Source organism: Notolabrus celidotus, chromosome 8 (genome assembly GCF_009762535.1).
Source record: "Notolabrus celidotus isolate fNotCel1 chromosome 8, fNotCel1.pri, whole genome shotgun sequence".
In the NCBI taxonomy this organism is placed as follows: domain Eukaryota; kingdom Metazoa; phylum Chordata; class Actinopteri; order Labriformes; family Labridae; genus Notolabrus; species Notolabrus celidotus.
Window position 1 is genome coordinate 17,923,618 of NC_048279.1, and position 131,540 is coordinate 18,055,157.

General features: G+C 40.6%; 1 protein-coding gene and 1 long non-coding RNA gene across 4 annotated transcripts; both read left to right on the plus strand.

The window, feature by feature from the left end:
• The first annotated feature begins 15,240 nt into the window (after positions 1–15,240).
• On the plus strand, positions 15,241–40,030 carry klhl4 (kelch-like family member 4). 2 transcript variants are annotated; one of them, XM_034690202.1, is made up of 11 exons: positions 15,241–15,917; positions 23,861–24,028; positions 24,872–25,008; positions 25,403–25,599; positions 28,211–28,423; positions 30,721–30,907; positions 31,001–31,225; positions 33,677–33,839; positions 35,680–35,892; positions 38,318–38,489; positions 38,853–40,030. In XM_034690202.1, the coding sequence occupies exons 1-11, from the start codon at positions 15,457–15,459 to the stop codon at positions 38,910–38,912; spliced, it is 2,196 nt and encodes a 731-aa protein (XP_034546093.1). In that variant the 5' UTR covers positions 15,241–15,456; the 3' UTR covers positions 38,913–40,030. The 2 variants fall into 2 exon arrangements, with proteins under 2 accessions (XP_034546093.1, XP_034546094.1); XM_034690203.1 differs by lacking the exons at positions 28,211–28,423; positions 30,721–30,907; positions 31,001–31,225; ... (2 more) ...; positions 38,318–38,489; positions 38,853–40,030 and adding an exon at positions 26,264–26,367.
• A 7,076-nt stretch (positions 40,031–47,106) lies between these two features.
• LOC117817711 lies at positions 47,107–79,923 on the plus strand. 2 transcript variants are annotated; one of them, XR_004632184.1, is made up of 6 exons: positions 47,110–47,176; positions 54,901–54,971; positions 55,511–55,550; positions 57,299–57,350; positions 76,347–76,408; positions 77,714–79,923. It is a non-coding gene; the product is annotated as an uncharacterized LOC117817711 (long non-coding RNA). The 2 variants fall into 2 exon arrangements; XR_004632183.1 differs by lacking the exon at positions 54,901–54,971 and having other exon boundaries at positions 47,107–47,176.
• The last annotated feature ends 51,617 nt before the right edge of the window (positions 79,924–131,540 follow it).

A 131,540-nucleotide genomic window follows, 5' to 3' on the forward strand; every position in this document is an offset into this window, starting at 1 on the left:
TTACAGGTAAAAAAACTGATCTGAATTAAGGCTAGGATTAGGGTTATGGTTAGGCTTAGGGAAGGTCGTAGAGAGTCGTGGGTGGTACCGTTGGAAAGCCCATGGCTGACAATTGGGGTTAGAGCTTGGTCCCAAATCTTTGCGACTTCCGGTTCCGGAGATACGTCATTTTTTATTTTCAAAATTGCCGTATCTCCTGAACGGTGGGCCGTAGAGAGTCGGGGAAGGTACCGTTGGAAAGCCCGTGGCCATATTATGTGGGACGGAGCTTGGTTTGGAGTCTCAAGGACCTTCTGTTGAGGAGTTATAGGTAAAAAACTGATCTGAATTAGGCTTAGGGTTAGGCTTAGGGTTAGGCTTAGGGAAGGTCGTAGAGAGTCATGGGTTAGGGTTAGGGAAGGTCGCAGAGAGTCATGGGTGGTACCGTTGGAAAGCCCGTGGCCATATTATGTGTGAAGAATCTTTGTTTGGAGTCTATAGGACCTTCTGTTGAGGAGTTATAGGTACAAAACTGATCTGAATTAGGCTTAGGGTTAGGCTTAGGGAAGGTCGTAGAGAGTCATGGGTTAGGGTTAGGGTTAGGGAAGGTCGCAGAGAGTCATGGGTGGTACTGTTGGAAAGCCCGTGGCCATATTATGATGACGGATCTTGGTTTGGAGTCTCTAGGACCTTCTATTGAGGAGTTATAGGTAAAAAACTGATCTGAATTAAGGCTAGGACTAGGGTTAGGGTTAGGCTTAGGGAAGGTCGTAGAGAGTCATGGGTTAGGGTTAGGGAAGGTCGCAGAGAGTCATGGGTGGTACCGTTGGAAAGCCTGTGGTCATATCATGTGTGAAAAATCTTGGTTTGGAGTCTCTAGGACCTTCTGTTGAGGAGTTATAGGTACAAAACTGATCTGAATTAGGCTTAGGGTTAGGCTTAGGGAAGGTCGTAGAGAGTCATGGGTTAGGGTTAGGGTTAGGGTTAGGGAAGGTCGCAGAGAGTCATGGGTGGTACCGTTGGAAAGCCCGTGGCCATATTATGGTGACGGATCTTGGTTTGGAGTCTCTAGGACCTTCTGTTGAGGAATTACAGGTACAAAACTGATCTGAATTAAGGCTAGGATTAGGGTTAGAGTTAGGCTTAGGGAAGGTCGTAGAGAGTTGTGGGTTAGGGTTAGGGAAGGTCGCAGAGAATCATGGGTGGTACCGTTGGAAAGCCTGTGGTCATATCATGTGTGAAAAATCTTGGTTTGGAGTCTCTAGGACCTTCTGTTGAGGAGTTATAGGTACAAAACCGATCTGAATTAGGCTTAGGGTTAGGCTTAGGGAAGGTCGTAGAGAGTCATGGGTTAGGGTTAGGGTTAGGGTTAGGGAAGGTCGCAGAGAGTCATGGGTGGTACCGTTGGAAAGCCCGTGGCCATATTATGGTGACGGATCTTGGTTTGGAGTCTCTAGGACCTTCTGTTGAGGAATTACAGGTACAAAACTGATCTGAATTAAGGCTAGGATTAGGGTTATGGTTAGGCTTAGGGAAGGTCGCAGAGAGTCATGGGTGGTACTGTTGGAAAGCCCGTGGCCATATTATGTGTGAAGAATCTTGGTTTGGAGTCTCTAGGACCTTCTGTTGAGGAGTTATAGATACAAAACTGATCTGAATTAGGCTTAGGCTTAGGCTTAGGGAAGGTCGTAGAGAGTCATGGGTTAGGGTTAGGGTTAGGGTTAGGGAAGGTCGCAGAGAGTCATGGGTGGTACTGTTGGAAAGCCCGTGGACATTTTATGATGATGGATCTTGGTTTGGAGTCTCTAGGACCTTCTGTTGAGGAATTACAGGTACAAAACTGATCTGAATTAAGGCTAGGATTAGGGTTATGGTTAGGCTTAGGGAAGGTCGTAGAGAGTCGTGGGTGGTACCGTTGGAAAGCCCATGGCTGACAATTGGGGTTAGAGCTTGGTCCCAAATCTTTGCGACTTCCGGTTCCGGAGATATGTCATGTTTTATTTTCAAAATTGCCGTATCTCCTGAACGGTGGGCCGTAGAGAGTCGTGGATGGTACCGTTGGAAAGCCCGTGGCCATATTATGTGGGACGGAGCTTGGTTTGGAGTCTCTAGGACCTTCTGTTGAGGAGTTATAGGTAAAAAACTGATCTGAATTAGGGTTAGGCTTAGGCTTAGGGTTAGGCTTAGGGAAGGTCGTAGAGAGTCATGGGTTAGGGTTAGGGAAGGTCGCAGAGAGTCATGGGTGGTACCGTTGGAAAGCCTGTGGCCATATTATGTTGACGGATCTTGGTTTGGAGTCTATAGGACCTTCTGTTGAGGAGTTATAGGTACAAAACTGATCTGAATTAGGCTTAGGGTTAGGCTTAGGGAAGGTCGTAGAGAGTCATGGGTTAGGGATAGGGTTAGGGTTAGGGAAGGTCGCAGAGAGTCATGGGTGGTACTGTTGGAAAGCCCGTGGCCATATTATGATGACGGATCTTGGTTTGGAGTCTCTAGGACCTTCTGTTGAGGAGTTATAGATACAAAACTGATCTGAATTAGGCTTAGGCTTAGGTTTAGGGAAGGTCGTAGAGAGTCATGGGTTAGGGTTAGGGTTAGGGTTAGGGTTAGGGAAGGTTGCAGAGAGTCATGGGTGGTACCGTTGGAAAGCCCGTGGCCATATTATGATGACGGATCTTGGTTTGGAGTCTCTAGGACCTTCTGTTGAGGAGTTATAGGTAAAAAACTGATCTGAATTAAGGCTAGGATTAGGGTTAGGGTTAGGCTTAGGGAAGGTCGTAGAGAGTCGTGGGTGGTACCGTTGGAAAGCCCATGGTTGACAATTGGGGTTAGAGCTTGGTCCCAAATCTTTGCGACTTCCGGTTCCGGAGATACGTCATGTTTTATTTTCAAAATTGCCGTATCTCCTGAACGGTGGGCCGTAGAGAGTCATGGGTGGTACTGTTGGAAAGCCCATGGCCATATTATGATGACGGATCTTGGTTTGGAGTCTCTAGGACCTTCTGTTGAGGAGTTATAGGTAAAAAACTGATCTGAATTAAGGCTAGGATTAGGGTTAGGGTTAGGCTTAGGGAAGGTCGTAGAGAGTCGTGGGTGGTACTGTTGGAAAGCCCATGGCTGACAATTGGGGTTAGAGCTTGGTCCCAAATCTTTGCGACTTCCGGTTCCGGAGATACGTCATGTTTTATTTTCAAAATTGCCGTATCTCCTGAACGGTGGGCCGTAGAGAGTCGTGGATGGTACCGTTGGAAAGCCCGTGGCCATATTATGTGGGACGGAGCTTGGTTTGGAGTCTCTAGGACCTTCTGTTGAGGAGTTATAGGTAAAAAACTGATCTGAATTAGGGTTAGGCTTAGGCTTAGGGTTAGGCTTAGGGAAGGTCGTAGAGAGTCATGGGTTAGGGTTAGGGAAGGTCGCAGAGAGTCATGGGTGGTACCGTTGGAAAGCCTGTGGCCATATTATGTTGACGGATCTTGGTTTGGAGTCTATAGGACTTCTGTTGAGGAGTTATAGGTACAAAAATGATCTGAATTAGGCTTAGGGTTAGGCTTAGGGAAGGTCGTAGAGAGTCATGGGTTAGGGTTAGGGTTAGGGTTAGGGAAGGTCGCAGAGAGTCATGGGTGGTACCGTTGGAAAGCCCGTGGCCATATTATGGTGACGGATCTTGGTTTGGAGTCTCTAGGACCTTCTGTTGAGGAGTTATAGGTAAAAAAACTGATCTGAATTAAGGCTAGGATTAGGGTTAGGGTTAGGCTTAGGGAAGGTCGTAGAGAGTCATGGGTTAGGGTTAGGGAAGGTCGCAGAGAGTCATGGGTGGTACTGTTGGAATGCCCGTGGCCATATTATGTGTGAAGAATCTTGGTTTGGAGTCTCTAGGACCTTCTGTTGAGGAGTTATAGATACAAAACTGATCTGAATTAGGCTTAGGCTTAGGCTTAGGGAAGGTCGTAGAGAGTCATGGGTTAGGGTTAGGGTTAGGGAAGGTCGCAGAGAGTCATGGGTGGTACTGTTGGAAAGCCCGTGGACATTTTATGATGATGGATCTTGGTTTGGAGTCTCTAGGACCTTCTGTTGAGGAATTACAGGTACAAAACTGATCTGAATTAAGGCTAGGATTAGGGTTATGGTTAGGCTTACGGAAGGTCGTAGAGAGTCGTGGGTGGTACCGTTGGAAAGCCCATGGCTGACAATTGGGGTTAGAGCTTGGTCCCAAATCTTTGCGACTTCCGGTTCCGGAGATACGTCATGTTTTATTTTCAAAATTGCCGTATCTCCTGAACGGTGGGCCGTAGAGAGTCGTGGATGGTACCGTTGGAAAGCCCGTGGCCATATTATGTGGGACGGAGCTTGGTTTGGAGTCTCTAGGACCTTCTATTGAGGAGTTATAGGTAAAAAACTGATCTGAATTAAGGCTAGGACTAGGGTTAGGGTTAGGCTTAGGGAAGGTCGTAGAGAGTCATGGGTTAGGGTTAGGGAAGGTCGCAGAGAGTCATGGGTGGTACCGTTGGAAAGCCCGTGGCCATATTATGTGTGAAGAATCTTGGTTTGGAGTCTATAGGACCTTCTGTTGAGGAGTTATAGATACAAAACTGATCTGAATTAGGCTTAGGCTTAGGCTTAGGGAAGGTCGTAGAGAGTCATGGGTTAGGGTTAGGGTTAGGGTTAGGGAAGGTCGCAGAGAGTCATGGGTGGTACCGTTGGAAAGCCCGTGGCCATATTATGATGACGGATCTTGGTTTGGAGTCTCTAGGACCTTCTGTTGAGGAGTTATAGGTAAAAAACTGATCTGAATTAAGGCTAGGATTAGGGTTAGGGTTAGGCTTAGGGAAGGTCGTAGAGAGTCGTGGGTGGTACTGTTGGAAAGCCCATGGCTGACAATTGGGGTTAGAGCTTGGTCCCAAATCTTTGCGACTTCCGGTTCCGGAGATACGTCATGTTTTATTTTCAAAATTGCCGTATCTCCTGAAAGGTGGGCCGTAGAGAGTCGTGGATAGTACCGTTGGAAAGCCCGTGGCCATATTATGTGGGACGGAGCTTGGTTTGGAGTCTCTAGGACCTTCTGTTGAGGAGTTATAGGTAAAAAACTGATCTGAATTGGGGTTAGGCTTAGGCTTAGGGTTAGGCTTAGGGAAGGTCGTAGAGAGTCATGGGTTAGGGTTAGGGAAGGTCGCAGAGAGTCATGGGTGGTACCGTTGGAAAGCCCGTGGCCATATTATGTGTGAAGAATCTTGGTTTGGAGTCTCTATGACCTTCTTTTGAGGAGTTATAGATACAAAACTGATCTGAATTAGGCTTAGGCTTAGGCTTAGGGAAGGTCGTAGAGAGTCATGGGTTAGGGTTAGGGTTAGGGTTAGGGAAGGTCGCAGAGTCATGGGTGGTACCGTTGGAAAGCCTGTCGCCATATTATGATGACGGATCTTGGTTTGGAGTCTCTAGGACCTTCTGTTGAGGAGTTATAGGTAAAAAACTGATCTGAATTAAGGCTAGGATTAGGGTTAGGGTTAGGCTTACGGAAGGTCGTAGAGAGTCGTGGGTGGTACCGTTGGAAAGCCCATGGCTGACAATTGGGGTTAGAGCTTGGTCCCAAATCTTTGCGACTTCCGGTTCCGGAGATACGTCATTTTTTATTTTCAAAATTGCCTATATCTCCTGAACGGTGGGCCGTAGAGAGTCGTGGAAGGTACCGTTGGAAAGCCCGTGGCCATATTATGTGGGACGGAGCTTGGTTTGGAGTCTCAAGGACCTTCTGTTGAGGAGTTATAGGTAAAAAACTGATCTGAATTAGGCTTAGGGTTAGGCTTAGGGTTAGGCTTAGGGAAGGTCGTAGAGAGTCATGGGTTAGGGTTAGGGAAGGTCGCAGAGAGTCATGGGTGGTACCGTTGGAAAGCCCGTGGCCATATTATGTGTGAAGAATCTTTGTTTGGAGTCTCTAGGACCTTCTGTTGAGGAGTTATAGGTACAAAACTGATCTGAATTAGGCTTAGGGTTAGGCTTAGGGAAGGTCGTAGAGAGTCATGGGTTAGGGTTAGGGTTAGGGAAGGTCGCAGAGAGTCATGGGTGGTACTGTTGGAAAGCCCGTGGCCATATTATGATGACGGATCTTGGTTTGGAGTCTCTAGGACCTTCTGTTGAGGAGTTATAGGTAAAAAACTGATCTGAATTAAGGCTAGGATTAGGGTTAGGGTTAGGCTTAGGGAAGGTCGTAGAGAGTTGTGGGTTAGGGTTAGGGAAGGTCGCAGAGAATCATGGGTGGTACCGTTGGAAAGCCTGTGGTCATATCATGTGTGAAAAATCTTGGTTTGGAGTCTCTAGGACCTTCTGTTGAGGAGTTATAGGTACAAAACTGATCTGAATTAGGCTTAGGGTTAGGCTTAGGGAAGGTCGTAGAGAGTCATGGGTTAGGGTTAGGGTTAGGGTTAGGGAAGGTCGCAGAGAGTCATGGGTGGTACCGTTGGAAAGCCCGTGGCCATATTATGGTGACGGATCTTGGTTTGGAGTCTCTAGGACCTTCTGTTGAGGAGTTATAGGTAAAAAACTGATCTGAATTAAGGCTAGGATTAGGGTTAGGGTTAGGCTTAGGGAAGGTCGTAGAGAGTCGTGGGTGGTACTGTTGGAAAGCCCATGGCTGACAATTGGGGTTAGAGCTTGGTCCCAAATCTTTGCGACTTCCGGTTCCGGAGATACGTCATGTTTTATTTTCAAAATTGCCGTATCTCCTGAACGGTGGGCCGTAGAGAGTCGTGGATAGTATCGTTGGAAAGCCCCTGGCCATATTATGTGGGACGGAGCTTGGTTTGGAGTCTCTAGGACCTTCTGTTGAGGAGTTATAGGTAAAAAACTGATCTGAATTGGGGTTAGGCTTAGGCTTAGGGTTAGGCTTAGGGAAGGTCGTAGAGAGTCATGGGTTAGGGTTAGGGAAGGTCGCAGAGAGTCATGGGTGGTACCGTTGGAAAGCCCGTGGCCATATTATGTGTGAAGAATCTTGGTTTGGAGTCTCTATGACCTTCTTTTGAGGAGTTATAGATACAAAACTGATCTGAATTAGGCTTAGGCTTAGGCTTAGGGAAGGTCGTAGAGAGTCATGGGTTAGGGTTAGGGTTAGGGTTAGGGAAGGTCGCAGAGAGTCATGGGTGGTACCGTTGGAAAGCCTGTCGCCATATTATGATGACGGATCTTGGTTTGGAGTCTCTAGGACCTTCTGTTGAGGAGTTATAGGTAAAAAACTGATCTGAATTAAGGCTAGGATTAGGGTTAGGGTTAGGCTTACGGAAGGTCGTAGAGAGTCGTGGGTGGTACCGTTGGAAAGCCCATGGCTGACAATTGGGGTTAGAGCTTGGTCCCAAATCTTTGCGACTTCCGGTTCCGGAGATACGTCATTTTTTATTTTCAAAATTGCCGTATCTCCTGAACGGTGGGCCGTAGAGAGTCGTGGAAGGTACCGTTGGAAAGCCCGTGGCCATATTATGTGGGACGGAGCTTGGTTTGGAGTCTCAAGGACCTTCTGTTGAGGAGTTATAGGTAAAAAACTGATCTGAATTAGGCTTAGGGTTAGGCTTAGGGTTAGGCTTAGGGAAGGTCGTAGAGAGTCATGGGTTAGGGTTAGGGAAGGTCGCAGAGAGTCATGGGTGGTACCGTTGGAAAGCCCGTGGCCATATTATGTGTGAAGAATCTTTGTTTGGAGTCTCTAGGACCTTCTGTTGAGGAGTTATAGGTACAAAACTGATCTGAATTAGGCTTAGGGTTAGGCTTAGGGAAGGTCGTAGAGAGTCATGGGTTAGGGTTAGGGTTAGGGAAGGTCGCAGAGAGTCATGGGTGGTACCGTTGGAAAGCCCGTGGCCATATTATGATGACGGATCTTGGTTTGGAGTCTCTAGGACCTTCTGTTGAGGAGTTATAGGTAAAAAACTGATCTGAATTAAGGCTAGGATTAGGGTTAGGGTTAGGCTTAGGGAAGGTCGTAGAGAGTTGTGGGTTAGGGTTAGGGAAGGTCGCAGAGAATCATGGGTGGTACCGTTGGAAAGCCTGTGGTCATATCATGTGTGAAAAATCTTGGTTTGGAGTCTCTAGGACCTTCTGTTGAGGAGTTATAGGTACAAAACTGATCTGAATTAGGCTTAGGGTTAGGCTTAGGGAAGGTCGTAGAGAGTCATGGGTTAGGGTTAGGGTTAGGGTTAGGGAAGGTCGCAGAGAGTCATGGGTGGTACCGTTGGAAAGCCCGTGGCCATATTATGGTGACGGATCTTGGTTTGGAGTCTCTAGGACCTTCTGTTGAGGAATTACAGGTACAAAACTGATCTGAATTAAGGCTAGGATTAGGGTTATGGTTAGGCTTAGGGAAGGTCGTAGAGAGTCATGGGTTAGGGTTAGGGAAGGTCGCAGAGAGTCATGGGTGGTACTGTTGGAATGCCCGTGGCCATATTATGTGTGAAGAATCTTGGTTTGGAGTCTCTAGGACCTTCTGTTGAGGAGTTATAGATACAAAACTGATCTGAATTAGGCTTAGGCTTAGGCTTAGGGAAGGTCGTAGAGAGTCATGGGTTAGGGTTAGGGTTAGGGTTAGGGAAGGTCGCAGAGAGTCATGGGTGGTACTGTTGGAAAGCCCGTGGACATTTTATGATGATGGATCTTGGTTTGGAGTCTCTAGGACCTTCTGTTGAGGAATTACAGGTACAAAACTGATCTGAATTAAGGCTAGGATTAGGGTTATGGTTAGGCTTAGGGAAGGTCGTAGAGAGTCGTGGGTGGTACCGTTGGAAAGCCCATGGCTGACAATTGGGGTTAGAGCTTGGTCCCAAATCTTTGCGACTTCCGGTTCCGGAGATACGTCATGTTTTATTTTCAAAATTGCCGTATCTCCTGAACGGTGGGCCGTAGAGAGTCGTGGATGGTACCGTTGGAAAGCCCGTGGCCATATTATGTGGGACGGAGCTTGGTTTGGAGTCTCTCGGACCTTCTGTTGAGGAGTTATAGGTAAAAAACTGATCTGAATTAGGCTGAATTAGGCTTAGGGTTAGGCTTAGGGAAGGTCGTAGAGAGTCATGGGTTAGGGTTAGGGAAGGTCGCAGAGAGTCATGGGTGGTACCGTTGGAAAGCCCGTGGCCATATTATGTGTGAAGAATCTTGGTTTGGAGTCTATAGGACCTTCTGTTGAGGAGTTATAGGTACAAAACTGATCTGAATTAGGCTTAGGGTTAGGCTTAGGGAAGGTCGTAGAGAGTCATGGGTTAGGGTTAGGGTTAGGGTTAGGGAAGGTCGCAGAGAGTCATGGATGGTACTGTTCGAAAGCCCGTGGCCATATTATGATGACGGATCTTGGTTTGGAGTCTCTAGGACCTTCTGTTGAGGAGTTATAGATACAAAACTGATCTGAATTAGGCTTAGGCTTAGGCTTAGGGAAGGTCGTAGAGAGTCATGGGTTAGGGTAAGGGTTAGGGTTAGGGAAGGTCGCAGAGAGTCATGGGTGGTACCGTTGGAAAGCCCGTGGCCATATTATGATGACGGATCTTGGTTTGGAGTCTCTAGGACCTTCTGTTGAGGAGTTATAGGTAAAAAACTGATCTGAATTAAGGCTAGGATTAGGGTTAGGGTTAGGCTTAGGGAAGGTCGTAGAGAGTCGTGGGTGGTACCGTTGGAAAGCCCATGGCTGACAATTGGGGTTAGAGCTTGGTCCCAAATCTTTGCGACTTCCGGTTCCGGAGATACGTCATGTTTTATTTTCAAAATTGCCGTATCTCCTGAACGGTGGGCCGTAGAGAGTCGTGGATGGTACCGTTGGAAAGCCCGTGGCCATATTATGTGGGACGGAGCTTGGTTTGGAGTCTCTAGGACCTTCTGTTGAGGAGTTATAGGTAAAAAACTGATCTGAATTAGGCTTAGGCTTAGGGTTAGGGTTAGGCTTAGGGAAGGTCGTAGAGAGTCATGGGTTAGGGTTAGGGAAGGTCGCAGAGAGTCATGGGTGGTACCGTTGGAAAGCCCGTGGCCATATTATGTGTGAAGAATCTTGGTTTGGAGTCTATAGGACCTTCTGTTGAGGAGTTATAGGTACAAAACTGATCTGAATTAGGCTTAGGGTTAGGCTTAGGGAAGGTCGTAGAGAGTCATGGGTTAGGGTTAGGGTTAGGGTTAGGGAAGGTCGCAGAGAGTCATGGGTGGTACTGTTGGAAAGCCCGTGGCCATATTATGATGACGGATCTTGGTTTGGAGTCTCTAGGACCTTCTGTTGAGGAGTTATAGATACAAAACTGATCTGAATTAGGCTTAGGCTTAGGCTTAGGGAAGGTCGTAGAGAGTCATGGGTTAGGGTTAGGGTTAGGGTTAGGGAAGGTCGCAGAGAGTCATGGGTGGTACCGTTGGAAAGCCCGTGGCCATATTATGATGACGGATCTTGGTTTGGAGTCTCTAGGACCTTCTGTTGAGGAGTTATAGGTAAAAAACTGATCTGAATTAAGGCTAGGATTAGGGTTAGGGTTAGGCTTAGGGAAGGTCGTAGAGAGTCGTGGGTGGTACTGTTGGAAAGCCCATGGCTGACAATTGGGGTTAGAGCTTGGTCCCAAATCTTTGCGACTTCCGGTTCCGGAGATACGTCATGTTTTATTTTCAAAATTGCCGTACCTCCTGAACGGTGGGCCGTAGAGAGTCGTGGATAGTATCGTTGGAAAGCCCCTGGCCATATTATGTGGGACGGAGCTTGGTTTGGAGTCTCTAGGACCTTCTGTTGAGGAGTTATAGGTAAAAAACTGATCTGAATTGGGGTTAGGCTTAGGCTTAGGGTTAGGCTTAGGGAAGGTCGTAGAGAGTCATGGGTTAGGGTTAGGGAAGGTCGCAGAGAGTCATGGGTGGTACCGTTGGAAAGCCCGTGGCCATATTATGTGTGAAGAATCTTGGTTTGGAGTCTCTATGACCTTCTTTTGAGGAGTTATAGATACAAAACTGATCTGAATTAGGCTTAGGCTTAGGCTTAGGGAAGGTCGTAGAGAGTCATGGGTTAGGGTTAGGGTTAGGGTTAGGGAAGGTCGCAGAGTCATGGGTGGTACCGTTGGAAAGCCTGTCGCCATATTATGATGACGGATCTTGGTTTGGAGTCTCTAGGACCTTCTGTTGAGGAGTTATAGGTAAAAAACTGATCTGAATTAAGGCTAGGATTAGGGTTAGGGTTAGGCTTAGGGAAGGTCGTAGAGAGTCGTGGGTGGTACCGTTGGAAAGCCCATGGCTGACAATTGGGGTTAGAGCTTGGTCCCAAATCTTTGCGACTTCCGGTTCCGGAGATACGTCATTTTTTATTTTCAAAATTGCCGTATCTCCTGAACGGTGGGCCGTAGAGAGTCGTGGAAGGTACCGTTGGAAAGCCCGTGGCCATATTATGTGGGACGGAGCTTGGTTTGGAGTCTCAAGGACCTTCTGTTGAGGAGTTATAGGTAAAAAACTGATCTGAATTAGGCTTAGGGTTAGGCTTAGGGTTAGGCTTAGGGAAGGTCGTAGAGAGTCATGGGTTAGGGTTAGGGAAGGTCGCAGAGAGTCATGGGTGGTACCGTTGGAAAGCCCGTGGCCATATTATGTGTGAAGAATCTTTGTTTGGAGTCTATAGGACCTTCTGTTGAGGAGTTATAGGTACAAAACTGATCTGAATTAGGCTTAGGGTTAGGCTTAGGGAAGGTCGTAGAGAGTCATGGGTTAGGGTTAGGGTTAGGGAAGGTCGCAGAGAGTCATGGGTGGTACTGTTGGAAAGCCCGTGGCCATATTATGATGACGGATCTTGGTTTGGAGTCTCTAGGACCTTCTGTTGAGGAGTTATAGGTAAAAAACTGATCTGAATTAAGGCTAGGATTAGGGTTAGGGTTAGGCTTAGGGAAGGTCGTAGAGAGTTGTGGGTTAGGGTTAGGGAAGGTCGCAGAGAATCATGGGTGGTACCGTTGGAAAGCCTGTGGTCATATCATGTGTGAAAATCTTGGTTTGGAGTCTCTAGGACCTTCTGTTGAGGAGTTATAGGTACAAAACTGATCTGAATTAGGCTTAGGGTTAGGCTTAGGGAAGGTCGTAGAGAGTCATGGGTTAGGGTTAGGGTTAGGGTTAGGGAAGGTCGCAGAGAGTCATGGGTGGTACCGTTGGAAAGCCCGTGGCCATATTATGGTGACGGATCTTGGTTTGGAGTCTCTAGGACCTTCTGTTGAGGAATTACAGGTACAAAACTGATCTGAATTAAGGCTAGGATTAGGGTTATGGTTAGGCTTAGGGAAGGTCGTAGAGAGTCATGGGTTAGGGTTAGGGAAGGTCGCAGAGAGTCATGGGTGGTACCGTTGGAAAGCCCGTGGCCATATTATGTGTGAAGAATCTTTGTTTGGAGTCTATAGGACCTTCTGTTGAGGAGTTATAGGTACAAAACTGATCTGAATTAGGCTTAGGGTTAGGCTTAGGGAAGGTCGTAGAGAGTCATGGGTTAGGGTTAGGGTTAGGGAAGGTCGCAGAGAGTCATGGGTGGTACTGTTGGAAAGCCCGTGGCCATATTATGATGACGGATCTTGGTTTGGAGTCTCTAGGACCTTCTGTTGAGGAGTTATAGGTAAAAAACTGATCTGAATTAAGGCTAGGATTAGGGTTAGGGTTAGGCTTAGGGAAGGTCGTAGAGAGTTGTGGGTTAGGGTTAGGGAAGGTCGCAGAGAATCATGGGTGGTACTGTTGGAAAGCCTGTGGTCATATCATGTGTGAAAAATCTTGGTTTGGAGTCTCTAGGACCTTCTGTTGAGGAGTTATAGGTACAAAACTGATCTGAATTAGGCTTAGGGTTAGGCTTAGGGAAGGTCGTAGAGAGTCATGGGTTAGGGTTAGGGTTAGGGTTAGGGAAGGTCGCAGAGAGTCATGGGTGGTACCGTTGGAAAGCCCGTGGCCATATTATGATGACGGATCTTGGTTTGGAGTCTCTAGGACCTTCTGTTGAGGAATTACAGGTACAAAACTGATCTGAATTAAGGCTAGGATTAGGGTATACTACATATACTACAGTATATCGCGATATTTCGTCTTGCCATACGTTATCGATACACTGGCGCCAAATATTGATATTTAAACAATAAACATACAGCCCTTCTAAACAGATTCTATCACAAAAGGTAGCTACAATTTTGATTTACAGAGTCACTACGTCAAGCCTCCACATGATGGCACTTAGCATGAATAAGAGTGGGTGCTGTGGTAGAGTACTCTTTGAAAGGAAATAAAAAGAAGAAGAAAATGAAAATGGTGCAAGGGGGAGGATTAGCAGTAGAAAAAAACACCTGAAAGATGCACCGTTGAATTTCAAATCTAAAGTCTGGGCCCACTTCGGCTTTTACTATACTGACAATGGAACAACACTTGATGAAGAGTTCGCACTTCGCAGAGCTTACCGTGGAGGAGAGGACGGTTCACAACGCTAATGCTAACGTTTCTGTAAGCTGGCAAAGTGCCACTTTGCGAACTGCTCCAAAAATTGAAGTGAAAGTTAAAAATTGCCGGATGCGGCACCTCAGCTGCACTTTGTTTTACTTGGCTGTCGTTCATGTGAAATTGATTGACAATATTTTGTAATTCCTGGGAAATGGATTCAACGCAGTCAATAAATTCTGAATTTCTTCAGTGACACAGATATTGTGATGTATCGTGGATGATATTTCTTGCAATATATTGATTATCGTAGAATCCCTGTATCGTGATAGTATCGTTATCGTGGGAAAAATATCGTGCTAATACTAATCACGAGGGACCTGGTGATACCCAGCCCTACCCCTCTCAGTTTTTTGTCCAGGCAACTCAACCCGAGCCGGGTGGGCCACCAAACTTGCTATGCACAGACCCTGATGTGCTGTTCGGACATCAAGCTTCAAGCGTCCCTGATAAATTGCAGAGATTGCAGTGATTTTATTTTGAAATTCTGCAGACGGATGCAAAGGCAAACTCTGCACATAGACTCCGTAGATCTGCACAGTAAACAAGAGATGATCAACTCTTCTCAGACAGCATCTATGCGGTCCGGTAGCCTTCTTGACTCAAATACCTGAGAACTACTTGCCTAAAGCACACCACCATGTGACTATTTTCATATGCTGGTGATGCTCTCAGAATTGATCAAATGTCCCTAAATTACCCTGCAGACGTTCCCACTGTCCCTTTGCCTTTGGAGTTTGGAGTGAAGTTGTGGTATCTAAATTACATGCAATGGTGTAGGATTAAGCTTATGCTGAAGCAGGATGTATTTCTGAAATTCAAAAGACGGTTTTCTGAAGCCTTGACTGGGTGTAGAGGCAGCTTACTGACCTTGAGGGTTCATCAGTATGTGGTTTTTCACTTGTAATCGCGGGGGGGCTTACAAGACAGCGACTGAGGGAGAATATCTTTTCTGCATGGCTACATACTCTGACATTACCCCGTGGGATTCTCTTTGATGAGAGAATGGACAGCACAGATGTGTAGTAGTGTGTGATACATTTCACTCAGAGCGGGGTAAGAGTGTGTGGATATGTGTTAGGTATTTATGAGACTTAATTATATATCAACTTCTCTGTTAATGGATTAGCATGTGTGTTTATAGACATGCATGTATATATGAGAAGCTCCAACTAAAAGCTTTAATATCATGGTGTAGTTAGTAGTATTTCTCTTTCCCTCCTGAAGCGAGTAGTGATTTACTTTGTTAAGGTGTGACCTCATCCTCCCAGCTCCCTGATACCCCACCTCCCTCTCTGAGCAAGATCAGGCAACTCTGTTATCACACACACACACACACACACACACACACACACACACACACACACACACACACACACACACACACTCACACACACACACACACACACACACACACACACACACACACACACAGGGGCACACAAAACTGAAGCAAAGGAGGCTGTGGTTGGCTTGTGATATTTTCTCATTTTTATTTCCAGAGTATATGTATATCCCTCAGTGTGTGTGTGTGTGTGTGTGTGTGTGTGTGTGTGTGTGTGTGTGTGCGTGCGTGCGTGCGCGCGTGCGTGCGTGCGCGCGCATGTGTGTGCGCACAGACTAGCAGAGAGGAAGAGAGAGAGAAAGAGAGAGAGGGAGTGTAACAGGGAAAGCAAAGGGGAGGGAGTGTGGATCATGCATGTGCATTAACTCAGCACCAGCGGCACAGCAGCAGCAGCAGCAAACAGAAACAGCAGCAGCACAGAAGGGATAGAGAGAAAGAGAGAGAGAGAAAGAAAGAGAGGGTGAGTTGGAGGGAGGGTAGTTGTCTCAGGCACAGGAACAAAAGCTGCAGAGGACTGCCTTCCATCTCCACTAAAAGAACAACGGAGGAGTAATAGCAGGAGGAGGGGGGTGGTCATGACAGTAGTGAGACAATAACGCTGGAGAAGAGGCACACTGTAGTCAGTGAGGACTGAATCCAGGGCTCTTCTCTTCTCTGCTCTCCATGTTTTTGGGGACTCCACGTACCATTGCCTTCGTCTCCAAACCCAGAGGAGGATGTCTGTGTCAGGGAAGAAGGAATTTGACGTGAAGCAGATCCTCAGGCTCCGCTGGCGCTGGTTCAGCCATTCGTCCCAAGGTTCGGCTGGCGGTGGAGGTGGTGGAGGTGGTGGGGTGGGGAGCTACATCCAGCAGGATGGCCTGGACCACAGAGGAACACCTGTCCAGGGACGGCTGAAGAGTCACTCGCGCGAAAGAGGAGTTGGAGGACTACGGAAGACTAGCAGCCCGGTTCACAGCATCTTAGCACCTACGCCAGGCCCCACACCTGTCTATGCCAGAGCGGGTCATCAATCATGGCACCATCAGCAGAACACCATCCAGGGACTCCAGGTCAACGAGGAATCCTCAAAGAGCAGCTCCTCACCCAGCACCACAAGAAAAGAGGATACCAAAACCAGCAAGGAAGATGTGAAGAGCAGCACAGAGGAACCAGCAGAGGTTGAGGCCAGAGAAAGGTACAATGCAAATCAGGTGTTTCATCCTTAGGAGACAGATTTATTCTGTGGGTCAAAACATTGGCCTCTTTGCATATTGAATGCTCAGTCACTGGAAACCAGATTGTGGGGGTGCTATTTTGAGACAACATGGTTCCCCCACATTTTATGGGACGTGTAAATACAATCTACATCTGATTGAGAAAGTCTGATGCTTGAGGCAGCACCACAGGATTAAGAAGTCAAAATGTTTTGTTGGGATCAGAAGAAATGAGCTTTAAAGAGTAAATGCTGCTTTCTTAGCAAAGCGCTGTCTCACATAATCTGTTTTCTGACATTTCTGAGACTCACCACAAACAATATAAAGAGAATATCCTCAGCTTTTTAACTACCCCTAATATTTGCTCTTCCACCCTGTGAGTGGACACTTTAGTTGAGCTAAGATGAAATTATCTGCACAGCTATCATTTTCCAATTTACTCAGACTCGGCAGCTGCCACCACGGCTCACCTGGGAGCAGCTCACTCTCATTGTCCACAGCATGTTGGGCAGCATAAACCAATAAAGCATCCTTTTAATTATTCAGGGGACCCAGAGCAGAGGCTTTTTCCCTCTCACTTGTCTGTGTTGTGGTGCATGTTGCATTCATGGGAAGACTTTGAGAGAATCCTCAGAGCAATCAGATTTCACACATTACGCTAATGCAATTTTCTATAGTCTTAAAAGTGGATACCAGGAAAGAGCCATCACATCGCTTAACAAGCACAGAATCTATAAAAAAGGAAGTGGTGCAATCCTATGAAATATCTAGACTGACAATTCAACCACTTTATGAGCCGGAAGCTATCATTGCTAGTGGACTGCGCAGGTTGTTCTTAGTATTTCTCCCCATTTTCTTCTACAAACACTGAAACCAGCCTTTCCCAGTCATAAATCCCACCCCCTCTATTCCCAAGTTGTGTTTTTCTTCCCCCATCCTCTCTGTGATCCTACGTCTTCTTCCAGGAAGTAAACAGAATAGACGTGTGTGTGTGTGCAGGTGTGTGTTTGTGTGTGTACATGTTTCTGTTTGGCAGATCACAAATGGCACCTCACTTCAACGATGAAAAGACCGCTTCTCCTTTTATCTTGTCCGTGACATTCTAAGGTGATTGGCCCTTAAAGTTTTCTGATTCCTGCGTGCACCTTTTTGTGCACTGCACCTGCAGATGAAATGAACAATGAACAATGAAGCTGTCCCTTTGTTTTATAAAGAGCTCACCATGATTGAACAGATGATTCTAAATGCACACTCTCCATCTACAGCCCAAAAAGTGTGCCAGCATGGATTAAATGAATGCTATGGGCAGTGGACAGTCGAGCTCCCTGAGCAGAACATGAATAATTCTGAGTAAAGATACAGTTTTGGAATCAGCTCAACGTTCTGCTCTCCGTGTTGGTATAATTGGCAGATGTTCATGTTTTGGGGCTCCCTGTGTGTGAAAGTGCATGCATAAAAGATGTGCCTCACAGTGAAAATGTGTAAGTCTTCAGCTCTCAGGGGGACCTTGAGTTCATGCTGGCCATGTAAAATACAGCACAGCTGTCATATTTTGACAATGATACTGAAATATTCAAATAGTTCTGCTCTGTTGTATCATGAAATATATCCTTGGCTCAGCTGTAGTTGGTTGTAGTGATATCCATTTATGAATTTGATTAGTAGCAGAATCAGTCCTTCAAATGGGTTCCACTCGTTTCCGGTCTACATCAATTTTCTATAATTAAAAATCTATTTTACCTCATCATCCTGTAGCTTTTATAGCAAGAAAAATGTAGTCTGACTCGAACAATTATCAGGAAAATCATATGCGAATCCCAATTCATTCAAGGTTTAGTGTAATAGCAAATCTGTCCCTGGATAACTGTGAAAGACTACTCCCCAGATATGGTGCTTGGACAAGCGCTGCATCTTTAGCTGTTTGAAGTTGCACTATGAATTAGGCCAGCCACTGTGTGACACACCATGGCTTGCATGTTCAACGGTGGCTAAGCAGATGTGGGGTTGTCACTGAGATATGCACATTCATTTACTCCACCAGCTGGGTGGCCCTATTACGTCTCACATCATAAATCCTTGACACATAATTTGTCACAATCCCTCAGGCTGAATATAGAAATGAGTTCTGCCGGCTTTGAAAAATACCAAAAATGTAGCCGCCCGACTGTTGTTGGAAAATATATGTCAGTCCTTTTGTTGCACGTGCCCCTCGGTTTTTACTTCAGTTCACATGATGTCAACAATGGAAACATCCCATCAGTTTCCTTTATTATTTATTTTACTTTTGCATAAATATTTAAGACTATTTTCTTTAAAGTGAACTTAAAAATCAAAGAAAACAGCTCATTCATGGGTTGTTTTTTTTTAAAATAAATAATATGAAAAGAAGTTACTTATTAGATTCTGCCTAGCAAAAATGCTAATTTTTATGACATTGATCCAAAGGGATGAAAGTGCCTTGGGATCATTTCAATCAACTACTTTAAGATAATAGAAATAGTCTTATTCCATTAATTGTAAATGTTATGCTAGCTACACATTTGTGAATGCCCTGGCTCCTGGGGATACATTTCTAAATCTGTGACTCATTTTTGTTTAGCACATTTATGTTCTTCTGCTAGCTTTCTCCTAAATTTAACCTTTCTCCTCTGAAAGACTGGTACAAAGCTACAAAGCTGTTAAATCAAGTGTAGTGGTATAGGATGTAATACCTTGTTTTTGACACCGTTGCTCCTGACGCTTCTACATATCTGTATGTTGTATATTTGTTTGTCCTCACCTATCTCATCAAAATAACCTCTCCCTGCGGTTGGCAGAGAATATATGACAGAAGTTAACCTGAATGGAATGGAAACCCTGACCTCTCCCACATAAACACTAACACAAGCTTGACTCAGCTGCCGTTTAGTTTGAATGATATCTCAATTCCCTCTCCGCCGCCTTGGAGAAAAAATACCACCACCTCTCCCCCTGTCAACAGCAGTAATTCAAATGTTTGTCGGATGCCTCATAACACCACAAGGCTTAAGGGGTCTCAGTCTATGTGACACATCCAGCAGAGGCGTCCTTTAAGAAGCTGTAAATTGCAACATACTGTATATCTGGAGTAATCTCTAAATGAAATACTAAGAAGTAAGGGGATTTTGTGATCACTTATAATTGATTTTGAAACTCCACTAACTTCTTCACATCAGCATTCTATACACCACAAGGCCATCTCAGAGGGGAGCTAATGCTCAAGCCAGAGTTTTCAGTAATAGTACTGTATGATTTACTAGAAGGCCTTTAACAGCAGGGAGAAGAAACTTCATGCTGGACATTTTTTTTTCATTCTCTGTAATTTTTTCACTAAAGTTGGATTTAATTAAAAAAAAAAGGAAATGCTCATAAAGCTGTCTGAGCAATCAAATCTCCTGTGAGGAACTTTCAGTTTGTGTCCATTCTGGCGCCCCCTGTGGATAAAGCAGTGCCTCTAATTTATTAACAGATTTTGTCTGGAACATTTGTTAGTAATTTAATCCAAAAATCTCATCCTCAAATATAATGCTCATCAAAACTCTTTGGAATGGAAAATGCAAACAAAGGTTGTTTCAGCAGTGTTGTTCACATTGACTGACACGTACCGCCTGTCATACATAACATACATTAAATATAACTATAAATAAATAATCCATCTTCATGTGGATGAGCTTGTTGGTTTCAGTAGGACATACAGAGACATCCGTATTAATGTCAGACTGTCTTATAACCAACTGAAAACTCCTCAAAGGAGCTTTAACACTGGCCTTGTTAGCAGGAAGCATTAATTCAATAGAGTTGTAAATAACAACATTCAGTCATTTGCACTGACAAAGAATCATGGAGGCACAAAAAACTGAGATCAAAACTGTAAAATTGGAAGTGATGATAAAAATTAAATGATATATCAAATTAAAGGAAGGTGTTTCAGAAAATACCCAATAAAAGCATAGGCTGAAAGAGTGGGGATGATACAAAACTAGAGTAATGGTGAAGTATTTCTGTTCCTGTTGAAGGGCTTCATTAATTAACATCATATTATTACAGGTTCAGTTTTAAAGGTTAACACCCAAAACATACCACGATAGATAGGCTGCAAATGTGCATAGGATATAAAAAGCCATATCTGAAACACATCTAATACAAGTGTGTACCATGTTCAACCCAGGAGCCACCATTTTAATAATGTGGATACATTTGTTTACCCACTAACATCAGATGAAAATAAATTATGATCCAACAACAACGACAATCTCATATGTATGCGAGTTAACCTGCCATCAGCAAAGCAGCGAGGAGCTTTCTGCTAAGATCTGCACATTTTTCACTTACAGGACGCCCCCAACCCCCAAGACACACACACACACACACACACACACACACACACACACACACACACACACACACACACACACACACACACACACACACACACAAGCTATTTAATACCAACTGACTTAGCATTACAATGCATAGCTCAGCATTGCAGTCACACAGATACCTCCAAAAAATATCAATATGGATTAGAATTTAACATGCCAATAAAATATAGCTGAGGAACACCTTTTTTTGAGGCTGTCTCTTATCAGCATCTTTATTTGGATATATATTTATCCTCTGGCACATTATTTCTAAAGGCATCAGACAGATTTGCTATTTTTCTGTTGAAGCAATGTTGAATATAATTGTTAACATTTTTTTTACTATTTTCGATTCATTTATTTTTTTGCTGCAGATTTAACTCCACTGGGTTTGGTTTTGATATTCAAAACAGGAATCAGTATCCCACCTAAGGGTTTAATTTTTACATTAAGGATAATGTGCTGACCTGTCTATTCCACCACACATCTTCTCTACAACATTTTTCGGTAAAAGCTGAAGTGAAAATGTACAAAAAGGCAGTATTTCACTTATACTAAGAGCTATGTTAATTTTCTACTGCATGCTGTAACATAAAGAGCCCCCCGGTCACATTTGGAGCAGATTTCAAAAGAAGTGGTTCCTGTATGCAGTTACATTATCATCATTATCAATATTAAGCAGGTCTGTCTGGTGTAACAAAGGCATCAGAGGGAGGATGTGTGCGGGGAGGAAAAAGTGCATGGAGGAAAATCTATTCCTGCAGAGTTATCTTCTCATCCTCACTGCAGGGTTGAAGTTATTACCGTCAGTGTGTATATTTCTCTCCACACAAAGCAGTACACCTACTGTCATAGTACAGGAGCATAAAGATCTCATGGACTATATAGACTTGGCAAATGCTGCATGAGGATTTGTAGGAGTTACTGGATTCTCAATCCAACCCGAGCTACTCAGCAGCAGCCTTCAGGGGCAAAATGGCGGGTTATAATCCATTTTGAAAGAGACATTTCCCATTTGGCCCAGGCAGACGCAGGCACGACTTTCCCTCTCTACAGAAAGGATGGAGTTGACACTAGTTGGAATAAGTCTGAGATTCTCAGCAACACGTCTGAGTCACAACCTTTTGAGCTAGGGGCTAATCTAGGCTGACGAAAGCACATCTTGGATCATCCAACCGTGCATCCGGGAGGGTTTTAGCACAGGGAGAACTCTCATTACAGAGTCAGAACAGAGTAAGACAGATGACACATATTTTAAATAACTCTCTATAATATTATTAATCAGTGCCATCCCTTAATATAAGCCACTGTATATCTCTCTGCTGCTAAAAAAAAATAGCATATGCAGCATACATAGTACAGCTGTTACACAAGGTCCTAGGCAAAATAACCAAGGCAGAAAACACACAGCATGTGCTCCACCTGAATAGCAGGTTTATTTTGAATATGCAGTGTTTCATCTTCAATCCAATTAGTCACATTTGTGTTGTGATATTTTTGTGAAGGTGTGAATAGCAAATGACACGGCTCAGGTGGTAGGCACTCACTGGGAATATTATAAAAGTACTATAAAAGAAGTTGAAATTGGAAATGGAAGCCAAATATTAGACTCTATTTGGTGATTTTATAAAGGCTGATTTACCTTCTCACCACTTTTGGAATGCAAGTCAGCACAATGAAGCAGTTTGTAGAGCACAATAGAAATCCATAGGCTCTGTTAGACTCTGTGACTTTCCCTGAATTGCTTAGTAATATGCAGCATACAGCAATGTCCCCACAGCATTTTCTCTGGAGTAAGGTGTTCTGGGGCTTTAGTGCCTCAATAAAACTGGGCTCTACCTCTGATGATCCAACCCAGTGCTACTGAAAGCAAAATACACACCTCAGAGAAATTTACTGCTCCCTAGAATGTGATACCAAAGCAATTAGTGTCGGAGAGATTGGTAGGCATGAAAAATCCTTACAGCAGACCTTAGAGCCAATACAAAGGCAATGCATCTCAGTTTTACGGCCCTATTGCTTATTTAGTCTTGTTTGGTGTTCCTCTCCAAGACTCCACAGTCATTGGGGAGTTATCGTGACAGGGCAATAAATTACTCTTGCATTTAGCATAAAGTCTCTCAATAAAGATTAGACCATAGGATGCTGTGGTGTCCGGAGGGAAATATAAACAGTTCCCCAAGGGAAAATGTTGTTGCTTGGTGTAATCAAAGACGCTAAAGTCAAACACTCGGCTGAAAACTTTGTAATAGTGTGTTAATCAGGACATCAATAAAAAGCCAGCCATCCTCTGTGTTATCAATCTTAGTATATGCCAATACATTGTGCTGCCAAGTATCACAGGGTTTGTAGCTCAGTTTTATTGAGAAATCTGTAACGCTACTAGTTTATTCAGCTGTCATTTCAGTGTATGAGTGGTAATGAGTGGGGATATAAAGTGTTGCTTTAAATAGCACTGACATTTTTTGAGCACCATCAGTCTGTACACAAGGGAAGGGCCATCGGATGACGGTAAGGATCCCTCTGAGAGGCAGCTCGGGCCTTTTTATGTAGCGTAACAAACAACCCCTAAATGTCAATGAGTGGACTTGCTCCGTGAGAGACACAAAGTGACTGGGACTGCATTATTTGCCATGAGTCTGAGGGATTACTTGGATTCCTGTAAAACAGCATGTAATCTAGCAGCCTTTAGGGACAGGGACTCAGCCCAGACACAATACTGCGAAGAACAGGCTTGTTCACTTGTTAAGTCCCTGTCTTTGGAAAACACACGTGTGCACATAGATATGCAGACACACAGGAACAGGCACAAAGGCATGCACACAAACATACACAGGGAAACTCTGTGTGGAAAGCTGTTGCATAGATTGTGGTGTTTGCATGTCTCATTGGACTGAAGTGCTTAGTTATCTACTTATGTACGGAGTTTAGTCCATAACAGTTTTAATTTCAGCTTAGAGTAGCAAGAAAGATGCAATAGCACCGCGGGGAGCAGAGAGATCCGGAGTGCCATGTGTCCAAATAAGCTGTTTTGTGTTCACAATAATTTGTTGCTTATCTTGCTGCGTACAGCTTTTTGATTTTTATTTATTTATTTCATACTCACGATAATGGATAGGGAGAAAAAACGACGAGCAATTTAATTAATATGTATATTAATTTGTCTCCTAAATTGGAATTTCTTTTCACCTCAGTTGACCTATATTTTCCCTCTCTCTGTTGTGTCTGTGAAGTCCTTATTAAGAGAAGTTAATCCTGTTTGTGACTTACTTTTTCATTTTATGTGTATGGCAAAAATAGATAGAAAAGAAAAAGACTCCAAACATCAAAGCATGAAACATTTTTATGCTAATTTAGAATAAGCTTCATCAAAGAACACCAGGTGCATCTATCATAAATCTTCTCGGTGTAAAAATCACCTCAATTTAAATCACATATCAAAGTCAAGAAATGCAAAGAAGCCATAGGTACACACAGATAAGGACCATTGCTTTGCTTGATTACATCTGTCTCCTCTACCTTCCTCCTTGCTTCTCTTCACACAGGTTGGCTCTGAACACCTTCACCAGAATGAACACCAACTCCTCTGATGAGTTTTTCCAGGCCACAAACCATGCAGAACAGACATTCCGCAAGATGGAGACCTACCTCCAGCACAAACAGCTGTGCGATGTCCTCTTGATAGCAGGCGACCATAAGATACCTGCTCACAGGTTGGTGTTTGTGCTTCTGTCCGCTTTGATTTCCCTAATTACACCCGCATCAGCTTGGTTCACTTCATCAGGTTTTCGATGTGCACATTCAGGCTTTGCTCTGGACCTCTGCTAGCATGTCGAAAATGATTCTGTCAGCTCGATCCATATGAGGTGTAAGTGAGGAGCCTTTGAAATACAAAAAAGAAAAGGCTCTTTTGATTCTCAGGAGACAGTTGACGGGGAAGATGTGTGAACACCATGTTCACTGGTTACATCTAAAGCACTGCTGTAACCTAATTATACTTTTCCCCCCTTCTTATTTCCCACATTAAATTTGAGACGAACAAGAACACACTGATACGATACAAGGAGGTGTCAATGTCTGAGCATCCAGCCCTTGGTTGAATGGCTGAATTGAACAGATCACATAACACCTCCTGAAGGCTGCTGAGAAGGATTCACTGAGCGTGTGTGCTCATATGTCTGGATCTACAGAATTATTTCTTGGTTCATCAAGACAGACTCATGGAAGAGAAACCAGAATGCTCCACAGAGAGAGAAAAATGTATCAGTGACTGACCTAGTTGAGTAAAATGATCCCGCTCTGACTGCTTCTCTACATGTGGCTTCATATTTGCTCAGAGGACACAGTCATGCAGAGGTGGAGTGGTTTATAGACATAATAAATTATGCTACATATATATTGTATATTTGCCATTACTCATAAAATAGATCTACATAGTACATGTAACAATCTTATGATTGATTCTCCAAGCACTAAACATAATCATCTTACATATCTGCCACAGAAACGACTGTACTGCATAAGAGCATTCATTTGCTGTGTTTTCTTCATGGCAGACTGGTTCTGAGCGCTGTGTCCGATTACTTTGCTGCCATGTTCACCAGCGACGTGAGAGAGGCAAAACAAGAGGAGATCAAGATGGAGGGGGTCGATCCGGAGGCGCTCAGATCTCTTGTTCATTTTGCCTACACTGGTGAGTGCTCATAAAGACATTCACTAGCTCTTGTAAGTAGTTATGAGACTTCTCAAATCCAGCATGATTAAAATGGATCGATAAAGCCATTCATCACCTGACTGACAGACGGGGCATGTTTAATGTTGCTTCATTTTACGGGACTAGTCCTCCAGCACCTCCATAAGTGCTGTTTATGAAGAGTATCTACTTCTACAATATTAGAATTGTAAGAGCATAACAACTTTTTCTGTTATTCAGCTTGCAAATAAATGACTCACTGTGTGTTCTGTAACTGCTAACAGCGACAGATACATCAAATGATGCTGCCATATCTCTCCCACCAATTTGTCTGCTACAGTACCTTCCTCCAGTCTTGACATAAAAACACATTTTCCTTGTCCTGACATTGCAGGCGTCCTTGAGCTCAAAGAGGAGACCATTGAGAGTTTATTAGCAGCAGCTTGTCTCCTTCAGCTTTCACAAGTCATCCAGGTCTGCTGTAACTTCCTGATGAAACAGCTTCATCCCTCCAACTGTCTGGGAATACGCTCCTTCGCAGACGCCCAGGGCTGTGTGGATCTGCTCAACGTGGCTCATAACTACACCATGGTAAGAGGGCAAATAGAGCAGGAGCACATTTACATGGCTGGGTGGGCTTAATAATTTATCATTTGCAGTAAGGGTCTCGTCATTGCATGGCCACAAAGGGACAGCTGCATGGTGTAATCACAACATATACTTTCCCTTGAAAGGCAGCCCAAAGTATCATGAATAACATTAACTGTGCTCCACAAACTTGAAGTACTGAGAGGACTTACTCTGAGCCATTTTAGAGTATGTATCTGATTTTCATTTCCTTATACAGTTCTTTATACAATGTGTAAAAGCCATTGTTTTGCAAATTCATTTGGAAAATGCAATATGATGTCATGGATTGATAGATTACATAACCCATGGAAATATATGTGCTTATCCTCAGTTTCTGAGGCTAGTTAATTTGAATAACCTGTCATAACTTTGAAAAGAAACTGACCTTCAGCTCCTCTGTTATTCATATCATCTAATTTCAGCAGACAATCTTGCACATTTGAATAGAAATTGAATAGTTTCAAGCTTTCATTTTATCTAAATTGGATATGCGTCTGTCAGTAGAAATACTGTACCACGTTGTTGCACGTTGATTAGTGCACTGCCAGACATGTGAAAATGCGTTTCTATCTATATCTGCAAGGAATATTTGCATTGGATTAAGATTCATGCTCATATTTGTCAGATAACGTCTCACTGGCCGTGCAGAAGTGACAGCAGGAGGGAAGCGTTATCTCCTAAAGGACATCTGCTCAGCCTGTTTACATAGGCCCCGTCCAGGACCAGAAGGTTAATCTAATCATCAAACTGCACAAGAGGGCCAACTTCCTGTTCAATCACTCCAGTAATGAGCAGTGAGAGCTGCAGGCTTCCTGGAAGTCCATCCTCTTGGTGCTGAGCGGAGCAAGTTGTGTTTTGATAGGCTTGTTTTTCCTGGTTGAAGGTGGCAGCAGAGATCCGCCCCTGACATTCCTTTCCTTTACGAGAGTGGGCTTTTTTTTAATGTTGCAGTACATATACATGTTTTGTTGTGTGGAATGACAGCAACTTTTTTCAGCAGTAAAACGACATTTCAATAAACATAGCTGAAATTGGATTTTTATGAATGATCCTTCACTAAAATAAAAACACAATATGGCCATCTGTCCTTTCCAGCCCTCTGCAAATGACACAGTAATAGAAACGTTCTTGGAGGTAATTCCCCCGTCCTCACTCCAATTAAACATCAGTATGTGCCTCCTCAGAAAACACTGTTATTACACGATTACTCTCTTGCAGTCGTTAAATCACTTAGTATCCTCTCCTGCTGATCTTGTTTTCCAAGCCATTTACCCACCAATGAGTTTGCCAACATGTGAAAACACATCCTTTCAAATGGTTATGAAACAAACTTGGTTTAGTTTTCAATTTTGTTGTCAGCTGTTCAGGAGTTGTAATTACAAGTAATTGGTCTTAAGCAACATCAAAGACTTGGATGGAGTTTCTCTCTTAGTGTTACCACAGCAGATCAATAGATGTCCCTCATTTCATTAAGGCTGTCTGCGTTAAGCTCTTAAAACCTGCTCTCATAATGGATCGGACCAGGACGCTGTAATTTGCTGCAGGCTGATGATCAATATTGTGCTTGTTTTTTCGTAATTGTTGTGCAGCATGCGCTTGATTCGTCAAAGTTATTCTGGCAGCTTCATAATTAAGACTCAGCAGCCTTGTTCCAAAAGGAAACAGGGTGTTATTATTGCCAATGATTGCTCTGTGTGTCTTTCATGTGTTGCATATATCTTGCTGCAGTGGAAGGATGGTGTTTTATATACCATTACCTCTAATGGAAGGGCCCAGAGACAATGTCCTTGAAGAGTTAGCCATGCAGTGCTGTAATACTGCCTGGGCTCCTGGCCAGTGAAGGGGAGATCAATCTTCAGGAAGGCAATAGAGAATAGCTTCTGTGGAACTTAGAGCTGGACACAAGCATTGGTGTGATGATAATGATGCTGTGTGGCACATTTGTGTTTCCAATTACATGGCCTGTGAAGGCTCAATGTGTCACATAGGTTTGGCAGTGAAAAGCCTTACGAGCTAAGGAAGACACTGTGTCTTGGAGATCTTTCATCTTTCACTTGGTTGATCTGTTTCCTGGTGATGTCCCAATCATTAGATTATGTGAGCTAAATGAAACAGATAATCATCTGTTGTTAGAAGTATAATGTGAATTAGGAGTATTTTCAGTGTGGTTGCCAGTTGCTGCGCCTTGAATCTGTAGTCTACACTCAGGGTAGCTAGGGTTGTAAGCACAAAAGTATTTGTCATTTTGGAAAGGGAGTAGGGTGGTATTACACAATAAATCAAAGTTTTTACAGAAAATATGCTAATATTTTGCTTTTTGGATGTCTTGGTAAGTAAAATGGTAAACAAAAAATAACATAAGTCTACTTAAAACCCACTTAAGACATTGTAAAATGAGAAAAAGTCTCAAAGGTAGCCGGCTCTTTGTGTTCATTTTTCGTCACCTCTCTGTCCTTGTGCCATTTGTTCCCCATGGGTTAAAAAAAACCTAAAACACACATTGCTGCCCCACACTCACCGTTCAGTTAATGACTGATGATTATCTACCTCCTCCGCACCTCCTGGGTTCTAGGAACACTTCCTGGAGGTCATTCAGAACCAGGAGTTCCTGCTCCTCCCCACGGCTGAGATTGTTAAGCTGCTCTCCAGTGATGAAATCAACGTCCCTGACGAGGAAACAATCTTCCAGGCTTTGATGATGTGGGTGCGGTATGATGTCCAGCATCGTCAACAAGACCTCGGGGTGCTTCTCGCCTTCATCCGCCTGCCTCTTCTTCCTCCACAGGTGAGCAAGAAGCAAGTAATAGGGTAGAGGCGGGGGCTGAGAAAAAAAGCATGATAAGGATCATATAATATACTTTTACTTTGAGTTTGTAGCTGAGCTTAGCTGTCACGACTTACAGCATGGCTGCAGTAAGCTTGTCCGGTGCAATTAGCTGGATTTGAAATACAGGGTTACGAATAACTTTGTATTTATTTCACAAGATTTAAGTTTCTTATCTGTAAATTGATAAGAACACTGGCTATGATGATTTCTGATTAAAAAAATCATATTCAGATGTCTTGTTTTGTTTAGGCAACAGTTTAAAATCCAACAATATTCAGTTTATTATTATATGAAACAAAAAAGCAACAAATCCTTACAGTTGATTTACTGGAACATGGTTGTTCTGCTTCTATGCTTGAAAAATGGCTGAATTGATTAATGGATTACCGTAACACTTAATTCATCTTCCTGTCAATTGATCAATGAACCAAGTATTTAAGCTTAAAGTATCACACCATTACTGCAAAAGAACCACCAGGCCCACGCTCAATCTTTAAACTGACCCCTTACAGGCCATAAATAATAACTATAAACCTGTAAACTGTCAGTAATCGTTTAGTTTATGTTTGAAGCTCAGACTTTCCCCCACTCAGGGATGAATCAGTCTGGCAGTACGAGTTATATTTGAATATTAATTTTAAATGCAATGCAATGGATTTAATGGCTTGCTTATGTTTTTTAACTATTGTTGTTTTAGATATACATCCATGTTATGTGACTTCTGGAAAACATTACTCAAGTAATTGTTGGCAGATCTGCATTATGGAATTGTCCCCCTTCTGAAATTAATTTAGCCATATTTTTACTGAAACATGACTGAAAAATGTGACAATTTTATGAGAACTACATGCTCATTTAAAAAAATGATACCAGCAGAGATTGTGGTGATAAAATGATACATTTCTGTTACTTTCAGGATGAAGTTCAAATTTCACATTGTAGAAGATTTACAGTGCCATCATTTACTTGCTGGTCTGATGCTTATGGAAGATAAAAGCAAGCTTATTTGTTCAGCTAAGCCGAACTCTCATTTGATAGAATTATGAACTGAAGAAATCTCTGTACAAAAGAGACCAGGCTGGAAACCAATACTGCATGGCCATGATCTTTGGGCCCTCAGGCGGCATTCCATAAAAAAAATAGACATGACTCAAACTGCTGCATTGGCTCAAAAACACTCCCAAAAACCAATGTCATGGAACTTGTCCATGAGCTTCATCCATCTATGCAGGTGAAACTGTACCACGCAAAGATGTAACCATGTACAGACATTGTACACAATCACCAGCAACTTCTCTGAGCCCAAGCCCATTTCAGTTGAACTAAGGCAAAGGGAAAAACTGTCCTGTGATTCTTTTTTGAAATCATGGATGATGCATCCTGCGCTCAAAGTTTAGAAGGCATCATTAATGCCGAATGATATATGCATGGTTTGGAGTAACATGCTGCCATCAAGACAGTATCTCTTTCAGGGAAGACCATGCATATTTCAGCTGGAAAATGCCAAATCCCATTCTATATGTATTACAGCAGCAGGGCTCTGTAGTAGAAAAGTCCAGGTGCTAAACTAGCCTACCTTCAGTCCTAACTTGTCATCCACTGAAAACGTTTTGCGCATCATGATACTGAAACTATGACAAAGGAGACCCCAAGCTGTTGAACAGGTGAAATCCTATTATCAGGCAAGAATGGGACTTTAACAACTCCAGAAACTGGTCTTCTGGGTTCCCTAATGTTTAGAGAGTGTTGTTAGAGGTGATGCAACAAATGTTAAACATGCCCCTGCCCCAACTTTTTAAAAACGTTTGCTGTCATCAGATTTACAATGAGCATGTTCTTTTTATCAATTTTTTTTTTTTTTTAAGTTTCAACATTTGATATGTTGTCTTTAATTAAATATTGGGTTGAAATCATCAAAGATTTACATGGCATTCTAACTTTTTTGGAATTGGGGTTGTACATAAAAATGAGCTCAGGCTCCCTCCGCAATATATGACCAACCTTAATCTGCTTTTATGACAACAATGATTCAGCACATCCAACGTAATAAATCAAGTTATACTAGTTTTATTGTAGCTTTTATTTGCTCTATTACATTTAATTTGGCATATCTCTCAAAGATACACTGTAAGGAAATTTGCATGATTTTACATATACAATAATCGTATTGCATCCCTGATGGGATTTGAACACTATGAAAAGAAAACTTTTCTGTTCCGCTATTTAGTCTACTAATGCACTTCCTTGTAATTTAGCTCCTTGCAGATCTGGAAAACAACAAGATGTTTTCTGACGATCTGGAATGCCAAAAGCTGCTGATGGAGGCCATGAAGTACCACCTTCTGCCTGAGAGACGCCCCATGTTTCAAAGCCCGAGGACCAAACCTAGAAAGTCCACTGTGGGTGCACTTTACGCTGTCGGAGGGATGGATGCTACTAAAGGTTTGGCTGTAGGCAGTAAGTTATCAAACAGCAAACACTGTGGATGAAATTGTAACACGTGCTGTGTGTGTGTGTGTGTGTGTGTGGCTTCAGGCTCCACCACCATAGAGAAGTACGACCTGCGAACTAATACATGGGTCCAGGCCGGAGTCATGAACGGACGCCGGCTACAGTTTGGTGTGGCGGTCATAGACAACAAGCTGTATGTGGTCGGAGGGAGGGATGGACTCAAGACTTCCAACATGGTGGAGTGTTACAATCCAATTAATAAAGTGTGGTCCACTATGCCCCCCATGTCAACACACAGACATGGACTTGGTGAGTGAGTCCTTTTCAAATGCAGCTAATTCCTAGATTCAGATTGCTTGTTTAAAGCTAGGGTTGGTAGTCTCGGAAAACTAGCATGAATTTGAATGTAGCATTTCCTCAGGACTCCATCTAACCCCTCCCCTCCTCCCTCAGAGCTCCTCCAAAACGACCCCCCCCCCCCCCCATGCACGAGCGCCGCTGACTTGCGACCAGATGATGGTGACTGATTCAAAACAGGTCCTCACCAAAACATTATCATAGTGAAAGTTAAAAACACAAACAAATATGGCTGCTGTTAGTACTTACAACTGTCATTCTAGCATTATACAGTTGTACCGGTGACACGATATCAGGAGAAAATTTATAACACATATATAATACTGTAATAGCTCTACTGTGTGTTAAACGTGTTCAGTGTAGATGTTCTTAATTCCTACAGTGTTGACAGTCAGTGAAGGCATCAGGAGAGGTGTAGTGTGTGAACGGGAGAGAGGAGAGACAAGAGAAGTTTTTCATTCATTCAAACATTGATTGTTGTTTTGTTGGTTGGCGTGATCACGGCCGACAGTGACCGGTTATTAAAACTCAACATGTTCACGAATCGGCTTGTCATCCCTGCAGCGTCCGGACGGACGCTACAACATCTACATTTTCTGTAGGACTTACTAAATGTCATTCATTCTTCTGCTTGTCAGAGCCCCCGTGGTGAGAGCTTTTTAGACTCTGATCCGGACTACAGTCCTGAGCAAAACACCTCATCGGGTCAGAGGGGACAGGCCCGAGGTCGAGCGAGAGGGGCAGTAAATAGAGTCAGTGGAAGCAGAGCCAGGGGATGGGGACTTGGAGGAGTGCACGCCAGGGAAATGTACACGCAGGAGGAGGGCAGAACGGCCGGACAGGATTTGATTGGTTTAAAATTTGGGGACCCAAAAAACGGTGATGGTTAGTGTTTTCCCAGGTTTACTCCGGCTGTAGATAGCAGTTTTTTTTCACTCTTTTTTAGGAACACATTATGTATTGATTGCCATCAGGACATACAGATCATTTTAACCAGTATAACAAAAAGTGTATCTAAATCTGATTACCAACCCCAGCTTTAACCTATCCTTCAGTCTAAAATTAACAAATGTTAATATATATTTTTAATCATGACAAAGAAATTGTTACCATGTCCTTGATACATCATCTTCATATGACATAAAAACATTTGTTTGCTGTTATTGTTAAAGATCCAACTTGAGGCACATTTATTCTTAATTTATTTCTATGTTTTCAAAGGATGTTGTTGATAAAAAGAGAACTGTTCTTTCCACAGCTTCAAAGTTTGAGGATTAAGCTCAGCTCTGTCTGGCTAGGCAGCAGAGATTGCAGGATGCATGCTCAGGAGGGTCACAGCTGGCATGATGTAAAAATCACACATTTCTTTTTTGAGATAGACCTTTGATATTTTCCCATTCCCCTATCAAAGGCTGGCAGGCTGCTCTGGCCCTGCTCTTCCTTTACCCCTCCCTGGCCAATAAATCTCATATCAGAAGCGTTTTGATTCACAGTTGAAACAGGTCTGGGTAACAGAACAGGGAGATCTTGTCAAAGCATTCAGCTCCCTCACTCGGTGTGGTCGGAGGTATCAGCAAGCCCAGGAGATCACACTGTACAGATTACCTGTGTCGACTTTCATCTTTACCACAGCAAATTCTTCTTGCTGCTTCACTAGTGGCGTGCATAATTTCAGTCTGAATATATTTGAGCTCAGTGTCTACCAACACCCCTGCCCGGCTCCTGCCTGCTGTGTGCGTTATGGGTAAGGAATAGAAGAAGAAAAGTATGAATTTTTTATTCCAAAACCACCAGTCAGTAATAGAAGTGAGTTTGAAGATGGGGATTGTTTTTGTCTGAAAGTGTTTGTGTCGTTCGAGGTTCTCTGGATGCAGTCTTGCCCTTTTTTCCCTGTAAAATGGAAGAACTCTCACCCACGGAAATAAGGGTGGTTTTGTAAAAGTCCATTGTGCTTAAACATCCTCTGCAGATTGCTGGCAAGAAAACACTTTCCTCTGTGACTTGGGAATGAGGAATAACAACGTAGTTTTATGGACTTCCTGTTTTTAGAAAAGATTTGGCTGCATGACTCACTCTGTCCAGCTCTCAAATAAGAAATGTACCCTCTGCCTGAGTGCTCTCCAAGAACTGGTTAAGAAAGTTCAACATAGAAATGTAATTTCTTTCATTATTCACAAACACATAGTACATTGTGCTGATATTCAACTTTGTGTGGACATTTAATGATGAGCGATGAGAGAGGAGTCTTTGTTTGATTGACCATAAGGATGGATTGAACAGATAGTGTTTTAGCTTTGAACTCTATGAGAAAGCATTTCACTGTCCAGCAGTAAAGATCAGGAATACAGCAGCTTATATTTCAGCTCTTAGGTTAACATCTACTTCTTGTGACACTTTTTGCAGGTATCGCAGTGCTGGAGGGTCCGATGTATGCAGTGGGAGGTCATGATGGCTGGAGCTATCTCAACACAGTGGAACGTTGGGACCCACAGGCTAGACAGTGGAACTACGTGGCCAGCATGTCGACACCAAGGAGCACGATGGGAGTCACTGCACTCAATGGAAAGTAAGTTGCCTTAGAAAACCTACAGAAGGTCCCGACTAAGGTCAACACGAAGACCGCTTATTACTGTCCTTATATTTCAAATATCATGGAGTTGGAATTTGTTTTATTTACATTTAAAAGGAATGCAAGTCTTACATAATGTATCATATTATGATACATCTATATACGTTTTTTAAACTTGACACATGTACACCGTGTCAAGAGTTGTTCTATGTTCATGCATAGTGGGGCGCTTAGACCACTAGGCCACCAATGCACAAAAGAATCCACCCCTTTAATTGTAATAATCTGGCTAAATCTGGTCAGCCCTTTTGCGGCCCATATTTTAAATAATCGTCTGTCATACCTGATATGAAATCTCTATTTTTTGCAATTTCTCTCAAATACACTAAATCTTTGTAAAGTTGTTTTGTTCTCAATCAGACTTGTAAAGGAAGGACCATATTATGAAGTCAAAGAAGATATCATTTGACATCTAAATAGTTGATATTGCAAGTGGTTCAAATGTTTTAATGAGAATTGTAAGTTTGTGGACAATTACATTGAAATCTTAATTTTGCAGGGCACTATAAATGTTCATGAAAAGATGAGCTCAGGCTCTTTCTTTGCTCCATCTGAGCTCAATTTGAGACACAAAAACTGAGTCTGACAAAATCAAATGGATGAGGTTAGATTGAGACAATTGAGAAACCTACCTGATTTCTCCACCTGAGCTCAAAAGGAGTCACAACACTTGAGAAATACCTGATAATTATTTCAGATTTTGATGAGATCTCCTTTTGAACTGGAAGGGAGACTAAGCTGAGACTTTTTGCAACTTTTTTTCTGGAGGCAAGAATGAGAAACAGGAGACATAAGCTATGGTCTCATTTTGCTTTCAAACAGATCTCATTGTTGTCTCAGAGACATAAATGAAACACTTTTGAGATCTCCTCTCTAAATTTTTTTTCCTATGGTTATACTCACCAGAAATGGGTTGTTTTGAATCAACAATAATGTGACATTAGATGTTTCTGTTAGCCATCCAATAACTGCACCAATCTATCACGCTGCAGCATGTTTTGCTTTGGAAAACAGTCGGCAGTAATTTAACACATAACTTGAAGCAGAGCATGTAAAAACAGAGGCATGGTTATGTAACACACAGTACACTGGTCCAGGAAAAGCTGAAGAGCAGTATAAGTGCAGTAATAGTTTCACAATATTTCACTCTATGAATGCAGAGTCGACCTTTGTGGTCTGTGAGAGATAAACCACAGTGTTGCTGTGCAGCAGTCTGCAGCTCACAGCCAATGCTGCTTTGCTTACTGTGGTAATTTATACTAGGCAATTAAAACATTATAAAAGCAACATTTACTATATTTGTATGTACTAAATGCCTGACAACACTATTTGGAAATAAATTACTGAAAAAACAGAGTAGCTCTCAGCCTCAGTTTAATATATTTGTGTGCCAAAGGAGGAAAGAAGCTGCTGCTCTGCTACATACAGTACTGAGAGTTAAAGTCGATGCTGAGTTATTTCTGCATCTAGGTCAAAAATAGACAACAAGGAAACTGTTTCCCTCGCCTCTACTTTCCTGCTGTCGGGCCTGCGAGCTACAAGCACTTAAAAAACTGATGTGATCTTTCTGAGAGAAACTCTCAAGGAAATATCCTTTGAGAAGAGCTTTTCACTGCTCACTGCTGTATCTTTCATGAAAATGTGTCACATTATCATTCTTCTTTCAACATTTTTTACAAACATCTGTCATCTATCAGCTACTCCTGCCAAATTCAGTTGTGCCATATGCTCAGGTTCAATGTTTGAGGATTTTAAAATTAAATTTTTAATTCCTCAGATTGTTTGCAGTAGGTGGACGAGATGGGAGCTCATGTCTGAAGTCAATGGAGTGCTTTGATCCACACACCAATAAGTGGAGCATGTGTGCACCCATGGCCAAGCGGAGAGGAGGAGTGGGTGTGGCAACATACAACAACTTCCTGTATGCAGTAGGTGGACATGACGCCCCCGCCTCCAACCACTGTTCTAGACTCTCCGATTGTGTTGAGAGGTCAGTACATGCACCCTCTCTGGAGAAAATACACAAACACAGAATTGTTGCATAAGTTATTTGGATTGGGGTTAATGGAATTTAGTCAAGGGTGGGGACAAGACTTTTGACTCTCTTATGAAAACAAAATGGAGCCAAAAGTCCAGTGATCGACTCGCTGTTCGTGCATTTTGAGACATGTCTGTATTCCACTTCAACCACAACACCCAACTGCAGAGATCATAGTTTCCACACATGCTTCTTTTTAAAGTATCTGGCTCCATCTGGTGGACAAGGTAGAACCTGTTATAGCAATGTAGGATTTTGGTGCAACAATATCCAAAGTATCATTCTTTTTTTACGCATTTCTTATAGAAATAAAACCAGTTTACTCTTGATTCAGTCTTACTAATTTTAAGTATTTTTGCACCATATGGTGTTTAATTTGAGCATCCCTTCACTTTCCCCAACTCTTTAAGATAACATATGGTCAGTGTAAACACATCTCCCCTTAGAGCTCTCTGATTCTTATGCACTTTTGGAGTTTTAGATGCCGTAACAGCAGGACAGTCGTTTCTGGGGCATTGATTTAACTTACAATAAACCACTCTAAGGAATGCGTGTTAAGCTTTTTGGTGGTGATGAACATCTTCGTTTAGCGTAGCAATAATGTAGACTTAGAGAAAATTAATCTTTTAACAGGGTCTTTCCTGTGATTCCATAGTCCTAAAATGTCTTGCATTACAGGGGGTTGGTAAGGACTTTCTTCTCATTTCCAAATTTTAGAAAAGAACAAAGCAAGATCAATCAATCAATCAATCAATCAATCAATCAATCAATCAATCAATCAATCAATCAATCAATCAATCAATCAATCAATCAGTCAATCAATCTTTATTTGTATAGTGCCAAATCACAACCAATGTTATCTCAAGACGCTTTTACAAACATAGGAGGTCTAGACCACTCTATGTCAAATTATGAACAGAGACCCAACTTCAAGACAGGGTAAGACTCAGTCTTACCCCACCTTAATCCATCATGAGCATTGCACATCGCACTATTTGGCTAGTTACAGTGGCGAGGAAAAACTTCCTTTTAACAGGCAGAAACCTCAGGCAGAACTAGACTCATGTTAGACAGCCATCATGCCTAGACCGAGTTGGGTCTGGAAAGACAGATAGAGGGGAGTAAGAGACAGAGGTGATAGTGATGAGACGAGTAGTAGAAGCTGTTGCCGCTGGAGTCTAGCACGTCCGTATCAGCTGGAGTCCAGATCGTCCGCAGCAGGAGGACGTCTACGGTAGCTCAGAGGAATCTACGAGACAATGGAGCTCAGGGACTCCAGAAAGGTCTATGATTATTCTCAAACAACCAACATGGGGATATTTATGCCTAAAGTCTCGTGTAGTCTTGTGTTGCTGAGAACATACTCACAAAACAGCTCTCAAAGGTGTCCTTAAGTGTCACAGTGGATATGTAGAAAATAGAACCCTGGAAATACTAACAGAATCCCATCCATCCATTATCTTGACCGCTTATCCCGTTATGGGGTCACGGGGGGGCTGGAGCCTATCCCAGCTGGCTTTGGGCGGAAGGCAGAGTACACCCTGGACAGGTCGAGACAGACAACCATTCACGCACACACTCACACCTACGGGCAATTTAGAGTGATCAATCAACCTGGTGAGCATGTTTTTGGACTGTGGGAGGAAGCCAGAGTACCCGGAGAACACATGCATGGAGAAAACATGCAAACTCCACAGAAAGGCACCTGCCCGGCCAGGGACTCGAACCAGGAACCTTATAGCTGTGAGGCAACATTGCTACCCACTGCACCACCGTGCTAACAGAATCCCATATTTTTAATATACGTATTTGATTCATTGCATTAAGGTGTAGCATTAAGATTAATTGGTACTGCAGTTTCATTTACCATTTCTGTAACAAATTATACATTATTTTCGACTGATTGCTGATTGCATTCTATCACGTTAAATCCTTTTATGCTATTAACTGACATGAAACGTCTTGAGGCAGCTTCAAACTCTTGTCACACTAAATGTCACCAGGACATCACTTAAGCTCTGATCAGATACATGACACCATTAAACAGAAATCATCCAAAGTAAATCATATGATATTTCCATTTTTCCTCTATGTAGTCGCCAAAATGATGAAAAATAAAAATCTTCTCACAAACTTCTTTCCTCGACTCTCTGTGGACGGCGAGGCCTCCGGCTGCTGTTATAAAGAGAACATAGCTGTTAAGTTTCAGTTGGTGTCTTGTGTGCTGAAAGGAGTTGCCACTGGTTACCATTCAGACATCTGTGTTGAAGAGGCAGAACAAAAGGAAGGCGCAGTTGGTGGGGACACTTATTTCCCCTCGTGATACAGGCTGATTGAATACATGAACAAAAGCTATAAGTGAAAATTGTAATTCCAGGTATGACCCAAAGACGGACACGTGGACCACTGTGTCTTCCCTCAGCGTTCCCAGAGACGCCGTGGGTGTCTGCCTGCTGGGTGATAGGCTCTACGCAGTGGGTGGATATGATGGTCAGTCCTACCTGAACACTGTTGAGTCCTATGATGCACAGAATAACGAATGGACTGAGGTAATAACAGAAAGTCACGGAACACTTGAAAACAGCAAACGTTTTAGCTTACAGTATATTGTTTGTTATTGTGAATGTTTAAGTTTAAATGCAAGTTCAGTTTTCAGAAACTCTTGATATCTGTTCAGGTTAAAACTTGTAATGTTTCTCTCAGGCTGTTTTATGTAGAGGGTTTTAGGTTACTCCCTTTGAGAGCATGAAGCTACTGGAGTCACCAAATACCATCAATTTATTGAGTTTTCCTGTGTTATTTTGCAGCATGTTTTTCCTTTACTCTGTAACCCTCTTATTTGCATGAAGTAAAATGGGATTTTTTCTTTTTCAAACAAGACGCTGCACATTAACCCCTCTGTCTTTCTGCAGGAGGTCCCTCTCAACATTGGCAGGGCAGGCGCCTGCGTGGTGGTGGTGAAATTGCCTTGAGCGTTCTGTCTCACGACAGCGCGGGAAACAAATGAGAGAGCGGCGAAGAAGTGTGAACTAACAAAACAACAGATCAAGGACACATCCTTCGAGAGTTCTGTTTTCATTTTTTCTCCCTTAACTCAGCTCTCCAGATTTTTCAGAGGGAAATGCAGACAGAGCTTTCTGTCATTAGTGGACATGTCTACCCACAGGGGAGGACTGCACATTCTCCACATTCTCAACCGATCAAGAATTTCCATAAACTTGGCTGAGCCGTAGAAAGAGCCAAGCCTCTGTTGTGCTGGTTTGTTCAACTAGTTTGATGAAGTTCAGTGTGTCTGTGACATTTAATGTAAAAGTTACATTTTGAGAAAATAAGCTATTATTTCATTTGAAATCTATACAAAGACTTTTCTTATCGGTGCCATAACACAGTCTATTTTTTGGGTTTATAGTTCACTTCTCAGTCACTCAAATGAGAATTGTAATGAAATAAAACTAGAACCATGTACAAGTGTCTTTCCTTAGAGCGTGGTCTGAACACATTCTTACTCTTTGAAAGAAGACTACTGAGGACACTGAAGGTCTACGAGATTCAGCAGGCTCATTTAAAGAACTGAAAAAAACAAACCTTTTTGCTGAATATTATATTTGAACGTTTCCTTGGGTTCTCTTTTTTTCAATTGAGCCGGTAGCTACAGAACACCAAAGTCATTTGCTTGTCATAGAAGTCTTGTAACGCATTGAATACAAGTTTACAAAATTGTGAATTATAGAAAATATATCATATTGATATTTCACATTGCTGTACAGATTTTTTGTGAACTTTCTGAAACTACATGTGTGTTGATAGAATCATGCCTAAACCAGTGCACTCTGGTGACTACAGTTATTATTATTATTATTATTATTATTATTATTATTATTGTTATTGTTATTATTATTCTGTTTTTGTTCTGGGCATGCTGGCTGGTTAGGTTTTTACAAAATTACATATCAAGATCACTGTCTGTTCTCAATTTGTAATCATATGATGCCTTTGGGGTCTTGTTGGTGATCTTGTCACTTTAAACCACCATTAGATAAATCTGCAAGCAAAAATAAATCTTTGACCAAGTGTCACTGATGCACCAAAACCAGGTGTCTGAGTCTATGGGAACATTTCAAGCAGTGTTTCACATGTGCAACGCCCTGAAATCTGATGTGACTTGGGTTAGAATTTTTAGATTTGTGGCGGGTTCTGCTCATTAAATTTAACACAATGAGAACGATTTGTATCTGTAATTCTAACATGTTTTTTGGGCCTTATATTACTTTTTATGCTTTTATCATGATTTTTCTACAGCATGCAAACCTATCAATAAAATGACTTCAGTCTTCTCGGCATGTTCAAATCCATGTGTACAGCTGAGTGTGACCCTTCAGCGGGCAGGTTTCTATTTCTCTTATTGTTCTGAACCGTTTCTTTGAGTAAACAGAGTTTGAAGCTACTTTGATGTCAGCATTCACCTCGGCTTTCTCCTTGTTGCAGTGCCAGATTTATAAATCAAACAAGCATGTTTGCTGTTATCGCTCTCTCATCAGCAGACTGAAGACCAACTGCTAGTGCTCGCCTTTGTTTTTCTCATTGTTTATCCTCCAAATAGTTTAACAGTCCCTCCGACCCACCCTCTGCTTGGTTGTTTGGATGGATTTTGGATGTTTTTTGCATACAAAACACTGGCTTGTGTGTCCATGTACACTTTTGACTCAGAAAGTTGTAGGTCTTTCGGAATACACAACACACTTGGCAAAGCTTTATCTTTTCGATTTTGAGGTGTTGGCCTTTTTTGCAAATCCATTTCTCAGCTGATGCAAAGATAAACTTTCTATTTCTGTTTATCTGCATCTCCTCCTGTTAAATCTTATAATGGAAATCAATAAAGGATCATAGCTTTCACCTAAGTTCACCTCTTCAGAATATTCCAGAAAGAACAAGTATGCACAATATTTATCTGAACATTAACAGAATCAGAATCGCACTGTAATGGCTCATGAAACCCAAGACTGTAATGTTGAAAAATGCTTGATTTAATTTGTTTGGGCATTTGATATAATAGTTCCTGATGTGAAACATTTAACTCCTCTTTATTCATTTCTGTTATATCCTCTTCTTGGCTTAGTATTGCCAAAAATGAAATGCATAATCTGTTAGGGAACTGAACTGTTTAAAACTGGGCCCACGTACATCCTTTTATTAGAGACTGCAGTTTAAGACACAATGACCTGAACAGAGGGAGGTAGAGTTAGCACCATGTGATCAGATTATGTAATACACCACCTGAAAGATGTCAGATCTCAAAGTCTGATTCTGGCTTTAAGAAAATGTGCTTCATCGTACAGCAAATAATTATAATTTTACAGAACAGAGCTGAAATACACAAAGTATCGAGGAGGCAGTTCATCTTTTTCTGGTATAAGACATGAAATTAACTGATATCATAAAGGTTGGATGGAACAGCAAAAACTTAATTCAAGCTACTTTGTTGTAGCTAAAGTTCAACATTTCTATAAGAGCCCAATTATGATATAATCATATTAATTATACATCATATGCTTTTCGATATTTCACTTAAAAAGGCCCACAGTCCCTATTTTTTTTTTTTTTATGACTTTCCATTTTTATTTTGCAAACAAACAAGACAAATCAGCAATAATATATGGTATACATCTGTTTGTAACACATACCCTCTACCCCACCCCCACCCACACACAAAACCTTAACCAAGAGGGTTCAGCAGGTGCTTTCGTCTACAGTGGCTTAGCATATAAAGGAACATAAAAATAATAAGATCCAATTGACAAAAATTTAACAAGAAAACAATAAAAATAAAAATAAAATTACAGATCCACTTTTAAGTTTCACACTTGATCTTCATTCGGGCCTGTTAATCCCATCAAGATACAAACCCCATTTCAGACGATATTTTTCAGTTCTGTCCTGCATCCTATAGGACACAGTCCCTATTTTAATGCAATCCTGTGTCTCATCATTATGTCTCAGTAATACTTTATTATACTTTGTATTTGATTCTCTTGTAGTGATGAATTAAGATGTTTACACTCAAATATAAAAACGTTAAAGAATTCCATCACATTAAATTGCAAAACTTTTCATTCTCATCCTTCTTTTCTGAAGTACATGAATTCAAACTGAACAACAGGCCCAGCTCCAAAACTTCCAAAATCATTAAGAAAGTTCTGATTAGTTAGTCAGATACAGATAATTTGAAATAAAGTAGTAGAAGGACACAAGTTTTAGAGGAATTTTGTGATTACAACACATTTTATTAAGTCTACATGTCAAATAATAATACAAAAATCAATGTACTTAACTCATGACCTTTCCTTAGAGTCAGATGTTATACAAGAAGAGTTAGAGATAGAGAAACAGCTTTGGCAGGGACAACATGCATATTCTTGTACAATACATTGGGAGTTAGGACTGAAATGTGCATTACACAGGGCTCTTTATCAGAGATTCAACATATACATATATACATACACATACATGCACACATGCATATACATGATAATAACAGAAAGAAAATAAGTCAATTTAAAAAAACAAAAATAATAATTAAGTGTCAAGAGTCGAATATGTTGTGTGATGTTGACATACATTTCAACGTTTGTAGTACCGTGAGGGAGTGTGAGTGCGGTTAGGGGACATAAAGGGAGAGGGGTGTGTGCGCTTATGCGTGTGTGTGCATGCGCATGTGGTTTGTCTAAGTAAAAGAAGTTGGCCTATGTTTGAGTTAGTATTATGGATTGGGAATCAGGCAATAACAGAGGTAAGTTTATTGATGAATGTAGACCAGGTTTTGGAGAAGTCAGCTGATTTGTGATTGAGAGAGGCAGAAAGTTTTTCTAGGGATATATGTTCTATTAGAAGGTCCATCCATTGAGCAATATTGATGAGTTTTTTTTATTTCCAGTTTAGGAGGATTGTTTTCTTGGCGATAGCTAGAGCTGTGAGTAGTGCACTAGATGTAGGGTTTCCTGTTTGTGTTTTAGATATGTCCCCTAAGATGCAGGGCTGGGGGCATAAGGGGATGTGGCAGCTCCTCATTTGAGTACAAGCCATAAAAGTGTGCAAACCAACTCAGCAAGTGTGCATTCAGTTTCGTAATGGGGTGTTCATCTTGGTTCATTCAAGCAGTCCTGATTTTCACTAGTTCAAACACACACACACACACACACACACACACACACACACACACACACACACACACACACACACACACACACACACACACACACACACACACACTCATCCTCTGTACTGCATTCATGGTGATGTAATCTTCCCAAAAATGATCAGTAGAGGGTGCTGTTGTACTGCAGAGAAAATGACCGAACCATGCTTACCGCTGCAAATCATAGATCTCCAATACCATTACTGTTCATAATAAATGTCAGCCGGCATTAAGAATGCCAAGGACAAATACTTGAGCTAATAACCCTGCATAATTATTGAGACACGATGATGAAATGTTGGGAAATTGGATGTTAAGGCGTCTGCTTCTCCTTCTTTTAAATGAGCATCTTGCTGAGTTTTTCAGGGTGGCATGAAGGCGAGGGAGATGAGTTCTGACTTGAGAGACGACATGTCAGGTTTTAAAGGGATTTCAGCATCACAAAAGTTTGAAGAATCTCACATAATTGTGTGACAAATACAGACAGATCGTTCTATTTTTGAGCTCTGCTCCTTGCCTTTTTTCAGTATTTCTTTTTTCTTCCTTTGGAGTGATGAAGCAGCACTCCCTCATTTTTTATTCTTTTTTTTTGTGTGACAGTGAACAGAGATGGAAAGTGATGAGAGAAAGATGCAACAGCACAGCGTGAGTTGCAAACATCATTCTATATTGATTGTTGGTTGTGATGACATACTGCTGTTGTGCCAGGTTGTTCTCTTATACGATATATATTTTTGGATTAGAGAGAAATAAAAGCTTTCAAAAATAACAAATCATCGAATTTTAAAAATGACACGTTACAGTCACAGAATTTCTAGATTTCAGCAGACACATTTTGTTCTGCCACGAAAATAAACGCTGCATAATTGTTTGCTGTCAAAACAGTGTCATAACTTCAGAACGGATCAGTTGGCCTCGTGCTTACCAAAGAATGGCTGAAAGAAGGAATTTGGATGGTTTATTTGTCAAAACATAGTGTTCTAGGAAAGACTGAGAATAAAAAGATATAAAAAAAACACACAGCATGCGAGGGATCATCTTCACCACAGGGACAAAAGACAAGATGGATCCCTCTACAAGTGCCACAACAAACTGTCAACTTAGAATAAGATTGTCCCGTCAAGCCTGCTTAAATAAGCCTGTTAACATGGCACTGTTGACATCTAGCAATGGAGCACCGTGTCAGGCAAAATGTTGTGTCTTCTCTTCCCAGGTGACAGCAAATTGATTTTACACTGCAACAATTTTTGTCAAGCGACTGACTTTGGAGAGATTTAACATATCACACAGATAGGACAGCATCAAACCACACAGGTGTGTTTCTTTTCAGGTGAAGCTGTAAAAAAAAATCCCCTGCTTGAGGAACTACACCACAAACTACAGGCTTTAAGTGACGTTGACAGTGATGAAGTAGTTGGCCAGGCTTTCACAAGTCCAGTGCTGATACAAAGAATGACAGTCAGTCTGATCAAAGGCAGCAGACAAGTGCTGTAGAATGTTTCTCCCCCCTCCCCCTCCCCTGGACCCCTGTCTCTATCTAATGATAGTTGAATACATTGTCATCTCATTATCTTTGAAGAGGGGAAAGATCCCTCCCGTATGAGTGGGCACTGTGTCTCTTGCCATCAAACGGGCACAAAGATTGGTGAAGCGCATTCTGGTCTCATTACATTGAGTGAGAGATATCAGACACATCCCATCTGCCTAACGCCTTCCGCACACACTCCACCATGCCTCAGCCACACAAGCTGGTCAGGAAATACAGCAAGCACTTAATCGATGATTCTACAACATCGCCTCTGAGACTGTAAAACTGCATGGTTAAATATCGCTGAATGCTAAACTTACTTCTGATCCCACACAGGCCTGTTTTGCAGTGCCAACCATCAAAGAGCCAACGACTCTCAGCCATGCGTCTAGTCTGCAACTCTTAGCATCATTAATATTTTAGCATAACTTGTAGTTTACTTCTTAATGGTTTTAAACTAGTACACAAAACCCATTTATCCCCCGGCAACTGGCTGCAAGGCTTTTTCTTGTTCCTTCTGACAAATGAAAAGAGAACAAAAATACGCAGTCCCTCCCAATTTTCCACTTTGCAAACTCTCTCTGGGGTAAAGAAACAGCACAGATAGAAAGAAAAATCAGAACACATTACAGAGTCACACACAGTCTGATGCAACAGCACCACATATTGCATCAGGAATGAATATGCTAAGCCTTATATACAGTCGCTGAGGTATCCTTTTTTTTTTTTTTATCTTTTTTTTAATCCAGACATTCAGTCTAATTAAATTCAGGGATAATTCTATTCCTTGTCCAACTATTCCTATTGTTCTCAAAGCCAATAGCGAACAATAACTTGCAATAGAAATGCCAAATTGGTCCCAGTTTCTCTTGACTGGCTTTAACAGATGTCATGGGCCGATTGCCAAAACATCTTATCGTGGACACAGTACAGTGAAACCACAACACTGATCTACATGATGGATGTCAGATCAAAATGAATCCAGCCATGGTTTTTACCAGCTTTGAATTCATGCATGGGGGAAGCCTGTCAGAGGCGAGAGATGATGTGGACACGGGCTCTCACTGTTTGTCAAGATTTTACATCCCTCCCCCTCGCTACTTGTTTGAAGCTAGTCGTCTGCCGTCTAGCAGCTTGCTGCCAATACGCCTGAGAATGTAGATCCAACATTTGTGGCCGTCTTTCAGGAGTGAATGCAATTAGACTGTTTTCTGGGTGCACAACATCCCTTTGCATACACCCGTGCAATCTATCATTTTAATGGGCCTCAACTTTCCCAGGCAACATGCTTTAATTTGGTAACTGCACTTGTCTGTTCTTTGTTTTATGTGTCAAATTCAGACAGAAAACTAGTGACCCATCAATGGTGCCATTTTTCCCACAGCAGTTTTTAGTCGTTGGAAGGGTGTGTGGAATGGAAAACACAAAACAGACTTTGAAAAGCATCAAATGATGTTTTGACATTAAATGGAATAATGAGGAGGCATCAAAACCTGAAAAAGATCACCTACGCAAACTGGCCAATTCTTTAAATGAGATCTGTTGTTAGTTTTCTGACTGATGCAGCTGGAACAACAAAGTCACTCTTGTCTAACTTGCTTGCAGCATCCATAATTCAGAGAACATCATGTCCACTTTAATAACACAAGCTCTCATTCCATGAAGGACACACAATATATATTACACTCCCCATTTTTTCCTGTTAACTCTTTGCCATAGAAGGGATAAAAGACGTCCAGTGTTGATAGTGTGCCACCATTGTGTCTGTTACACATCTCACCCCATATGTTCCTTCTCTCAGTGCATTACTAGTGGCCCTGCATCACCCGCTTACCAATTGCCTCTAGAACTGAATCACTTCTTTTGTCAGACACGACTGCTTTTCTCTCTCAGCGTCATGGCTTACCGCTATTGTTAGTGAAGATGAACAGCCCACGACAATTAAAGGTGTGGACCATTACTTCTGTTGGAAGGAAGGTTAGGCCTCATGCTTTACAGCCTGCAGGTGAACCCTGCCGTCTACATTTGTCATCCAGACCTGAGCTGTAATGGAGAGCCTTTGAACGGATGAAGAGCCAACAAATGCCCATTGCTCTGCACACACTGGGTCTGGAGGACTGAGGGATGCAGAAGGAGCAAATTATGGAAAGGTAGTGAAACTGGGTAAGAGAAATGTAGCCTGCTATAACAAAAGAAGACAGAGCATACAGAAATATTGCATTGTTGAGTTGAGTAAAGTGACAGGCCACCCAAAAATGCTACTTGTGCAATCGTTCATTAAAACATTTTTAAATGTAATGTTCTGATGTAACTGTAGTTTCACTGTATTTGGTGTGCCAGTGAACGCACCATTAAACTTGTGTATTTGTGCCAGCACTACAAAGACCATCAGAGGGCGCTCTGATGTTCAGCAAGCTTTGCGCCTGCTCAAATTTCCACAGGTGGAGCATATACAACGCTGACAGCAGGACCAATGTAACTTCAGAGGGGGATGCCAGTGTGATAGTATTTTACAGGTAAGAGTAAACTCTTGTCAATATACAAAGAGCTATAAATAAAAGTCTAATAATACAGAGAAGTGTAGGCCATGGTAGGATGGGATGTGTATGAGTGCGCGAGGAGTAGATGCATTTTGCGTGTTGTTATGCCCAACACGCTCTCAGGACGTGGCTGTTCAGTACTACTCCAGTTCGGTTTCAGGTGTTAGCCTATTAAAGGATGATTTTTCCTGACCAATGGAACTTGCTAAAAGCTGTAAAAGTTCTCTGCTGATGGTGGGTTAAGATCAGACAAGGCTGAATCTTATTTTGATGTTGGGTCTTTGTAAATAGTATATTATTTTTTACAATAATTAATTATACCTTCAATTGTGACCCATAAGCTGTGTTTTATGTGTCTTATGTGATTTAGAGCATGTCTCAATTAAGTAGATGGCCAGTAAACAGGCAGTAAGCTAGCCTAGCTGGAATAGCTTACATCTTTAGTAGATAATAGTTAGAGGTAGGCAGGCAACAGTGCAAGATAACTTGATGACGGAAACTTATTTACCTGAGTAACTTACATAGTTACATTTATATTATCAAGTACATGTATGCAAATATATTACATTTAGAATAGAATAGAATAGAATAGAGTAGAATAGAATAGAATATAATGTACTTTATTAATCCCTGAAGGGGGAAATTCAGGTGTCTGGCAGATAAAATTATAAAAATCACATAAAACAAGTAATTCAGGCATTTGTCAGCTCATCTCCCATTGGCTAGAGAGTTATGAAGCCTAATGGCTGCAGGGATGAATGATTTTCTGTATCTCTCAAGCCTCGGGTCCACAGGATGTGTGGCGTTACATTACGGTTGCGCCGATGCGTTCTCATTCTAGTCAATGCTCTATGGTCCACAGGGCGCGTGGCATTACGTTACGGCTCCGTCTCGGGAGCGTGTCCCCGCGCTGCTCCGCCAGAGATACGCTCAGGTCTATTTACGACGGAGCCCACGCCCAGCACGCGTCAATTTGCGAAGAAAAGAACGACCTGGACAGGAAGTCAGGCACGAGGATCGCATGCAACATCCGCCAATCTCAAAATAAAACATCATATATGGACTCCTGACTGTTTAAAGATCGTATAGATCAGAAATACTCATCGATTATGGATGTAAGATACAAACAGCCACATATCAGTGATCCAGGTCGACTACAACAGGACTTTAAGATGATTACTGTGTCAGAGGGTAACAGGACAACAAGATAGAGCCAAATTATTATCATTAAACTCATCTAAACCTGCAAAAACGAAACTATACAGTTCTGCAGCATACTCAGTGATGATTAAAGCACACAAGTAATGGAATACTCTCCAAATGAGCAGAAATTAAACCACAGAAAGGCTCTGTGACCTGTTGGTATGTGGTTCTCTCTATGCTGGATCCAGCTGATCCTGCCTGCTCTGCACTGCGCTACGCTCCCAGCATGTGTCCTGGGACCAGGGCGCTAACCCTCGGATGGAGCAAACATGCTGCGCAGCTGTAACGTGGCGCACACGCATCCTGTGGACTCCCCGGGTCAGTCCTGCAGCGCAGAGATGAGCCGTCCACTGCTGCTGTTTCTCTGGTCCACAAAGAAGTTGTGAAGTGGATGATCTGTGTAATTTAGAATGGCCTCTAGCTTCTCCTCTGTGCATCTCCCCACCACAGCCCCAAGTGAGTCCAACCTGGTTCCAATCACAGGGCCAGCTTTTTTTCACTAATTTGTCCAGTCGCCTCGCATCCTTGTGTTTTTGTATTTTTTAGTATTTGTTTTTGATTTGTTTTTATATTTTGCTGAGAAAGTGTTTCTACAAGTGTGGTGTACAGGTTTGCTCGAGTCTTATTGTAAACTCAGTGGTTGAGATGCTTTAGCTTGATAACCATATTGTGGAGCTGTAATTTCTAGTGGGCTGTTAAGCTAGCTGTTGATAATCAGTAAGTACGTATAAACTGTTGACTGACTGCCCATGAAACTATACTGGTCATTTTGAGTTCAGAAAGTGTGATGTTCTGGTGTGAGTCCTTTGCAGCTGTTTAAAGACAGCTTTGATAGAGCTTGGCTGAAAAGAGAAAAGAAAGCTGGTGAACACTTTTTATACAGTAACTCAAATCACAGGAAGTGAATGTGTTTTCTGAGCTGTATGCAATGTGCTTTCTCGTACGTTTTGAGCATGCAGCTGGTCTTTTTTTGCTGCTCATGTTTCCAAGTTGAAGAACGTGGTTGCTCAGTTGCATAGTGTTGTGCTTGCTCATCGACTTAAAAAAAAGGACAAAGGCAGTTGAACTTACATATCTAAACACATTTTTTACCAGATAATTGCAGTGCAAACCTGAAAATTATTAAACTGTTTTCTACTTGTTTATGCTGTCAGTAGAGACCCCTTTGAAATTTGCTGTGGGGCTTTAAGGCACACAAATTGATCCTAAACCAAAAATAGGAAATAAAAAGGATAACATCTCACTATTTCATTTTTAATTTACTTCAGTACAATTGTGTTTTTCTGGCATCATCTTTTGGCATCTGATGTTTTTCTATTGTTTAAGCAATATAATGAAATTCATTAAAGCAATGATCTGTTTACTTTTCACAGGGAGGAAATAGCAGTATGTAAAATGCAATGATACTTCAAAACCAAACACCTCTGCAACAATGTTTCAGCTGTAGGCAAAAAGTCTATAACTACCTACAGATAGGATCTGAACAGAGGCATGCCAACGTTGGTACAATCAATTTTTAGGACATTTTGTTTCCTGCTTAACCTCAGGCAATCAGCATCACAAAGGCAAACCCACACAGCAGCCATATTGCCAGGAGGATTGCCCACGGTGGACAAAAACTGAACCTTCTTATCCTCTTATAGCCCTGTGTCTGAATCTGACAGTATATGCATGCAGATAACAACTTGAAAAGATTAGTTCCCATCCTGCTACACATTTTTTGCCAGAACATCTCTTGTTCTAAAAGTAGCCTGGGTCTTTTGTAACAGATAGCCTTTGGCTTGGTGAAGAACTTTCCCTTCAAATTCATCCTGAGGCTCATGCCTGATTCTACTGCTTGACGTGTAGAGGTGTTAAATAATTGAAGCTGAATCTGTATTTTGTTACCGAATCAAGTTGGAAGGAATACTAAACTGTTGCCAGATAGAAAGGCTGCTTCAGGTAAATTGAATACATGATACTGACCTTGTAAATAGTGGATTTGTACACCTAGTCATTACATAAGTCAGTGTTTCCCTGTTATTCTTAAAAGTCTCTGGTGAGCACAGCATGTGAGCTCGTTTTTAATTACTGTAATGTAATATCAATGTCAGCAGTTTCCATTTTAATTCTAGTTAATGTCCAAACAGCAGTGTTTGCAATGGAGCACAGCATTCAAAAATGAAAATAAAGAAGAAAAAAATAACTACTGAAACAAAATGTTTCCACTTCAGAACAAAAGATGAATGCACAATTTTTTGAATATTCAAGCCCCTCCTTCCTTCTTCTGCTCTGTACTGTATGCCTTATGTCCTTCACAGCATAGGAAACCATGCATAAATACCAGGCTTCCCAGCATGCCCTAGGCTTTCCAACATAGTTGCCAGCAGGATGCAACACTGTGAGAGGTGCTGCCTCTTTAAGTCTCCTGTGTGGCATGTTAAGCAATGGTAATCTGCCGCAGTGCAGACAATAAATTCCACTGCATAACTTAGCGTCGCCATGACATCCTACCTGGATGGAATATCATATGGGCAGATGGAGCGATAGGTGGATGGAGGCCATACCCTTTGCAGAATAAATATGTGTCCTCAATGTTGACACAAAAGGGACAAAGTCTGACAACTCGCCCCAGTGTCACCACTTATCCATGTTCTGAATTAGAGAGGAAAAGAGGACTGTGCATAAATTATTTCCCCCCGCTCCGAGCCAGTTTGGTCAGCATACGATTCATCTGTTCAGTTCAACAATGGAGCTCAATGCAATGACAAATCTGAAGGCATGGGCTGTCTTCCCAGTTCCCAAAAGCTTAATAGTGTGCCATGTGGAATGATGTAATGCTAAAACACTGCAAAAGTTGAGTGCTCACCAGCTTTAGTGAGGGCAAGGGAAAGACGGAGAGACAGACTGGAGAGAGAGAGGGAGAGAGACAGAAGGAGACTCAAAGGGCCTGATTACTGCATATCATCTAGAATACAACTTGTACCACACAAATCTCCAGTGAGATCCCCATACTGTTTGAGGATGATAACAGAAATGAAAAGCTAGTTTGTGTTGGGGTCTCTTAACGCTGCCGCCTCGCATTGTTGAGGAAAGTGATCTTCGAATGTTCACTGCATGACTTACACCGCAGTTCTGCAGTTATTGACAAACTGAAAGCCGTTTCAGGCTGTCACAAGCAAAATTATTTGGAACACCCCGTAGCAAGAACCTATAATCCCCAACAAAGAAATGTTATTCACAACAGTGTGAAAGAAACAGCAAAGATGCCCTTCACTAACTGTGGCTTTTTGCTGCAGGGTATTTTTTTTTCTGAAAAATTTCATGAAATATATTAGACCAGCTTTTTATTCTTTTCTCCTCTTTTAAGTACAGAAGATTAAAGGGTGGCACTCTATAGCTAGCCCAGTAGGCATTTGATAAACAGGTCTTTGCATAGATATTGCCTCTTATGTAAAGGAAGCCAGGTCAGTGTTATTCCACATGAGACAGCATGCAGTCAAATATAATGAGAGTTGCTCAATCAGATGCACTGAAATATAGAGGTTATTGCATAGTGTTCTGATCTTTTTATTATTGTCTGTTACATAAATGTGGAATCCAAACTTGAAATCCAGCTTTTTGGGGCCATCATTAAACTTCAGGAATTAATGTGTTGACCCAAATAAACTTTTTTCTCCTTCAAAATCCATCTGAAAAGTTGGATCTACAGCTGGGCGATATTGAAAAAGATGTTATCAAGATAACATTTTTCATATCAGTCGATATCGATAATTATCACAATAAATATCGAATCATTATCTCATTATCTCATCTGAAAGTATATTTAAATAAGTGTGTTGAATAGTGGTGAATAGTTAAGCCGATTTAACAAGGTTTCATATTAAGACTCGGCTTTTTTTCTTCAGTGTCGCTGTCGCTCATTTCAGCTGTATTTATATTCCACTCCAAACGTCTTTATGCCCGCCTACCACTTGCCCTGGGACATTATTGGCCATTAGACCTATAAAGAGTAGATGCCGCATTGGCTGCTGGGGCGCAAGAAATACGGACGCCATCTTGCTCTGGTCATCCTACCCATGATCCTACCTGTAAACGTAACTGAAGCAGCGAGACTTCAAGATGCCAGAGAACTGTGCGGCAAAATACCTATCATACATCACATATATCACATATCAGAATATTCTACTACTGTTAAGCCCTCTATGAATATTAAATACGCTGAACCATGTGTCCTGTATCATACATGTATGACGTTTGCAGAAAAAAAACCCTGCATGAAAATCAGTTTAGTATTAAGCAAGTTATGATTGATTAAATGCGCTGACACTGAATTGCGCCTGCCAAACAGATTACACTGAGTGGACCGGGTGACCGGACCAAGATGGCGCCCCACGGCTCGTCAGCGACAATAGGTAGTCAGTCCCTCCAGGAAGTTGCGATTTCGCGATTGAACTATCAACGCAAATTCAACCAATCAGCGCAATTTTTTCGCGGCCTTTGCAATTTATACAATCACTGCAACTTTCCCGCAAATTTGACCAATTAATCAATCTCAGCCCCTGTACGTCATCGGTTTCATCATCAATTTAACTTCCTTGGAGCATAAACACAAGTCCTCACTGATCGGCACTTTTCAACAACAAAAACCGCACGGAGAACGGGTGAAAAGAGGGGACAGCAGGCAGGAAAAGTGACGATGACAACGTTGTTTTTTCTAGATTGAGGGGCTCAGTGTTCGCTTGGTCTCTACCTGCAGCAGGTGTGCTTTATGAACCAGCTCTCCCTGCCTCCATGCATCTGTCTCATCTCATTGAGGATTTTTACCCCTGTGTGCGGTTTAGTGACAAAGACACAACCGGGGGACGTCTGTTACTATTCAAGGTTTTGACATTGTTGCCGCCATTACCAGTAAAAGCTCCCGTTCAACAGCTTGATTTATTCCAGTTTGGTGATACATCAGGCACATTTAGTAAGTTTGGATCAACTCCTCGTCATCAAAGATGCAGATTCATTTCAGAGTGCCCCTGAACTGCCTGTCAAGTGCCTCTGTCGCTGCAAGGTGCATTCAGAGACCGTCGTAAATAGCAATACAGTCCTTTCATGGCATTTTTCTGTGACTCAAGAGAATGAAAATACAGTCCCCGTGGCCACATCAATAATGTTTTCTAAAAACAACTGTGATTTAGCATATTACTTGCCCCTGAGATGTTATTGGGGGGAAAAAAAGCAAAACAAAAAGGCACATTAGCGCCCCCTCCTTGTCTAGTGGTTGGGGGGGTGTAATTACAGGTTTAAATATATCACGATAATTATCGTTATCAATTTATTTCTCAGCCCTAGTTGGATCGACTTAACTTTGAGGTTTAGCAATTAAATGTCAATATTTGCTAAAACAATGGACAGTGCCAGTTATCTGTAAAGGTAGTGTCACCTCATATTTTTTACCATGTCCCATGATTTATAGACTCAAAAATTCCATGAATCAAGAAAATGATCTACAGATTATTCCTCAGTTAAAGTGATCATTAGCTACAGCCTCAATAAAATGTATAACTCACAATTTTGAATTCAGTTCTTAAACTTAAAATGAGCTGAAGATCCCCATCAGGTTAATGACTTTGGAGATACATTAGTGAGCTGTTACAAGAATAACATTTGTTCCAAGTAGTTCTTGCAGCCTCTGTCACTGTGGCATTCAAACCACTTAAAATGGAAATCTGATGAGATTATTTTTAAATCTACCACTGCAGTCTGTGGACATGTCTCTGTCTCATTTCACACTGAGCAAATATGCACAAGGAATACTTACTAGATCTAGATTAGAGAAATCCAAATAATATTACAGTAAGCCAAGGTTATTAGGACCATAACTAGTAAATGACATTAAATCATTAGGAAAACAGAATCGCAGTTTGAAATTTAAAGTATCATTCAGAGAAAAACATTAGATCAGAAGTGTTATGAGGACTGTTTCTTAAAGGTCTCATAAGAGTAGTTTCCTCATGGTAAGTCTTTATTATGGCTTGGTACGGAAATCAATTACAGTTTTATAGGGATTCTTCATCCCTTATGGGGAATTCATCAAGGAACACTTTGCATTTTTACAGGTCTTCGGGATTTAAAGACGCAAAGAAAAATGTCCCCCTTTCACATGGCCAAAGTATTTCAAAGCAAGACACATGCATGTATAAGACCTTTTTAGTATCATAATGATAAAAACGATGATGATGATGGTGATGACGCATAACAATGAAAACTTCCAACCAATAAATTCCACCCGGTTGTTCACATTAAAATTCCCTTTTTGGATATTTTTGGTGGCTGTGTGAGTGACTTAGTATCCAACATTCATGGTCGATTTTCTATTTCAATTCGGATCCCCGACCAATTTGTTGCAGCCCCGTAGAAACACGCTCTTTGCTATGCATGGCGTTCTAATACCCTTGGCCCTTTTTGGACAAAAGGCAGAGCAGAGAGCAGGGGCATTCATTCATGCTCTGCCTCCTCACCCCCAGATGTTCACCTGGAAAACATCTCCACTGATACAGGTTGAAGCTTAATGGCCTGCAAATTGCCCCAAGCTCAGGTAATGAAATGCAACCTCTGTATAATTTTAATTGAGAAACTCTGGATGGAAATCAAATGATAATGTGCTCCATGCTCGGGAAGTTTTCAAGTAACAGTAAAATTTGTGCCCCAGTGCGTAAGTGCTGCTCGGGCTAAGGCAAATGGCTTTTTCTTTTTCAGCCTCTCCATTTTAATTGTGGATTGCACAGTGTAATAAACGAGTTGGTCATGACTTAGCATCTGTAAATGAAGCAGAGGATGTACACACCTCTGGATGCACAATGGTGCTCCGTATTTACAATTCAATCTGACAGGGTGCCTATTAGAAGCCATAAAGCTGCTCAAGTGTTAGATAAGATACCCTCAATACCCACACTTCCCTTCTACACAGATAGTGTGTGTGTGTGTGTGTGTTTGAGATGGAGTTAATTCCTGCACTAACCATCCTGCAGTCCATGTGTCGTCATTTGTTGTACATATTGTCTCTTCTCTGTTGGATCTTGCCAAGAGTTGTCATACAGTGGCCTTCGATGTAATCACATAATCTTGTTTCAACAGTTGCAGCTACCCAAACATCCGTCAGTCAGCGAACAAATGAGTAAGTGGGAGGCTTGAGCTACCAAAAAAAGGTATAGTTTCTCTGATGCCATAAGCCTACATCAGCGACTGATTTCAGCTCAGACTTCTGTCCAGTGATGTGTTTTTTATTTGGCCTGTTGTCTCTGAAACTACCCTGTTGATTGAACTTAGAGGGTTAGGATTTTGGATATAAAAAGAGGAAAGAAATGTTAGGACAGCAAGGACAAGGCTTTTAGGAGAGAAATCATCCCTTACAATACTTGACACATTGAGAGTGTCCTCATATGAGAGCTGGAATGATGGAACAAGCAACCAAAAAAAACTACTATCACTTAAACTGTATAAATTCCTATATTTACAAGTTCAGGTAACAAGTTACTGGAATTAGTGTCAGACTGCAGGCCATTTTTGTATTTTGCGTCACAAATTATTCAAGCAAGTGTTGTCTGTGTCATGTTTTGAAAAAAGTAACAGCACTTGGGGCTGCTTTGGCTTGATATTGCCGATGGCATACACCTGTAGTGCACTGAGTAAGCAGAGCCAACGCAGGCTACTTACCCCAACTTGCAGATCCTCTGAATTAGCAGCTACATTTGAGCCCCGCTGACTGCTGTTACTGTTGTTTTTTTGTTAGGTGACATTTGCATGGCTGCTGCCCTTGGCAGATAAATTACACCCCGGTTAGACCGTTATTTAGGACCTCGCCTGAAGCAGTGTGCAACTGCTATGAAACCCAGCTCACTAAATGTGACTCTAACAACTCCAAAAGTGATGAAGACCTATTCATCTCTGTATGTGATGCCCTCTTGGGTATATATTTCATCAAATTAAATTAAAGGGAATCTGTTTGTGGTAAGAATGACGTCATCTTTTCTTTACTTTGTGGTAACCATCTCTTAGAAGCATCTATTGAAGCACTAGAGAAGTTTCTAAGATGACTTAAGTAATGTAACTCCAATATTCACTCCCTTTTGAATTAATATAGGTTACAACCTGTTTCACCAGGCAGTCACCAAACCTGCCTGCCTGTCATTTGCTGCTGAGTTCTCTGTTTAGCAAACCTAAGTTAGCTTTTATCCTTCTACTTGAAACTGGATTGATGGAGTGGTCAGACTAAACCAAAACAGGAAGGCTATGGGCCTGAGGGGAACAGTGGTGCCAATTGGAGAATATTTTTGGAAACACACCTCTCCTACTGCATGCAGTAATCTTCTCCATTCACATGTGTTAATAGGGCTACACTATTTCAATCTTTAACTAAGTAAACAGCTCAAACTTCATCCATCTTTCTTCATAAACCAGATTTGTTCCAGCAGTCTGTAAATCATAAGCCGGTCACAGTCAACAGGTGTCAGTGATCCATTCATGCTGCAGGTGCACTGCACTGTTGGATTGGCATGGAGGACTTTGAGGCAAACCAGATGTTGTCAAACTATCAAATGAAACCCCACTGTTGCCTTAAATATGTGAACTTCAGTGACAATGGCATGAGTGGGGAAAAAAAAGTGGTGAATCTTCAGCTTTAGCTTTAATGTGTCAAATACTACAGAGAGCCAGGCCAGTGAGCAGTTTAGCGAAAAGCAATTTATAGACGGCAAATGGTATGTCTTCCTGGCTGTCTCATTTGACGTGGGGTGCACAAGAGCAAACTAACTGAAGTACTGGCATCATCTCCAGACACTACTCCTTATTTGTCACCTGTCTCACCTCTCCAGATGTTCACAAGAGCCCCACTGATGTGCACTCTCTCTCTTCTTCTCTCTCCAGTCTACTTCAAGAAGACGATGGAATCGGTGCCGTGCCTGAAGTTGACTCCCAAGTATGTTTCATGGGTACACAAACACACACATATACACACACACACACACACACACACACATAGATACATACACTTAGAGCATGAACGGACCGTATTCGATAGGCTTCTGACAGGCAGCAGGTGATGGTGCCAGGGCCAGCTGCTCCTGCCCCACCTCTGCTCAGCTGTCCGAGCCCAGAGCAGCCTTTGAACAGCCTATTACCCCGACACAGCACCGGGGGAAAGCAATCAGCTCCAGAGGTTCACCGCTCTAACACCAGATGGTGTGGGAGATGAATCGAGCATTATATTAGTGCTGGATAATTCCTCAGATGAAGCTAATTAAAAAGAAAATAAGTGCTATCCTCCCTCTTCTTACCTCCTTTGCAATCCCAATGAAAACTCTGCTGACACTCTTTCACTTCATGGAAAAAAAAAAGAGAAACAGCCTTATTTGAGGTTACTCTGTTGTTACTTCTAATGTCAAGAAATGAAAAGTTTCTTTATAGAAAGAGATAGCCTGTGTTTAAAAAACACCTGTTCTTCAGAAAAATGATTGACGGCACAATCTGATGCTGGTTTTTCAGACCATCAAGGGGTACTTTTAACAGAGTAGATCCACTCTACAGCCTGGATTTGCTACAGATATTTTAATTGAATGAAAAAAATAAGATCTTAATCTGATGATATTGTCAGTTATGGTATCCACAAGTTTCAAATACATTTAGACTTAAAGCTCAAAAGCGTGTGGATTATATAGAGACACTGCAGGAAAGATTTAATTGTATTTGAAAACACAACATTTCTTCAGAAATAGGGACACTTTCTACAACCTTTTAATAGTTCAAATTTAAAATTTTCCTCCTTTTTGTAATTTTTGTTACTCACAGAGCATGTCAAAGGCACCTATTATAGATCAGAATAGAGCCTTTCTTACATGCCTCTTTCTTATTTAAAAGCTCTGAATGTGATTCAAGTTAACGTGGACAGCCGTGAAATTAAGTTTTCTCTGCAATTGTTTGTAGTCGCACCTTGAAAAATACCTCTAAAAAGTCTGTCAAAAAGCTCAGTAAATATGGTGCCTGCATTGCTTAAGCCCAGGCAGACAGAGACGTGTGACCCCAGAATGTGAATCTCGGTTAGCTTTAAAGGATTTAGGTAAACTCTGAAACAGTGCTTATTGCTCTCTTATCCACTTTTGTGTTAATGAAAAGCATGTCCTGAATCTGTCAGGGGAGATTAGGTGAATATCATTACTATTGTCCTTTTGCCAATGTAGATTCACTGTATCCGCAGGGATTATAGTCCAACCCATCTGATGTGTATTACCTCTCTCTGTCAAGGAAACTTGAAAAAAGGTGAGCAGATGATAAGGACTAGAAATCATGTATGACAGGAAATTCAGTCTACATCATATTCAGAGAGGTAGATCTCATTTAACCACAGCAATGAGATCCATTGTGTACCATTCAAGGGACTGAAGGTCAGATGAAAGAAGGGGTTTTGACCTTTTTGCATCCAATAGTAGTCATGTTAAAAAGAAAGGGACTTTAGTGTGGGGTTGCCCCACAAATAGTGGATCTAACCAATAAAAAAGCTTGTTTTCCAAGTTTTGATGGTGGGTTAGTTGCAGATCTTACTCATCAGATGGGAACTGTGCCATGTTTGTGTATGTATGTAAGACCTTCTGTAGGTTAATTGACCTTTTAAGGAGAAGAAAGCAATGTCTTGTTGCTTAAAGGTCCCACAATGGTATTTTAGTTGTTTACATCAGACGCTTTTTGTTTTAATTTCAGTCACAAAAACCATCACAAATTCAGCCTCTGTGGAAGATCTAAAGCCCCTCCATTTCTAACCTTATTGTCCATGCAGTGATCTGACTTGACTGGGATTGTAGACAATGAGGCTCTGTTGCTGATTGGCTGCCTTAAAATTGTCTGAAGGGTGGGGCGGGGGTGCAAAACAATGCAGAGACCAATGCAGAGCAGAAAAATAAGTGGAAAACTCTGCCTAAGGACCAATCAATTTGCTTGATCAGCTCTTAGCTAATCGTAAGGGGTCTAGGAAGAGAGACAAGTAGGACCCTTCACCAACCTGTGTGACTTTCCATATAAAAAATATGAATGAAAGTTATTGATTGAGCTTTTTCAACAACACCAGAGCCTTTAAGCTGTTGCACTTATGTGATATAAAACTATGTGTTCTTATTGCTTCAAATCTTGTCTTCCAATTCATTTTTATTATCACCATACCGTCGGGACTACTGCTGAAATATTGTGTATAAAACTGTGACACAAGCCAGAAGAATAATGGGGGCAAAAATTTGTCCCAGGGAATAAACAGGATTTATTTTAGTCAGATCTAATGTGCGGTAATGATGGGAAAGTGATAAAATGAGTTTTAATTTGCCCAGGGTCCAACATAACATATGGCCTGATGGCCCGGGCACCAGCTCCTCCCTGCGCTGCAGGGATTTGCATTTCTGTTACAACAGATCTACCTGCTTGAGAAATGTGTTCTATCTGATGACTCTGTAGTCTAAAGTCCAAGATGAGTAAGATCGATGACTGTAACTGTGACTCATGGTCAAACTGCAAAAACTTTGAACTCCTGACAAATGCTGCTAATTGTAGCTAAACTAATTTGATGATAAACATTACACTTCTGACAAACTCCTAACAATAAAATCCCCTCTCGTTAACTTCATATTTTTCTAGGACCATAGTTTACTCTGAGTAAGTATGGCAATCTACTGATAGCAGCCTTGTCCATATTTCAATCAGGAGAGACACAATTTGGATATTAAGGTTATTTATTACAACTGAATGAATGATGGAACTTGACAAAAATCTTTGGCATAAGGACTCTATGGGGATAATGTTATGAGCGTAGGATGCGTGAATTTGGCAGCTGAAGAAATCCCCCTAGAGTCCAGACACTGGTGGTGGTGGTAGATGGTCCAAGGAATTGAAGACTTGCAGAGACCAGGTGGAGATGGGGAGGTGGAGGGATGCGCACCATCAATGCAAGAAGGAACTAGCAGGAGAGAGAGACATATTTAAAAAGACAGCAGAGAGTTGATAGGCTGATGATAAGGGCGTGCCACCGAGCTTTTTAATGATGCCGCTGCTGATTAGCCAATGACAGCTCCGGAGCATGCAGCTGGAAGCGGGTGAGCTATTGAAGGAGGTAGAGAGAGTTAGACAACTGCCGTGATTGCTTTATAATCTTCCTGTCTGAACTTTCGCTAGAGCTACATTTTTAGTTGATCATATGTTACTTATATGCCCTGCTCAAGTGCTGTAGCATGCCCCTGAGTGCTACATTGAAATTGTTTCTTTCTTTCTTTTCTTTTCTTTCTTTCTTTTCTTTCTTTCTTTCTTTCTTTCTTTCTTTCTTTCTTTCTTTCTTTCTTCTTTCTTTCTTTCTTTCTTTCAAAGCAAAACTACAAAAGCACAATAATGTAGTAGGAGGTAGAATGCATTCGTGCTCATGCCTGTGTAAATCACTCCTGTCATTACAGCACCACTGGAGCAAAATCCAATGGCCTCGTAGAAGCTATGTTTCCTCAGTAGGTGGGCTACAGAAGCAATGCAGAGGCCTCTTTGCTTCTACATTCTCAGGGTTGCTAGGTTGGAGAAGACAAATGTGTTTTTCATTATATGTGACCTTCAAGACATAGCCAGGTGTGTGTTTGTGTTTGTGTGTGTCTTTTACTGAAGAGTAGATGTACATCAGTCAAAGTAAGGCATACTTTGTCAGTAAGTGTACATACACAGTTAAGTCAAGGTACAGTTATAGCTCGACTAGGCATTTTAATTGGACTACTTTCCATGTTCCGGTATACAAGCACCAGGCAAGTTACTGATGGACCTTCTTCTGGTTGACTTATCAAGTCACACCAAAACAAAACTGGTTGTATGTTGAATGATGAAAGCAGCTTTGCCATGTTGATAGCTTGGTCTTGTTTACTTCTTCTGTTGAGGTTTTGATTACTACCCAACTTCCTTCTACAGATTTATGCTGTTTCATTCCTGGCTCAAAGCCCACGGTGTGTGAACTGTGGGGCATGCACAGAATGCCTAGGCCAATTTGGGGCCGATTGAGGGTGTGTACATGCAAGAGAGAATCGATCCCCAACCACATTATCTAAGTTATTGCGATACGCGAATTCAGACAAACATGTTAACATGTATTTAAAAAATAACACAATGAATTGATTGAAAAAAAAAAATCAAACGTATTGTGTATGTTGTTGAGCTTTAGCAGCAGGAAGTGTCCAGAAGAGCTCAGAATCAATTTGATTTATTTAAAAAACTTGTGTTTGTAGTTTTCTCTGAGCAAGAACCAGCTGTTTCATGTTTTGTGAGGCCAATCATAAAATATTAGATTGATTTCCCCCCCTGATGTCAGACATCAGTTCTGTAGTACTCCCTGTGTGCTGGGCTCCCTTGGTTTGTCTATTGTGTGAAAAAGTTTCTTAACAGCAGCTCCTAAAAATAATGTGTGCAGACTTTTCCACTTGAAGTCTTTCAGCTGCTGTGGAAGTTCATTTCTCTGCAGCCCGACACCATGAAACAGACTCGGCATCAGTGTTCTCTTTAAATGTGCCCAAAATCCATATCAAGGCAAATTATTCGTATAAAGAGCCATGCCGTGTCGCAGCTTAACTCTCACATTGGGCACAACATCAGAAATATTTAAATCACTCATCTCTAGCTCCTGCCCCATAAGATATCAGGGGCAAAAAGCTCTTGGCCTTAATTCCAAGAAAATGAACAGGTTAACCTGCCAATGCCTGCAGATACCTTGAGGCTTTTACCATGGAAATTGCAACAACTGAATTATATTTTTGAATGTGTTGCATTAATTATATCTACAAAATTCTTCACATGAAACCACAAGCTAGACCATGCAGTAAATACATTTGAAGTTAATAATCTTTTTTTCATTATTTTTTTTCATTTTAAACTGATGAAAAAATGCTGTAACATTTCACATCCTTTTGAACTTGGTTCAGAAAAAAAGTCTGTCGTAAAAATTTAGATTGCAGACACACTAAAAGATTTACAATAGGATTAAAGCAATAGAAAGTTTTTTTTCCACAACCGGAGGTACCTTCTTTCCAGCAGCAGTAAATTATGTCACACGTTGGTTCAGAAGAGTGAATCCCAGTTATCAAAGGTCATACTGTGTAGTCCAACGCTTCCACTGCAGCCAAAGTAATGTTTAGAGTAGAGGGAATGTTCTCTGAACATGTTCAGCATTTGAAAAAAAGACCCAGCTGAGGATATCAGCCCTAAATAGAAAAAAGTTGAAGACATCCTGAAAATGCAAAGCAGCCAATTATGTAGTCTATGTAAGTTGTTGCTGGTTGAAAAACACATCACAGACATGTCAGTTGCTGTCTGTGAGCTGTTGTATCACATCGGCTTTATTTTAAGGCAAATGCTCAGTGGTCAGCAGTAGAAAGGATCCCACAAAAGAGCTAGTCCCACCCTTTTTTTGATATTCTCCAAAGCTTAACACTGCTATGTTTTCTTGTTTACTTCTCATTTAATTCAAATGGAACACTATAAAATAAAATCAAGCCCTCTGCTCTGTCATTTCCTCTTTAACCTACAGAAGAGCCAGACTATCTTACTGATCTATCACTTGCACTGCAGCATGAGTCTAAACACGGCACAGAGCTGAGTTTAGACTTATACAACAGGGAATTTAAAGAGTGAACACAGAGTTTTCTTACGAAGAATGTCTTCATGTTCCTGTCTATAGACTGCGGTTTGTTTTTCAACCAGTCAGGAGGAAGACAGCTTCAGAAAACTAAAAATAATATCTTATATTTCTTCAACCGTCCCTTCATTATTTCGCTTCACAAGTCTGAAACTACTGCCATACCAAGGGTCCCCAGCCTGGATCTTGTCGAGATAAGTTCAGTGCTTCAAACTTAGTCCAGAGCTTTGAAGAGAACTGAAGGCACAAATGAGAATGTCAGTGCCACAGGTTACAGGCTATCCCCCGAAGCTAAGATGCACTTAAAAATTCATAGAGTATCGATCCTTGCACTCGAGCGAAGTAAAATACCACGTTCAAAGGCAATATTGATGTATACAGTACCTGAAGTATGATGTTTCAGATATAAGTTCAGCAGAACGCATATTGTAGGACCAAGAGGAGGTCTGCTCAGGTCATAGCTATTACTCATGTGATGTGGCAGTCCTCTAATCTATGCTCTAAAGCTTTTTTGAAAAGACACAGGACAAAAGGGTAGCTGAGATACGAGGGCGATGGACACATACTTGTGTTTTTTAGTATGTTCAGCTACACTCTAAGCAAATACAACAAATATTGACAAGTATTAAATCAAAGACTGAAAATAATAGGCTTCCTCTTCGGAAAAAATAATTGCCATGTTTATGGAAATATAAATTCTCTTTTACTTGGATGTTAGAAAATCCTGTCAAGCTGCTCATTTGCTTCCCTCATCTCTGGGCCACAGCTTATCCATGTTAGGCAATAACAGTTAATCATGCAAATGGCATCAAGAGTGCCACTTTTTCCCCTCTCAGGTGACACTCAGTGCCCACACGGCACATGCATTCACATGAGCATGCACACATCCACACAAGAGTAACACAAGGGCAAACATGCAACTGTACACAATGGACAAACACCACACGGCTTTCCATACTGTCGTTGTTAGAAAGGATTCCATCATGCAGGAGCTGTCACAATGCATGAGTGGCGTACAATCAGAGGGAAGAAAGTAATCCATAAAATAACCATGCACTTGTCAAAGGTGTAATTTCCATTTCAAGATTTGATTGCAGTTTCTGAGAGAAGTAAATTGGAATACTGTTACATTTTTTTTCCTCAGTTTGATTTTCTCATCAGCGACTGCCTACCACATGACTTTGAGCATTTTTCTTGCAACACAAGCTGCCACTTCATTAACTATCTAATGTCTAATATTTGATCATGTGTTTGCATTTTTCACAGATGGATGTTTCGTATGTTTCACAGATGTGGGTTTTCATTGACCAACTCATTTAATGCCTACAATCTCAACACTTTGGCGTTGGTCAGAGACACAAGCAAATGTGCAGCTATAAATTAAGAACACACAAAAATAGTATATGCAAAATAGATATGAACATGGTGTAAACGTAACCTTGAAATGCTAATATTTTGCAAGTCTCAAGAGTTCCCCTGACAGATAGTCATAAGAATAGTTTGATGTTTATGTAAATCACATCTTGCTGACAGATGTAATGCTGTCTTTGGAAACGCAAACAAAGAAAAACGGGGAAGCACTGAAGAGCATGTCTATTGTTGCGACAGCTTGTGTCCCCAGCATCTGGCATCAAGCGGGAACAGCATGTCAACATTAATGAAATGTTACTTTTATTGATCTGCAGCATACAGCATATAAATATATGCTCCTTTAGAAACAGTAGGCACTCACATAGCACCCAGTAGCAAGTGTGAGCTCAGTTTGAGAAGTTTCTGAAGTTTTAGGTCTGCAAACTCAGAAGACAAGATTTCAGCCATACTGTACTACAATTTAAAAACAAATGTTCGGCGCACGGTTTAGGGAATAGATAATCTTAATGTCTTCCTCGCTATATTCCGGGGCTTTAAATTCCAATCAATGAAGTGAAATTAAAGACCATGTGAATGAGTTTCAGTGCGAGTCGACTGAGCGGACTTGTTAGTGGGAGCACGGGCACGGTGACAAGAGCGTGGCAGAGACTGCTCCCTCACTCTCCTCTCCCCATTTAATTTTCCAATCCACTTCCTCCACATAGTTAGGAGAAGTGAGTTTTGTTCTGGTTTGATACACCATCTAATGAGAGCTACTAAGAGCCTGTTGAAATCATTCCCTAATAACACATTCTGAAGGCTGCGAATGAGGAATATTTTCTTCCTCTATCTCTCCATTCAGGGTTTAATATATTCTCTCACTCACCTCTGTTCCATTTCCCTTCCTCCACTGTGTTTCTAAACTTTCATTAACTGTATTTCATGGAAAAAAAGAAGCTTTTGAACAATCATTACACTTTGATTTGATGTGATTTTAACAAGCAATGCTTTTGGTTTTTAACCTATGTGGTCACTGGCTCTGAGAAGACCCCTGAAAAAAGTCTTTGAGACGGTGCAAGACCAAAAAATTAGCCGTATAGTGAAACATTTTTATTCATAGATTCAAGTGTTGATGTAAGCGTAAATTCTTATCCCAGTTTGATCAGAACTTGGTCACACAACCGCCATGAAACGACTTATAAATGAATGTTCTGTACATGGAGGTGATGTTTCCTTTAAGTAATAAATTATTAAACACAATACATAAACTGATGCCCTATTTAACCGATTGCACATGACATCATATCTTGTCCAGCCTTAATCCATTCCACTTGCTGACATGCTACCCATGTTAAAAGAACAATGACCTGACCTGTTCTGCTATATGTTCTGCTTTCTATAACTCCTATGTGGTTTAAATGTTATCTGCTCCAGAGATAAAGAACCTTCCCCTCCACTTCCTCTGGCCAGGGGTATTAGTTACAGCTGAAACACTGGTTGGTATTCTGCTTTGAATCTTGGAATTGTGTCGGCACCTTGACGTTTGATTGGATCTGTGCAAATACATGTATATGCAAATTTTCCAGATATCACTTCTGGCTCGGGGTAAAACGGGAAACAGTGGTTGCATTCCAACGAGCCTCCTGCGTGGACTTTTCCCTCTCTTTCTCCAGAGAGTCGCATTTGGCGATCTATAAATTTCCAGCAAATCTCAGAGTCTGGGTGCCTTCCCTGACATTTCCACGCTCCCACACAGCATATTTTTAAGAAGGTAAAATCCATAATCTGTGTCAATGGTATCACACGGTGTATTTGCAGGGGGCCCTGTGCGCGATAAACTGGCCAAGGATTGCAGTACAGCGGCTCAGAGGAGGTAAAAATGTTTGTTCATACCTCTGTTGTCATACTTGCACCTCGGGGCCCACACCAGAGTTACTCATACCTCAGCTGAGACAATCCAATATTCTGCTTACTATACTACAAAGCAGTTCACGCATCAAGACTAAATGTAACCATATTTATAGAAATGACGCAATTGTTGGTGTACTGAATAGAAATTGTGCAGAAGGAGCTATAAAATATTAACATGGGAGGACAAATAAGATATAAATTTAGTCTATTATACATGTTACCTTTGATGGTACACATCAAGCTTACAAATTATTAGTCACAGCCACTCTGAGGCTTTTGTAGAAATCAACAACCTCTCTTCAAAATCATGCTGCTACTTTTCTGTATATCCAATCCTGAGAATCACTTTGGGATAAGAGTTAGGGATACAAAACATAAATATAGGGGAGAACAGGGTTGGTTGTCACACTTTTTACTGTTTTGATGATTGCTCATCATCAAAACATCTTTCAATAGTCATTCCTACATTAAATTGAAGCTTAAGGTGTTGGCTTGAAGTGTGTATCCCTCTCATTTTACAACTCATTGCAACAAAGAGGCAATCAACTATCAAAGACACTCTGACACATTGTGACAACCAACCCCATCACGGGGATGGTTGTCACACAATATGGGGTTGGTTGTCACACATTATGGGGTTGGTTGTCACAATGGTATTTCAATGGGAAAAATCTTTTAAAAAAGGCGAGAAGGCAGAAGTAAATTTGAAAGTTTAATTGCACTGACAAGTGATAGGCCTACATAACTTAATGCATTTTAACGTAACATGAGTAAGGAACATGAACAGGAAACACATCTTTAGGCCAGCCTATATAACAACATAAAGAACAAAACAAATAGGCTGAACAATAATGGGCTACTCAACTAGGCTACATGCAGTCACTGTCTGAGTTACAGTGATGGCAAATGTCGGGTCTGAGCACTCCAACTAATTTCACCATGCATGATTTTGCCAACATAGGCAGAATGTAGGCAGAGAATGTGACGACCAACCCCAACTGGAATTTTTTGCTAGCATCAAGGCTAACAACCATCTAACAACTACTGAGCTAGCTAATAAAAATCTAAACTTTAGCTTTCCCCTCACACTTTGTAAGGGTAACACTTGTTATGTTATAAACCCATTGTTTAAAAGCCTAGAAGAAAAATACTGAGGAGCTGAATATTTACAATTTGACATGAAAAACACAAAAGTCCTCTCACTTCAAGTTCAGCTGTCTTACTCCAGAGAAGACTATGTAGGTGAGCTCTGATCCTAATTCTGGAAATGTCCCTACCCCAATTTGAGATACAGTGCCCTCTGGTGGCGAGATATAACAAGTGTGACAACCAACCCCGTTCTCCCCCCATATATAGGTATACAATGTACCTTACAAATGATCAGACACATTTATTATTCCTTGGAAAAGACATTTTCTTAAAGGACCTGTGAGGAGTTTTGAACTGTCTGAGAAACAGACTGAAAATGATACTGATGCCTCTTTATGACCTTCAATAGCAAACAAGACCATCAGCAGCAACACTAACACTTTCTCTGTTGTCATTTTTAATGCCTGAAACCGCCCTTAGGGGGTAGGTGTCAGACCAGATGATGGACATATCACTTCAGAAACAGCCTTTATGTGACTGTTTTCATGGAAAAAAATCACATTGCCTGATAAAGTTGACTGTTAAAAGACAACAGGATGAGGTTATTGTTGAAAACACTACTTTTGCACGTATAGGACAAGAGATAAGAGTTATCACTTTGTCCACAAGGGGGCGCCAGAATCGATACAGAAACAAAAGTCCCTCACAGCAGCTTTAAGTTAGACTTCTAAACAGGTATCTAAATATACAAGATAGTATCCATGAGGTGCGTTTGTTAGACATCGTTAGAAATCTCCCTGCTGAGAATGAAAGAGAGGGCGATTGAGAGGATGAGAGAGTGTGCCATTACGCATGGAGGTCGAGAGACAAGAAACCAAAGCTACATGTGGACATCTGTCCTACTGTCCCTGAGTTTACCAGTGAGGTGCGTGAACAACGCTGCAGACTGGAGTCTCTGTTAGAAGAGCGATGCAGCTCCTAATAAACAGCTCCAACGTGCAATGAGTCAATGAGTCAGTGCATCACCAATATGATGAATGTAAGAGAGAGAGTACGGGTACTTGGCGCGGGTGTGAGATAGTTGGCCACAAGTGAATGATCCTCCCTAACGTTCAAATTATTTAATTAATAAAATAATTTGCGTTGCCAAAAGTATGATGGCGTCATTTAGAATGCCATCTGTCAGCACCCCCAACTGTGACTGACAGAGAGCGCAAATCTGGCACCACTCTGATTTGTTATATTTACCCATCCCACAAAAATTGAATGAGGCTATCTGATGTCCAAAGTTTACAATTAAGAGAGCAGTGAAGGCGCGTTCTTTATATACAAATCTCTTAAGTATTATTGCTTTGCATCTACATATCCCGTAACAGGGGGTAGTGTATGCCTACGTTTACACGTTTTGAAAGCAAACAAAGCCACAATGAACAGTCTCTCCATGGAGATGAACAACAATGATTATGTCAAGACCATGCATTACTATCTCATCGGTACCATCTTGTATATTCAGAAATGTATTTAGTCCAACGTGTTTCTTGCACCAAAATTGATAATCAAATAACAGTAAAATATGTCTGCAAAATAGGACATGGGAGCTAGTTGTTGTAGTGGCTAAACTAACATGTATTGAGACGGTCTGACCATAGACTGTATAATTGATAGACGTAGTATCCTTGATGTCACCCATCTGTTTCTGAAGTGCTGTATTGAATCCGATCGTTGGTGGGAACCATATTGGAAATACTGAACGCAACCTAAATAATGTTGAGCTTGTGTGAGGTAAAGAAACAGGCTTTGAGCATCCTCGCCAACAGCTACAATGTTCCTGCCTGTCTGTCAAGTCAGTCATGTCCTTAAATGGGCAAAACTCGTAATCTTAATATATTCTGAACTGTTGCATTATAAAAAAATTCACCCTAATGGAGAAAATTAGCTGTTCGGACCAAAGCTGTTTTTTGTACCAGGCTGTAAACATCTTTATTATTGCTGCAAAGATCGCCCTTTTTGAATGGGTGTGAATGTGGTTTCTGTTGTTTCTGCAGCCAGCCTCAAGCGGACACTCATTGAACTGCAGTTCTTCTGCATGGGCTTCATGTGTCATTGCGTATGGGATAGATGAGGTGCATCCCTGGGATATTGAGTGTACTGCGTTTTATATTTCAATGCATCATAGACGCAGGACATGTACCTAGCAATATCACTGCATACCGATATCAAAACAGATAACTCTAATACCCCTCTGCAATGTAATACTATTTGTATGACATGATGTGATCCTCAACTACCTCTGTTGCACTCATATATTTGTTGGCAGTATCTTTGCTGAAACTGTGTGCTGCATCAAATGATGATGTGTTGCATCACTCACTACACAGGAAGTGGAGTAGTGTAAATCACTGTGAGTAATTCAGTTGAATATTAAACATCTCAGTAATACTTCCACACCAGAGGCCCATTATTCTGTAATGATGTCTCCAAGTCTTCACATCCTGATCATTTGCGGAATTTGGATTTACACTCGTTGCTACTCTGACATTTATTCTTTCAGAGAAGAACAGATAATTGTATATGATGCCCACTAAAAAGCAGTTATGCTACCTTGCCTGTGGATCTTAGCATTCTGACAGTGGTAATCATTAGTCTTTCAGCCATCTTTGCAATTAATCTATCTTGACATGATAATTTGCGTCAGTTCTATTTGAGGTGTTTTTGTGAACCTTTGCTCAGCAGGACGGCTCGGTGGTGCGCGTCTGCAGAAGAAACAAGAGGCAGATGCATTTAGTGTTCTAGTCTGTCAACTCCACACAGGCTGTTAACACCCGAGATCAGAACAGAAAAGGGCTTCCAGGTTTTTGTTCATTGTGTCACCAAATTACACTTGACAAGCAGAGGGAAAAATGACTTGATTGATGAACAAAGTAATTCCCTACATGTAATTAATACACTACTAATGGCTATCCATTTGTCTTCCATACTGTGAGGTAAAAGCTAGAGGAAGGTGGGGAAACAAATTGTGATGAAGGCTCCAAACTGACCGCCCTGCGATGTGAAAGATTGGGTTTCCTTCGCGAGATTTCGTTACCTAATGGCCTGTCGGAAAGCCTTGGGGACGATGTAATGGACCATGTAATGGATAGAGAATTGCATTGATGGGTATGTGTTGACTTAACAATATTGATCTGCAGAATTTATATTGATAAATACAGAGACATTTTCAGAGTGAAACAGTAATGCTTTTAGTGTGAAACAAACAAACATAAAAACGCAAAGCTTTTGCATCAAAATAAAGTGATTAAGGATTCTTTCATAAAAACAAATGTGTGTTCTTTTGCTCACTTCACAATATTAGATCAAATTCAGGCTTACAGTGTTCCGCTATAAACACAATGGTTCATAGAACATCATACTATGCATTTCCATTCAGAAAACCAACATTTGTTTGTATATACCAAATACAAACAAAAAATAGAACAAAAAATAAATAGGATGCAACTTTGAGCAGTGATGCCCGAAAGGTCGGAAACCAATACAAAGAACGCCAAAAGCAAAATGATTGAAGGTGACATATCATGCAAAATCGACTTTTTTATGGTTCTCTACCTGAAATATGTTTCCCTGGCATGTCTACAAACCCCCCAAGAATGAAAAAAATCTATTCTGCCCCTGTTCTGATTTCTCCACCTTTCTGTAAATGTGTGCTGAAACGAGCCATTTCAGTTTTCAGTGTTTTTCATACGTCACAACGACATCCGGTCTGTAACGGAAGTCAGAGCTCCGAGCTTGTTCAGCCCATAGACTGTATAAAATACAACCCAACTCCTCCTCCGTTTTTCATTCCCTGCACACACGTGTGCTAACAAGGAGCTTAGGAGGGAGGCATGCTAGTTGTAGGCTGTCTTAATAAACACAAAGGTCGGTTTTACTCCCCACGTCTTCAAATTTGAAGATCTAGTGGATGATTTTTATTTTTCATGGAAAAGTGCTAGCGCTAGTTAGCATAGCCACATAGCTACATGTATGTCGCAGTGTACCAAGACACACGTCGACATAATGACAAATAAAACGATGAGAGAGGTCCTGCTGCAGGCGCCTCTCCGTCAGGATCAGATTCTGGATCAAATTCAGAGGGTTGAAGTAACGCGGGTCTGTGAGCAGCCGTGTATATTCAGCCAACATGTAAACATTAGATCAACGTGCTGGACAGCCGAGGACTTCCTGCGGGGGGTGTGGTCAGAGAGCTCATTCTCATTTAAAGGCACAGACACAGAAAACAGCCTGTTCTTAGCAGGGCTGAAAAAGAGGGGTTTACAGGCATGCCAAAATCTGATTTCAAAGTGTTTTTTGAGCAATAAACTTTAAAGACATGTTTTGGGGACCTCTTAGACCAATATATTTTGATGAAAAAGAGCATAATATGTCACCTTTAAAAATATATAAATACAAAATCAAAGTGAAAAAATAGAGCTAAACACTGTTTGATTTAGAGGACATATCCTGGGAGCACAGTTTAGTTATAACACTACGACGAGCTCTAAGCACCACATAGAAAACCAGAAAGACTTTTTGGCAAGGTCTTATGTTTAAACTTTTGAATTGGTGGAATTGCTCCATCGTCCACGATTAGACAGATGAGTTAGACGGATAAATATATAACAGGGGCACCTAATCGAACAATGTTAGCATGGTGTGATGGTACAGAGGTAGATAGAGAAGGAGAGGAGAGAGATTGTAATGGACGACACAGCATCCAGCATAGTATCATATCTCTGTGGATTAAATGCTCTGGGAAGCTGGCCCTGGAGTGTGCTTGTGCATATCATTAAGCCCCATGAAGAGGAGGAGGGCACGTTGGAGCTGCTGCCAGGCCAAGTGTATGGATCGGCCACGTCTCACAGCTGGCGCTCGCAAGACTCCAAAGGCAACCGTTTCTAAGAAGGATTGGGTTTTATAACTTGTATTTATATATTTTTTTCAGAGTAGTTGAGATGATAAACATTTCAGCTGGACAGAGGGGGAAAAATCAAAGTAGCCCTGCAGGACCCAGTGGTTGTGCGCGTGTGTGTGTGTGTGTGTGTGTGTGTGTCTGAGTGTGCATGTGTGGGTTGTTTGTAAGGGTCTGTGAGTGTTTGCACATGTACGCACATCCTTGTATGCCGTTCAGCTTGTGTGCGCTCCAAAGTGTATTTACCTGTGTGCGTTGGTGTGTGTGTGTGCACCCTGTGTGTCATTCTTCCGGAAGGTGGTTTTAAAACACACTATGTCAGATATTGGATGGCTACTGTATAATTTGACGGGTCTGTGCACAGAGGCCGGCTGTGGTATGAGTCATTGATTACACATCAGCTTAGTATGCTGCAGTGCAGACCCCTACATTGGTGGAGAGGCAACCTGAAGCCCCCAATCAATAGCTGCAGGCCTGTGAAGCTTCCATCAGGTCCGAAGTGAAGGACTCCCCATCTCTCCTCTGGGCCTGGGCCTAACCTTTTCCAAAGAGAGGTGATGAAGAAGCTCATCATTTCTAATGAGGAATTAGTGATCGGGCCAGAAGAAATGACTGTCAGCACTGCATCTAGGAGTCCAAAAGGTCTTGGAGACCGGGGAAGTGCCAAACAGTATTCATTAGGGACCCAGAGATTTTCTTGATTTGCTTTGAGCGGCAGAGAGCAGGGTTTAACAACTGGGCTGGGAAGCTTAATGATTAAATATATTTGTGTTCCCGTCATTACATTTTTTATGCAGGGTATTTAGAGAGAATGAATATTGCTTTAAGATAATCCAGTTGTCCTCTTTGCAAAGGGGAGAACAAAGCAATATCAGTACTTATGAAAGCTTTCTGTTTTTAGGGACCTATACTTTTATGACAGAACCTTCAAAGCACAAAGCACACACACTTGTTCTAAAATCAGAACCAATTCACCCTTTCTGAAGTCACGTGATACATTTCGAGTTTAAGAGATGAATCACTCCAATTGACAGAAACATATTCACAGCTAATTAAAAACGTAATTGCGTGCACTTTAGCCATTTAGAGGAAGATGAATGTGAAATCATTAGGCATCCTCAGAAAACCAGATGTTCATTAAATTATGTCTATACAAATGCCATTGTTCAATAGATTGCCAGAATATATGCTTACAGTAAAATGGGAGGTAATTCATCCCCTAAAGCTACTTAGTTGATCCAAGCCAGCAAAAATACCCCCTCATTGCAGCACAACATTAAAACCCAGAACCGGCATGACTGCTCAGTGTGATATTCTCCCTTTCTTTCACTTGTTCTATAGCTCATCTATTATTAAGACCCATTTAAGAATCTGAAATGAATTGTGAATGAATAAGAAGTCTGATTAATCTTAAGAGAGTAATCCAGCAGCCAAGCAATGTTGCTTTTTAATAAATAATGTCTGTAACCCAGTAATTCTTACAAGTGTAATCTGCTTTTGACGCGTGGTAATCACAACAGAGATAAGGCGACATTCTCCTTCGCCCGGCCTCAGACAAAGCCATCTCTGGAGAATGCAACAATCAAGCCTCAGTTTCTCTCTCTCTCTCTCTCTCTCTCTCTCTCTCTCTCTCTCTCTCTCTCTCTCTTTCTCTCTCTCAATTAGCCCCTGCTGTGCAATTCATTGGGTTTGCTGTAACAGCCCCCTAACAATACTTACCCGGGCTAGTCATTACTCAGTCCTACAAGACAAGAGACTGCTTTCTGCAGATTTAGAAGACACCATTTTACAGTATGATCAAAATTATCTATATCTGATGGCTCTCGCTGATGAGTATGAGACATAGAATTATCCAAATTCATCACAAGTAGCTGAAAATGGTTTATTTTCTTGTTAAAACCACCTACATGCTATTTATTTCTTGTACTTCTTGTGAAGTTAAGCTGTGTTGGCTACAAAACATAAAATCTTTGTTTTGGCATGCCAAGTGGCAGTGACAGGCTGGAAACAAAAATCCTCACAATGTCTTGCTCGGATTTCTTTTGCGTTTTGATTTTCTGGCTTTTTCAGATACTGGAAAAAAAAAAAAGTTGGACTTACTATCCTAGTTTGCACAAACTGTACTTCCCAAAGCGAGAAAATCAAAAGGCTCTGCTTCAGTGGAGAAATAAGAGATTTTTTACTGGTAGACACGGGGTCTTTGACCTCTGTAATATTATTCTTTTATCTTGCTCATATACATGAGTTCATTTTATGTACCCATTGACACCCCCTTTTTTGTGTTTTGACTATTATTATGACTCTGTCAGGCAGTCCAGGAAGCAAACTCACTGCCGTTTATATACCTAATAAAAGCTTTGCTGAGTAATTTCAATTTGTCTGAAGGCTTAACAACAGCCACTGCCTCTGCTTTTTACATTAGACAACTCTCTCACTGTGGATTGGACTAATGGAAAGTGTACTTTTTGCCTTTTTCCTTGGAAAGATGGAGGAAGGCAAAAAGTGTAAAAAAAAAAAAGGCAGGAGGCAGAGTAGGGAGTTCAATGTTAAGGGTGACAGATGGGACTGCAGTCCTAATTGGTGTTGAAACAGTACCCAGTTAATTAAATACAGATTTCTGCATCTTTTGCTCATACTATGATTAGTCTCAAATGACAGCCAAATCTTTCACTTTGTATTGGAACACCTTCCAGTACTCAAAAAATCTCTGGTGAATCTTTAAAAAATGATATTTGAAATGTTTAACAAAGCAGCCAGCTGAAAACTGCTCGGCTCCCTTATTGATATTTACAAACCTGCAATTCATTTTTCTGTTGCTGCTGTCAGAAGCCTAAATGTGTTGCCATCAAAAAGGATTCTGTGGGAGACAAGCTTAGACACCTTGCTCAAAGCAGCTGTATCTATCTTTCAGGCACTTCTCATGTGGAAACCAGATGGGGCCCTTTCAACAGCATTCACTAGGTGGCAGTCTAGTAACATCAAAGCTATGGGCTGTTGCTGGCCTACATGCATGCATACATCAAGACACAGAGATGAGCTGATAATATGGATTAACAAGAGTTGGCTGTTTTACAGCTGTATCAGAATATTTAATTTGATGTTTGGTTTGAAAAAAAAAAAACTTGACTTAAAAGAAGAAGTTTTCTACATACAGGATGCTACCAAGAATGGTAATCAGCTTCTCTCTCTCTTTTCAGTAGATCACTGTGCCTGTCAATGCAGTTGGATGAAGCTGGGAAGAGGGATGTGTTGGGAGGGTGGGGGGGGGGGGGCGTCTTTTTACTTTAAGGATCTGTAAGTTGTCCAAGCTGTGTTCTTTCCTCTGATACCTACCCACCTGAAACTGCTGTTCCTTCACTTCACTGAAGCAATTATAGAGAAGGACTTTGGGAGATCAATGAAATCCCCTTTAGATGAGAGAGCTGTACGGGCGTTTTGATCAATTCAAGATCAATTCCACTGTTTTGCCCGAACCTTGGCCGAATAAAAAGTGGGACTCCTGGTTGAAGAGTTGCACTAGCCAATAGCGATAACAACGTCTCTGTCGCCTGGCTGTTTTGTATGTGTTTTCTGGCTTGTGTGCCGCTACAGTATATTGTCTACACTGCGAGGCTTAGCTCACACCTGCTGGTCCCCTCCTCTCTCCCAGTTCGTTGTCTTCACATCTCCTCTCTTTCGAATGTGGAAAAGTGACAGGTGCTTGAATGCAATCTGAGTTGGCAACTCACATCAAAGCTCTCAGTAAATTCTAAAGAGGAGCTGAAAGTCGTCATTAAAGAGACTCTGCATGGCTAAATCTGACAAGACTAAGCACTGAGTGTAATTGAGATGGCAGGAGATTGAGTGATAGAATAGCTTTAATTTCTCCTGAAATTCACTGTCATTGTACAGTATGTTCATTGTCAGAAAATACCGTCCGCACCTTTTTTTATGGATCCCCATGATGCATCTCATTGGTCTTGATTTATTGTATCACATTTCCATTTCAGGAGTAAAAGCTGCTCTCAGCTCCTGTGTTTCTAGGAGGCTCCTCGCAACAGCTCCACATACAGTAAGTGTTAGGAAATTGTGGCTCCATTTACAAATTATTGTAGAATTTACTGAATAACATCTGTGCTATGGAGAAAGAATGGTTATAATTTTACTAGCTTTAAGATAATTACAGAGAAATGCATAAAAAGATCTACAGCCTGTTGGTCTAGGCATATCTCTAGTTACTAAGAAATATTTATAACAGTGCCAGAATTTCATCAGGGCAAATATAGGCCAAATCAATGTTTTTTCAATTAGAGAGGATGGGGCTGTCTTCTCTAATGCAGCCTCGCTTTGTGATGAGCCTGATAAAGTGGGTGTCTTTTTACATTAAAAAACGCCTTATGCAGCTTAAAAAATATCGACAACTACTGCAGGACTTTTTTTGCCAACTGAACACTGCTTTGTTAGCTGACAAAACGTATTTGCTCAATCCTTGTTTTCCCCCTCCCATTAGATGCACATTTCTCTCCTTTCCCTTACATTTTTAACCCCGTGGACATGTGAAGCTCTGTGCTCTTCACTGAGTTAACATAACAAGTGGGAATGATGATTTCATGCACTTGAAATACAAACTCTGCTCTGATCACCACACAGACACACAGATTCGCCTCTTCTCCTGTACACACAGGGAGCAGAGGCAATATTTGTAGAGTCAAGCATCCTCATCCTGTACTTTGCACCAGAGCAAGTCAGGAGCTGTTAATACATTTTCTATGCTGCAATAGCTCTCCACAGCTTCATGGCAGTATATTTCCATCAGTTGAAAACAAGAAAAACACATCTGAGGCCTTTAATAATGTAGATGGAGAGCCACTTTGCCCCACCCGCACAATGCATCCAAAAATTAGTGTCAAAAGCATGCATCTTCTGAAATAGCTAAGCCGCCAAAGCAGACTGAAAAATAAATATGTCAACTGTATTGGCGTTCTGTATGAATAATGGATATTTTAATACATCAGCGTGTTGTATTGTATTGCAAAAGAGCCATATGAAATATACATCATCTAATTAGACAGTGTTCTCAGACGTGGCACAGCCTGTGCTTGATCAATATGTAATAAGATCTAGTATCAATTAGTGATGGTCGAGGGTGAAGATTTAGCAGCAGAAAAATGGCAACTCTAAAAGTAAGTAAAATGGCAATAAAATCAGTGCAGCTCCACGAATAAACAAATCACACAATAAACATCTAAAAGTACCATTTTGAAAGCAGAATATTGAAATCCCTAGATTTACTGCATCATTATGCTGCAGCTCAGCTATAACCACTCTATTGATCAAAGGAATTATGTCTGCTTGGTTTTCTATTTCACATCTACAGTGCATGAAGACTTTTCCATCAGTCGGGAGATAACAAGTGAAAAGGTGAGCCGGCGAGTGAGAGAAGACATGCTGGCATAGCAATAAATCTAGACATTGAAATGATTGGGTTTATTCAACCCCAGAGTTTTACATACAAAACACTTATTTATTTGTTCTGTAATTGTTGTAGAAGCACTAAATATATGACCTTTTTGAAAAAAACTAAACAAAACAGAAATTATATTTTTTTATAAAGGAAAAGAAACAGTGTCAACTTGTTAAGTCGGGTCAAATGAACAGTGTTATTGTAAGGGTTATTGATTCAATCCATACATGGGAAGTCAATACTTGCTCCTCAAATTGGGAGATCAAAGTTGAGTTATATGCACATCTATCAGTCTGCTCACAAGGTTCTCATACATGGTGATTGTAAAGCAAGATTGTGATTTGACCTGTTCCGTGGCGTGTAGTTGGTGGCAGGCAGCCTATCTGTAACACACTGCCAGTGTGTGTGTATGTCTGTGTGTGTTGAGGAAAGTCAGTGAAGCAAAGACAGAGCATGCACTTGAATGATTGAGGTTACCCGGGTGACCTCATAAACCAAAACCCGTGGCAGTCTCCCAAGGTGAACGCTGAATTATGCCGTCATTAAAGGACAGGCCCAGTTGCCAAGGTTAGTATGTAAAGTATAATCATCTTCCTCCCCCTTCTTCCAGTCACTCATTAGTCCCCCTCATGGGCCAACAGAGATTATACCTTGAACTTGCTTGACTATCACTATCTGCCCAGTGGGAATGATTCCGCTATGGGCCATTTGTATCCCCCTCCCACCACCTTGCCAAGCTAGCCAGGCCTACAAATTCTGCAGGTGTAGTGTCTGGATGTGCGTGAGAGTCATAGTGTACCTGAGTGTGTGTGTGTGTGTGTGTGTGTGTGTGTGTGTGTGTGTGTGTGTGTGTGTGTGTGTGTCTTGTCGTCCACACTCTGCACCCAGATCATCGAGTTTGTCCCATAAAAAATGAGGGATGCCTTGACTTACTGCCACATTATGCCCCAATTTATAAGAGAACCACTGGGAAGAAGCCCAGTGGCATTGTAACAATTTGTTAGAATTAGGACCATTTGTTTTGTCTCCCTGGGCACTCAGTGCTGATTCAAATCCGTTGCTTCCAAAACTGTCTCAGTCACCATTTTAAGTGCAACAATATCCCATAAATAAGTGCCTAACATAACTACATCCTTCATCTGCAAAGGGCTATCCATTGAAATTAAAGACAATCAAAATATATAATGCAATAAAGCACTATGGACACTTTGGGGCACTGCATCATATTAGTATGCATACAGGGCAGCCAAGTTTAATCAAACCCTGGAGAGCAACCAAAGGTTTAGTTTTTAGAAAAGTTATGTGATGCTAAAGTCAACCCTGATGTTTTTGGATTGATTTTCTTCTGTTTACCTGACTTTGACCACTCAGAAACAAGTCACAGCAAACACTTTGATTGAAGTTATAAAGTGCTCATTTTGCCTGGCAGTTCCTCTTTTAAAAAAAATATTCAAAGGCACTATGTGATGAGCTGTAATCTTGTTAAATATTGTGGCAGTTATATGAACAGATTGTTTATGTTTGCATGATGTGCAATGATGGACAATGTTCATCCACTTCCTCATTTACTCCAGCCAACTGACTACTATTGTTGGTATAGTAAGAGGGGTTTTCATTTCCAAACTGGCAGCAAAACTGTGCACACTTCAAGCATGCTTCTATTTGGTTGTACAGCTTCTGAAAGGTAACACATTCAGACTGGATTGATGTGTCTTATGTGAGTTACTCCGTCTTTATATTTAGTGATTATTATTTTTTGCTGCTTTGTGTGAATGATTTTATTACAAAAAAAGTAAGTGTTAGTGTTATATTCTTGGATTAAAGCATCAGAGGCTTTGTCAGCATATCTCAATCCCCTTAAGAGATTAAAGGATCGCTTTGTGTCTCTAAAGTTGGGAAAAAAAGGAGTGTGATCAAGATAACGGAGTTTTATGCTGGACAATGATAGAGATCCAAAGGGGAGAGAAGGAAAGGTGTGCCACGCGCTCTTATGAACACTAAGCGTCATGATCATCAAGTAGACTTTGTATTGTCAAATAATGCTTTGTTATTGTCTTTTTGAAAATACTGTCTTGTGATGTACTTTTCTTTCAAATGGATTAAAGCAAACTGACAAGCTGGAAGGCAAAGACTAGTCTTTTCATGGTGCCAGCAGCCTTTGATGCACTGGTTTTTGAATATAGTGCACAGTAATAGAAAAAATACACAGCACTACAGTATGTGAAGCTGGGGAGTATTAACCAGCTTTTCCACTTTTAAATAACGATAGAGGTGTAACACGTTTGTAGTTTAATGATCACTGGTAGGACCCTCTCTCCATCCAACGCCAGCAGCAACATCATCCCTCATTCACTGTATCTGTATCCAAAGCTTCATTCTGCAAGGTTTGACACAATTTTTTTTTAGCTGCAGCTGGCTAGCATCCTCCACAGTAACAACAGGTGCACAGTGCATTTTTGAGAGCATATTTCTAAACCCTTACCATTTGACTTCTGTATGTTTACAAAATGGAGGCAAGAAACCTTTTAACTCTCTGCCTCAATTCACCCCAGTGTTAATTTTGGCGGCTATTTTAGATTTAGTCTTTAGATGAAAATGCCTGTTAGTTTTAGGCACATTTTAGTCTTTTCAGCCCTTTAGAGTTTTTAGTTTTAGTGTAGTTTTAGTCAATGGAAACTCAAGACATTTTAGTCTTTGATTTTTGCCGAAACATCGTCACTCGTTAAATAATTCAAGTTGTTGATCAGATATTGTTATCAGGCATGTACCAAGTGTTAAAATCGTCAACACTCCTTTAACACTTTTACTAGTGTAATAAGTTAAATAATTCAGCCTGGCCCTGCTAAAAAGTCAAAAGAAAACATTCTTGATGTGACCACTGTGACTGTATTTAAATGCTCTTGATTCACAGGAAAATGCCATGAAAGGGCTGTATTGCACATTTACGACGGTCCTTGAATGCACCTCCTTGCGACAGGTGCACTGGACAGTCAGTCAGTTCACGGCACTCTGAAATGCATCTGCATCTTTGATGACAGGGAGTTGATCCAAACTTACTAAATGTGTCTGATTTTTCACCAAACTGGAATAAATCAATCTCTACACGCAGAGCTTTTTACAGTGAGAGCGGCAAAAAAGTCAAATATTAAACAGACGTCCCCCGGTTGTGTCTTGGCATGGAGGTGGGGAGAGCTGCTGTTCACACAGCACACCTGCTGCAGATAGTGACCAAATTAACACTGCGCCTGTCATAGGAATGCAGCACTTTTATCTTTAAAGATTAGACGCACAGCAGGGGGAAACATGGATTCTTAATGTCCTACGGTCTGCCACTAAAGTTTTCGTCTCGTCATTGTCTCGTCAACAAAATCAAAACATCTTTTCGTCAGAGTTTTTATTATCAGTGATGCACTTCAGCTCATCATAGTCTCGTTTCCGTCATGAAAAAATGAGTCGTTGACGAACATTTATTGTCATAATTTCGTTGACAAAATTAACACTGATTCACCCAGAGGAAAAATACATTTTACACACTTTACCACAACCACAACCGTAACAATAAGTAAAACATCCTCCTTTTCACTACAGATCTCAACTTTCAGTGGGACCATTACTTATTTAAAGGGCTACAACAATACACTGAATATCCTGCTTCATTACTTCACAAAGACTCAAATCTTTCTGTCCTTCTTTTCCCATTGAAAATGCAGCACACTGCAACAAATACTGACCAGCACATGCAATATGTTTTTTAGTAATGATTTTTGAGTAACAAAGCTGGTCTTCAGCTGTTGTGCTGAACTTAAAAGTTCCTCTGCACTCGGCAACGCTTTGAGCGCTCACCAGTGCATTAGCACTCTAAGACTCTTACACAACAAGTTCTTCACTCTCATCCTTTGATGCTAAGCACAGCCCTGAAGAAAGAAGCAGACATATGCAATAGGTAAATCTGATAAATCGACAGAGGAATCAACCACAAACCTCTGCACAGGCTGCACCAAGGCTTAATGCTTGAACATTTCTCTCAGAGTATGCACAAACAGCTGTAGGGGGATCCCTTTTTTGACATGGCACTCTCCCAGTACAGATTATGCAAGCTCTCTTCTACTGTCCATGTCATTCTTACTTACAGGGAGATGGAGTGCTACGGATGTGTTAGAGCTAAATGAAAGGCAAGAGGGATGAGTTCTCTTTCAGGCACCACTTAGATCTGTTCTCTTAAAAATGCTGCTCAGGTATACTGAAAGGTACACAAATCACTCTCTCTTTGCTGAGGTGAGCCCAAGTAGTAACACAGTCTTAAATGCCACTGACTTCAACAATGGGCCAAATGTGCTTAAATACTTCTTTTGTGTAGCTTTGAAGAATCAAAGGCAAACCACACCGAGGAAAGATGTGATCATCTGACAATCCTTGAACATTTTCTAAGTGCTTTACGACTGTACTGCCAACAGTAGATTGTTTAAACATGCAATTGAATTTGAACTGAAAGTTAAGAGTTGGATATGGGTGTACCAGCCATCTATCTGGAGGAAGCAACAAAAAGTTGCTCTGTTTTTTTGTCCCAAAACGAATGCAAGATGGCCATCAACAGGCACCAGTTCAAATGTTTCCAGCAGAAGTTTTTTCAACCAGAAGACAGTCCGAGTTACTGCTCTTTGGTTTAATTGGATGCACAGTGCTGATGTGCATGGCAATGGAGGCTGTGTTCCCCTTCTTGCAAGAAATTATTCAGCATCATGACTTGCATTTGCTTCCTCCTTATCATATTCTTTGATAAAATGTATCCCAGCTCTTGACCCCTTCAAGCCATCCTCACACCACAGGATTTCTTCTTTGTGTAGTTTATCACCTGTTGGCTGGCAATTCAATTTTATTCAAAGATTTATTAGAATGTCAATGTATGCTTGTGCACCCGTGAAATAATTGAAATGAGGTGGTACAACGTTACATTGTAGGGCCCTCCAGGCTCAATGGCAGAAACCATTAGCTCAGAGGTTGTACATTTTTGGGTTTTGAAAAATCGGAAACCGGGTCCTTAGTAGAACAGGGCTTCAGTCCTCACCCTTACTCATAGTATAGGTTCACGAACAGAACAATTGACATCTGCTCCAAGGGATATATGTATGGTGCAACACTCTGCAAAACACAGCAAATCTCATAACTGGTTTCCATTTATTTTTGCAAGTTTGAGTCTTTAATTTTCCTAAAGCAGGGAAATGTTTGCCAAGTCATTTCATAGTGTCACCATGCAGTACATGCAGGCCAGGCACCTCTGGACACCCTGTAGAACTCTGTAGCACCCGTCGGGGACATGGTTTGAGGCATGACTATAATGACTATGACAGTTCTTCCCTGTGGCACCCTTCAAACTTTCTGGCTTCTGCACAAACAGAACAGTTGCTCTATTGATAAGGTCAGCTTAGGCATGCAACTTCTCTGCACATGCACTCTAACCAATGGAGAGGCTGTTGGTGTGACTGGATATGAACACGGATGGTGGTTTAATGTATTCACCCTGCTATATATTTGGATTTATCTTTCCTTTTTTGACACTTTATCAGTATTAAGGTGACATTCATCAAAAATGAGAGCGTGCTGATGAAATGTGCATACCAGTGCAGCAGCCCGTGGATGAAGTCATATAGCCTATACCCTATTGTAGATGACAGATGTTGGTAAAGATCACCATTTATCTGCTTTCAAAAGGCAGGGGCCATAAAATGTTGCCAGCCCTGATGACAGCATTTAGTAAGTAATTTTACTGCTCTGCTGGGATTTGGCCTTTATGAACTGTTCAATCAGCTCTCTGTTGGCATTTTTGATTTTGCTTGAGATTTATTGGTTTCAGGAAATCATAAACATAAAAGCATTAGGGTTTTGAAGATTCACCAGCCTGAATCCGTTACTGATCTTCACTGATCTGAAGATCCAAGTCTGCTGCACCCTGAATCTGTAAAAATGTCACAATGTGATGGCTCTGTGACCTGGTCTATACGCTAAATTTGAGTTTAAAAATACAGAGCAGACAGCATTGAACCTAGTGTGACAGAAATGTTTCTCAAAATAAGAACAACATTAAACAAGGACTTTCTAAAGAAGTGCAAGTGACAATAACATCCAGTCGCTAAATTATGTTTTCAATTCATTTGTGAGAATCACAGAGACATTATCAGGAGAAAAACAATGCCTTAAATTGTTTTCATCATTACAATTTTAGCACAGCAGCATTGCTCTTCTGTCTAACGTGGCACAATAAGCTCTGTCATATGGTCTTTGTCTCTATATACTTTTATTGTTTATGTGGCTTTAATTGTTGAACCATTGTTGTATAAAAGTTATATTTCTCCACTAAAATAACAATCTTAATGAGACAACAGACCATGGATGTGTAATAAAGACTTCACTTTATTGATTGTTATTTCAGTTTGAACAGAAACTCTAATCTTTTGCCTCTTGGAAATGAATAAACTCAAGGACAGTCTATTTTTTTGATAGTTTTCTGTTATGTTAGGAATAAGAATATTTAGGATTCAATCATTAGTTTGTATTGAATCAAATGGAACTGTACTGAACTGGATGGAATCGAACTGATTCATTCTGTATTTTAATTAATTCTTCCTGAATTGGATGGTAATGGCAGGTGAGCCCTTCATATTATTTAGCAACATAAACAGTTTACCCCAATACCCTCTATTAAGGTTCCAAGGTCTTGAAAAGGAGAGATGCACTCCCCTATGAAGCATACAAAATGTACTGGTGAATTGCTAACCATTCACTTGAGAGAATTGTTATGGTGCGTTCACACCAAACGCGATCATTCGCGCGAATGAAGTACATGTAAATTCAATGCAGAGGCACGAGCAGACGCGAGTAGAGGTCTGGCGGCGCGTATCGCGCGTATTCGACGACGCGAATGGCGCGCATCATTCGCGCGAACGACGCAAATTCATTCGCGCGAACGACGCAAATTCATTAGCGCGAACGACGCAAATTCATTCGCGCGAACGACGGATATTCATTAGCGCAAACGATTCGCGAGAGTTGAAATATCTGAACTCAAGCCAATGAATCACGGCGGGATAGCCAATTGGCGCCCCAGTGACGTGTGTTGTGTGACGTTAGGGACCAGCGCAGATTCCAACTGGGATTCCCTCATCTGGAATATATGGGACACTTTGATTCTATCACCGTGCAGCTTCCCCAAACTCTGTGACTCTACCTGTTCTTATGGGATGAGGAATAAACAGGAGCTCACTGTGAGGACAGAGAGGGAGGACGATTATGTGGTGAGTTGTGAAAAACTTTGTCTGTCAGCTATCGGTTGTAGTAGTAGGAAGTTATCTCTGCCCACTTTAGTATAACCGGCTTCCCCATTCAATGTCCGCGAGCTCAACCTTGTTACTGCGGTCAAGCCAGCCTCCACTTCAGAAGCGAAAGTCAAGCCAGCCTCCACTGTCTTCTGTTTGATGACAACAGACAGCTGTGGCGTGGGAGCCCCCCTCCCTCTCACGTATATTCGCATCTTGGCACTCGATTTTTACGTGCGAATTGAGCGAGTCATTTGCGTGAGAAGCGCGAGTAAACACAAATCATTCGCGCGTCCATATTGGCGCGTCTAGCGCAATCGTTCGCGTTTGGTGTGAACGCACCATAAGGAGTATTTTCTTGCCTTCATCTGTATACATTAAACAACACAGCTACATTTTAGCTTATTAACCTTACTTGCTAAGCCGAGCTCCAAGATCCAAATTAAACATCTTCAACTTTACATGCACATACAAATCAGTAGATAAAAGCAACAGTGTTACAAGTTTTGGCATTTGTCCCATAACCCACCGATTACAAGATCAGTCTACTGCAAAGATCATGAAGATTCCTTCAGGGTTAGACAAGACCTGTTTCCCTTCAGTCAGGGCATAGAAAGTGTTTTAAGGTCAGAAAAACTGGTTAAGGTAAGAAAATAGTGCTCATTTAGCACAATTTATTTGACACTGCTAAACATGGGATCACAGAGAAGAAGGTTAAATAGCGTCATTTGGTTTGCTGAATGTGGCTAAAGTTAGCAGGGCTAACAACAGCAGCCTGCGGTCCCCCCTGCAGATTAACGCTCCCAAGCCTCTGCTGGTTACACTCTTCTTTTGTTGAGTTATTCAGACATAGCTTTATCTACATTTCTAGATCAAAATATCTCTTATCTGTTAATATTGACAACCATATAAAAGTCATCATCAATCGAGCTGCAGCGCAGACACAACATATGACTGGCATTTCTGGCCTATAAGAATAATAACTAGTATAACCAACTGGTAACTCTGGTGTTAACTAGCTTCGGTGAAAAAGTTTACTGGTTTAGTCTTAGGAGGGGTTTTGATCCAGTATCTAATACCAGCGCTTTTCTATGATAGACAAGACTCAATAGTACATTGTTGTTTTTTGGCATCTAATGTTTCACTGTTGAGATTTGGGCATGAGGACGAAGTTAGGTAGGCTTCTACTGATGGGCTAGGGCGCATTGTTAATCACAAAGAAATGAGTTAGTGGCAGAGATGCAACAAAAAGTGCTTACTCCAAGGTCCTCTGCAAAGTTTCCAAAAGTAAAAATCATTCATGTTAGACTTTTCATTGAAACTTTTGAGAAAAAATACTGTTATATAAGACTGAGAGTATAATAGGAGTAGGACTCAAAACTTAGTGAAGGAAATGTTATGTTCAATTCATTTGATTCCATTTGAGCAACTCAAGATCAGCTCCTGCTAGAATAAGTGAGAAGGTTTTGTAGCAGTTTGACTTTTAAAAGTATATACTTTTTGCACTTTTACTTTGAGAATATAAATTTCTTGGTTGTCATTTGTTGTAGAGAAAGTAAGGAACAATATGTTGTTGATCTTTGTCATGCAATTACTCAGACATTCAAGTTTCCTTGAAAAAATACTGGATAATATGTATAATTAAGGATGGGAAATGAGTCCTGTATTCATTGAAGGTACATTATACACATGTTTTTTTACATTTATTTGTATTCTTATACCTTGATTCAAGTGTATTTTGGTATGCGCATTTGTCAACTGAACCAACACACTTCCTGTCTTAACTCTGTTGCATCCCAGGGTTCACATATTGACCACAAAAGGAATTAGAACCTGACATTTTTGCGTTGACCGTTGGCTGACTGATGGCATTATTTTATTAATGATTTAGCACTGAACTTTGCATTGTGCTGACACCAGAGATGGGGTAGCTAAGCTGCGAATTAAGCCCCAAATCCCTTCGATTCCCCCTGGCTGGCAGCATGCTCATTGCCATTACTTATTCACCAGAAATTATTTAAAAAAAAGGACTTCCAGCATGGTAGCAGCCCTCTACATCCACTATATCCTCCAAGTCCTACCTACCTGTTATAATCCTGCATAATGGAAAAGTGGAATGTCACCTTGTGTGAGAGGCAGCCGATATCTCTCAGCGAGCGGAAAAAAAAGTCATTTAGCACAAGTGCAGATCACATTTAATTAGACTAGAGGATTTAAATTGCCATGCATCAAACACTGTGGATGACCAAAACGGAAAGAACTTGGGCCGAGGGCCAAATTCCACGAGCTCCTCCATAACCCATCAAAATCCCTTGAGCTACGGGGGTCAATAAGTCAGAACACAGCCGCCTTAATTAACGATGACCATAGCTGAGAGGTGCTCAGAATTTCAATGCCTACCACCTGCATTCCTGTGAAATATGGAGAAAAAATACAAATGAGCAACTTTAGCTTCAAAATTGCAGTTATTATTTTATTCAGCACAGGGTTTAATTTCAAATGCATGTCCAGGAATGTGCCATTAAAAATCCTCCTGCATAGGCAAGATCATCAGAGGATTATTCAGCAGTTACTCATTACATGCACAAGATAGATATCTCCATGAGGCATCTCAGATAAAATGAGTTTGAGGTTTCTGTATCACTAATGACTGCGGCCTTGGTGTGGTGGTAATTTTTTGATACATGTTAACCTGTCAGAGTGAGCGAATATTTTCACCATTTAGCTGCCACCTATTGTCGAGGAGTGATTTCACTTTCATTACGCTTCGCAGGGACATCAATAATAGCCACACAGCTGTCAGAGTCCATTAAGACACATCTACATAAGGATGGGAGCAAATATTCATAGGCATATCAGTTTTCTGGGAACCGCTCGGTGAGATGGATTGGAATGACACCAAGATGAACTCCCTTTTGAATCCATTGTGAGGCGGGAACTGCCACATTGGCTCAAGGTAAAATATCACCCACACACGTACACACATTGAACAGCACATGCACATGTTACTAGAATATTATTTATATATTTTCCTGTCTTGCAGCAACTTTGCTTCTATGGAGGTGTTGTTGTCCATGAGCATATTTTGAAAATATACAACTACAGACATGCAGAGTTACATATTGGTAGGCTATTTGTTTTATTGTTATGAATGTCAGTCCCTCCAGGAAGTTGCGATTTAGGGATGGCAACTATCAACACAAATTCAAACAATCAGCGCAATTTTTCCGCGGACTTGCAATTTTATACAATCACAGCAACTTTCCCGCAAATTTGACCAATGACCTTAATCTCAGCCCCTGCATGTCATCGGTTTCGTCAACACGCACAGAGAACGGGTGAAAAGCGAGGACAGCAGGCAGGACAAGTGACGATGACAACGTTGTTATTTATAGATACTAGAGTTATTATTTGAGAGGCACAGTGTTAGCTTGGTCACCTACCTGCAGCAGGTGTCCTTTATAAGCCAGCTCTCCCCACCTTCATGCATCTGTCTCATCTTCATTGATGATTTTTACCCCCGATGTGCGTTAGTGACAAAGACACAACAGGGGGATGTCTGTTTACTATTTGATGTTTGATGTTGTTGCCGCGATCACCGTAAAAAGCTCTCCGCGTATAGAGCTTGATTTATTCCAGTTTGGTAATATACCAGACACATTTAGTAAGTTTGGATCAACTCCTTGTTGAAAGCAAGTTGAACACAGATGCATTTCAGAGTGCCATGAACTGACATTCTGTGCGCCTGTTACTGCAGGTACATTCAAGGGACGTCGTAAATGTGAAAGACAGTCCTTTCATGCCATTTTTCTGTGAATCAAGAGAATCAAAATACAGTCACAGTGGTCACATCAAGAATGTTTTCTAAAAACAACTGTAATTCAGCATATATACTCGCCCCATAGATGTTATTGGGGAAAAAAAGCAAATAAATTTTTTTAACTTTCATCGCAATTTTTTCAAAAAGCTCAAAATCAGGCTTTTTGGGCCGCAACAAAAAAAACCTGGAGGGAATTAAATGTGTTAGTTCAGCATTACCCAAGTATGTGAACAGAAATGTTTTTTTGGCAAACAATTATTGTAAGCTCCTTTTCAATATTTAATAATAATGTATTAAATACTATTTTAAAGTAAACAAGGTAGAAAAATATTAGTTTCCTTTGGCAGCTAGTTGAAATATGCATTCCAGAGAAGTTGCTGGCGTGTCTAGATCATGTTTATATTTGGTATCCTCTTTGCACTATATACAGTCCCTCCAGAAAATTGCAATTTCGCTATCGCAACTGTCAACGCAAAGTCAACCAATAAGCGTGATTTTTGCGCGGCCTTGCAATTTTATACAATCACCGCAACTTTCCCGCAAATTTGACCAATTACCTTAATCTCAGCCCCTATAGGTCATCGGTTTGATCATCAATTTCACTTTCTTGGAACATAAACGTAAGTCCTCACTTGATCAGCACTTTTCAACAGCAAAACAAGCACGGAGAACGGGTGAAGAGAGAGGACAGCAGGCAGGACAAGTGATGATGGCAACGTTGTTATTTATAGATCGAGGGGCACAGTGTTCACTTGGTCACCTACCTGCAGCAGGTGTGCTTTATGAACCAGTTCTCCCCTCCTCCATGCATCTGTCTCATCGTCATTGATGATTTTTATCCCTGGTGTGCATTAGTGACAAAGACACTACCAGGGGACGTCTGTTTAATATTTGAGGTTTGACGTTGTTGCCGCCATTACCGTAAAAATCTCCGCATCTAGAGCTTGATTTAATCCAGTGTGGTTATACATCACACACCCTCAGTGAGTTTTGATCAACTCATAGTCGTCAAAGATGCAAAATCATTTCAGAGTGCCGTGAACTGTCTGTGCCTCTGCAAGGTGCATTCAGGGACCGTCGTAAATGTGCAAATCAGTCCTTTCATGGCATTTTTCTGTGAATCAAGAGAATGAAAATACAGTCACAGTGGTCACATCAAGAATGTTTTCTAAAAACAACTGTAATTTAGCATATTTACTTGCCCCTGAGATGTTATTGGGGGGAAAAAGCAAAAAATAAATCGTAACTTTCATCACAACTCTTCAAAAAGCTATCGCAAAATCAGGCTTTTTGGGCCGCAACAATCACAAAAGAATCCCGCGAAATCCTGGAGGGACTGTATATAGTTTAAAACTCTATTTGTTGAAGCAAAAATGAACTGTGTTCATAGACATTGGTTTTTGGAAGTGATTTTGAGCCCATGCAGTGATTTCCACTACAGAGTCACAGTTTTACCTTTTATTTTACCAGGACTATTCCATTGAGGTAAAAAAATCCCCTTTCCAAGGAAGTCCTGGTCAAGAGAGCAGCATAAAACGTTTTGCACAAGGAACAAGACAAACAACAGACCATAACAAGTAACCAATAACATCATTCAATAGGTTTGCAACCTTCAGCAGTAAAACATGCATACACTGGTCAGATGATCTGTAATCATAGTTTTAAAATACGCTTAACTAATGAAAAAATCAAGTCTTAGGTGACTTGTAACCTCCTCGCATATATTGCACAAAATAACTCAGGAAGTCATAATCTTCGATCTCAGGATCTTTTATTACTATCTGCTCCGAGGGTCAGGACTGAAGTTGGGAAAAAGGCCTTCAGGTTTGCTGCTCCCTCGACCTGGAATGCCTTACAAAAGGATCTAAAACTGTCTGATATGATATCTTTGAATGCTTTTAAGCGCTCCTTGTGTAGCTGTTGTATGCGTCTGCTATTTGTATTTATGTCTATTGTAAAATTGTAGCTCTGTAACTGTGCTGCTGCCTATCCTGGCCAGGACTCTCTTGGAAATTAGATTTTTAATCTCAATGAGCATTTCCTGGTTAAATAAAGGTTATAATAAGACCAGGGCAATGGATTGAAAACATTAAAAGCACCAAGTATTGGTTTTCAGCCTGTGTCCTTTTTGAACAGAGATTTCTCTGTATTTTATGCATCTTATAATGTAAATATAAACTTCAGATGATGAAATCCCCAAATTCTTTGCAATTTTCAGCTGGGGAACATCGTATTACAATTGTTGAAATATTTGCTCAAACAGTTTCTCAAAGAGTGGTTAACCTCTTCCTATCTTTACTTCTGTGAGACTCAGCCTCTCCGAAATGCTCTTTTTATTCCCAGGCATGTCACTAACCTGTTGTAAATTGAGATAATAAATTGGAAGCATGGACTATAAAACATAGACCTAGTGTCAGTGATGTAACCCATTGGTTTCTGAGGCAGTGCTTTGAAGGCTTCTGACTGCAGTTGCCAAATGGGAATGCTGACTGAACCTTGCAATTGACCTAACAAAGGGCAAAGAGGCAGAGTTGCAGGTCTTTTGCCTCCTTGCTAACAGCTACTGTGTGTCCATCTGTAAGTCAAGTCAGTTGTATCTCTAATTATGCAAAACTTTTAATCCTAATGTCTTCAAAACTAATGAATAATAAAATAATTCACTCCTGCACTGTGTGCGGATAGGGAATGAGCTACTGAGACCAACATTGCTATTTGAACCAGGCTGTAAACATGTTTATTTTTGCTGTAAAGATAGTTTCTTCAGGTGTATTTTTTAGCATTACAACTCTTGGTATTTTGTTTTCCCTCAGCATTGCCACTGTTGTGCATGTGGTGACAGAGTCTTTGTAACATGAAATACTAATGTTGAACAAAGTTACTGCATAATTGGCCCATGGTCTCTTTGATACACTTGCTGACCAACAATAGGTCTGCTTGTTACTGAAAACGAATTGAGATCGTATTTTCTTCGTATGTAATAACAGCATTAAACAGCACTGAATGAGATTTCTCTGATAAGGCAATTTCACACTATGTGCCCTTAACATTCCATGTCCTGCACTCCGACTATTGTGCATTTGCCCATTGTGATGTTGATTTTGAAGCATATATTGTGCAGTTTTTTAGACGTTCTTCAGTTTTATAGTGTTTTAGATGAGGCATATACATTGTTGTAAGACTGACTGTCACAACCAATATGTATCTCAATTGAAAGAAACAAATCTGTTATACCATGCAAACTAACTCTCATGCATTGCACCTTCAGCAGAAAGCCATGTGTTTTCATTAGGGGCATAATGCTATGTACAGTTAACAAGAACTTGCCTCATTGTTCTTGATTCACATCTGTGACACACTGAGCAATACGGCCAAACTGAGCATGCACTGACATTATTGCCTTGATAGCTCCATAGCCCCCAGCAGTCTCTGCATAACGAGAACAATGTGCTTGATGGTCTCACAATTACTGCTTATTACTTTGACTACACAAAGCCTCGATTACGCACTAAGCCTACACGTAGGTTTACATGTATTCTTACATTAAAATTCAAAGGTCGGTTCTCTTTATTGCCTATGCTCAGCATAAAAAGAGGAAGAAAAAGGTTGAACAAAAAATGAATAAATACCCTGCTCCAGTAATACCCAGGATCAAATCCCAGATGAAACCATATCGTTACAATGGGCGACTATCCTAAACCACATCCAGGTGTCCAATCCCTGGTATTGACCATCACAACAGTGCCGGAGCGAGAACAAGCTTCCCTGTGGGGCCCAGATGAGTAAGGAGCTGTCAAGTTTGGCTCCCCTAAGCGGTAATAGACCCCCTGCCTGCACCTATCTCCAGGTCTGCATCTAGCCTCCAGCTGAGTTCTCAAAAATCCCCAACTATAGAACCCTGTTACTAAGTCACATCCATTCCATTCTGTCTCACAGATGACAAAAGGCATATAGATACAGCATAGTAGATAGAGTGGATGGTGACATTTCAGCAGCTGCAATAGAGGCACTTATTGTCATACGATCGACAAAGCCCAGTCACAGATTTTGAAATGCTGTAATTTGCAAAGAATGTCGTTGAAGACAGGATGCTGTATGTTAATATGGATAATGCATTAACAGTGAATGATCTAGTTCTCTATATATTTGTTAAAACCTCAGCCTTTGTGACTCCTAACAGATTAATACACTGCATAATGTATAATCATACAATAACTCAGCTTAAAGCACTAAAGAGCATGTTGGCCTTCAGCATCATTATAAAGATGAATTGGATGTGCGGAAGCTCAAAGTTTGAAGTTTGCAGTAACTGAATACAAAATTCCTACCTGTAGGGACACAGGAAATAACCAGTTTCACTTAGAGCCCTGCTTTAAAATGTCACTTCATAATTAATCGTGAAGGCTTTGCTACACTGACTGTTCCTGTTGTCACTCTTAGGAAAGGGGCCGGTACATTTGGTGTGGCACAACCTGCTCGTAACAAAAACTAAGCAACAACAATTCATGTTCAACCTGTGGAGGAATCATTTATACGAGACAACAGTCCCTGTTTGTCCCCGTTGACAGGGACTCCAGACTGCAGTTCATTTAATACACTGATAGCAGTGGCGGTTCTAGTCCAATTTGCTTGGGGGGCCAGGCTGGGGCCAAGGGTGTTGTCAGAGGGACACATTCAACCCTGACAAAAGAGACTGAGAAGGGCGAGGACCGGCTGAGAACAAACTGGCAAAACATCAGTGCATCCCTATATACTAGACATATATACTACTGTGTACTATATCAAAATGCAGACTGACAGCAGCTGTTTGGCTGTTTACACTCAACATGATTCCCTTAGCGCTCTAAGGAACTGGAACCAAGTACCACACGCATGTGTTCCGCCTGTAACAGCGGCGTGATACCGAAGCTTTTATTATTATATAATATTTGTTTGGTGTGGAGGGGGGGGGGGGGGGGGGGGGGTCCAGGTTCAATTTTACAGGGGCACTGGCCCCTGTTGGCCCCTTCCCAGAACCGCCACTGACTGATAGACTTCATAGTTATACAGAGCAACACCAGGTCCCATGATTAGACCCTTTCAGTACTGCCCTTATGTCCATGTTTACATTCACTATATCAGTCTGTCTCTCACTATCTCCCTCTCTCCTTTGGAACATATTAAGGTACATGCATTATGGCGTGTTAGCGTGTAATTACAAATCTCTGGCATGCACAAGTACTGTAGTAAAATACATATTGATTATAAAAGATTAAAAACAAAGTCAAATATATTATTGCCAAATGTATTTACTGAGGTAGACACATAGAGCTCAGAATTCATAATGGCCTATTACAGGGCTATACTCCGTTCATGTAAACAGCTTAACATATCAATAATTTTATTCAAGACCTGGAAATGGCATTGAAAAAGTTCTATGTCTATAATGGACAAACTCGCATCATATGTTTCCAACTGCCATAGACCATTGTGTGTGAATCTGAAAATTCTGTAAAATGAGACTTCAGCTTAGCTGAACAAATAATCCTGCTTTTATCATTCATAAGCATCAGACTGACATGTGAATGATGGCACAGCTTTCCTTTGTTAAATGACATTGAAAATGTCTTGTGTTTTACATATTTGGAATAAAGATATTGAACAAAAAGTACTGAGAGGGAATGTAGTTAGTTTAAAACCTTGACTACTTAATGTTATGATTATGAATTAGCAGTTTAACCAGATCTGTTTTGTAGCTATCAGACTATCACCCACCACGGAGCACACTGAGCTGAACCAGATGGAAAGAGGCATCCAGCTCTTTCATTTGGAAAGCACTTCTTCAGTTCTAATTCCAAGGATTGACATGGAATCAAAGTCTGTTGTTAAAGCTGAAATTTGAACAATTCCCAAACAGTTGTTGAAATTTTCTTGACTCCAGGTGTATTTTCTTTGTGATCAGTGCTTTTTATAAATTGCTTACTATTATATGAACAATTTAATGTTCACTATTCTACAGCTGCTTTAGAACTGTTAAAGTTAACGCTAATGAGAAACCACCATCTCTCACTGCTGCTGTCATGTAACAATCATTTAACCAGCGAAACACAGGGAGGCCTTTTTTGTGTTGAAGTCACAGTAAAAAAATCACTTAGCTATTGTATAACTGAATCAAAACAGAATTCGATTTTTGACATTTCCTCACATGCAGACACATCTTAAATAATGCAGGGGGTAATAGAACAAGAAGGAGCAACCACAGAGAGCTGTCAGATGAGCTGTAGGCAACAAGCTGCACAGCTCTGCTGCAAGGTAATCAGCTCCTGTCATTGGCACTGGGCACCGCTGTGGTAAGAAAAACTAAGAAAACACAAGGTTCTTTTACTTTAACAATTAAGTGGGAGTGTGACAACTGTTAAGCTACTACTACTACAGCAGCAGCAAAAGGTTGTTTTACTGAGTAAAGTAAACAGTAGAGACTATAAAGAAAGTGGACTACATCTCAGTCACAACCTATTGGTAGGCTTTCAGCTTCCTGGCAAACAGCTACAGCACCAACCCCAGTCCATAAACATGCACGCCCCAAATTACCCAAATGTATGCACAACTCTTGGTGTTAATATTATTGAAACATGAGTTATACTGTATATGAATAAATAAATGAACCATACATATCAAACCCATGGCTGTAAACATGTTTAACTGTAATGTAAATATAGGCATTTTGACGTGGGTGTTAATGGAGGCTCCTTGGCTTTGATGCCAGCCTCAAGTGGACTCTTGAGAATCAGCAGTTTTTGAACCACTCCATTGGCTTCATTTTTCAACATGCAGTTGTGAGTAGCAGAACATAAAAAACGTAACAATGTGCAACAGTTGGAAAGAATTGTAAAAACTGCAATTAAAAAAACTGCTGTTAGCTCAGCATCTCGTTTGTAACACAGTGGAAGTGGAGGTTCTGCATTATCAAAGATATCACTACAACAGAATCAACGATGTTCACATTAATTCAATAAACTTTTTCTGTTTGTTTTTCCTCAGAAACCCATTTGATAACAGTGAAAGTCCAGGCAGGGCTAGATCTTTGAAGTTTTTGAGTCAGCCTGGAGATGTCTTGGTTTTTCAACAAGGCTCAGATTTGTTATCTTCAGAAGTCCTTCATTATTTTCTTCTTGGCTTTAGCCCTGACAATTTCCCTTCCCAGCATACCTTCATTAAGACTATCTCATTTTCCCCTTTCTTTCACCCAAATCCTGATATTAATTTAAGAAAGGGAAAGGAGCTATAATTGGGGGAACAGTGATTTTAGAGGTTTCAAAACTGCAGGAGACCTACACTTCCACTACTCATATTTCAGCAGTCTAAATTTATTTACACATTCATAAAACACACAAAAGTGCTTGTTGAAGTTGATCTGAAAGTAACAAGACCTAAAATCAAGTCTGTATAGAGTCATCTATTGTCTTCCAATGAAAGTGCAGTACACTCCAAAGCATTTATTTGCCTGCCAACAACTTAGACTCAGCTTGAGTAAAGTTTGCAACAGGATTTCTGTGAGGTTGTATGCTAAAGTGGCTGTCCATGAATCTTTTAATAGATAAAATATTAGTTTCAAAGCTGCCAATTTTCCAATTGGAACATTGGTGTTCATCTTGTTGAAATGTGCTTATTGATAACCCTGACTTGTCTACAGTTACAAAAACACTCTGAAAACAGACAAAATTGAACACAATTGATGTTACGCAGCAAAACACTGGATACGAGTCTCTGGGTAAACATTATCAACCTGGTTTGCAGTGTATGGCAAACTTTGAGTCCTCCTTACAGGTTAACAAATACAGTTGAGTGGTTACATGCAAGTTTGGTCTGATACAGACTACATAACTCTTTATCTTTTTTAGATCAGAGTACTGTCAAACTTGCTGCACTATGATATGCCATATCTTTGCTTGTTTGCATCTGGATACCAGAGCATTATAGTGCTATGACAGTAACCATTAACTGGAGCTGTAGCTAGTGGTGGGTGGCTACACTACAGCATAGACACAACATATGACTGGCATTTCAGACATACAATGACAAATATATCATTACAATTTGATCCTACCAATGTTTCTGTTGTGAGGGTGACAATGTTTAATTGTTAAATTGACTAAACACAAACATCCCTAGCTTTTTGAAAATGAAAAAAAAAATACAAAACAAAATGTACTACTTAATAAATGCACTAAATTTTCAAACCAGTTTGCTAACAATCAATATGAGACATAAACTCAGAGCATGACATTAGATCAGGGTGTGAGCTCATTTACAGCAGGCAATAAGGTAGTGACATTTACCAGTCACTAACAGTCATTAACCAGTCAGACACATTAACCAGTCAATTATTTAAGAAACACGCTGCTGTGAGTAAATCTACAAGCTGTTTGTGAATACAACACTGAAACTATATGAAACCTATACGTTGTTTTTTTTGTTGAACAGATTAAAAATGTAGGAACCACAAATTAACAGATAATCTATCAAAGCATTTAAAAAAGATATATATATACATATATATATATATATATATATATATATATATATATATATATATATATATATTTTTTTTTTTTTTTTTTTTTTTTTTTTTTTTTCAAAATGTACAGGCAATTTAAAAAGACAAGGATGTGTCACCAAGTAATGAAAAGAGAAGCTCTACTGAAAGTGGTCAAGTAACTCCATTTGAATCTTTGTGTTTGAGAGTTATGTCACCACAAATTGGATGGACAGATGGATGGATGGATAAATTGATTGATTTATCTACATTTTCTTTAGATTGATTTAAACACTTCAAAGACAGCTAAAAGACAGTTTCTGGAAAGAGGACTTTATCTTGTTTTTCTATGAATGTTCTGAGAACTACTCCAGTGTTCTCCCTGTTATAATAGACACATTTCTATATTCTCTGTCAGTTGGCCTTGGCCAGATGTAACTTCTAGGACCTATCCAATGTTAGCTGTAAAACATTAAGAAAAGCTCTTACTGTATGATTAATATCTATGTTCTATTACCACTTTGCACTTGAATCTTTCTCTTCTCTTGAATCAACGTTTAATTCCCTGAGCCAAGGTCCTGTGATGACTCCCTCGACGTATTGCTCTGAGTTCATTAGCTTCCACAACCTTGTTGTGAGTGTCTCATGGTGAATACCATCAGAACTCTGCCTCATTGAGATGGACAAGCAGAAAAAACACAAGCGACAATAGGAAATGTAAAGGGTGAAAAGTTTCCATGGCAACAAAGAGAAAGGCTTTGATACCTCTGGGCATGGAGTGATGAAGACAAAAAAAGACTGCATGGATTTACGCCTTGCACCTTGTGAATCAAGCTCAATTAAAATTCTTGTCGTGTGTGATGAAACCTTCAAACCTGTTGAATTTAAACTTTGACATGAGTTTCTTTTTTCATCTGCTCAGTTTGTGTCTATTTTATTTAAGAGAATGGGCCAACACTTAGGTATAATCACATTTCACAAGGAGACTTGTATGTGCTGCAAATACAATGTCCTGCTGAGGCCTTCGTCACTGGCTTTATCTGAAGTGTCCGAAATCCATTACTGGACCCACAGAGCCTTTGTAGTAACACAAATAATCATGAATAATTCAAAGGCCTCTCTTTGAGGTGACTTTTGTGCTTTTCAAAAGGTGTGTAGTTTATGTATAGCAAGGTAAAGAAATGCTGCTAGAGTTTCTTTTCCAGTAACTAATAAGTCCATCACCAGAAGACTATTGATTTAGAATGTATCTTTTCTTTTAGATTTGTTATCTGAAGACATTTCAATAACTGAATTTGTTTCTATCTTGGAAATAACATAGGATGCCATGCTGAGATGTGAGAGTGTCTACCCCTTTTTTATAGCCAGCCTGTCACAGTACATTATTACAAGCCTTATTGGTTCCCTGATTTTCATTTAATCTGCCTCTGAGATGCATTATTGCTCACCCTTTATGATCTCGTATTGTTTTATTGAACATGCATTGTGCCTCTCTGCTGGTGCTTGCTTTTATGGCGATGCTGTAAATTCCACTCTTTAAGATGAAATCTTGAATTACTTTAAAAAAGTTGGTTCTTAGGAGCACAGAGGGCACAGGCTAAACGTGGAAGTAGCGGTGTGGTGTGGTGATGTGTGGTTTCATATCAGGATTACACAAATTTAGAGCCAATTGTGGTGTTACAGGATTTATTTTGAACTGATAAACCAGTTGAGCTTCAGGATTGGATTCAGGTGCTTTCCAAAAGCTGTCACAGTGACTGCTCAATTATGACACTCATAAAGCTCCAGAACTCATAGGCTTGGAGCATCCTATAGCACGCAGATACATGAAAAAAAGATGGTGGTAATGTGCCTTTGTATTGAAATGACTGATGAGGCCTGATGACATTTCACCTGATGCCATAAATGATCACATTCCACATTCTGATGATGCCAGTTTTATAAAGGACAGTAGTTAATACGTGAGAGGGCATTCTTTACAATGAATACGGGTTGTTATTGGCAGCACATCGTGCCTGCAGCATCATTAAAAAAACTCATCATTTTGAGTTTTATACACTTTAACAGACACCATACTGAGAGGACTGCAGATCAAAGCAGAACCATTCCTACCACACAAAAGTTTTGCAAAGCAGTCTGTATCTAATGTGTTAAAAAAATATGTTTTTACTAATATGAGTATATGACTGAAAGTTAAAACTGTGTTTGAATCTTAACCCTGACTGTTTTTTCGAGAATAATTATTGTAGTTAGTGACTGTGACAGAGATCAGAATGGGTAAATTGCTATTATTTTGAAATCAGTCGTAAAATTACTGACATTGAATGTGTAGCTTCCCTGTTATTATTATTATTATTATTATTATTATTATTATTATTATTATTATTATTATTATTATTATTATTATTATTATTATTATTATGTTGTCTTCTGGTTTACTCTCTCACAGAGATTGCATCTAATTGTCCAAAGTGTCAGCTTTGCAGTGAGCATTAAAAATGTATGTTATCATATGCAGGACTACAAGCCAACAATTTCCTGTGAGCTCAAGAAGTCATTTGACTAGAACAGGGTTTTAAACATACCCTAATTAATTTCTGAACTCTGCTTTCAGTCGCACCAAACCCATGGCAGTTTTAATTGAAGTCTGCAGACTTATGGACATGACTGATTCACTGTACTAGAAAAATTAGTTCCCTTAATACTGGCTTTCTCTCATTCGTCCCTTCTTTGTTTCTTTCTTTCTGTCTTTCTTTCTGTCTATCTTTTCTTCCTGCCTTCCTTCCTTACACATAAACTCTAACTCTTCACCAGTTCTCACCTTTTTGGTGAACCTAAACTCTTGTTACCTGTATTACATGGATGCTTAGCTCCGCTCGAGTGGCTGCTTGTTGCAGCAGCTCTCTCTTCGTTGTTCTTTTTTCACATCTGTTTAGTCATCGTTGCATTTGGAGCCTGTCATGTCTTTTAATGGCTCATTTGTTGGCGATGGACACCAAACTGGCTATGTTTGCAGTGGTGTTTTTATTATTTTTGTTCCTGTGTGTGTCCGGAGATCCTGCGTGTAAACTTGGTAACATTGTTTACATATGAGATCAGCTGTTAGCAGCCCGTAGCATGTCAATGCTAAATGATGTTAGGCTCGATGTTCCCTGCAAGCTTAGGAGAAGGAGGCAAGGAACGACGTGCTGGTACTGAGGTGCAAGCTAAAAAAGACGACATCGACCTGTCCTTCCACCCACCGCTATGGGGAATGTAAGATCTATCTACGATAAGGTGGACGAGCTAACCCAGTATCAGAGGGAATACTGGCAGAGTAGCATCATGCTAACAGAGCTAACACCGGACACAAATGCCACATTGGAAGGATTTCACCTGCTGTGGGTGGACAGGATACAGGAGAGCAAGACTGAACTAACTGGTGAAGAGGGTCAGCTCGGTCCTGGACAGGGGCGGATCCAGATTATTTTAAGGTGGGGGGCACAGGGGGGTACAACAGTTAAATCCGGGGGGCCATCTAAAAACCACAGAAATGAAGGCAGCGTCGACTTCAACATTTTCATTAAGTACTTACACTCAGTTGTCATAGATAGTACAGAAGACAGTGTTTTGATGTCTTCATCTTTCTTTAATTACACAAATGAATGAAGGCTAGACTTTTTCTCTGCTTCATGCACACTGGAAGTAATCCAGTTTTGCCAGACAGCCATACCACAAGCTTCTATACCAAACATTAGTGGTCACAAAATAATCAGAACAAATTACATTCTTACAGGGAGAGCAATAATATTTATTATGACTGCTTAGTAAAAAGTAATGACAAACAACTAGTTCCACAACTGGACTGGACTGTTGCTAAGCAACTCAAACATTGCTTTGAACTCTGTTACTCAGAGTAGATATTCTGTGGTGCACAATAGACTCAATATTATAAATTAATTTGCATGTTTCACTTTTTGCAACCAGTTAAATAAGATTCTGCTGTATGATCACCTGTTTGACATTTTGTGCAGCAGAAATTAACAGTATTGGTTTGTTCATGCTCTTGTATTTTTGTGATGAAGAGGAAGTGAGTGTAATTATAAGGACTTTTTAAAAATAAGATATCATATCAGACAGAATTATTTTCAAAGCTTAAGTATCTTATGTAGATTACAAAGCATTTCTTGAACAGATCTGTAAGCAATGCAAATGATGTAATAACATCCTGAGGTGGCCAAGTCTGATCCTTTATCACAAAAACTGAACTGATATAAAACTACATTCTATCTGGTGAGAAATACAAAAGGACAAATAACATATTGCTACATGGTGGGTTAATAATCAATAGTCTGCATTTGGGACCTTTAGGTCAGCACATGGCTGACTGGGTGCAGGTGTTTCTACTGATGCTGTCATCTGAATCCGTATCAGAGTCAGTGGTCTCTTTCCCTGGCTGCATCTTTGACACAAAATTAAATTGTTTTGTATTGTAATTGTATTTCTAAATTAAACTTCTATCATACTTTTTACAGCATAGCATAAAGAGCAGATGTATAACATTTTCTCCACATCACCTGGAGGTCTGTGTCTGCTGCTCTGCATGTCAAAATTAAACCAGTAGCTTACTGTTTCTAAAGCAAACTTACAGAAATCAATAATAAAAGTAGTAAGCAAAATGTTGTAGTGAGAGAAACATGCAATAGTTATCATAAACCTAGGGAATAAAGGTTTATGGATCTAGTGATCTCACCTGGAACAGCCTGAACTGCGCGACGGAAGTCTGCGACTGTGCCGGTGTTATAAAGTTAGCGTTGGTCTGCTGCTGCTATTTCCTGTTTGAATTTCAAATTAAGAGCCCCTTAATGGAACGAACATGGTACAATCAGATATAGGATTAGGTTTTGTTTTTCTGCTTGATCACAGAACGGCGGGTAGTGACATTGATTGACAGCATGAAGATCCAATGAAATTTGGGGGGGCACATGGGGGGGGGGGGGCAATCAGATCGCAGAGGGGGCGGGTGCCCCCCCGTGCCCCCACGGAAGCTCCGCCACTGGTCCTGGACCCTGTGGAGGTGGTGCCTGACAGGAGAATTATGGCCAAGCTGTCGTCTTTGATGAACATTTCTTTCCTATATATATTCTTGTTGAAATTCTTCTACTGTACACCTTCTTGTTTGCTGCTGTAACTCCATGAATTTATCTTATCTTATCTTATCTTATCTTATCTTATCTTATCTTATCTTACCTCAGCAATTATTGACTGATAGCAAAATCAAACCAACAAACTAATACACTTTTAGAGGCTTTTATTTTTTCCTTTCAATTCAAGATGTAATTGTTATTTGAGCGGTCATTATGTGTTCTGAGCAGTGACTTTGTGGACAGTGTCACTTCATGTCTACCCATTGAAGCCAAAAGATCACCTCCACGGTCACAGCCATTCCCACTGTTGGAGCCGAGGCATGCGCACAAGCGGCCTGACTGGATGTGGCTCAGGCTTGGCGTCACATCTCTGGCACTAACCAAAACATGCATCAAACTTACCAATAAAACTTCAAAGCTCCCTCACGTGGGTACTGTCCACAGCAGACCAGATTCATGTGTTGATTTGAAGCAGGAATGTATGGCTTTAGAAAGCTCAATGCCTCTTGTTGAAGGAGTTCACAACGATTTATCTCACTGTTCATCTCTACCCTGCTAGTCCAGTACAGCATGCTGCAGGAGTCTGCATTTGTCAACAGGGCTGTCCGTCATGTTGTCGCCTACGCTCTTTTATGAAATTAGACAGCTTATTCAAACTAAACCTCGAAGAAAGATGCACACTTGAACATAAATCAGCATGATGAGAACTAACTATCCTGACAGAAACCATGTTTGAGAAAAATGTATTTGACGTGTATTTTGATTTTATAGTTTGATCGCTCTTCCCTCTTGAATAATGGTGGAGGTGGGGTTTATGATCCCTACTGCAGCCAGTCAGCAGGGGGAGCTGTAAAAAAACTGTGCTTCACCCTAATCAACAATGACAACATCCATTTAACACACAGTCTATGGTACCAAGCTACACTTACGCAGCTTGTCTTGGAGTTTGTATGCAATATGTTGCACATGAAGTCCCAATATGACATGAAAGGATGTTATTTTTCAAACATTTTGTATTCAAATGAGACCAACATTTTGACCCCATCCTTGATATAGCCTTGCCTGGAAACTAAAGCACTAAGTAATAACAGCAATTAACTGTTTCTCAATAAATACTGGCTATTTGTTTGACTTTAAACAAGTGGTTCCAAATACTTGTAACAGGTGGAAGGTTTCTTTGAAGGAGCAAATGCGTGTGGCTCTGGAAATAATTATAAGGCCACTGCAAAAATATCCTTTTGTCTAGTTTGACTATTCATCTGTTTCTTATTAAATAAAATGAACCTAATTGTCTCTTTACTTCTCAAGTTCCAAATGAAAATATTATCATTTTGTCTTAGATTTGCAGAAAATGACAACTAGGGAAGATATTACTTTTTATAATGCTGAGATAAAACATATTCATATTCTTTGTATGAATACAAACTTTACAGAATAACAGAAACTGAATACTAATACTTTAACTTAGGAAGAGTTCAGAAATGCATCGTGGTATGCCAACCACCAGTTTTTCATCCTGCTATTGGGTGATATTATGCCACACTTGATGCAAAAATTCGACCAGCTTGGCCTTATTTGATGGCTTGTCAGGTGATCACCAAATCAGAACCTCACAAAGTAGAACAAAAGTGCCTGTGTTGAATTTCAACAAACACTGGCGTAGAATTTCTTCCATGCAGATAGTTGATACAAAGAAAAGTTTGGCATGTTCTCTTGTGTATTTTATATAAGAGGGAAGAACAAAAAAAACTTCACTAAGGGAATACTCTCCCAAAAGCTGCTGCATAAAACAATAAAGCACAGCGAGTTGTGCTTTATGAGAATTATCGGCTCAGTTGGAGCGGATCTCTGACCATATTACTTGGCCGAATCTGTTCATTATGTAACAGTGTATTAACTAAGAATAATGAGTCAGCAAAATTGTGATGCATTTATGTCTCCTTTGGTATTACAGCAGTAAAGGGTATCACATTATTTAAAGGTGTGTGCAGGGAGTTGAGAAAAGAGGCTTTGGTGTATTCAGACAGAAGGGATTTCACCAGATTTTGGAACTCATCTAAAACATCCACATTTTTTATACAGCTATGCGACTCTGGAACAAATTTATGCTTAGTATTATGTACTGTTATGATAACATACAGGAATCCTCTGCCGACCTTTAGATAAAATACTTTGTCTAAATGCAAATCTGAGTAATATGCATATGTTTCCTTTTCAGAGCATCTTAAACAATCCTTTTTTTGTCTCAGCACAAAATCATCTGGGTCTTAATCACTTGTAGTAAAGTCTGGTATAACTACTGAGGTGGTGCTGTTTACATCAGTTTTATGCAGACCTCCTGTTGATATTTACATTGTGTCAGTGAGACATATTCATCACAACTATTCCTCATGCTCATGAGCTCTAGCCTCTGTGCTGCGTTCAGGGGAATTCTTCAGTGAGAAGAATCATATGGACATATAAATCAAAAGTGCATTCTCAACTGATAAAGAGGAAGATAAATATGCTCAATCCAATAGTGCCTGTGGAAGGAGCTGAGGGCTTGGGGTATTCAAAAGCAGCCCACCCCCCTTCAATAAGCCATGAGCGGATGAATGGACTGCTCTCCCATTCCAGGCTGATTGGTGCTGACAAACTATAGATCACCTTTGAGAGAGCAGAACCCTATTTCACCAGGACTTGTCTCACTCTATTCCTCTGCTGCAGGAATCACTTGACTCTGGACTCAATGACAACTCAGAGCTTTTGAGTGACTTTGATTTTTCCTCCCTCAAAGCCAGTATAGATGTTGTACAACCTATTTTAGGTGGATACAGTACATGTACAGTAATTAGCATTTACAAATCTGTTTCCCTATTTAGTTCATTTATAGTCATGAAGTTTTACTTTTCTTGAACATTGCAAAAAGGGAAATCTACAGAAGAGTAGATACCTCGTATCAAGGCAATATATGCCCCTTTCTACTCAAAAGGGCTTTCATCTTAAATTTTAAATATTTCAGTTCAGTTTTCTTGCTGTCTGTTGTAACGGACAGGGCCATAAGTTCATTTTAATTACCAGTTCTTATGATAAGAGATATGGTCTGTGCCTATCACTGGAACAGTCTCTCACCAAAAATAAAATCACATCTCTTGTTCAGTTAGAATAAAATTTTATTAGCAAATACTGATAAAACTCCTCAGTTACTGTCCTGCACATATGCTAGCGCAAGTGTGCTACTGCGAGAGTGTTAGCGCATGCTAGGGTAGGCTTGCACCATCTTTGGCTTTAAATTCAAGTACTTTAGCTTTAGCTGGCACAATCATAAGCAGTGAAACCATTGGTTTGACATTCTAAGATGCTTTGTTGGTGTTTTACCTAACAGTAACTTACATTTAACAAAGTGGTGAAAAAGCTGTGAAAGTTGCTTTAAGGTATGCTAAAGTGGTGTAAAGTGATCTGCTGTTGCTTCCCCTGTTTACTACACACTTGCTAAAATACAGATGTGTCTTTTGAGTGCTACCACTGACCTGGTTCAAATGCGTCTCCATGTTAAGTTTATTTTGCAGTGTGCACCCTACTCTGATCTCAGTTCAAAAGCAGATCAGTCATTCCATATCCACATTGGTATTTAACCAATCAACTGTACAGACATCAGTGGTTGTCAAGCTCCACTGTGTTGCACGTTACTACTTAACTCACATGCACATGCCTTGTCAGTTAGCTAACAGCTAACTGTTAGCTTATCAGACTGTTTTAGTCATAGACATATAAAGAGTAGACGCTGCATCGTTCTCTACTACCTATTGGCGCTGTCGCTTGCCGCCATCTTGGTCCGGTCACCCAATTCACTCAGTGTAATCTGTTTGGCAGGCACAATTAAGTGTCAGCACATTTAATCAATCATAACTTGCTGAATACTAAACTGATTTTCATGCGTTTTTTTTTCTTCTGCAAACGTCATACATGTAGGCATGATACAGGACACATGGTTCGGCGTATGTTAATATTTATAGTGTGCTTAACAGTAATAGAATATTCTGATATGTGATATATGTGATGTATGATAGGTATTTTGATGCACAGTGCTCTGGCATCTTGAAGTCTGTGCTGCTTTAGTTTACGTTTACAGCTAGGACCATGGGTAGGATGACCGGACCAAGATGGCGGCTGTATTTCTTGCGCCCCAGCAGCCAATGCAGCGTCTACTCTTTATATGTCTATGGTTTTAGTAGTGAGGTGTTAGCCTAATCATTTCTGAAATGGTGACGGTTCTGTGGATCCATTTATTTTCCGTCCCAATGAAAACCTTCAACTTTACATTCACATCTGAGGTGAATACTGTAGAGGATTAGGGCCACTGAAAAAAAAAAATCTGTTGAATGGTGGAAAAAACATAGAGAACACTTACATAAGAGTCATTCAACTTTCCATAGCCATAAGTGTCTGCTTCAAACTAACACAAGAATGTGTTCTGCTGTAGACTGTACTGACCTGAGGAATCTTTGATGTTTTATCAGTACCGAAATCCTGTTGTGGGTAGTGAAAAGGTTGGGACATTAGTCTTGCGGCTCTACCAGCCTGGTCGCTTTTTCGCATGCCTTGGCTGCACTAGTGCAATATGTAAGAGCCCTTGAAGTGGTCTTTTGCCTTCAAAGCACATAATGGGTGGAAATGAAGTCACATTGTCCAAGAAATAGCTGTCACATAAAAAATGTTATGAAAAATATGGAAAATATTAGTTACATTAGCCACCAACTACCAGTGGCTAATTTAAAGCACATTTTCTTCCATACTTATATGTGAAAAATGATATATGATATATTTTTGTTGCATTGAAGGAACAAATGTAATTTTTCATTTGTTTCCTCATTTAAGAATCCTTCCCTGTTCCTTTTATCTCCACTTATTCGGGAAGGTAAATTTGGATTCTGTTGATGCGTCTGTGTAGAGCATGTGCTAATTGGAAAGGAGACTTGTAACAAAAGTGAGAAACTCACCACTGATCTCAGCTGGATCATGTCTGACATCACTCTTTGTCCGTGTGGGTGATGAAAGCACTCGAATTAAAAAGGCCCCCTCCTGCAGAGACTGCAACCGAATTACCCTAATATACAGTATAAATGAATCCCACATGTATCATCCTGTTGAGAACTTATGACAAACGATGTAATGAGCCCATGTCAACTGTGACTTTTTGAAAAACAGCTCATTAGAGGTGGAAAAGTATACATTTCTAACCATAACCATGAACAGTAGGTTTAGTAATTATCTGGCAGTTCTATTTGTGAATAATGGAAATAGCTTGTGAACTACAGGCGATGCAGAACTTATCAGTCCAATAATATGCAGGATTTTTATCCTGTTAATATATCCTTCAGAGTCATTTTGAACACATCTTTTATCGCCCAGGGCAAAACTGCAGTTCTTTGATCCTCTGCAAGTCTGTGCATAAAGGATCATAAGGAATTGTGCCATTAGGATTAGTGGAACAGCTTCTTTTATCAATTACATCAAAGTTTCAGCTGGTGCCCATTAAACACATGCTCAGACAAACACACACACGCATACAAACACACATGCACATCGTTTAATTCGCTGGACATCCAAAAGATTGTTGGTAAAAAATAAGAAGCGCATTTTTTTGTACTGGACTTGACTCAGTGTCTGCATAGTAATCAGCTTGTAAATTTGGGTTGAATCACAAGTCAATCCTCAAAGCATCATGCTTGTTAGACCCGTAGGCTGCAGGCTAGGAGCTTGGAAGAAAGCCAGGGGCATTTAAAACAGTCTTCTATCCAAAGAAGGGATGAAAGCTACTTTTAACTCCTGCTATGCTGCCAGTGTTGAAAGCCCACTGTTGACACTGTTACTGTGTTATGTGCAAACACACTGTAATGTACACCAACTGCAGATGACGCTAATGATAATAAGCAGCAGGGAATAGCTTGTTATTACCAGCCCTGAGACTCTCTGATTAGCAGCAGAAAATGAAGCCCCTGCCTTAGAAATTATAGGACAGAAACTGTTCTTTTTTTCATTCAAAGTAATCACTATGAAGACACCAGTTGAATTAACAGTCAGTCGCAGGGTGTGAAAAGCACAACCTCTACAATGCCCTTGTGAGACGGTAAATTTTATGATGGAGCCCTCTGTGTTGGGCATTCATTGAATATAATCCCCCATGACTTGTTATATGGCAGCTAAGAGGAGATGGATCACCCGCTCAAAGCAGATGCTGCCACCACACAGAGGCCCCTCTGAAAACAATGTGATCCTCGAGGACCAACTAAAGCATACACAGAGGCAGACAAACAAGACACAGGCACACACTCATCTTAATATATTACATGGACGTGCCCCCTGCTTGTAGGCTACGCAGTCTCACACACACACACACACACACACACACACACACACACACACACACACACACACACACACACACACACACACACACACACACACACACACACACACACACACACACAAATGCAAACATACTCCTTTTATATGCTTTAAAAGTACACAGAAACACAAACTCAGTCATAGATACACAACAGGATTTTGCCGGCCCACGAAACACACATCAGCCAAGCTTTATTTGTTTGCGTTTTATTCTCTGAGCTATAACAGAGAGGACATCACACAGGGAAGAGCTGTCGATAAAACCTGCTCAGCATGCCTTGTAGTGTTTATTTTGGTATGAAAGGTAAGGTCACACCATGTTGCAGACAGCAAGTTTCTATAGAGTAAATACATCCTGAATACTGAAGTCATATGTTATAACTGGATTTACTCTGAAGCCCTATTCCACAAAGTTAATGTTTTATAGATGCACTCCAGTCTTGTTGGTGGGTGTGTTTTTCAAATTTAGAAAAGCAGTCAGTACAAGGAATCTGGGGAGCTTCTTTCTAATGAAGAAGCATCTCATTTGGGTCCTTTTTTATTTTTATTTTTTATTCCTCTTTAATATCCCTTTTCCTTTTAGAAATTCAGATGCTGGCATGTTTTGTAAAGTCAACATTGTCATGGGAATAGAAATGGAGTGTGTGCACACAGAGAGCTAAATGTCAACCTGCCTCCCTTGAGTAAATGACTCATATGGTGCTTGGAGACTGAAGTAGATAGGTGTGTAATAGAGCTAAGCTGGACACAAGTAAAACAAAAAAAAGGGGGGGAGGGTGGTAACTGGCCTATTAAAAATAACATCCCTATATTTTGTGGAAGTAGTCCCCTCTGTTATCATCATTACATATCTTTATTATTCTGTATTAGCTGCAATTAAATCAATACAACGAGAGATGCAACATGGGCAGACATGATGTAAGTCTGCAGACCTTTTTAATCTCACATTTTTAGGTGAAAGTCCATCTCTCTTCAGCAAGAAGGACAATGCTACGCGCCCTGTGTGCAAACTTCACTCAATGTCTCCTTTGTGTGATCTGTAAATGAGAGACAATTTGCATTACGTGGCGTTGGTAAAGGGATTAGGAGACATGATTTATGCTCCGAAGACATTTATCGTTCAAAGCAAATGAGTTTCTTTTCTCAGCGGAACAATGGAGGACTGCCTGACTCCTCCCTTAATCTTTGTGGACAAAAAGGGCTCACTAAACTGGAACTGAGGGTCCATGTAATTCAGACCCTGATTAAGCCACTTCTCCTAATTTTACATTCGCCTGGCTTTCTATTCCCCAAGTTATGAGCATTAATCACAGTTCCACAAGCTAACCAGAGGTTAAAACAATCTGATGGGTTACTTTTTTAATGGTTATTGCTAAGACATAGAACCAAAGGTTGGATCAAAGGTTTTCTTTGTTGTAGAAATAGTTAAGTTAAATTAGGGAAGCCAAAGCAAAAAGAGAGAAATGGTTCTGTTTCCTTTGTTCTTTCCTTTTCTCTTTGTCCAGAGAGCGATTTTGCAGACCGTGAGCTGAAGGTGCCTTTCCTTTCTCTGAAACAGGCAGTTACAAAAACAAAACCCTCTACTGTTTACTACTGTCCCCTTTGAAAATGATTTGTTGGAATTGGTCCCTGACACAGCTCCAGGATATTTTGTCGTTAACGTCCCAGATCCAAAAGTGTTTTTGACCTCCTCCTCCGTCTCCTCCTCCCACCCCCTCTGCAGCACAGCACACCTGCAACACAGATCTGAAAACACAACTACTGTTTGAACCTCAGCCCAGGAATTCTAACACTGCTGAATGGAGTGCTCTCTGTAAACTGTACACTGTCCATGACCACGACGAGCCTGGGGGGACGTCAGAGTCAAAGGAGTCAATATGATTGGCATGACTTTCAACCTTGGTGGTGGTGCTTGGCGGGGAAGTGGGGGTGAGGGGTGGGGTCTTGGCTGTTAACACATGGCATGGTACTCAGCCAGGGAGATTAATGGTTCTGACTGCATCAGCCCGGTGACTGGGGATCAGAGGATGTAATTGGGTTGAGCCCAAATATGGGCATTCTAGACAGCTGCTCATAGCAGGAGCCAATCACACACTCCCATCCCTGCTACGCTTCCAGTTGTTTGCTGCCTCAGGTAAAGGTACTCAAATCTCTTTTGCACTGAAGGAGCTGCTTTGAGATTATACTCTTGAGAACTCGTCTTATGTTCTGAAGGGTTCTTTTTAAATCAAACATCCATCATTTCAGAGACTTAACAACTACTTGATGAAAGAAAAACATGTTTTTTTTTTCCTCAAGAACAACTTGCAGAGAACACCCATTATACTATTTTTAATGCTTCTTACAAGGATTAACATTCTTTGAAATAACATACAATCAGAGTTTCATTACAAGTACACATTTTGCAAAAAAGCCACTTTTTTCCAATTACTGAGACTAAAATAAAAACAAATATAGCATATGTTTCAAGTCCATTGGTGTCCAGGTGTAAGTGGTTTAGGATGTCTATACGTTTCTATACAGTCATATTTTAAAATCTTAGAAAGGCTAATCTCTTAATTTGGAGTGTTTTTGTGTTATTTCCCAGTTGAGAGGAACAGTAGAAACAGGAACAAGGTGTATTCATGTCCACTTATTGATGATAAGAGGGTTTCTCATGTGCACAAATTCCATCTAACTGTACCTAAATGAAGTAATAATCTCTACTTCAAAACTAGCCAACTTGAAACAAGCTGGTCCTGCTCCTTTGACATTGTCACGCTCCCCTAATTCCAGCAAAGTCCCCACTCTGATCCCAGCTGTAGCAAGGAAGAAATCATGTAAATTTATTGGTGACATTGAGATGGTTCTTTGCTATTCAAATGAGTCCTGCCTCGTCAGACGCTAAACGGTAGCGCGCATTGGCTGGTAGCAGTAACCTCCCCGCAAACAGCTGTGACCCCATGCAGGAAGTCAGACATCCCACTTCCTGTGGCAAGCTGTGCCGCTGGCTCTCTTGGCCGAGGATGGCTTTCTAATTGGTGTCCTCTCACCCCTTTATTCTGAGATGCTCCTGCCTGACAGGTCTTGGCAGCGGGAGAAGATGTCCTTGGGGAGAAAAAAAAAAAAGTCAGATCTGAGAAAATGCCAGAGTACAACATTTTAGAAAACGTCCCTCAAAGTCTTTTTCAAAAGTAAACTAAGGGGGAGTTTTTTTAGACGCAAAGAACAATGAAGTAAAGACACCGAGCATCCTGTTCCATGCTACCTACTATTGATGGCTTTGAGAGTACATTTTATATCAAACAAGTGCCTATTAGTTTGAGAGATGGCATTCAGTCAATCAAATGCGCTCTTTGTACAAGAGGCTGAATAGGCTGGCATGTAATTTGGGTTGTTGACTGATAAACCTATCCAAGGTTTTGTCAAGGTTTACTGAATGTTTCAAGAATTTAAGGGGACAAAGGTTGGGAATCTTTTCTTTCATCTTGTTTTCTCTGAAAAATGCAGTTTTTTAGTAAGTGGTGAAAAACTTGTTTTTCAAATTAAATGTAAGGCTAATTGCTTAAAGCTGGGATTGGTAGTCAGATTTAGATACACTTTTTGTTATACTGGTTAAAATGATCTTTATGTCCCGATGACAATCAATACATAATGTGTTCCTAAAAAAGCTTCTATCTACAGCCGGAGTAAACCTGGGAAAACACCGACCAATCACCGTTTTTGGGTCCAAAAATTTTAAACCAATCAAATCCCGTCCTGCAGTTCTGCCCGCCTCCTGCGCGTACATTTCCCCGCCGTTCACTCCCCGTCCCCTGCCTCTGCTTCCCCTGACTCTACTGACTGCCCCTTTCGCTCGACCTCGGACCTGTCCCCTCTGACCCGATGAGGTGCTTTGCTCAGGACTGCAGTCCGGATCAGAGTCTAAAAAGCTCTCACCACGGGGCTCTGACAAGCAGAAGAATTAATCACATTCAGTAGACGGAGTCATGAGGAAATGCTACATTCATATTCATGCTAGTTTTCCGGGACTACCAACCCCAGCTTTAAGAAATGCTCAAATTGTGAAGAAGAGGTTCAAATTATGAGCTTGCAGACTTACTTATATTATATCACCAAATATGTTAGCATAATGCTTATTCGGATTATGATGCACTGGTAGAAACATTAACATTAACATTTGATGTTTTAATGATAAATGTTTTTATTATCTGTAAGGTGACCTTGGGTGATTTGAAAGGTGCCCAAAATATTTTTTTTTATTTTATATTATTATTATTATTATTATTATTATTATTATTATTATTATTATTATTATTATTATTATTATTATTATTATTATTATTAACATTTAGGGAGGTCAAATATTGGTTTTAGTTGACTCTCCCACACAACATTTTGGATTTATCTCCCTCTGTCTCTTATTCTCCTCTATCCCTCTTTCCAGACCCAAATCGGTCGAGAAATGATGGCTGTCTAACATGAGTCTGGTTCTGCCTGAGGTTTCTGCCTGTTAAAAGGAAGTTTTTCCTCGCCGCTGTAACTAGCTAAATATTGCGATGTGAAATGCTCATGATGGATTAAGGTGGGGTAAGACTGAGTCTTATCCTGTCTTGAAGTTGGGTCTCTGTTAATAATTTGACATAGAGTGGTCTATACCTCCAATGTTTGTAAAAGCGTCTTGAGATAACGTTTGTTGTGATTTGGCGCTATACAAATAAAGATTGATTGATTGATTGATTATGTTGTAAAGCACTTTAAAACTATGTTAAAGTATTATGTCAATAAACGTATTATCATATTGTTCAAGAGGCACACAGTTATTGGTTGGTTGGTCCACAAAAAGAACTTTTCAAACTATTTTTTAAAATTAATTTAACTAGTTAATCTATTTTTGTGAAAAGACATTTCAATACAGTAAGTATGCATTTTTAAGATTAAGGAAGCTTAGGACATGGTTTGGACATATACATTAACAGTAATGAACAGAGAGCATGGAGCAAGTTTAGAGGTGTCATCAGTTTAAAGTTATATTCTGACCTATAGTAAGCTCTAAGCATCCTTTGCTCTGTAATTGACTGTCTTCCAACACAGTCAGTCATATGCATCATCGCAGAGAACAAATACTACCCACTTAAATTCACAAGGGTCACTTCCTTCATGATTCACTGGCTGCACTTTTGACCACAGGTTTAGTTCTGGATCACGCAGCCTCCAGCAGTTCTTTGATGATTTCCTTATAGTGGGTGTCTGGTAGAGTAAGGGAAACCATCTGCAGCTAAATGTCAGAAAGATCAAGGGGCTGGTGGTGGATTTCCGACAGAGCGAGAAGCTACTGACACCTGTCATCATTCAGGGTGAAGAGGTAGAGATGGTGCAGACCTACAAGTACCTGTGCGTGTACATCAACAAAGCAGGACAATCTGACAAAAAGAGAGATGCTGTACAAGAGAGGGCAGCGGAGAGTTTACTTTCAGACTCCTCTGAAAGAGACTTTTGGTCTGTGCAGCAGACGGCTTTTCATTTCGAATCAAGCCACTGAGCCTTGGGCAGTCTGTTTATGTCTATAAATTCAGGAGTCAGGGTCAAAGGTTAAAACAAAGGCTGTATTACAAAATTGTGAAAAAGACTGTCTGTCTAACCGCTTTCTTCCCTACTTAGTTGTGGTTCAGTTACTTCTGCTGCTGCAGCCACGTGTTCTTATCCGCTATTTCTTTTTACAGAAACTTGCCTCATGGAAGCCTGTGCAAAAAAGTAGCCCATTCATTTGAGTACATTGTCTTGTGTTCCTTGTTTTGTGTGACTTTCAAACATTACATCACATCACGTATGCTGCCATTTTCATTGCAGCTCCAATTATATTTTGATGAAGTAGTTCTGTGTTAAAACTGTACATCTGACTAATGATTATAATTTTCAACATCCTCGTGATCAGAAACTAAAAGACAAGGGATCCCATTTGCAAATCCCTGGTAAAACTTAAAGTATTAGTTCTCCAAGGGACAAAAATTAAAGGCAACTAAACAATTAAAGTACATGGAAACAAACACTGACACAGCTCAATGTATTACATTGGGTAGAAGACTGACAGAAGACTTGTTAAATTGTAATAAAAACAATTCGACAATTTTTTTTCTCTCACAATTCCTCTGTGATTTTCACAAATTAATTTGACGAGATGTAGGCATCTGCTGTTATAGCCACTTGCTCTTCATTTAAAATTCTTTGATCCACTTAGCTTTCAATTTCAGAAGCATCTCCGTCACACTCAGTGATATGCTTTCGGTCTTGTATCTTGTAACTCTTATTTAACATATAAACCATGTCACAAATCCATCACTCCGACCTTACAGTAAGGGTGTAAACCCCTGTAGGTAAAAGCTAACAATAATCTAATCTAGCTAACACTAATGTTGGCTATGTAACAGTAATATTTAAAAGTAAACTGTAACATTAGCTAGCCAACCGTAATGTAATCATTCTAACAGTAATGCTATAGTTAGCAGTAGAATGCTAATGTTTCTTGCTATGACTTAACCATGCTCTCTTTGAGAGTTTGGTATTAAGTACACACAAAAGCGTTATGACAGAAGGCCCTGGCTGCCAGTATACTTAGGCACATTTATTCCCATCTTTCATGACCTAAGTGTAAAATCTGAGTCCATATGTAGGATCATGACTGCTATAAAACTGGGTTAGCACTAAAGCTGAAACCGTCAGCCATTTGTATGCTTTGTGTCTGCTTTAAGGCTTTCTTTTGCTCTATTTGTATATTTAATAATATTTTGTCTGATATATTCTGTGGCTATTTTCTTCTTTGAGACAGTCTCAGTGGCGATTATTAAAATCCCATCTTATCTTATCTTCCCATTGACAGAACACAATATTTTCAACTCAAATGTCTGCAACCTATATGAAATCCAATTGTACGGGCTTAGATACTGCAGTAAGAGTTAATAGAATAGAGGAATGCAGTGTGTGGAACATACAGCTTTCCTGATATCCATGGTTTTGATATCGAGTGCACTAGCTGTGCTTTCAGACTTTATCTGATGATGCACAGAGGAAAGGAGCACTATCTATATTGTTAAAGCCAAAGCCTGTGGGCATCAAACATCGAAATGTCAGGGTTGGGCTAAATTCAAAGAATAAATTATTCATATGGCTCGACTAAAGGCTGTGGATGAGGTCACCAGCAGGCCTCCCCAGCAAAGCAGAACTTGACAGGGAGAAGCACACTAGTAGTCTTCCAACCCCTGTTAAGAGGGGAGGGGGGTTGAGGAAGGGGCATCGCGGAAGCAGCTGTTCAAGCAAGCAGGGGTAGTGACCTGCTCAGTAAACCATAAACAAGTGGGAAGAATATGCAAAAATGGCTTCTGCGCTGTACACACAGTCGGTTTAAAAAAAAAATGTGCTCACCTTGCAGAGGTGATGAATTGAAATGAGAGGCATGCTAAGTCAGACACACTGATGTCACCACAGATTAAAGAAAGCGTTTGATCCCACTGATGTACCTCACATCCTGACAGGAATCTTTACCATCACCTATCCGATGACAGGAGAACAATTTCAGGTCAAATGAATCAGTATTGTTGATTGGATTGCACTGCAAATCTTTAAAAAAACATCACATTTATTTTTTCTCTCAATTTTATGAAGATAGTGAGAAAGCTCAGAGGATTACAAACACAACAGGAAAAAATCACTAAGACAAGTAACAGAGATTAGATCTTACAGTGTGTCTTCTGGGGAGTAACTCCAAATAGATTTGTAGCTTATAAAAGATTACTACAAAAAACAAAAAACTCAACCTCAAGGGTGAGGTATAGAGTTTCAGTTGTTATCCTTATTTGAGAGTATGGAGATTCTTCCCTGACTTATGTACAGGGCAATGCGGCGGGGTTTGAAAGTTTGAGTCTCAAAGTATTTAGCTTAGTTAGATAAAAAACTTTTCTACAAACATAGCTATTGATCAAATCAATCACCAATTTATCTCTAGAGACAGAGGTTAGGGCTCATGTCTTTGATTTCAAACTTTCAAGATACCTTTTCTTTTTAAGAAAGTGCCCGATCAAGTGTCGCTTTAATACCACAAATAATACTAATTACTCTCCCTGAATACTGTTCTCTTACATGCAGGCTATTTTTTTCACAGTGTTTGTATGCAGCTTGTTTCTTTACTCATACACTATGCGCTCACATTTAACACATACTGACAACCGTGTTCCTCTAAAGAGAAAAGTTTTATTGAGCCAATTAATCCCTCAAGACAAAAGCACCCTCTTCTCGTCTAGTAAGACCTTTTTCTTTCAGAAACACCGATTGCTATATTTCTATTGTGCATCTCTGCAGCTGTGACAAGGAAACCAATGCTGACCTTCATTTAGACTACGGGATGACAATACCGGAGGGGAATAAGAAAGTGAGGGTGAAAAAGAAAAACGGAAAATCAATAGCTCATTTTCTGCTTTTTTGTATAGGGATTCTGATGTTTGCTGAGATAAAGGTCGACAAGCCTGAGAGATCTCTCGCACCATCTCAACTTGAACAACCCTGAAATTGCTATTGTGTCCACAGCAATTTAAAACTGAGAAATCAGGTTTTGCACTAGACCCTGTAATGTCTCATGTGAAAATAAGACTCAGATTTGTGGATTTGTATGTTTTGCCTGCTCTGTGTTTATTACAAAGAAAAATCAAGATTATGCTGAGAATGTTTAATTCATATGTTAAAAAAAATTATCCAATCCAGACTAGGGATGGGACATGATTTCCGAAAGCTTGAATATAAATTCACTTATTAAAAATCAAAGAATTAATATGATCTCATTTAAAAGTAAAATTTCTCATCGTTTTCACCGAAGCCTGGTTGTCATACAGTATTCCCGCCAGAAGATGGCTAAAGAGCGTCTTAAAGCTGTTAGCTAACAACATTAAGTAGCTAACAGGAGGTGAAGAAGCTGAACTGTATTAAATAGCAAAAGAAGAAGAAACATTAGAGACAGCTGCTGGAAATATGTGTGTAGTGGTGTGAGATTCAGTAATGGAGAAAATCGCAGAGACTGAGCATGGCTGTAAAAAGTAAACAAAAACGCCACGCTGCTGCAATCACAGAAACGCCAAATTAAAGGTTGAGACAGACGCCGTCAGTGCCCACTGCTAGCATCACCTCATCCTGGTGCTGGTTAATGCGACTGCCACAGAAACGGACCGTTAACGGGACAGGAGTGTCGTGGAGTGTTTACTTTTACTGTCTACACCTGCAGCACAATAAATGTTGTATTAGTCGCTGTTACAATGTTACAATGTCATTTAGCAGATGCCTTTATCCAAAGCGACGTACATACGAGAACAAGAACAACACAAGCAAAGATCTAGACAAGAGGAAACAAGATCCATAAGAGTAAAGGCTGATTTATACTTCTGCGTTGAATCAACGGCGTACCCTACACCGGGGGTCCGTGTAGCTCCCGTACCTACGCCGTGGCCTACGCACGTAGCTGACGTGCACCTCCTCCAAAATATAACTCCCCGTAGAGCCGACGCGGACCGCAAGCTCTGTGATTGGTCCGCTCGGCGGCTTTGTCTTTCCCACATTTACAACACTTCCGGGATCCCGGACATCGGCCAAACATCGGCCGTGTATTTCATCTCCTCCTCTCTATTCTTCATGTAATCATGTCTGTATGATAAACAGCAACATGTATCAGCTGTAGATTAACATAACATGCTCTGAAACTCTGTGGAAAAGTAAACAGAGATCGTAGCAGGACTGGAAGCAGGCGGCCGGCTATCAGAGAGACCGCACTGCCCTCAGGCGTTTCGGCGGAGAATTGCTGCGCGACACGGACACACCGACGCACAAGTATGTGGTGCTCATGTCCGCGTCAGCCCCTGCTGCGTAGGGGAGACGCAGAAGTGTAAATCAGCCTTAACAAAGTGCTTCAAGTCCATTTGGATGCAGGATGCAGGTAATCGCCGAATAAGTACCAGTGATTATCAAATAGTATTTTGGCTTGAAATGCCCATCCCTAATCCAGATGGAAGTCAAGAAATTTAAGTCTTAGAACTGCATTGCATATTTTGCATTACACTAAGTTATTTTATTCTATGGCAGTTGTTGCAACATAATTTGTTGTTGTAATCTACTTCTCCACATCATGTTCACACTTATGGATCAAAAAAAAAATGTATTAGGTGTAAATGGCTTCTTATAAAAAGCATTCACACAGCTGCTGAGGTGTTTCAGCTCCATGCAAACCATTAGATACAAGATAGAAGATACTTGAAGTGAAACGTCAAATACTAAGGAAACAGCTTGTATGGCAGATGTTTGATTATGATGTTATGAATTATGATTGAGAAGAAGTTATCTGTTTTGCAAATCTGTGGACCTAAATGGAACCATTTACTTTTTGACTGACATGTCAGCTAGTGTATAAATATAAATGTGCAAATATGACACCTGAGCAGGCTGAGAGCAGATTGAAGTTGCCTAAGAACAAGTGCATCACATCTTTGATACACAGACATGAAAAGGAAACAAAAGCAAAGAGATATTTTTAAAGATCACTGAGCAAAAAACTTTAAAATAAAAAAGGGAAAGTAAATACTTTTCAAATTTTCTCAATAACATTCAAACAATCTGTCTTTATTGTGTTTATTATATCAAAATGATTAAATTCTTTCCTATTTTGGTGAAAATGAAAAATTGATCCCTGCTTACTATTTTGGCAGCTGTATGTTCCTTCCTTCCCTGTTGTGGTTTCTCACAATAATTTGTAGTTTCTCTGGATGGTGTCCACAGGAGACTTCCACATCCATGCTCACTTCCATCATTTCTCCAACACCAAGGGAACAAGTGTCAAGTTCGCAGCCCCTGGTTATTACAATGTATTTTCTCAGGAGGAAAGAAGTGTTGAGATCGGTCAGAGTCCTCCAACTTAAGTTATATCAGGGGTACTTTAGACAAGAAGGAGGCAATATCTCCTTTAGGATTGTAGGGGGGCAAATTGTGACATCATTAAGACAAGTTTATCGCAAAATTGACAGTTTATTTCCTTAGCAATGCAGAATCATAAACTTGTTTGTGATGGATTTTGAGTATGAGATTGAAAAAGTTCTGATGATCAGCCCATCCCATGTAAAAAACAAGGATTGAATAACATGCTGATATAGAGCAGAAAGTAAGGGGGGGTCTTCTATCATACCACACTACATTAAATATTATCCCATTGGTCTTAAAGCTGGAGGAAGATATTTGTGGAACACAGCACAAGTGAGCTAGATTTTGAAAAAAACCCATCCCCTCCACACCTGCCTTGTTCAAAAGCCACACCTCCACTGAAACGCGCATTGAAGGTGGAGTCGACAAGACTCAGTGATGGAATGATTGCGTTATATAGTTCATATTATTTGTATCCAAGTAGCTCATGTCTAAGTTTCGGGTAGGAAGAGTACTTCTGTTACCATATTGATTTTAATCAACAAACATGGCCATTGTTAGAATTCATAGTTTCAAGCTAGTGTGGTAGCTTCGCAAAATTTAAAACATTTAAACAAATTCACAAAACAAGAAAACCAAGAAGGGGCCGTGGCTCAGTGGGTAGAGTCGGTCTTCTATCAATGGGAAGGTTGGTGGTTTGATCCCAGCATTCACATGACAAAGTGTCCTTAAGCAAGACACTGAACCCCGAATTGCTCCCTCTGTTGTTCAGAGGTGTGTGAATGTGAACGAATGAGATTAGCTAACACTGATGGTCCCTCACTACATAGCAACCTCTACCATCAGTGAGTGAATGGGTATGAATGGGTGAATGTCACGAGTAGTGTAAAAGCACTTTGAGTGGTCAGAAAGACTAGAAAAGCGCTATATAAGTACAAGTACAAGTCCATTACCAAGATAATTGCCTGTTCAACAGAAACACATCAATAATGGCATCACTTTTCTGCTCCCTTGCCTACCTCAGCTGTTGTCCTCTTGCTTAGTCCAGTCTCTTTTTTTAGTTGGCACCTTTTTAACTTCCATCTCCCTTTTCTGGCTTTGTGTAGCAGAAGTTGTTGGTGGAACTGGAGCTGCTCTTTGTCTACCTTTGGTGTCCGACTTTCAACTCCTTAATTCCAACTCCTTCAGTAGATTCTGCTCGGAACATGCACAGGTGGAACACAGGCAGATAGGCAGCGTGACTGGCAGGTACATCGCCCATTATTTCAATCGGCCTGCATGAAATGACTGGGCAATAAATCACAGCCCTGCACAGGTTACAAAGTGTTACCTACTCCAGCTTTAAATTAAAATATATATATATATAAATGTGTATTGAGATTTTTGGGGATTCTGTCACTTTTGGATAATTGAACATTATTGCTGTTCCAGAGAAACAAACATAACAAGAGGGTTAATTGTAAATGTTGGATATTTTGACAAAAGTGGAGCTCTGTTTTTTGGGGTGTTTATCTTTTCTTTTCTTTTTTTTACAAGAAATACATGGGTGATGATGTTGGCAACCTTATCCTTCAAATGACAATCAACTGTTATGTGTTCATATTTACTGCTTGACCTCTTAAATGCTTTAGATGAAGCTGACATGACATCACCCACTAACCTCATGAAGATCAATTGTTAGAAACTATATAACATTTGAGGTTGTAGGATGTGGTTGCAGGATGTGGGCAATGTGCCAGAGTCTGAGCGTTTCAATCTCTGACAAAATAAATCCAGATCCAAACAGTTTTGTCTTTAAAGTCTAATAAAATCCTACTTAAACATGCCATTCTCATTAATCTCAAACTGATGCCAAATTTGTGTACAGATCCCTCAGAATGATGACAGCTAATGCAGCCAGCCGGATGCTCAAGTACCTGTAGCTGTTAAAACCACCTGTTGTATGTGATTACTTGTGACATTGATGGCATAAGGACTGGAACCAGATAACAGATGCTTCCATCTAACCAGTCTGCTAGGCTACTAATGAATCACAAAGCCCTTGAATGCTAAGTGGCATTTGAGAAGTCCCAGGGTGCGCATGTTTTTTTGTGTGTGAATTTTTTTTTGTGTGTGTGTTGTTTTTTTTTAAAGTCGGAATAGTTATCCCAGTGCACCTGCACTATGACAGCCTGACGCCTCTCTTCCTGTGCCTTGTATGGGGAGCTTGTCGAGCATGTGGTGAGGGATTTAATGCCCTATTGGGGGGTGAAATTCTAACTGGTGTGAAATGACTTTAAGTTATAGAATTATAATGTATTTGAAGTCGTATTTTAACTGGAGGAAAACTGCTAGGTTGCTTTTCTGTGGATTATCGAACCTACCTTTCAATGAAAGTGACTGGTGGGGATAGTAGAGATCTTGTATCTGAATAAGCAGCATCCTTTTGCCCCCTACAATTGACTTGCACACATCAGCTGTTGTCTGCTGTGATCAATTACCTCAGATGAAAGTGACAAGGCTACTGCACCTTTACAGTGCAGCATTTCCTGCGCAAGCCCCAGTACAAGGAGTGATGGGATGTCTCTGTCAGCAAATCTATCTCTTGAAATTCAGGCCTCTCAGCTGTGACACATGCTCAAACAGCAACAGAGATGTGACTACGGTATGGAAGAGAGGTGTCAGTTATTGAATGACCCCCTCGTATATTGGTGGAAAAAAATGAGGTGTCAGAACAAAAGTGGTAATAGACTGGAATACATTAAATGATGTGGAGCCTCCACCGGACTGGAACCAATTCTGCCCGTTTCTTTAAAGCTCAGTTGCCGGAGAATCAGTGAAGAGCGCATGTGTGTATGTCTGTGTCAGTGTCAGTGTGTGTGAGTGGTTTTTGGGGATTATGAGGGGGGAATAGAGATGAGAAATGTAATGTAAACAGAGCAGTGTTGGCGCTCCAAATATGTTTTGCATCCAAGTTTTTATTTTTTCTCCCAGTCACACAATATTTCAGGAAACATCTACAGGACATTATTTACTTATAAATCCAAAACCATGAAATTATGAAAGAAAATAAATGCGACGATTACATAGTAAATGCTTTATAAACTGCAGAGTGTAGACGTCAATTAAGCAAATCACACACTTTCAAAATATTTACATGGTTATTTAGCTTTTGAGCATTATTTTAATATATTTGATATTTGCTAAGAGCACAAATGTGATGGTAATTTCCAGCAATTGATGAGCTTGGCACTTCAAAGTGCAAATGTTGAAGAATAAAAAAAAAAGCCTGTCACCCATTTCTAAGCCTTTTAAAGGAAAGAAAAAAAAAGAAACAAAATGTCATGGGTTTGTTATCTTACACATTTGCATGTTGACGCTACCCTTAAGCTTCACCGCATCGTCATTATGGAAAACATAATGCCTCCTGTGACTCTTATTTATTTGACATTTCAAAAGATTTCAAAGTACGTCTACGCTCCTCCCCTCCTCAACGCTCACTTAAGCACACACACATTTCCACACTCTCCTCTCCAGTCTTGTAAATCTCATAGCATCGGCTATGAAAGCTGCGGGGATCTGCTATTTTGTTCTCTTTGGGATTGCTGCTTCTTCCCACTTGATCCAAACAGTCAGCTTAGGGAGCTTGTGGCACACAGGCGTACAAGTTGCCAAGGAGCTGTCACGGAGATGTCCGCACAAAGGATTTCTGCAGCAGACTAGTGCAGTTTGATATACAGAACAGCACTTTCCCTCGGTATTTGAATGTACATAGCGGTAGGGGGTGATCCAATTGCAGCCCCAGGAAATGCTGAAGTTTATACCACAGACCCAGTTTAGTATCAAAATGACAGCTTGAGAAATAAACTGGTGTCGATGAGATACAAGATGCAGCTTGACAACACTGACAACAGGATTTATTTAGCATAAAACAGGTGATATCTGATGCCACACAAATGAAAATGGGGCAGAAGTAGGAGAAAGCAGCTGGGGATGATAGCATGGTTATCATGTATTTTTCAACCCAGCACTCCAGACAAGGTGATAGAGTATAGAATAAGCAAGCAGGATTTGAAATACACAGATGCCGAGTGTTGTTTTGAATCCTGAACTGAAACCAAAAATCTGGACCCTTTTTTATTTAAACTGGAGTTTTAAAAAATGGAAGCTTTGTTCAGTGCTTTCAGGATCTGGCAGGCTTTTTTGAGTGATTGTTAAAACCGAAAATGCCTGGTTCAATGACAGCTTTTTTTAAAAGTTGCAAGGCAAGTTGTTATATTCTGAGTTTTTTATTTTTATTTACTTTTTTTTTTTTTTTTTCCTATGAAATTGCTGAAGCACATGACTATTGCAACAATACTTGTAACACAGGTGGCGAGCACTTTTAAGTAGCCCTGGCAATAAATATGCTTGAATACATAAGCCCAAACATGATATGCTTTAATTATGCACCTGGGGGTAATACCCAAAGCACCACCATTTCAAACAAAATCCTAATTTGGTTGAAATTGCAGACACATGCATTAGATTTGCGCTGTTTAACTTGTTATTTAGGCCTAATTATCAACAATTTTACCCCCTCTTTATTTCCCCAAGCTCAACAAAGGTACCATGGAATTGCTAATTGGACAGCTAACAATTTTCAACATGGAAATGTATAAATAATCACAAAAAGACAATGAGTATTTGATGTCTAATTATGGGTTTACTGTATAGAACCCCAGAAAAACAAAACAAAAAGTCAGTCTCTGGCATATAGGAGTCCAAAGATTTTAAAATGAATCAAACAAATGAAAAAAATTGCCTCTGTTATTACACAGCTGTGTAAAATACTTGGTTCTGATTGTTCAAAACCAAATAACAATAGTGTGAATTCTCAACGTCGTCACCATCACCATCACCATCACCATCAGGGACAACCTGATAACATATATCAAATGTTTACCTTTTCTAAAGCTGCCTTAATGGTTCAGTTTAATATTAATTTCTCTCACATGCATGGAGGTCAATAAGAATATGTTGCCATGAAAGCATCACCCACCATGAAATCAGAAAGACTGTTCATTTTAGCTGTATGAATAAATCATTTTTAAATCAGTATTTTGTGTCAACTTCATGTTTTTGGTTGGTGGCCAGGTAGTGAACAGAGCACTGTATAGTGAGCAGTTGATTATGTATATTAGAATCCCTTCAAAGTGGGATTTAATATACATAACCACCGACTCACTGTACATTGTCTCTTAGATGTTATATCGAAAAACACCACTTTCTTCAGGGGTTTTATTATTTAATGGAAAGCTCAGAAAAGCTGAGTGTTTGTTGATGTATATAAAGACAACACACATGCATCCATTTCTTTTTGTCACCCGTGTGGAAAAGCTGCTGTGATTGGACAAAATTGCAAGGTCTTGTGGAATGAGCAGGAAATGTTGAATCTGTGTTCATTGTTGCAATCTCACCATCTTCACTTCCTGGAGAGAGCGCTTCTTTCCCTGTGATTATTAACCTTGATGATTGCTGTTGATGTTGTTTTCCGTTAGCAAGGCCTTGATGATTACTGGCACACTACTGTCATCCAGTTTGGACAGGTTGCGCTTCAAGTGTTGGAAAAACTCCAGAGTGAAATCTTCGGCCGCCGTCCGTCCAGTGGCATCAGAGGCTGCAGCGAACTCCCGACCACAGACAGCACTCAATCAGTCTGAGCCTTCAAACTGACCTTGCTCTGCAATCATCTAGCTACAGGGGATTAGGCAATCACTCAAACCACCTGGAAAGGACTGTTTGTTCACATCCCACAGCCTCCATCATATCACGTAGATACTGTACGTCAAAGCCCTTTTTTTCTTCTGAGCTCTGAGATTCATCAATATCTCTCTGATGATCAGGCAACCCCACTGTGTCATACAAACAAATTCACAGTGTCAATTGTTCATTTATCTCTTTCATTTCTTAGATGGAGGCATGCCTATGCACTCCTAATTGGACATTGTTGCTTGATTATATCCATTATACAATCAGGATAATGAGGGACTTCACAAGAGACATTCCGCCTCGACTGCTTTTGGCAATAACACGTACAGAATATCAAGTTTTGCTCATTACTCTACATCTCCTTTTTTCTCCTTTTTTTTCCTTCCCAACTGTTTGTCTTTGTAATTGCTGCAGTCGTCTAAAGCAATCCCGCTTTTTGACACTTATTCCCACCAGAGGATGGGTGTCATGATCCCCCCGCACTCCTCCCTCCCGACAGCATCATCAGGTCGCTTTGTGACAATTATTCCCCCTTCTCCTCCCAGTGGCTTTCATAGTTTACAGTTTACTCTTTTATGGCAAACGAGGAGATCAAAGACATGTCTGAAAGTCACTGATATGGTTCTGTTTTTCTTGCTTTCATGGTTTTGTTAAGTGTCATCATTATTATTAAAATATATATATTTTTCACATTTCTTTCCATTAGCCCCCCTGAGCAGTTAATAAGACTATGCAATGAATACAAAATGAAACTAACTGATTCCTCTCCAATTTTCTAAAAACACCACTCCTAGCTTTTATTTTTTTCCCTCTCTAAATGTTTCATGAGAGAGTGAATCAACATCCATGATCACACTATGTGTCAGAATGGACATGCGTCTTTCAGCAGAAGCACTTGGAGCAGATCAGCATTTAATGAAAAGTGTGGCTGTGCTTTTAATTCATTCTTTTCATTAGAGCACTTGCTCACTTGATGTAGTGTTGAGCGAGGTGTTGCTGAATAGCTAAATTGAACTACATCAGGGCTAAGCCCATAGAAACGCAGCCGACTAAGTGAAGGAGCCTGGAAAACTGATACGTTTCAGTGCTGCAGTTAGGGAATGAAAAAATAAGAACCTCAACAGAAACATTTTTTGATTTTAAATGTTTGACTTTATATTCTCTATAAACTTCTGTTTCTGTAACAAAGCCATGTCCTTTGAAGCAGATGCCCTTGAGAAAGTAAAGTGAACTTGCAGCTCTAGTCAGAACACTCACTGACAAATGTCAATGCACGAAATCTGTTATGCATATTCATTAAAACCTGATGCCAGCTGTTTGAACGGAGCACCTAGAGCACCTACTCAAAGTCAAGCCTTTACGAAAATGCTAATACATCTGGTGCTCATATCTTAATGCAGCATGCAGAGTTAATTTTCAAAATGCGTTGGCATCCTATGCTTTGGTATGAGGTCGGATACAGTATACACTTGCTGCCTTAGCTCAGCAGAATCTGATCAAACATTGAAGAGAAAATTATTGAACTGAGTTATCTCAACTCATGCCACTTAACACTGACTGCTAGATTTCAATGTGCTGCTACAAATTAGTTGCATCAGCTTTGGGTGATTTTACACCAATCTTCAGCATCTCTGTTTACCATCTCTCTGCTAATCTTTAAAACAAAGCGTTCTTTCAGATGCTATCACTGATACCTCCTTCAACCGATCACTAGCCACATTAAGCTAATTTTCTCCCAGTGGTGCATTTGCATTCTGTACGAGATGGGCGACAGCTATGTCAGTCATTAATCATGGCCCAATGAGGCCTGTCAGAGCATTGTCATGCTTGTCAAATGTCTGCTCTCTAAACTCCCTCCAGTTATCAAATCCAGATCTCTGACCCACCTGTGAAGCTTGACAGAGCTGGAGGTGACCTCTTTTGAGCAGGTAAAAGCATGGAGGGAAAGGAGTGTGTGTGTGTGTATGTGTGTGTTCATGTGTGTGTTTATCTTTCTCCTTGTCCTTCTTCCTCCTCTACTTGGCCCATGTCACTCTCTCTTACTGTGTGTGTGTGTGTGTGTGTGTGTGTGTGCGCATGTGTGTTTTTTATTGTCTTAAGATCTCAATTAGCTAATCGCTGTGTTAGCTGCGTGCGCTCTCAGGGTTTTCGCGGGCAGACAAAACCATAATAGCTTACTGTGTTTTAACAGAGGCTGGTTGCGTGCAAGCATAAAGAAGAGCCCAGTGATTAGATAGCGTTAAATAATTCTTATTCAGCCGTGGCAGGGAAAGAACAACAAAAAAAGCAACACTGTTTTTTGTGAGACTTGTGACACTAAATCCATGCCAGAAGCGCCAGATGTGAGACAATGAAATGTTTGCACTATTTGAATTGGCTTTATGTCACCTCTTCTTTTTGGCCACTCCAAATAACACCTTGATGTCCATTATCTGCACACATAATTGCCGTATTGATTTTCCTTGTTGCTTCTTTCTTTTCAGCCCACCATGCTTTCGCTTGCCATTGTTCAATAGATGTTCTTGAAAGTAAAGGTTGATTGGAAAGAATAATACTGCCTTTGGAACAAAACTAAAGGACCATACCAGTACTTCTGCATAATTGGCCCATGTACTAAAAAAATACAGATTTCATGCCAGAGCTGTCCATCTTTTCAAGCACACAGCACTGGCATGTTTGACTTTTTTTTTTAGATTCTGTCCTAGCAAGCATTGATTTCTGTGCAGACTTTCAGTTCAGTATCAGAGTCCAATTTTAGTTGTTGCCACAAAGATTATTGAAAAAAAAGAGAGCAAAGATAATCTTTATATTATGAAAAAATGACATAATAAAGAAAGACATAACAATCTAACATTTATTCAAACTGCCAACAAGTAAATGTGAGGATAACATCATAGAGTAGTTTTGCACAAAAGCAAAGCCAACATAGAGTGTTGTGGGGTATATCATCACATTCATTATCAATTTAGTAATCCAGCAACAATACAACAACAAATAGAAACCTCTAACCATGGAAATTGATTATATATTCATACCACAAACACAGCAGACCCTGCGTCAACACTGTTGTTGTGTTTGATCTTCCGGATTTCAAAGAGGAGGGAGAGGCGTCTTACCATCGGAGAGACTCTGACAATAAACTCCATGGAGGAAGAGCTTCAGGGACTTGCTGCCTTAACTGCAGGAAAGCTGCGTGTGTGCTGAACGTGAACAGACTTGTCAGGCACAGTGGCTGCCCTGTGATACTGTCTTTAGAATCGCACAAAGAACTCGCAGTTAAAGCACTTTCTCTGATCTACTTCCTTACTGCGAAAGGGGCATGATATGAACTTAGTTTCTCTTTATTACCTATCAGGAAAGCCAACACTGTACAGGTTTCATCTATCTTTTATACCCAGGCAGGAAAACCCTGAGAGAATTTGCCAGAGTGGTTGTTGTTTCTAATGAATTTAAAGTAACAAACATCTCTGCACTGATAGGTTTTTTATTTTTTTCTATTTTCAGTCTCTGCTTGTGGTTTGGCTCAATGAATGGCAATAATGGTCCATCTGTTCTTCCATGGCAACGATAAATGTTCCCTTTATTACCAAATATCTGGAGTCCTCACAAAACATGCCAATCAGTATCACCTGGTCTTTGTTTTCAGTGCTCGTGTTAGCTCATTGTCAGCAATGTTTTCATGCCATTTGGCAAAACTCAAATATCAAACATATCAAATTCAACATCCCCATCATAAACGTGTCACTCTTTCAGCATGGAAACCCATTCTGGAGATTAACAATCATCTGTTGTCTTCAACTCATCTAAGTGGTGGAAAGATATTGGACCTTTGTCCTCATGATAACAACAAAAAGCACATGGTTAACATTTTGAAACAGAGGAAGTCAACTCAGTATCAACTTGTCTCCCCCCAGACATAACACCTTGCTTCTGGGTAAAGTCCTGTATTTGTTTGACACATCTGACCATCTCAAGCATCTGCGTATTCTACATCAGACTCTTCCTCTCTCCTCTTGGCTTCTGTTAGAATTACTATAACTACTATAATCAATGGATGGTACAACAGACCCCCAAAAGTGAAGCCAAAACATTTAGAGCTCCCCCTGGTGACTGGCTGCAGCATAGGTCATACAGACTGCCACAAAACTGGTATATTATAACCACATACATTTTTCCTGAACATGCTTTCTGTTGTAGCAGTTAGGTCTTACTCTCTGATTTATGTGCAAGTATAAGTTCTTTGACCTGTTAAGTTTAATTTGTAGTTTGATGTTAAAGGGGATGTGGTGCCATGGCTCTGTTGAAAAATGTGACTCGGGGAGCGCTTGATTGCAGAGAAGCAGAGTATAGAAGGACAATAGAATCCACTCTGCTGTGGACTGTACCAATTTGAAAAATCATTAGTGTTGTTTCAGTTCTTTAAATATGTGCCTTGGTTAGTGAAGGGGGTGTAACGTCATTTCCATCGCTCCACCAACCAGATCGTGTTTGTTCATGCCTCGGCTTGAAAAAACGCCACCAGCACAAAATGTGAGCGCTCATCATGACTGTACTTTGGCTTAATTTTCACATTTGGAAGAGTGAGAGACTCTCTCTATATATACAGACAATGCTAAATATAAACATCAAACACATTCTCACTCCTGACTCAGAAATGGCTTGTAGTTTTGGACAGAAAAAAATAAAAAAGACATGGTTAATGTACCCTTTGGTTGTAGTTTGGTGACGTTTATGTGCCAAAACTACTTGGTTAGGTTTATGCCCCATTGCTGCTTGGTTGTGTTTGGGGTTAAAGATCATGTTATGGGTAAAGATTCCTACTTTCAAAATAACATACAGTTATATATCAAAGAGTACCTCAAGGACCTGCTCCCTCTGGAACGTTTGTTGAACTGGAATTATACAATTTAAAGTGATTGATCTATTGATTAAGAAAGTCAAACTTAAAGTCAGCTTTAACCATTTGTCTCACAGGAAATAATACTCACTCATCTTATCAAAGTTCCTTGTTTCTTTGACCCATTCATTGCCCAAACTTCTCAACCACTGAACTCATTTGTCAAATCAAATCATAAACAAACAAACAAACAAATAAATAAATAAAAAGCCAGAGCACAGGTCCCACAAATGCTGCTGGAGTGACAATTTCATATTTGGACACATTGGGCCTCTCACAAAACTGCCTTATTAGATGACAAGGGAGTAAGAGCCGGCCAAAATATGGGTCATATAACCCTACCAACAGATGAAAACAGTCCCCTCAGCCTATCTGGAGGTAGAGAAGGGCCTACTGCTTCATATCACTGCTTCTAATGACAACTGGTAATGGTCATTTAATTGGCATTTTACTAAGAGCACCACTGTACAGATAGACAGAGCTGCCAGTGTTTAGGCTCATTTAATGAATCCTATTAGTGTGGGTCTTGTATCTTGTTCCAAAAAAGAAGGGAAAAAATACAGATCAATGAAATTGCTTTGCTCCTGTATAACAAAAATGTGTATAAATAAGACAACAGGCCTAGTTAGAATGATAGCCAATGCATATAATGCCCTAAAAATGATAAATCCATATCACAGTGGCATAATGTAACAGTAAAGAGCACTTATTGTTAGTTATTTACCATACTATAGAAGGTGTTAGGGAACCTTACCTTGCCTGTTTTGTGAGGCAATGTTCTAACAACTTTGATTTAAGCATCCCAGTGACTGGCCCAACTTGGAGATAAAAACAAATCATGCTGTTATGATGTGACTATTTCTTTTTCACAACTAAATTCATTCCAATGATAGGTGTGACATCGGGTTATGGGACAGTCCAGCATGTTCAGAATATAAGTTGTATGATTGCTTTTCCAGACTGATATTGCAGCACAGGAATGCTAAATCTAGCTGGGCTGAAATCAAATATTTGTGTCCATATTTCTGGCATGAA

Excerpts from the sequence above, each read along its gene's own strand:
- klhl4 (XM_034690202.1), top strand. The coding sequence starts at position 15,457 with ATGTCTGTGTCAGGGAAGAAGGAATTTGACGTGAAGCAGATCCTCAGG. Across the intron at positions 15,918-23,860 it reads GAGGTTGAGGCCAGAGAAAG|GTTGGCTCTGAACACCTTCA; the intron begins GTACAATGCAAA and ends CTCTTCACACAG. Across the intron at positions 24,029-24,871 it reads CATAAGATACCTGCTCACAG|ACTGGTTCTGAGCGCTGTGT; the intron begins GTTGGTGTTTGT and ends TCTTCATGGCAG.